The 127,740-nt window shown below is 43.5% G+C and overlaps 4 protein-coding genes across 6 annotated transcripts in view; 2 read left to right on the forward strand and 2 right to left on the reverse strand.

Annotated features, from left to right (window-relative positions):
• The window catches only part of RGR (retinal G protein coupled receptor), a 17,945-nt gene extending 2,402 nt beyond the window's left edge, over positions 1 to 15,543 (reverse strand). The window contains exons 1-5 of the mRNA XM_052799866.1: positions 15,363 to 15,543; positions 12,191 to 12,347; positions 10,393 to 10,514; positions 1,354 to 1,507; positions 655 to 772 (exon numbers count right to left, since the gene is read on the reverse strand). Coding sequence (XP_052655826.1) covers positions 655 to 772; positions 1,354 to 1,507; positions 10,393 to 10,514; positions 12,191 to 12,347; positions 15,363 to 15,441 — 630 coding nt within the window. The 5' untranslated portion in view covers positions 15,442 to 15,543. The remainder of the gene's footprint in view (positions 1 to 654; positions 773 to 1,353; positions 1,508 to 10,392; positions 10,515 to 12,190; positions 12,348 to 15,362) is intronic.
• A 17,009-nt stretch (positions 15,544 to 32,552) lies between these two features.
• On the forward strand, positions 32,553 to 47,011 carry LRIT1 (leucine rich repeat, Ig-like and transmembrane domains 1). Its single transcript, XM_052800023.1, has 4 exons — positions 32,553 to 32,893; positions 35,473 to 35,939; positions 39,565 to 39,870; positions 42,368 to 47,011. The coding sequence occupies exons 1-4, from the start codon at positions 32,772 to 32,774 to the stop codon at positions 43,351 to 43,353; spliced, it is 1,881 nt and encodes a 626-aa protein (XP_052655983.1). The 5' UTR covers positions 32,553 to 32,771; the 3' UTR covers positions 43,354 to 47,011.
• Positions 47,012 to 52,196: 5,185 nt separating this feature from the next.
• LRIT2 (leucine rich repeat, Ig-like and transmembrane domains 2) lies at positions 52,197 to 56,475 on the forward strand. The gene is made up of 3 exons (XM_052800110.1): positions 52,197 to 52,406; positions 52,800 to 53,581; positions 55,081 to 56,475. Exons 1-3 carry the CDS (start codon positions 52,297 to 52,299, stop codon positions 55,890 to 55,892), a joined length of 1,704 nt encoding a protein of 567 aa, XP_052656070.1. The 5' UTR covers positions 52,197 to 52,296; the 3' UTR covers positions 55,893 to 56,475.
• A 1,955-nt stretch (positions 56,476 to 58,430) lies between these two features.
• CDHR1 (cadherin related family member 1) lies at positions 58,431 to 108,010 on the reverse strand. 3 transcript variants are annotated; one of them, XM_052799524.1, is made up of 17 exons: positions 107,733 to 108,005; positions 106,862 to 106,957; positions 97,994 to 98,139; positions 97,089 to 97,139; positions 95,666 to 95,755; positions 95,077 to 95,163; positions 93,262 to 93,378; positions 91,436 to 91,579; positions 88,396 to 88,474; positions 85,385 to 85,485; positions 83,405 to 83,608; positions 80,112 to 80,264; positions 75,294 to 75,458; positions 73,078 to 73,145; positions 70,257 to 70,485; positions 69,068 to 69,322; positions 58,431 to 61,280 (listed from the first exon to the last, which is right to left on the reverse strand). In XM_052799524.1, exons 1-17 carry the CDS (start codon positions 107,791 to 107,793, stop codon positions 60,729 to 60,731), a joined length of 2,598 nt encoding a protein of 865 aa, XP_052655484.1. In that variant the 5' UTR covers positions 107,794 to 108,005; the 3' UTR covers positions 58,431 to 60,728. The 3 variants fall into 3 exon arrangements, with proteins under 3 accessions (XP_052655484.1, XP_052655485.1, XP_052655486.1); XM_052799526.1 differs by having other exon boundaries at positions 61,162 to 62,207; positions 107,733 to 108,010; XM_052799525.1 differs by lacking the exon at positions 106,862 to 106,957.
• Between the last annotated feature and the right edge of the window lie 19,730 nt (positions 108,011 to 127,740).

Below are 127,740 nucleotides of genomic sequence, written 5' to 3' on the forward strand. Positions count from 1 at the left end.
CCTGCACCTAAGGAAACAACTCATATAATCACCACATTACATTCCCATAAACCTGCCACACCAGAGCAATTCCTTTGTTTCCAGCTCATAAAGCTTTCTGAATTTCCTCAGCCAAGTGTAAACATGACATGTATAGAAAGGCCCTTCTCCCCCCACAGGGTGCCGGTGTGTTTCCTTGCAGTGCTGCAGTTCTGGCTGACTTCCTCAGCGATAAGCTAAGAGCCTGTAGCAAAGCAAGAAATAATGATACTTCCTGAGCAAGTTTCTCTGCATAAATATTGATATGCTATTAGCAAATATTCTGCATGCTGCATGTTTGCTTTATGACTAGACTTGGACCAGTGTTGGTGGAGGGGAATCCTCAGGGTCACTAGTTTGACTCATGCTTTGACAGGGAACTGTCTACAGCACTAGGTCAGGGCAGATGTGGCTGGTCAAATCTTGAAATCTCTAAGGATGGGGTTTCCACAAACTTTCTGGGTGGCCCCATCCTGTGTTGCACTACCCTCTTACTCCAGTAACACTGGGGAGTTGGCACAGAAGGAGCTGAGCCAAAGACTTTGTGAAAGAAATTGGCTTTTTGAGAACTTTGTCTCTATTGGATGCAGCCCTATTTTGGCAAGGCGGTTGCAGGGGCTGAGGAAGCTTTCTTACCTTATAGTGCCCACTTTTCTTGAACTTCTGGTGTACGGACTGATAAGCTGTCAGCATGATGAAGCCCGGGATCATGAAATTGAAAATGGACAGAGCAAAAAGGAACGTGATATAGTTTCTGGAAAGGGTGAGGAGGGAAAAAAAAGAGGTGGTTAATTCCTCTCTAGGGCATCTCTGTAAACTTGCTGTAAATATTCATTAACTTGTATTTTTAAAATTGCCAAAACCAGTTTTGTCAGCATGCTTTAGGTGCAGCATTTGCTGAAGGCCGGTTGAGTTGTGCCATGTTGTTGTGTGTGGGATGGACAGTATTGTAGAAAATCACAACAGGTGTTTGGTTTCTAAACCCAAGCATCCCTACTCAGACATCTGTGCTGGACTGCATGAAAACAAAGCCATTCTGAAAGAGTTTCAAGTCCGAAACCCAGAAAAGATGCAGCTCATAGATGAGCAAGGCAGTAGCAGAAGCCTAAGCACCAGCCTCTCCCACGGAGGAAGCTGCCTTTAACTGCTCCCGCACGCTGCCATGCAAGTCAAGGCAGCCTCGGGTCGTGCCTGCCTCGTCCCAGCCGCTGGGGAGGGAGATCTGCCCCAGCAACAATGGTGGGGGCAGCTGGGGGGTTTGGCGTGCTGCCGAGGCCACCCCAGGGGACGGCAGCCTCCAGCCCCCCTCCCCTGGGAGCTGGCCCTGGCCCTCACCTGTCCCCTTTGCTGTAGTCCAGGGTGCAGCAGGTTCGGAGGGGTTCATAGTCGTATTCCCCCCACCCCAGCAAGGGCATCACGGACCAAAAGGCAGCGAACAGCCACGCAAACACCATCATGGAGACGGCCGTGCTCCACTGCATCTTGCTCCCTGCGGGAAGAGAAAAGGGGGTCTCCGTGCCCATAACAAAACCACTGGGAAAAGCTGTCTGGCTCTGTGGGGCCAGAGCCAAGCACCCCGGCCCCTGGGCCTCGGGCAGAAAAAAGCAGTTGTCTGTGTTCTGTAGCTTGAAGCTGACCTCAGTCTGGAGGAATCAACCTTGCATAAAGTATGACGGAAGCTTTTAGACTTCAGGAAACAGCAAATTGTACTTCCCTTTTGTGTGCTTTACTTACTTAGACAAAAGTTGTATTGCTGCTCAGCTTTGCACCACACTGGAGATACAGCTGCTGTTACAAACATTACATTCTTGTGTTTTGCGAACATGTTTGAATACTCAGATGAGGCAGCGAGTAGAAGGAATAGGGCAATGCAATAAATACCATTCGAAGAACTAGAGCCCTGCTGCAGGGTGTGGGTCAGATCAGAAGTGTGACTCTGCACACACTCCCCAGCCCCTGCCTACTTCCTGCCCTGCCAGGAGTGCAGGGCACGCGTGGATATTAAATGTACCCTGTTCTAGAATTGCTGCTCATCAATATATATGTGAACATATATACACAACCTGACAACAGATCCTGTTCTAAAAATACTGCTGGTCAAATTATTTTGCCCTTAGGATCAGTGCTTACCCTGGAACAGGAAATATGAAGCTTAGCATTAGTAATTTTTTTTTCTCATTTTATAATAAAAATTATCACTTGTGCCTATCTCATCCAGTTCCATAAAGTACCATAGAAATAGGTCAATGAATGAAATGAAAGATTGGAAACTTCAGAAGACACAGGAAGTATTTCTTCATGGAGAAGGCAAGCAGGCTTCCCCGCTGCTGCAGGACATTGTGTTAGCCTTGCCGCTTGTGGGTAAAAAGGCCTGGATAATTTTGTTATTGAGGCTAATGTCCATAATCATACCCATGCTGAATAGCCCGTGACGCCAGCCGCACCAGCAAGGAGCACGGTGACTTTTCCCACTGCTCCTTTCTAATCAAATCTCCCATTAGGGAGAAATAATTATGTAATTTTCGCTGAGGTTGGGAAGCAGTCTTTTTGTCTGCCCTTAACAGCAGCATCATGACAGCAGGCCAGGAAAATTCAGGCCAATTCTGACCTTTTTCAGAAAGGTGAAGGATTGGAGGTGAGATGCATGAGGTGCATGAGGTGAGCCCCTGCCATGGGATCAGACGTGGCTGACTCGTGGGTGGAGAGCACATGGGGTCCGCACAGGCTGTAGATCCCCATAAGGCAGCAGCTCCAGGAAGGACTGCAAGCTCTCCAGTAGCTATTTTGTGTTGTACTGTCCTTGTATATTGTAAAGAAGGTTAATAAAGTAGGTGTGTCAGTGAAATTGCCCTTTTACAGGAATGCTGATTCTATCTCTGTCCTTTCTCTTATCTTCCAGAGGTTCTTCAGGGAAAAGAATTAGAGTTTGAATTGCATTAAAAATCAACTTGGAAAACTTGTTTGGTGCAGGTGTTCAAAAATTAGTTATGGGAAAAGACAGGTGTACACATTGCAATTTAAATACCAAGGCAAAAGTAAAGAAAATCCTTTTTATTAAATACTCTGTGTTTTTATATGGTAGTTGCCAGAAAATCTATTGATTTTTTAGTCATTTAAAACATTATTTTTTAAGAATTACTAATGAAGAATGATTAATAATGACTAATATCTGTCTTTTGTGTGATTCCTACATAGAAGATATACTTTGTCTGCAGAGGCTCAAATATTGCTTTGCTGTACTGACGTAATATGACTCTAGAATGACGTAAACGAAAATAAAGGAATAGTTTCTGATTTAGAGGACTAGAAATACGAGTCAAACTTTTTAGTAACTTGTAATTATTCTTAATCTCCAAGTCCAAAGAAGCAATGTAGCCTAAGTTGTATCTTTCAGAACTGCGTCCTATTTAGGTATATGCTCAAACAAGCATGTTAGAGTTGTTACTCATCCAAGGTTTCCATTTCCATTTGTGTTTTACATAGTGGTTCTTGTAGCTTGGCTTTACACAACTGTAACTTGAAATTCAATCAGGAGAAAGCTTATTACATAAGCTGTCGGGTTTGTTTTGTGTTTTACGTATTCTAGCAATGTTTTAAAGGCATTATCAGAAGCAGCTGCACTGAAACCTGGATCTGAATCATGTTTCTTTTAAACCAAGCTCAAGCCAAAAGTAGCTTTATTGCTTTGGGAATACAATTTTGTAAGTGGTAAGCCCTCCTGATATTCTGAAAAAGCCAAACTAAATCTTGGGGTTTTTTTGCTTCTCAGCAATTCCTATAAAATAGTTAATACCAATTATTTTTTGTGGCACCTTGTGGCAGAAATTTTGCTCTCTTTCCACCCCATTCTTTCACTTCATGGACTACTGCAATATCGTGAAGGTCTCAGAACACGACGGGCCCTGACTGAGGCACTCTAGTGCCACTGGGTCCTAGCCACACACCGGCACCTTATGGATCTTTGCACGTAAGGAAAAGATCCTTGTGTTGACAAAATTTGCCCTCAGCCGCTGGGATAGTGTTGGTGGCATGCTGAAGGCAACCCGTGGGTGCCTGCGTTGGCAGAGGGTGGCTGATCCAGCTGCCTGCAGGCTTGTGTGTGGGGGCTGGTGGAAATCTCACCTTCCTTGCTGTCGCCTTGCACAGAAAAGCAGGAGAAGCTCTTGCTCCACTGGCTCCCACCACCTCTGGGGTCTTTCACGGTGGCTAGTCTCTTGGTGCCACATCTTTCCTCTGGCCCCATGTACTACCAGCTGGGATGCATGGAGGCAACAAGAAAGTTGTGAGGCCTCCTGCTGGAATGGCTTTCAAATATTTTCTGTCAAGAGTAGCTTTAATGAAGATTTCTACATTTAGTTTTTTAACAGGAGAAGTGGAGCCCATAGGATGCTCTGGGGGAAAACTCCCCGTGCTTTTGGCTGTCAGTGCCCTGCCTCAGTTCTCCCTCTGCTGCGACTGGGGAGGGCCACACACCTGGCAGGGCTGTGGGGAGCACAGTGAGACGACACTTCTCAATTTCCATTAGCTTTCTTTTTTTCCCTTTATTTTCTGAATTTTTTTGCTTTGTTTGTGCCTCTTCTATGAAAAACTGTAAGACAAACCTTTATTTTAGTTACTCTTCCATGGGTGTTACAGAACACCATTTTCTTATTGGATGTAGAATAAAAGGACCATGCAATAATGGAGTCTGGCACCGGGCATGTCTCGACAGCCTGTGTTTGGAAAGCTCATCTCTGGGGCTGAGTTCCTATGTTCTCTCTCCTCACACTTAAGGAGCCCTATTTTGGACACTAGAAAAGGAGAGAATCAGAACTAACAGAATTAAATTTTTCCTTCTCGATTTGGCCTTTTGCAAAATGAGATTAATGGTGAAATAGTCCTGGTGAAATCAGCTGCCTGTTGACCCTCCAGAAAACATTTAATGACACATCAGAAGTAGCTATGACTATAAAATTAAACAAACTTGATATTATTTCAGTTTGACCCAGAAAAAATACTTTCTGTACAAGAACAGTGAAAGAATCGTGCTCCCTTCACATGGCAAAAATGTCCTCTTCTGAGAGGGCTGACAGCAAGAGAGCAAGTCAAGAGCAGTTCAGTTGTTTTTGTGCAGAGCAGGCCATTGCTTCACCTTAAATGTCTTTTTTGGCCTGATAAAATTTAATGTAATAGCTACGTAGGTCATAATTCAGTTAAATGTGTATGTATGGAGTTCAGCATATGCTTAAGGATGTAATTCCTGATTAGGGCCCAGTGCTGGCAATATGGTCCTATAAAGTCTAATCACTCTTGTGCTCTGGCTTGAAAAGCAAGAGGGAAGCTTCTCTTTTCCATACAGTGAAATATTAATACAGGGAATTTTAAATGGCTTCTGTAACTGCTTTGGAACAGAAAGAGGTCACTCTTATAAACAAAAAACCCCCATCTTTTAAAGATTACTAAAATTGTGATGTCAAAATTTTAAATTTAGGAAGTGCTAGATAGAACATGGTACTTTAATCCTTTTGATTATGCTGGCCAGTTTTTAGTGACATAACCATAAGCTATTTCTCCATCTTTAGTCTGTGGGGACATTTATGAATTTAGATTTTTTTGAAGATTTATAAATTGGTCAAATATTTAGCTGATTTTCACAGAAAGAGCAAAAATATCTCTCTGATACAGTGGCTACTTTTCAGCTAGTTTTCAGGCTGTTGTTCAAAAGGAATTTCTTAAACAAAAGGTCAACGGGATTTTCTAGGATGGAGGGAAAAAAGTCCTTTTTCCTCATTCTTGCAAATGATAAAATTATAATAGCTGATATATTACAGAACAATATGGCTTGTACCAGGCTTCATGGCATGCATCACTTAATCAGCAAAGTTTGTCAAAGACAAAAATATCTGAATGTCTTATAAGGGAAAATATGTATCAGTCATAAGTAAAATAGGTGTTGGTACCTACTTCATCTGCAGTATGAAAGCACCAGTCACTGGTGCTCAGAAGTATTCGGTTTTTGTAGGAATAAGAAAGCTGCACTGCGTAATAGCTTCTTTTGTGCATATCATTAGAAAAAGCTCTTTAAAATAACCTAATAAAGGGATTTTTTTACTCCATTAATTTTTTGCTGTGGTTTTCCATGATCATAAAGCTGTCTTGGCGATTACCTCCTGCTTCAGTGAAAATGCAAGAGCTGTATAAACATTGGCATTTTGTCAGGGAAAAATGATGCAGGTACAAGACTAGATGAAGGAAGTGTGGCAGGGTGGCTGCAGTAAGTGTGACAGGAGGTAAGGACTTGCTCCTGATTTGACAGCTGACAGCTGCAACTGGAGCAAATGGTAGTTGCTAATCTTTGAATACTGATACAACAACCTAGGTTTCCTTGAATGATAAGGATTAGATAAAACTCACTGCAATTCTGCTTCTTGAAATTGAATGCTGCTGTGAAATCCTTGCTGATTTTGTTCGTCTTTTCTTTCGTAATATTGAGAAAAGTACTGACATAGATCACTTCAGATTTTCCATTTCCCCCTAATTCTTAAATGCAAGTGTAAAATCTAGATTTTTTTTTTCTGTCCTTTTAAAACTGTAACTGTATGTGGTGGTTCTGAAAGGAAAAAAACCTGACCAGGATCCTTCCCCTCTCCACAAACTGCTGATGGCAGCGTGCTACCCTCTCACCAAAATGAACCGTGCGTTAGATCGCAATGCCTTCAGCAAAGACGTCTCTGTGGTAGGTGGCTGCCTGCTTTCTGGTTGCTGACCCCCTGGGCTGTCCACAAGCTGCCCTCTACCTTCCTGATCCCAACTCCAGTGAGACCTCCCAGGCTGCTGCTTCCTTCCTCCCTTGCTATGTTAAGAACATAATTCAGGATGTTTTCCTCATTTGAATGGCCAGAGAGGGAGAACTAACAATATAAAATGTCATCTTCTGCCCGGAATGCTTGGCTATTGATAGACAGCTTCCTCAGAGTTTGCCCTTTCCTCCATCACTGTCAGGCACCGGCATAAAACTGCTTCTGTTTTCTCCTTTTCCTCCTAACAATCAAATTTTGAGTATTCCCATTTTGCTAGTGATTGACTTTCAAACCTTTCAGACTCCCTTGCCTTTTCTCCTCTTACTGCATACTTTTAGACTACAGATTTCTACAGTTCTCTCCTCCTTGCTATGAAAGTAGCATCTCATAGGCCCCAAAGCCACATTTAGGGGATGAAAAAAGAGTTGCCCAGCATGGTTGCCTGGGAGGAAGAAAGAAAGAGAGGGGAGAGTAAAATGTCTTGAACCTCTAGCTTCTCTGTCATGTGTGGTGGTCATACTATTTTCTTGCATATGCCAATCAATATTAACCTGTTTTCTGATGAGTGACATGTCTAGATATGAATACACTTTAAAGGCTAGCACTTTGTCACTGGGAGTTGTATTGACTTCCACATTTAAAAACTCAGTTAATTTTCAGGATGTTGGTGAACATATTTGTGTTATTAGCATCCAGAATGGCTGAAAAGTCCCATTTTTTCTCATCATCATAGTAATCTCTCACATTCTCATCAGCTCTTTCTTCCTCAGAAATATGGATAGTGGATAATCAAGCATCAAGCTGAGGAATGCCACAACAAAGGTTTTCTCAGGAAACTGTTAGGACATAACAAAAACATTGGGGATGATGTAACTGAGTCTGGAAGGAGTACCAGTTCCCGGGGAGTGAAGATAAAAGGTTGATAGCTTTGTTTTTTAGGCAAAGGCATTTGGTGCCTTCTGTACAGGCATGCAACTCGCACCAGTGTCAACAGGAGTTTAATGTATGGATTGAGAACGCAGTATAGCTTGTAGGCTTGGTATATCAGATCTATGAAATATGACTTAATCTTCCTCACAATCAGCATGTGAAAGATGAAACTAGAAGGGGCTGGTTTTACTGGAACAGCCACAGAGCATGAGCTTTTAAAACCTTCTGGGTTTTTGTTTTTGTTTTGTTGTTCCAAATGTGCAGTAATAGCAGCAATGTTTGGCCATCACTAAGTAATAATTTGAGCAAAGTAAAGAAGCTTGTGCCCTTAGGGTCTCTCTGCCTGTGCTCTTAATGTAGTATGCTTTTGACTGGAGGAGCACATGACACAAAAGCATTAAAGTCAATGTTGCAGAGAGTAAAATGTCTTTCCAAAGACATGCTTATTTTCAGGCTCTCTCTCTTGTAAAATACAGGTGCTACTCTTCTAGCTCCAAACACATTTTAGTGTCCAAAGGTGTTAGTATGGATTTAGCTAACAGCCTGCATTATTTGGGGCCTCTGTCTGGACATGAAAAATAACCATTTCCTTGCCTGAGCTGAATTCTTGACAAAGTTGCAGAACAAAAAGTTGGCAACCTTGCCGCCCTCAGTGGGATCACCAGATTGAACAGGTTCACTATGTGCTCTGGGTGTGTTTTACCACTGCCTGCTTTAATCATAAGGTGGCTGTGCCTGAATGGCTGTGTGGATGCTAACGGCAGAGGGGATTGAAGCGCTGCAGCTCAGCAGTTTCTTCCCCAGCCAAATTTTACACTTTCATTTAGAAAATATTTTGTGAAGTGGTCTGAGCAACCTGTGCTTTAGCAAAAGAAAAGGAGGGCTGCATTTGCCTATCAACATTGCTAAAGGGACACAATTTTTTGGAGAACAGTGCGGTCACGTGAGGTGCTCTAGACTCCTTACTCCTCTGGAAAGAGCCTGGCTTTAGCAGGAAACATGAAAGCTGCAGATCTTCATGGGAGGACCTCATCCATTTCTCCCAGGTGGCTCCCACATGACTGCCAAAATGGCCAAATAGTACGGATTAGGGCATTCCTAGCGTTACAGAGTACTAGGATGTCCTTTCAGAATAAGTTTATATTTCATATCATGTCTCTTTCCCTTTTCCTAATGAGGGCCATGAGATTGTACACCCTGTGTTTGTCACTCAGTCCTCTCCTAATAACTACTACTGAAACATTGGCTACTTAGAAGGAAACTGGAGAGGGAAGTGGGGACTGACAGGTACTAAGCTGCTGCATTTACTGTGAAAGTTGGTGTTTGGGGAGAGGTGAGGGCCCGTGAAAGAACCCATAGACCAGTCAGCACAAGCCTATCTTACTAGACAAAAGCGAACATCATCCCTGTGCACCTTATTTGCAAGAAAGCAGGTTTTGCCAGTTCCAGTGCTCACAAGGCTGCTAGTTTGTTTTACAGCAGATGATAATGCCCCTTGCTGTGCTTCCTGACTTCTGTTCTAAGAGAATACAGTTATCCCCCTGTTCTCCCTATCCGCAGTGGTGGCTGGAGCACAGCTGGAGTCCCAGCACAAACCCTAGCAGTCTCTGCAGATGCCAAATCCACCTCAGCACCCTAATTCAACAGAAATTTCCACTCATGCTACATGAATGCATAAATCCAGTACTGCTAAAGTTTGGGAGGAATTTCTGTGATAAAAGACAGAGTATATCTATCTCTACAAATCCATATATTTGACAATCCTGTCAATCTCTATTTCTCACCTAAATAAAAAACATGCTTTCGTAAGTCCACCAGAAAAGGTAAATTTTCTGGGTTGATCTCCCTGTCTAATATTACATTTCCATTAAATCCAGATAAGGTGTCAGAGCTAGTTAAAAACTAAATTGCAAGAAAAAACAAAAAATGGCCTTCACTAAGAGAAGAAAAATAACATATTCCTCCTCTTATCAGTACTTAAAAATAGCTCTGCTACTTTTATTGAAACTTGCAGATAATTTGTTCCTTGCTTGGTAACAAATGTACTGAGTTCCAGTCTTCATAAGGGCACCTGGAATGTAGCACAAACCCCACAAATGGCTCTTGCACCCCGAAGTGCCTGTGTGTTGCACAACGGGGCTGCTGAGCTCTGTCTGCTTCATTGCACCTCTGCAGAAGTGCTTTACGTGGGCTCTGTTCCAGCTGCTGTGTCTGCAGAGGCAGCTCTCTAGCTACACCAAATTTATCTGTAATTAGTAAACTCTGCATGGGTATGAAGATCTGTTTGGTACACAGCAGGGTGTTGGATGGAAGCCCAACGTGCATAGATTTTTTTTCAATATGAGGAGTTGGATTTTGTTTGGGACACTGAAGATTACTTATGGACAAAGTGAAAGCATGGCAAGAGGGTCACAACTTGGATGTGATCTGGAAGAGGAAATATCTCCTGAAGGTCATTGGTTAGTGCCCCTTGTAAGGGAAGAGATCCTTTGGGTCCTTTGGAGACATTGTTTGTATTTGCTTTCTCCCTTGTGTGTAAGATAAATAAACTTACATATAAGATATGCAGATAATAAATATGTGCCTGCTTTGATTCTCTGAAATCTAAGCAAGCTGCCTTATAGCAGGATCTGGGTAAGGTTGCTAGGTAAATTATAGCCCTTACTTGTACAGTAGTGATGATATCGGTCCCAGGCGACTGCAGCGCTGGAGCTAATGCTGGCTAGTGCTGTCAAGAAGCCCTGGAATCCATGAATTTGACAGCCGTCAGAGCCGTAGGGCCAGTATCTGTCAACAAACACAGAATATGTTAAGAAAATGATAGAAAAAGGTGAAGACATGTTTGGAAATTGCATTAATGGAGAGGGTGAAATGATAGCCTGTGCCCATGCTTTCTAAGTCTGAGAAACATTGTGAAAGATGTTACTGTGGTTGTCTTTAGGTATTTGCCAGCATTTATCTTGCTGCGGTGTCTGATATAGTACAACAGCTATTTTTACTCTTAATATGGAGAAGAAAATATAACTCTGCATTTATGTATTGGAAAGTTGTTTTTTAATTTGAAATCTACATTTCATCCAATTATCCATATCTTCAAAATTTGCACCCACTGGGAGCAGCCAATTTGTCAACATGTGAAAGTAGCAAATGAGTAATAACCTTTTGGAAAGTCAGTGTTCACCATGCAACACAATACAAGAGCTCACAACACATAAAAATACTCCTGATAGCAAGACTGAGGCCTTCAAATGTCTTTGCAGACACAGAATGAAAAGAACCATGAGATGTCTCATGTGACAGACATCTGCTGACATGTGCCTTCAATATCCTGGTCACCCATGGCAAGGAGCCACGGCTTTTTTTCTTTCTGTGTTCATCTAACCTGACTCATGCTCATAAAGCTGGCTGTGAGGTGGAAGTCTTCAGCAATCTCCTTTCTCATGTATTTACAGAACACCAGTGTAATTCATTAGGAGACTACCCCTGGAAGTCCCTTTGAACAGGAGATAGCTGACTGCTTGGGAGGCTGGGAAACTTCTGCTCCCACTTAAAAGAAAATGTCCTGTAATTGTTAAAACCAAACTCATTTTGATGTATTGACCTTAGCTTCTCAGCTCCAGTTCAGTAAAGTCATCTTTACTGACTTCAGTAAGACATAAGTGTCTGAAACAAGAGTGACCTATACAGGAGGTAAAATAGTGTTAAATAAGGCCTCACTGGAGCTATTGACTTGTTAATTTGTGAAAATGTTTTTATATCTATTAAGACAGAATAAAATGGTCACATTCTGGCTTGAAATGTATTTCTGTTCTCTATTAAAGGTATTTCCAGGGTTTAAAAATATGCTACTTAGATGGAATTATTCATCAGCTATTTTATAGGGTGGTGGGTTTTTTTCAGTATGGTTTGCTTGTGATTTGTTTGTTGCAATTATTCACTGAAATGCTTGATATTGTTTCTGTCCTCTGATTAAATGATTGATGTGTGTGAAAATGTGGAAAATCAAATGTGTCATAACTGATGTGACCTCCCTGCTAACAGATCTGCATTTTCATTCTCCAGAAGCTTCTCAAGCAAGTGCTTTAATAGAAAGGTTCATAAAAAACCAGAAAGACTTGCAGATAAATTTGGGGTCAATCTAGAGGTTTAGTCAAATGAAGATGTACCACTGTTTTGATATTCAAGTAGCTTCTACTATAGCCACTGGTAAAGCTGTCTGGTTAAACATCTTCTATAATCAGTCTTATAATCTGTCAGTGATTATATGCAGTAAAGTGGTTTTTTTTACTTGCCTGGTAGAACTATATAGACTTTCATTTTGCTGTTTCAGATTGAGAAAATGAGAAGGTTGGTTAGGTGGTATGCTAGAAAGAGAGTAATTTAATTAATTTGACCTCTTAGAACTTAAGCTGTTAATTTTCACACGGTTCTTCTGAGCATCCTTTAGGAAAAAGAAGATATACCTTAGGAAACTGGAAAAGGCAGCGATGAATGCATTGATGCAGATCCCACAGTCAGCCAGTGCAATGCTGAGAACGAGCAGATTGCTGGGTGTTCGGAGTTCTTTGATTTTTCGGAAAGAAATAATTGTCAAGCCATTCAGACAGAAGCCAAGCAGGGCTGAAATACAGAATTGTTTGGCGTGATTCAACCGGAAATGGAAAATATCTACAACGATACTGCTGTTTTCTTTATTGAGAGAACAATTATTACTGTGGAAACTTATGCACAGGGAATATATCTGTAGTGGTCACAGTCTGCACGCAAGTTACAAAGACTTTCAGGAGAGAAGTCATAGGTGACAGCTGAAGCCACTGTCCGCATCAGGGATATGGCCAGTCATGTGGAACAGAAATGGTTTAATCTTATTTGTAATTCTGCCTTTTGTTTTAATAGAGAAACCTGATTTCCAGGCTCTATCCAGGGACACATGAGTCAGAGCGAGGGAGATGCAGAGGAGGCAGTTTCAGAGGGGCTGACAGCCAGCACATGCTTCTGGTGCACACATCTCCAGGCCTGTCTTTGGTAGAGAAATGGCTTGTGTTTAATAGCAATTGTAACATTCTTTTGTGTTTAAGCATCGAAATCCCTCAGCCGTGTTTCAGTCAGCCTGCCTCCCTTCGGGCTTCCATCTAAGGTTAACCTAGACAGTGCTTGAATCACACCAGCTCAATCTTATTACTGCCTTTCGTCAATAGACTATACATGGAAAGGAATAATCTAATTATAAAAAGCAGTCACTGATAGATTTTAAAAAATAAGTTAATGTTGGTCCTCAGAGGAAGGTCCAAGCAACCCCAGCTATTCACCCAGAACAGAGCTGTGCCACCCTGAAACCTATTCTTCACTGGTTTAAACTCAAGCTTTGTCCTTTAATGTCCTTTTCAAGATGACCTGAATTATTTTAGCTCTGATGAGGCTCTGACTCAACATCCCATCTCTAAGTCTCAGTTAGATGAGAGGCAGTGTGTCTTTTTCTTTGTGTTCTTCTTGGAAAGAGAAATTATGTAGTGCAGAAAAAATCCATATCCCCTAATTCTGTAAAGTAGTATAGTTACTTATGCTCATTGTCTTAATTCTGCAGTTACATAAGATGGATGATTTTGTCTAGTCAGAAATCCTGCTCCTACCTTAATTGCATTAATGGCTGATGGCATAACCATAGTAACAGCTGATGTGCGTCTTTCATTACACAACATATAACATAATATTTCCAGGAGAAATACTTGGAGCTCTGCTGTTCTTATTTCCTCCCTGCCAGTTTACCTTCCACCCACAGGGTAAAACTCCTGCCAACTCTCCCAAATGCAGTGAAGCTTTTAGGAGAGGTATGTTGTGACCATATTTAGAGTAGAGCTGAAGAGTTATTACTCTATCAGCTTTCTGCTATCTTTCCCCTGTTTTTGGAACCTCCAGGCTTCATCCCACTCTTCTTTCTTGAAGGCCGTCATGAGTGTACAAACAGAGAGTTTACTAAATTAAAAAAAGAATAGCTCTGAGTTTTAATTTTTAGAACAGCAAATGTGTCCAGTTAATAAAGTGAATGCAAGGTTTTCCTCTTCCCCACAACTTTTTTGCAAACTGCGCTTAGAAGCTGCAGCAAAAAAAGGTCTTCATTGCCTTTCTCTCAGAGTCTTTGAGAAAGTGAATTAATCTTTAATTATTTAGTTTGATCTTCTAAGTAAGTCAGATGACAAAGAGTTGTTTTGCCAATCTGCTGGGCACATTCTGCCTAAAACCCTATAGAAAATACTTGTGTTTAGTAAAACATGAATGTGTTAGACCACACGTAGCTTTAAGTGAAGGTTACCAGCAGGTACTTTGCTTGGACTTCAACAACTGCAGGTCCCTGGCAGGCTGCAGCCCCCGAGCACAGGTGGGTGTGCGGGCAGGTGAGGGCCGGCAGGGCCGTGGTACCACAACCAGCCGTTCCCCGGCTGTTGGCCTCTGCCAGCACCCAACGGTGTCCCTGTCCTCCTGCCGCTCACTTCTCACCACTCGGTAAGGACGGGTAAAGTCACGCCAGGACCTGCCAGGCCCTGCAGATGGCTTAACGGCTGTTGGCCAGGCTTAGCCCTGAACTGTCTGTTTAGGCAGCAGCTCTCCCATGGGCCAGAAGTAGAAGCTTTTTCTTCGCTCGCTCTCCTCCAAGGAAGAGTTTCTGACACAGCTCTTCCAGCTTTCCTTTGCAGGCAGATACAATGCTGCTTTCCAGCTGAGCTCGCCTGCAAGGAGAGGGCGGGCATCCTCCCTCCTCCCATGCTCTGCGTTCATGGGGTGAGATGATGAGCGTTTATCCCATTCTGATGGTGCTTACAGCTTCTCCTCCTCCGCTGTTGGGGCCCACGATCCCTGCACCCCCAGCTGAGCAGCAGTATGCAGGGATGGAGTCCCAGGCCCTGACTGGGATGTAGCTCAGAAGAGACTCCAGTGACTGACACCGAAATAATCCTAGCTACAAGCCTGTCCTTCGCTAGCTGCCAGATAGATAGAAATTCACAGTTTTGTTGCAGTATCTCAACAAAGTGGCACACACCTTAAGAAAAGCCCACATTGGCTAAATTAAATTAATACGGTCTCCTACCTCAAATTTTGCTTCTTAACACTGTGAGAGCTTTTGAATTTCATGCAACTATATTTCTGTTTGTTACTTTTACCCAGCAGCCATCAACTGCAGCACTACCAATGCAATCTGGAGGTATGCTCACAGTTAACAGACTATTTTGGACCTATCGTCTTTGATTATAGAACGGCCATCATAGCCCACGAAACAAGCAGCCCAATTTTATTGAGAGATTATCAGTCATTTCAACATCCTTCCCCCGAGGAAGATAAAATTGCCTTAAAAGTCAACAACAAAATCTTACATCCCAAATTCTTGATAAGAAAGCTAAGTAGCAAGTACTTCCCTGCCATAGGGCAGCTATGTATACAGAGCAGATCTTCACTGCAAACAGCTTGCAGCTCACCCCAATTTACTCACCAGAAATACTGGTGACGTAGCCACAGTAACCACCATAGCTCTGGGTCAGCATACTACAAACGCTGCTGTTTGCTTCAATTTTCTTTCCCCCTCCCACCAGGAATAATAGGGGCAAAAATCTTACTGCTGCTGAGGTCCTGCACCGAGCTTACCTTCTACCAGCAGGGCAGTGCCGATGGCAAACACCTCTAATTCAGTGAAGCCTTCAGGGAGAGGGTACGCAGTGACCATACTTGCGATAAAAATGCCAACAGATTTAACCTCTGCCCTCTGTTACAGCTGTAGGGCTGCCTTTTCTCCGGATCCCCCTTCTTCCACTAGCCCAAGGCTTCTTAAAGGAGCAGCTCACGTGCAGACACATGCTCATTATTATATAAAAGCTTTGGGATTTTTACTCCCACCACTACAATCCCTGCAAGAATGTTATTAATGATGGGACTAGCATCAACCCGCACTCCCCCTTTCCCTGCAAATCGTATTTCAGACACCAGCAAAATGAAAGCATTCATTGCAATTACAACAAGTTCTTTGTAGAGACAAGATTAAGAACCCTGTCCAGTTAATTCTGCAACACTGGAAAAGAATTAAAGGTTGTGGAATGAAGGAAACATGTAATATATAATTGGGGAGTGACCTGAAAAACAAAGGGGCACTCATTGAGTTGGTAATTAGGGGAAAAGTATGAACCAAGAATTTCTGCAGCATATAGGTCTTCCCATCACCCCTTTTTTAGAAACTGGGCAGTGTATTTTTCTGGCAATGACTGTTCTGCATATTAACATATCTCCTCTTCATAACTGAGGCTTAACTGAGGTGCACGCTGGCACAGCCTGATTAAAGGCAAAACTTACAAATTACTGATTGTGGGCCCCAGATGTACAAGGATGTATGTGAGTTGCCCGGTGGTGAGCACTCACAGGAATTACCTTACTGTCCTTTTGGAGATGTTTGAGGAGTGGGGTCTTGGTGTAGCATGGCTCTGGAGTATGTGCAACGTGCAGCATGTCCAGCCTCCAGATCCTTAACTGCAGGCTGACTTCCCACCACGAGCAAACCACATGATGGATCTGAGATGTGCATGAGCCCTTACCATTTCCCAGCAGGGTCAACCATTTTGTTTTCATTTCTTGTACTACTGATTGATTAACTAACTCTTTGGGAATTTGAATGCCTGGATCCTGCAGAATGGAAGAGAGCAGCTCTCAGAGTCCAAGTGAAACAAATGGTACTTTTTTAGCTAGACAGCTATTACTTATGGAATTTTCAATGCCTGTCCATTAAAAGTGAGCAACTTGGCCACACTTCTCAATTTTTAACCTACATTTAGGGTAGCAATAGCTATGATAACTACTTGATAGGGTTGTTTTCTTTTAATGGTACTTTATTCCACCCTTTTTAGTGCATTTGTTTCCTTTTTCTTCACTTCTCATTCCTTACTACTTTTCCACAGACGTACTCCTTGCCTTAACAACAAGGTGCCACTAGCATGACAGTTGCTACTTTGACACATAACTTTCTTCGTCCTCATAATCCTACTGCAAAATGGGAGCAAAAAGGGAGCTGAAGCACAAGGGATTTTTGCTTCCCCCAGCTTAGGCCCCACACTGTGCTGATCTGGCTCTTGGTGGATTGAGATGACAGGCAGAGTGAATTTGCTCCAGGTGCATCCAGAGCTTGTTCATGGTTCTCCTGACTACACAGTGGAGGTGCATTCACAGTCAGGGATCTTGGTTGAAGACAGTGGTGGATTTTTTGCAGTTTTCCTGAAATCCGTGCTTATAGCCTGTGATGCCCAGGAGAACTGATCGGAGCTTCAAGGCTGTTGTGGAACCATCGTGCTGTGTTTTGTGATCTCTGGCACTCAGTTTACAGCTGGTTTTGATGTAGGTAATTGCCTTGATGGATATGTTCTTGGATTTTGAAGTAGGATTCAGGAGGGCATGATATTTGTTAGGCTATACAGATATTTGGTTTAAGCAGAGCAAAATTACATTGCACCACATAAATCCATCGTTATGTTTGTCTTTCACTTACCTACATGTCTGGATGACAAAGAAGGTGACAGCCCTGCTTCCTAGCAGGGCAAATGACTGATCTAAGCCTGTGTTTTAATAGTGATCCATTGTGTGTTCTTGCAAAAAATTAGTGCTAGATCTTGTAAATGTGCTCTAAATCTTTTTAGTGTGATAGTTTTCAAAATAGATGGCTCACTGTAATGCTTGTCAACGTAAAGCTGCACAGCTTTTCTAGACTAGGCATAAAGGACACAGATATTGTGTGAACTCCCCTCATGAGGGCTGTCAGGTGCTTTTGGTTACCTGCCACTGTACTTTGCCCTCACTCCCAAGCAAACCTCCCAAATGTGTTACACTGCTGGTATTTTTTGTGGCGTGTATTAAAGTCTGTGGTGCAGACTTTGTTCATTCCAAAACTATTTTTTCCATGAAAGTAGGCTACTACCCCAACCCCTTTGGATTTAGCAGATCTTTATTAGAATTAATATTGTGAACTTGTTAGCTGCTTTTCTTCAAGTATCTTAGAAATTTCTGTGTCTAAACCTTATTTACTTTATCAATGCTGAGTCTAAAAACACAAGTCAGTCACAGGCAAGCTTTCCAGTGGTGGTTCAGTGTCTGACTCAAGTGCAATTGGTATCAATAGAAACTTCATGCATCAGGCTCTCAATATCTATTTTTTATGCTGTATGTCCTGGTTTTGGCTGGGATAGAGTTAATTGTCTTCCTAGTAGCTGGCACAGTGCTATGTTTTTGAGTTAGGTATGAGAAGAATATTGATAACACACTGATGTTTTCAGTTGTTGCTAACTAATGTTTAGACTGAGTCAAGGATTTTTCAGCTTCTCATGCCCAGCCAGCAAGAAGGCTGGAGGGGCACAAGAAGTTGGGAGGGGACACAGCCAGGGCAGCTGATCCAAACTGGCCAAAGGGCTATTCCATACCATGTCACATCATGCCCAGTATATAAAGGGGGGGGGGGGGGGGTTGGCCTGGGGGCAGATTGCTGCTCAGGAACTAACTGGGCATCAGTCAGCGAGTGGTGAGCAATTGCATTGTGCATCACTTGTTTTGTATATTCCAATCCTTTTATTATTATTATTGTCATTTTATTATTGTTATTATTATCATTAATATTTTCTTCCTTTCTGTTCTATTAAACTGTTCTTATCTCAACCCATGAGTTTTACTTTTTTTTTCCCTGATTGTCTCCCCCATCCCACTGGGTGGGGGGGAAGTGAGTGAGCGGCTGCGTGGTGTTTGGTTGCTGGCTGGGGTTAAACCACAACACTGTGTTAAGCTGACTTTCTAATATTTCATTGGGATAGTATGGGGTGATGTATGGTCCAATATGGCTGCTAAATTCAGTTAGTTATAAAGAGTTTTCTTCAAGAAAAGAGGAGGTGTAAATAGGGAATAAATTACTGAGTTTGATAGAATCTATTAATGATAGTTCTTTTTCCAGTTGGTAAAACAAAGCTGCATTTGTTTCCTTTCCCTCCTTTTTATGTAAGACATAACCTTACATCATGTGTTCCTGTGAAGGCAGTGAAAACATGCAAAGGGTAACAGTTTGCCAAAGACATTTATTAACTCCTTAAATTATGAAGTTTTTAGTGATCCTTTTCTACTTTATGCACTCTTTTGATAGCTACTTGCTGTTTTCAAATTCAGGGGAAAAGGTCTTTCACTCAACCTGATGTTATCTTGCAACTTCATATTTTGAATTCCCACTGATCTCCTCTCTGCATCAATAAAACATCCATTTCGTTTTGCCCTCTCACTTAAGAACACTTCACTGCTTACTAATCTGTTTGCAAGGAACATGCAGAAAAAAATCTGATAGGTTCTTTCCAGATGTCTCCATGGATTTCATAAGACTGTATGGATTTGGTAGGAGCATATTAATCTTTGTAAAATATGCACTGGTACAAGCACAACAAAAAAAGGTGCAGTGCAAAGATAACAGAGTGCTCATGCACTCTGAATTTTCTCCAAGCAATCAATGCAGATTACTGACATACTTTTTTATATTCACAGCAAGAACTTTGCTAAATTGATTTTTTATTATTCCTCTGCCTTCCTAATCCTTTCTTCTGATTCAGGTTTAGCCAAATCGTCTTTGACTTTTTATATTGAAAAGCACCTTTAAATGACAAACTGCAGCATTTCAGCAGAAGCGGGCTGGGAATACAGCCACACAGGACTTCAGTTTGATATCACAGAAATGAATGATAATCTTGGTCCCCATGGGAAATGCTTCTCATGAAGGAAAGAAAACCAGAAAGCGTATTGTCTGGAGATCTTCTAGTTGCAGGTGTGTAAATTTGTTTTAATTTGGAAGCAGTCATTGGGAATACACCCCAGACTGTAAATAGGCACCTGGCATTAGCCCCAGGAGGCATGATGCAGGGCACGAGCCTGCAGAGCAGCACGTGGATAGGCGTCAGCCCTTTGGACAAGCCTGCGGCCATGTAAAAACCGTTCTCCTCAACAGTCTGGCAGTCTGATTTTCTCTGCAGCTGCCTCCAGAGCTGTTTGGAGGAAGTAGTGGTGAAGGCCTGGGGATGGCCAAGGAGGCTTGGGGGAGGCAGAAGCCAGTGGCCGTGCTTTTGGGGAGTGAGCGTGGCAGCCCTGGGTCCCGTGGGGAGGACCTGAAGGGCTCCAGAGCGGGGTTTGGGCTCTCTGCGGACAGGATGGGGGCTGGGGGTAGCAGGTGTTGCCTGTGCAGAGGAAAGTAGAGGCAGAGGCTCGCTTGCAAGTGCAGAGAGACAAGATCAGGGATAATATCCAGGGAAAGCTCCTCGGCCATGCTGAGCCAAAGTGAAGGAGCTGTAAATTCAGTGGGAAGTAAGAAAGCAGGAGGGCCATCTTCAGAGTCAGAGCCAGAGCGGTGCTGTGTGACAGTCCCTTCAAAAAAGGACACAGGTCCCTCACCTCCTCCCCAAATGTCACGTGTGTCATGGTTTAACCCCAGCCAGCAACGAAGCACCATGCAGCCACTCACTCACTCCCCCCCCCCCCCCCCAGTGGGATGGGGGAGAAAGTTGGGAAAAGAAGTAAAACTCGTGGATTGAGATAAGAACAGTTTAATAGAACAGAAGAAACTAATAATGATAATGATAATACTAACAAGATGACAGTAATAATAAAAGGATTGAAATATACAAATGATGCACAGTGCAATTGCTCACCACCCACCAATCAACGCCCAGTTAGTCCCCGAGCGGCGATCCTCCCGCCCCCATTCCCCCCAGTTTATATACTGGGCATGACGTCACATGGTATGGAATACCCCGTTGGCCAGTTTGGGTTAGCTGCCCTGGCTGTGTCCCCTCCCAACTTCTTGTGCCCCTCCAGCTTTCTCGCTGGCTGGGCATCAGAAGCTGAAAAATCCTTGACTTTAGTCTAAACATTAGTTAGCAACAACTGAAAACATCAGTGTGTTATCAACATTCTTCTCATACCTAACTCAAAAACATAGCACTGTGCCAGCTACTAGGAAGACAATTAACTATCCCAGCTGAAACCAGGACAATGTGTTAACCCTGTGCTTGGCTACACAAGGATGCAATGCTGCCTGGGTCCCGACAGTCATTCACAGCTGTGCTGTGAACTGGTCTCCGCACCGCGCAGCTGCCCAGGACCAGGCTGCGCTGGGGCTGGCTTTCCTGCACACGGCTGCACTTTAGGTATTAGAGAGTTGAAACTTGCTGTAGAGTTGAGAAGCATCGCCTTTCCTTCCTACTGTTTGAGTTACCCCTCTAGAGACAGGTAGCTTAATTCATAGTAAATTGACTACATATTTGATAAATATATGTATATTCACCCAGGCTAGAAAATTAATAAAGTTACTAGAACATTAATTGCATTCTAGACTTCTTAGTCTTTGCTGGATACACCGATCATGATCATTATCAAATATGGGTAATTGTTGCCTTGATCTGTTGCCTGTCTCTCAAATTGTATTTTAGACACCTATAAATAATATGTTTTGCTTTCAGCTAGCCCACTAATTTTAGGGTCATATACATATTCACAATATAATGAAATATGCTATCTCTCTCTGCTGAATAGTGGCATATTTCAGGACTTCGGAGGAGAAGGCAGTCCTACAGAATATAGGATATACTCAGCACTGTTTAGTTTGCCCTGCTGGGTTGAGACCTTCCCACAGCATGCAGAATAATAACTCTTCCAGGAATTACAGTTCAAAGACCAGTACCCAGTTCTCAAAAGAAACTCTGCTTTCAAGAGGGGCTTTAGTTGTATTAAGAGAGGATTTGCGCACCAGCTCTCCTTCTGTTTACTATTGCTCTTGTAAAGAAGCAACAGGACTCTCTCTGAACCATTCCTCAATGAGTCTATGCTACTGACCAGGTATGTAAATGAACTTCTAGGCCATGTATGACAAAAGCACCTCATTTTTCCTGTCACTGTGATATTGTATATCTCGCTTGCCTTAGCAGTCTTCTACCAGTGTCTCTCTACAGGGATTTCCTCAAACTTTCTGCTGATACTTCCCTCACAAACATTACTTAAACCTGAATTCTGCATAGCTTTCCTTGACTTCAGTATATCTGTGTTTACATTGAGAGAGATTCATCACATCCAAATTTTTCCATATTAAACCCAAATGTGCTAATTATCTAGCCTAAGCTAGGCCCTCTCTACTGTTACTGGAGGGAATGGGCAGCTCCCAAGCATCACCTGTCTTAGGGCAGGACAAATTGTGCTCTGGAGACACCTCTTCTGCTTCACTGACCATTAAGAGAGCCCAGAGACTACTTCAGATTGACACCTAGCTTTCAGGTGGCTATATTAAGGAGCAGTCCAATCATTTGTACCAGAATGTAAAAGATTTGGGACTTTGCACTTCTTTTGAAGCTTGAGGTTCACTACAGTCATTGCCTGCTCCTCTCTTCTTTAGTCTTCTTTCTTCTCCTGAAGGCTCCTATGGAAACCGGACCAAGTATACATTGTTTACAATAGCTGTATCAAGGCCTCCTGTTATCCAAGCGCACTTTTTAGTGCAGATTAGGGACAATCAACAGAATTATTTACAAACCACACCTGTGAATTAACCAGGGCTTTCCCCCACATTTCCATAAAATAAATGTTACTGTTTTTCTGAAGGTTGCCTAATTGGTTTAGCTTCTGTTATCCAACCATTTGAGCTCAGTGTAATAAGCAAAGTCTTCAAGCCAAGTTGCCTTTTATAATAGAGTGGAACGAGACTTGTAAAAACTACATTATGTTATCTCACAAAACAAAGTTAATCATGATGAAGGCAAAGCCTTCAGTTGTGCTGTTGTTGTCATCTCTAATGTGAGAATGTTGCTGAATTATTGTTTGTTTTGTAGCTAGCTAATGAAGGAGGAGAGAAGTTTTCATAATGCGCCATTTCAAAATGATAGTTCCAGGCTCTCTTATTCAGCTTTCAGTTACTTTAGTCCTGGTAATTTTTTTCTTACTACAGAAAAAAACCCAATCAGTTCCTGAATAGAATCTTTGGTAGGCAAAATCCCACCATGAAGTGGAACTCTTGATTAGGAAATTGCTTTTCAGACAGACAAAATATATGAACTGTATGTTACATAGGTATCTCACAGATAATCTACCAAGTTGGAATAAGAGAGAAAGCCCAGGAAACAAATTTTTTTCTTATGTTCCTCCAGCAAAATGAAGTAATCTGCCAAACACTTTACATGAGACATTGAAGCAAATATAAATGGTAATTTTAAAACCTTAATGGATGCATTTACTTAATAAGGTAGAAATGCCTAGAATTGTTGAGGTTAAAATACAGGCACTGAGGAGTAAACTGTCAAGAAAACAAGAGAGGCTTTGTATTTTTTTCCAATATATTGGTAAAAAAGCTTAATGTCCATTATGATAGATGATTAAACTCTCCCCAGATGACAGGACCTTCTGAGGACCTCGTACACCCCTTCGCTTCTGTGGGAATTCCTTAGGGAAAGCCCTCACCAAAACTTCATCTCATTATACATTTCTTGCAGGCTGCAGCACAAGTGCTACCTCCTGCTGTTGCCCTTGGAGGTGCACGTTTCTTCCCCATGTTTCTTCTGGTCTGACTGGGACTGTAGGACTGCTTTTGCCCTAGCAAAGATCCTCTGAAGTAAACTGAGTTTCTCTGAAGACACATCTGCATGGGTTTAATATTACTGTGTCTGCAGGCAGACAGGACAGGAAGGCAGCACTTAGAGGGAGCTCCTGGTCATTATAGGCTTCCCTCATCTTCCCAGGTTTCTTTCTCACTCTTATCTTGGTAAGGATAGGTCATCAAAATTAGGCCCGTTATATATCTTTAAGGGCTGAACAAATGAAGGATGGGCTGTAAAGCAAATCAGAAGGACCAAAGTGTAGTACTTTTCTTTTTGCCCTTCTGTGGGTCAGTAGGACAGGTGTGGGGGTGAGAAGCTACCTGAGGCATGCCCTGATTTTCTGCTGTTACCTCCCCAAACTCCACATATCTTATTTCACAAATAATCGTATTTGAAAAAAAATGTATATAATGAGGCAGTTAGTCCAAGAATAATCAGAATAAAAATAAGAATAATTACACAGGCAATGTAATTCTCCTATTATGACCCCACCACATGCATATATATACATAGCATCACTGAAGATAATAGATTGAGAAGAGCTTATTGCTCTGAGAAAAATAATGTTAAGAAAATAGAATACAGCAGGGCAAAAGCTTTCCTTTTCGCTTTCTTCCTACCTTTTCTCCCTTCTTATGTTTTCTTCTTTTTTTTCTATTTCTCTTGGTCCCTGTGTGTAAGACTTGACTTGCAGCTTCCAAGAGGTTTACTAGAACTGCCACAAGGGCATGTACTCGGCCTGCAAAATCTTGAGGCTGTAGGCAGGTAAATCAGAATAGGAAAGCTGCTGATTATCAGACTGGAAAGAGGGCAGAGGGTTGCAGTGTAAAACATTACGCTCCATTTGCATTCAGGAGCCAGATGAACAGTGCCAGAAGTTTAATTCTTCTTGCATGCCTGAGGAAGCAAAATAAAACAGGCACTGTTTCCTAAGCAGAGGTGACTCTGCAGGGCTTAGACTAATACTATTAAGGTCCAAATCAGAAAAGGTTGTTGCAGTCAGCAATATTACTGCATGACCCCCCTCTGTCATGCAGCTAAGGATGCTAAGCCCAAAGTTAGCTGATTTTGTTAAACTGTAGGAACCTTACTGGATTTTGGGGAATGAAGGTACAATAGAGAAGAGAGGCCAGGAATATAAACCTAAAAAAGTGTTACCCATTTAGAATACATATGCCAGATATGGTTATGGTATGTCCAGTCATCAGAATGGACTACAGTGGACGGGTATGTGGCTGTGGCATCTCAGAGAAGAATAGTATTTTTTTATGTGAGAATGATGCTGCTGGACATTACATTTATGCTGTTCTAGGTGTATGTTTTGGTAACTCTATGGGTGTGTGCGTGTGTGTACAGACACATTGTCATGGTTTAACCCCAGCCGGCAACTAAGCACCATGCAGCCGCTCACTCACCTCCCTCATAGTGGGATGGGGGAGAGAATCAGAAGGGTAAAAGTGAGAAAACTCGTGAGCTGAGATAAAGACAGTTTAATCGGTAAAGCAAAAGCTGTGCACGCGAGCAAAGCAAACCAAGGAATTCATTCACCACTTCCCATTGGCAGGCGGGTGTTCAGCCATCTCCAGGAAAGCAGGGCTCCACCACGTATTAACAGTTACTTGGGAAGACAAAATGCCGTAATTCCGAATGTACCCCCCTACCTTCTGCTTCCCCCAGCTTTATATGCTGAGCATGACATCATATGGCATGGAACATCCCTTGGGTCAGCTGGGGTCAGCTGTCCCAGCTGTGTTCCCTCCCAACTCCTTGTGCCCCCCCAGCCTACTCACTGGTGGGGTGGGGTGAGAAGCAGAAAAGGCCTTAACTCTGTGTAAGCACTGCTCAGCAGTAACTGAAACATCTCTGCGTTGTCAGCACTGTTTCCAGCACAAATCCAGAACATAGCCCCGTACTAGTTACTATGAAGAAAATTAACGCTATCCTGGCCAAAACCAGCACACACATAAATACTTCTCCAGTCTTACTGTGTATTTGGTTTCCTTCTTTAGAAGACTTGTAAAAATTCCCCTTTAGCTACCATTCTGATCAGAAATCAGTCAAGAGCTTACGGCTAGTGGAGCATATGTATTAGTTTTTCTATTCATGATAACTTAAGCTTTGAATCTAGATGTTTTTATATATATACGTACAAGTCAATGATACACTTGCTTTGTTTATATGTTTCTTTCCTTAATCTTTGTGTCATGTCGTCTTTGTCTGCTCCACTAGAGATACAGGTGTTGGTCTTTGCTAAAAACTTCTAGAGTGCCTACGCCTCACTAGAGCTCCTGGGCATTGTTTCAGTATAAATGTGAAATAGTGAGCACTTTGTAAACCATACATTCCAACAGTGAGAATTTGCTGCAATGCTTCTCTTTTCCTCCTTTTCTTCCTACCCCTAACTACCAGCTGTAATGTCAAGAGACCTGGCATAGCAGAAAGCTGATAGATGACTGTAGCATGTATGAGTGGTACTTGTTTTGAGCTTTAAAGGTCTTTCTGTGTGTGTAACAAAACTAGTTAGAAACATCTGTAGCCTCAGAAAGATTCACTCTGTGCAACTCAGTTGTGTTTTTTACATTTGTGTTATTTTTTTGACATTACCTTGGTGGATGGTTTTATGGTAGTTAAAGCATTTACTGACGTGAAATTATACACGTTTTCTGTGCATTTATTGTTTGGGGGTGGAAGCATTTTCCAGCTTCCATCTACTGGGCAACACAAGTTCACTCTCTCATTAGTGCTCAGGACTAATAGCCTCAAATACAGGTTTGCAGAGGGCTTTTAAGAAAGAGATAGTTCATCTGCTGTTTTCCCTCTGCAGAGAGTTTGTCCCAGAGAATTTTGCTCTGGGGTCCTGTATATCCGACCCCAGTGGCATTTGCCAGTCCCTGTGGGGCCTTTGGAGAAGAAGAGTCGAAGAGCCATGGCCGTGGTGGCTGGCCCATTCCTCCCTTAAGATGAGGCAAGAGTTAGTGTCACCTCCTCCACCCCGGGGCTTTACTGGTTACTGAGGGGATCATTATCCCATTGGAGCTGGAGGTCCTGGGTACAACAGTGTCATGGACACCCAGCACTTTAAATTTGCGTCAGTCATGACAAGACCTGCCCAGGTGCACGAGCCCAAAGGGAGAAGAGGGAGAGACCAGGTGGATTGGTGTACACCTCCATCTTCTACTAGACCTTGCCTTACTGACCATCGCTGGTTGCAATGTGGCCTTTTGAAGCGGTTTCTGCTGCATGGACAGAAATGGGTCAAATGCTGCATTCGTAAGGGAGGTGTATGCATTTATCTCCCCCTTGGGTTAGAGGTCTGTACCTACTTCTGCTGTCCTGTACTGGCTATAACAACCAAGGTAAATGCATGCACAAAAGAAATGCCGCTGATAGACTTTCAATGCTCCATGCCAAAAACTGTTTGGGTTTATTTTATTTCTTCAGCACGCCTAGAGGTCTATTAATGACTTCAGTCCTATAGGTCTGGAGGAGCTGCCTTCATCAGCATTAAGTGCAAGATCCAATTTAGAATGACGTAATGCATTAACATGCTCTCAACTTGCATCAGTGGGAAGGATTTTCCACTTTACAAGATGTGCCCTGCCAGAAGCTTCTTGGAGGTGCATTTACCTAATGAAATTGATTTAGTGTCTGGCCTGTGTTGCCTGCTAATAAAACCTTTCAGACAAAATTGTGATAATAAGGTATTTTATGGCTTTCATTTATGATAAAATATGCTGGTTTATTTGCTTTATGCCATATTTATCTAAGTATATGGGGAAAAGAAGTAAAAATAAATTCTGTCCAATGGCCATATTAAAAATGAGTGATTTAGTGGACCTTGCTGAGTTTGTCACTCATGTTTTGCTTTTCAGCTCATGAGTAGAATCTGCTGATAAATCATTTCTGTGTTCAAAAGGTTTATATGGGAAAAAAATGGAAACTATAATGTCAAGTAATTAACTTAATCCTATTAAAAACAAACCAAAAAATTTTCTCTAAATTATACCCAACTCAGGAAAGATAGGAAAGAGAGCCATGTGCTGAACTTTGCTGGCAGTAGACTTTGACCCCATTTGCTTTGCATTTCCTTACACCAAAAAATATAAACAGGGGATCTGGCTATTCTCAGAGAATGCTGTCCTGGTTTCAGCTGGGATAGAGTTAACTGTCTTCCTAGTAGCTGGCACAGTGCTATGTTTTGAGTTCAGAGCGAAGAATGTTGATAACACTGATGTTTTCAGTTGTTGCTCAGTAGTGTTTAGACTAATGTCAAGGATTTTTCAGCTTCTCATGCCCAGCCAGTGAGAAAGCTGGAGGGGCACAAGGAGTTGGCACAGGACACAGCCAGGGCACCTGACCCAAACTGGCCAACGGGGTATTCCATACCATGTGACGTCCCATCCAGTACAGAAACGGGGAAGTGGGGGGCAGGGATTCGCCACTCGGGGGACTGGCTGGGTGTCGGTCGGCAGGTGGTGAGCAATTGCACTGCGTATCATTTGTACATTCCAATCCTTTCATTATTGCTGTTGTCATTTTATTAGTGTTATCATTATCATTATTAGTTTCTTCTTTTCTGTTCTATTAAACCGTTCTTATCTCAACCCACGGGTTTTGCTTCTTTTCCCGATTTTCTCCCCCATCCCACTGGGTGGGGGGGGAGTGAGTGAGCGGCTGCGTGGTGTTTAGTTGCTGGCTGGGGTTAAACCACGACAAATGCAAAACGAATTCTTACACTTCTGCTGAATGACACTTGCTGGCTGCTTCTTTGTATGTTTTTTTCTCCAGCTGATATTTTTAGCTTGATGCAGAGAAGAAACCGTTTACTTCCTAAGTAAGCAGCAAGGAGCACTATTTTTATGATTTAGAGTGCAGAATTGTGCCCATGGAAGTGAAGGGCCTAACTCCCACTAGTTTCATTATGGAATGGAATTGGCTGTCATGAAAAAAAATGTTTTTACTCTGCACTGGTACCTTTGGCACTTGCAAAAGGTGATATTGATTTTTAAACGCTCATATAAATATCACCTGCACCTACAAGGAAATTAGCTAATGAGTGTTCATTTTAAATTAAGTAGCATAATGTGTGAATAACTGTTCAGTAGTTGGGAGGAAGTAGCACACTTGAGCCTTAAAAATACCATGAAAACCTAGAAAGCTGTTGCACTGCAAACAAATGCTTCAGGACAAACCAGAACTGTGAGTTAAGTGAATACATGGTCTGTTGAACACAGTAGCCAGATTTTGCTCCCAGTTTTATCTCTTCCATCTCACTGAATTAGGGAGAGAGCATGGATGTAACCAGAAGTAGCACCTTCTTGCAGCCCACTCGCTGATGCTGCCTCGCGTGTGCTTGCAGTTCCTGTCACGCGGTCCCTGAAGTGCAAGTACTGGCATTTACCCTTATGTTTTTAGGCACCTCGTTTCATTGCCTTTGTTTTACTGATTCTCTCTCTTCTCTTCTGCCGGCTCCTTTCTGTTACATCTATGAAGCCTGTGCACCAGGGGAACACATCTGCTCCCTGTCCAAAGCCTACCTGAGCTGGTTTCCTCACCTCCTGATGAACGTCTTGCCGAGTTTCCTCATGGTGAGGCCAGTCCCACTCTCTTGGCTGTTCAGATCAAGCCTAACATGGATGTATCTGTGGCCTGATGCTTAACCCATCATTTGCATCATTTCGTGGTGATGTGCCAATGAAGGATTATAAGAGAATACAGCCAATGGGGAAGAAAACCTCAAACGTGTAAGCGCTGATAAAACTGGGTTTTTAGTTGGCTGGTCCTTTTCTCTCCCTTTTCCACATGCCTCTGACACACTTGTGGGTACACCCCAAGGTGAGAAACATGTTAATGTTACCACTTGTATTTATCTTATTTTATTCATCTCTCAGCCTACCACCAGGTCTTTCTCTTTCTTGTTCAGAAGTGAGTCTGTCATGTTAACTAAGTAGCAGCTTTCTTGACAAAGTGCATAGCATTAGCAGCTGCTAAGGCATGCTTTATTGATTGCTGTTTTTTTTTAGGAATTAAGTTTACTTCTACTGCTCCCGGCATTTAGTTGTAACTTAGATGTTTCATTTGTGAGGCAGAATTGAGGTTCATGAAAGCAAATCTTACCATACAGTTACTGGCTACTTTCTACAAGTTTATTATTCCAGAGCTCCAATGGAGGGAATCCACTTAATCAGATGCATTGAAAAAAATAGAGGCAAGAGGTTAATTATGTTGAATTGCTTTTTCAAGTAGAATTTAACTTCAGTGGGGAGAGAGAAGTTTCAGTCAATGTTGTGAGTATTGAGCTGAGGCAGAGTCTGGTCAGCAAGGCAAGTTGACCAATGAGTGCACTAAAAATACTGATGAGCTTGGTCTTAGCTTAGAGATCATTAAGGGAACTGAGAAATCATTAAATCTAGAAATGGGACCTAATGGAAGTCGATGAGAGAACAACTATGGATATTTAATGAGCAGCACTGCATCATGTTCTCATCTCTTCAGAAATAAATAATGAGATACTTGAATTTCTCTTTGAACATCAATAAATGTAGAATGTGAAAATAGCATGGGGAAAAATAATCCTTTGGGCCATCCTCTTAGTAAGTGATTTCTACAAGCCTTAATTAATTATCGGAGTTACTTGTGAAACAAGCTTTTGCGAAACTATGGCACCATAAAATGTCTGTTTAATAGTTAGCCCCAAACCACATCTAGATTACCTTGAAACTCTGAGAGTTCATTACCCAGAATTATTGAAAAATTGCCAGTGTAATTTCATTCTGCTGAAGAACACAGGATGAATTCTGCATGAAAACAGCTATAAGCCAGAAATCCTGGTAAGCAATCTTTGTTAGGAACAATGCCTTATACACTGTTGCTGTAACATACTCATTAACCTTCAGGTAGTTTGTACCTTGGAATAGGTATGTTACTGCTGCACTTCTGACTGGTTACTACACTTCTGATTACATATTTGAAAGGAAAAGCAAAATCAACAGGTCCACAACAGGGAGGAGTGTTGGAAAGGAGAGGTGGGAGGTGAACTCTGGAGCTGGAGCTACTTCAGCCAGTTTATCCCATAGGGATCCTCCTCGCACAGGCGGATCCTTAGCCCGGGCAGGAGAGCAGGGAGCAGTGGGGAAGCAGTAGAGACATGAGGGTAGTTACACCATGTAGCCTTCTGCATCCAGCTTAGCTGGGAAACTGGGCTCCCTTAATTCCCTCAGTTGCCAACAGGAAAAGAGACCAGCTTCAGCAACAGACAACTCAAGTTGCCCATGTTACACTTATTTTGGAACATCCTGTGACAGCTATCTTGGACCAGTCTTTTGTTAGGGATCTGAGATGGCTGCACAAGCATGGAAGAGATTTGAGTTTTGAGGAGTAACATCCACAGCAGCTCTTCAAAACATGTCTGTCTCTCATAGCACTCTCAGGTGGAAGCTTTGCATGTTGAATGATCTGTGGTGGGTTTTTTTGTTTGGTTGGTTTTAAATCTTTTCTTCTAACCTCCAAAATGTCTTTTGGGCTAGACTGTTCACATTTCTTCCTTGGCTTTATGGCAGTTCGTATGATTTGATTTTTCTGTGCATCTCTGCAGAAGGTCAGCTGTAGATACAACCAGGCTTTTAAAAAGGTGCAGAGCTGTAGTTCTCTGCTAGGGAAATCTGAATTTAGATGGTTATCTACAAGAGGTGGACAGAAGAGCCATGGCATCTTCAAACACTGACAGAAAAGACAGTGATGGGCACTTTTTCTGATCAATATGACTATAATTAAGATCCAAGAAAATACAATTCTTAAAGAAATCTTTGTGGTTGTAATTCCTTTCCCCTTCTTCTCTGACCTTAGGTAAAGAAAAGGGAAGCTGGGAAGTGACCAGTGCTGAAAGGCCAACAGGATGCTGGGTGGTTTCTGCCTCAGTCAGCCACAGTTTGATCCCACACTCCCATTTCTTTGGGTGAAGCAGATGGCAGAGTTCCTATTGAGTTAAGAGGGTCCAGGATTTTAGTAGAACTGCCCATGTTTTACGCTGGAGTGAGGCATCTGGGACTCTCCCCTGTAACACTGCTGGGCACTGAGCTCCAGAACTGGAAGAGAAATACTTTCCTAAAGCATCTCTGAAGGAGTAGTGTCTGGTTAGTGCTTTACCGCTAGCTGTTCAGCTCCATTCAGTTACTCCTCATTTCTGTTAACTTTTAACTTGTGTTTTCTGTTTTGTGTATGACACGGGTCAATTTTTCTGCCAAAGCTATAATGCAGTATGGCTGGGAAGTGGGGGAGTAGCAATCTGATCAGGTTGAAAGTAATCATCTATTAGTTCCTCCAAAGCTTTTTACTTTTAAGAGAGTGTTGCACATTTGTGGTGTGAGTGATTAATGTACTTTCACACTCAACAGAAAATAATAGTCTTTATAAACATGAGATGTCCTTGCTAGTATGAATAGAATTCTGCTCTCATCTCATGTAGCAACTTCTTAAGCTCTGTATTTGTGCATATTTGGGGTCTACTTTTCTCACATGTATTGTGTGCTTTGGAATCAGATGAAGACTGCTGAAAAAACGGCTGGTGTCCATCAGCTTTGCAGTTATGGCTGCTTTTGCTAATAGATGGGAAACAACTGTCTTCAAGGGGAGTGGACAAAAATAACTTGACACTCGGTCCTGGTCTGTCCTTAAGACAGAGCTGAGCTTTTCTTAGCATTCCTGAAGCTGTCCCTCAGCCCTGCATCTGATGGCGCTCCCAAAAATGGTCCCTTCTCTGGGCTTTGCTGTATCGACAAGTGAGAACGCAGTGCTCAGTCCTGCAGGCGTGTGCTAGTCCCGATATAAACTGAAATATGTGCATATTTACTGGGTTATTCATTGTTTAGTAATATCAGGCATGTTGCCAACAGTTCAATAATTGCTTGATCAAACTAGGAGTTTTTAGAAGAAAATAAAGCCTTTTAATAGTAACACTATATATTTTTAGTATTCTTATATAGGAGGCTTGCGTTCCATTAGCACAAGGAACTGTTTTTAAGTATTCCCAACTCCCTGTGAGGAAGTAAATTATTGCTAATTCCTGGTCAGATAACAGTTATCTTGCCTGTGGTGCAGGTCCCCCAAAAGTATATTTGCTTTTTTCTTGCACAAAAGCCACAGATTGCCCGAGGAGAATGTTTTGATGGGGCTCCCTGAGGGAAGAAACGCTGTCCGTACGGTTCCAGGAAGCAATAAGCACCTTCATGAAAATAACTCAAGTCCCCATCCTTAATCCCTGCCTATCCTTTTTTATCTGATGGACTCAGCGAAGGCTGGAAGATCACAGTGTGGCTGAAAACAAAAGGGAGTTAACAAGATGTGACCAGTCAATGGATAAAACAATAGGCGAAACCCTCCACGTTGTCTAGTGCCCAGGTGTCCTTCCCATGCACAGGTAGCCATGTGGATCGTGGTGAGTTTGCTCTGCTGCTTAACGCTCGGAGGGCTGCCACAGGCGGGCAGCTCGTGCCCATCGCAGTGCAGCTGCGCCTTCCACAGCCTCAGCGAAGGGACGAAAGCCAGGTATGCCGATACTCTCTCCAGGGGGGTTGCTGCTCTTTCTCTGGTTGTCGGGGATTTTATTTCTTCTCCACTGTGAGGATGCTTGGAGGAGAAAATATTGCATCCAGACTTTGTGTCCATTATTTTTCCAGTTGCTTTGCACTCTAGCTTTATTTGCAGAGGATTAGCTTCTGAAAACACAGTAAGCTGATTTCAGAGAAAGCTTTTGGGCATCTCCTCTGTGAGAACAGAAGTGACATAATTACTGCTGGTGCAATGGCAAAAAGGAAATAGAATTTATAAAACATTTTCTTTTTCTTTACCTTTATGCTGAAAATGCTAGTTTTAAAAGGCTTTATTCTGCTCTGCTGGTTTGTTTCTGAAGTGTAACTAGATTTGGTTCATGTTGTGGTACCAAAAAGTGCAATTCCATTTACTTAAAAAAGCCTTCAGTTGGAGATTTTAGGCAAAGCGATAGACTCTAGATGAGAATGAACCAAAAAAACCCCATAATAATAATAATAAAATAAAATAAGATAATTCTCAGACTGGAAACTTTCAGTTAAAAAAGAAGACAAGACCAGAAGGACATCCATTTTTGAATGCAACGCCATTTTACAGACATTTCTCTGGAGGACTGTAATAAAAAGTCTTTCTGAAGGGTAATCATAAAGTAATGATCTGACTTAATGAAATACAGGCTACAGTTTTATAAGGTGATGTTCACAGTAGAGGAAGTTTTGTGACAGCGATACAGTATTTGCAAAATCCTTTGGAAGAATTTTTTTCTAGACAAGACCACAGTACTGAAATGAAAGGCTCTCCCCTATATTTTGGATCCCCATTAGATAGAACTGATTTCTTATCTCTTTTATGGTGCTATAGATTTCATACCAGAAACTTTCTCAGTAAGAAGCGGGGTAGAGAGACAACTAGTCTGCAATTGCTAAAAGGGAGTGCAGTAGCGGGAGAGCCAATTATTGTTCCATAAATGTCACAGTTCCCATGAGAATTTCCTCTCAGTGACTGGGAAAAGCTATAGTGTGTTTTGGTAAGATACATAATGAGGCAAATATCCATTAGTCCCTTAAGGAGCATAATGTCACCTTTTTTTCTGCATTATGATTCATATTTCTCACTAGTAGAAGGAGATTATCCCATAGATTAAATGTTTAGTGCTCACTGACATAGTTTAGGGACACTATGAGAAGTACAGTTTTACTGCCATAGTGTCTCTGTTATCAAATGTTTTGTGTCATGCCTACACACAAAAAAATGTTTTATTGAAAGAGGATTTCTGGATTTTTCTTATTTGATAGATTTTTCTCATTTGTTAGATTTTTCTATTCCTCAAAAAATCAACTTTCAGCTGAGGGTGGGCAGGATTTAATGCCACAATAAAAGTGCTGGGTGAGAGTAATGTACTATCATTTGATTATAAATTAACAATTTAACTGTAGGTTCAAATAACATTTAACTCCAGGAAACTTGCATGAGCAGTTCTGTGATGTTATTTGGTTTTGTTGATAGTAGAGGCATAATTGCTTTCAGCCAAAACCAATCTGGTTTTGGCAGCTTTCTAATATTCTGTTTATCAGCCAGGCAGTGTGATAAGAAAATGTTACTTGACTGATCACATTACATTTCTTACCGTATCTTGTTTAGCATGTGGAGTGGGACATGCCTATCTAACCACTTACCTGTTGCAAGGTGGCTTTGTATTTTGTTAAGAACTTGCCTTTCTCTCTTTGCTGATAGGCAAATTAAAGTGCAGTCTGAGAGACCTATTTTGTCTCCCTTCATTCCTCATGGCTACCTACAATCCCACATCTTGGCAAAGTCAAAGAAGTCACAATTTTTTGTACAAAGGCTGTGAAAATACAGCATAGGGTTTTCGTGATTTGACCTCTAGAGATCAGAAATGGGAAGGAATGATTTGGACACATAAATCTGCCTTGCTTTTAGTATAGCATTTTCCAAAGAGTTAATTTTCTGCACTTTCACTGTCATAACTGTATATGCCTGCAGTGCAGTGACTGCTACCATCCTTACGGACCTTTCAGACTATTTCATAGTAAAGCAGAGCTTGCTGTAGCGTATGCTGTTGTTAGTCGACTTTCTTATTCTCATTTCATGAACCAAAGATCTTGCGCTGTATTTAATCTATATTACTTCCTGCCATCCCCCACATCAGTAAGGCTTCTTTTCAAATGTCTTTTATTGTTCAGTTTATGGATCCTTTCGTTTTAACATGCACTAGAGTCCTCTGTTGTGCATGAATGTTGTCACTGCTGTCTATCATAAGTACTCAAAACAAAATTGAAAGAAAAAAAAAGCAGGAACACTATATGGGCCAGACTCAGACTCACACCACTCCATGAGAGGCACAACACTGCAATCTCTGCAGTCAAGAGGTACACATGAATTGCTGCAAGTTGATGTACTTATGGTTATGATGTAGAGATCAGCAGCAAGTAAAAAATGACAAGAAGAAATCTTATGAAAAAAGAAAGGCAGATCAAAATCTTGCATTAAAAGAAAGTTTCAAAACTTTTTCAAAATACAAGAAAGTGACACATGTGTTTGTGTTTCCCCACCAGGACAGTGCTGTGTAATGACCCAGAGATGACCCTCACTCCTGTGAACATCCCTGTAGACACATCCAAGCTTCGGATAGAAAAGACAGCCATCCGCAGGGTGCCAGGAGAGGCTTTCCATGGACTCCACAACCTGGAGTACCTCTGGATGCCCTATAACTCCCTGGCCAGCCTCAGTGGGATCACCTTCAAGGGCCTTCGTCGCTTGCAGGAGCTGAGGCTGGATGGGAATGACTTAATATCGTTCCCCTGGGAAACCCTGGCTGACATGCCACAGCTAAGGCTTCTGGATTTACACAACAACGAACTTACCTCGATCCCTCCAGATGCTGCTCGTTATGTCAAGAATATCACATACCTGGACCTGTCTAGCAATAAGCTGATGACTCTTCCTCAGGCTCTTATTGGCACCTGGGCCAACCTGCAGGCTGTTCCTTACTTCCCCAACGATAACTCCAAGATCATCCTAGGTAAGAGAAGTGCCTGTCATTTTGCAGGGGGCACAAAAGTCAAGAGCTCCGCAGCTTATTGCAGCATTTTCACCCACTGTGGTTACCACAGCAAGTACACTGCTGGGTACAATTTAATACCCCATATAAAGTGTGCAGATTCATTTACACATTAACAAACTCACCTCAGGCTCCCCACACCTGGCTTATTACACCATAAACTTCATCACTTGCTTGAATTTTTGTAACAGAAAACTGGTGACTCTTGCTCAAGGCCTTTTTATTTATTGACACTGCCATTTCCGACAGAAATACAAGTACGATTAGAGCTCCACATCATTCATGTGCTTTTTTCTAATAACAGTTACTATGGAATCGATCCATTTTAAGCAGCATTAATTAAAAAGGTGTATATTTATTATGTCCAAATTAAAGAGAAATAAAGCTATCACTGAGCATAAAATCTGGGTCAGGACTGCCAGTTTGTCTCTTCCCAGAGCCTTGTTTATCTGTTCACACAGAATTGAACCCTAGTCTCCTCAAAGCCACCAAGATTGTGCTGCCTTCAAGGGCAGTTATAAAGTTACAAGAATCCATCTTTTGGTGCCAATTCTGGGCTTTTCAGAAGTATGGCTTTGGGGCAATTGTCCATTTTTGTGTCAGAGGGCATATTACAAACGACTGTCTTGAATCCTGTCAGTTGCTGTATCCCCAGATGAGGTTTCAAGCACATTTACTAGTTCAGGGGATTACTACTTAGCCTTTTAGCCATCATGACTGGTTCAAATCCACGGCGGGTTGATGATGGTTCAGAGTTGTTGCCATCTGCTGTCTTCACTTTCTATGAGCTGACCCAGCTCCACTGACTGTGTTTGATCTGCGGGGTGTGTGCATCTGCGTGTACTGCCTCTGCAGCCATGGATGTGAATTCAGGCACTTGCTGATAATCTCATCAGAGACATTGCAAGTTTTCTCTCACTCTGGGAAGTACCTGCTGCTCTTCGCTGGATAAATTTAGGGGGGTAAAGTTTTTAAAACCAGATTGCAGTGGAAAGAGACACAAGACTTTTTAAAAATACTCAAATTGCCACCTACAAAGCTTTTAGTGTCCTTAGCAGATGTTGTTTAAGGTATCATTAGCATCAGGAGAGGAGCAGGTGTTTCATCTTCTTGCTTTGCCAGGTGCGGTATCAAGTTCTTTAAGCCAAAGCTGGCTGTTTGGGATTGCCCATTTCATTTGTGGCATGACAAGACACTGCCTAGATCATACTCTTCGTTTATTTTTTAGAGTTAAGTTACATGTAAAAATGTCATTCCATTCAATATAGATTAGGAGAGTATTTTGTTGAGAACAGATCATGCCTTGATGCTTGTGGCCAACCTGAGTGTTTGCATAGCCAGCTGTGCACGGGTTGCTTGTGCCAGGATCCTAAAAAATTCATGTAGGCAAATGAGTATAATGCTAAGATTAATATGGTAATGTATAAATGCTCCAGCTCCTAGGTCCTATCCTGTTGACACCCATAGGGACCAGGTATATGAAATGCATGTCCCTCGCAGGAGCAGAATAGGAGAACACAGCTGCATGTTTCTGTTTCACTCTGCTCATGACTGTTTCTCATGGAGGCATAAAAAAATCCATGAATAATAAAGAGTCACCTCAGTCCCTTCCTTTGTCTACAGTGCATCATTGTGACTCCTCTTCAGAGCCCTTGCTTGTAGACTATTTCAAGAAGAGGTACTTCCAGCGGTAGCTTGCTAGCTGATAGTGTGTGACAAGGCTGCAAGCATTTGCACGTGAGGATTGCCCATGTGAGCCCACAGGACTGTGCTGTGCAGGGCAGCAAAGGGCTCACTGGGTCTTTGGGGGTGCTGTGCCATCAACTGCGGCTGGGGCGCCTGCCAAGGAATCTGGAATAAATTGTTATCTATCTAGTGCATGAAGTCAGAAGTAAGCTGCTAGCAAAAATGCCATAAAACAACAAAGCCAAGCTGCACTTTCATTCTTTATTTAGTCCCCTTAACTTTAATATATTAATTTGTAAGAAGTGCCCTCCTGCCAAGGCCCACCACTTTCCAATCCCCTTCCAAGCCCAGGGAAGATGGTATGCAATGGTCTCAGAAGAGATTTTTCAGCAGAATCTTTAAAACAGTTTAGCTGAGACCTCAGGGGCTTTTGATCAACCCTCTGTTTCTGTTGACTCTAGCAAATTCAAGCAGCCCCTTGATGCTCATGGAGCCTTGTGATGCACCCTCTGTGCCTGTGTCAAAACTTGGTTCTTGCCAGAAAGCCGCTGCTTGCATGACTACTGCTGCAGTGTGCCAGGGGCCAGCAAGAGTGGGCACCGTAGGGTGGGCAGCTGTCGTTTCCTCCTGCCAGGAATTGAGGGAGTATTGGTACTTTACTTTCAGGCAGTTGCCAGCCTCAAGCCATGTCCTTGGGCTGCCTGTGGAAAAGAGGAGGTGAGGCCCCCTTGGAGGGAGCACAGCTCACTCCTGTGGCAGGCAGGAGGCCTGGGACGCCGTGCTCCTGGCTTAGGCTTCAAACGCGTGCCTGGGGTTACATGGTTTAAATATCCCTAGTGCCAATTCCGCTAGCTAAAGTCATTAGAGACCGTAAACTGTCCATAGGACAGGTGAATGTGAATATTTGTAAGTAGGATGACACAGATTTAATCAAGGTGCAGCAACTTCTGTTCATGGATATGCATTGCTCTAGTTCCAATTCTGCCTTTTCAGTACCATCTTCACAGGACTATTTTTAATAGAGTAATGTCTCATTTTTTTCAGCTTTTGAGTTCAATAGGTGCACACTGGGATAGCAGAAAGAAGAAAAAGAGAAACATTCTGGGACTGAAACAGGAGTGTGTTCTTCAATATATGCCTTTCTATGTGTATATTCTTAATATAGTTATTGTCTGTTTATGTTCTTTTATATACCATAACATGTATATTATTCAATTTAATACTTAAAACAGTTCTTTCCTCTTATCAAGTGTAAATTAGCATTTCAGGAAAAACAACTGATTACTAAAATAATGAAAATAATAACTTAGAATTACAGGGCTGGAAGAGAACTCTTACAGTCAAGTGGGATGACCTACACCTATTGCAAACCTGACAGTTGGCATGACAATATAGCTAATATTTTAGTAATTCTTCAGTGAGAAGAATTTCCTGGCTTGTCTAAGGAAGAGACTCCATAGTCTTTTCATACCAAAAAAAATCCACACCCCAAAACAAACCAACCCTCCCGCATGGCTACTTGTTTTTTCCACCCTGAAACCAAATGTGTTTATAATAACTTCTTTGTTTTGCTTCTTTACATGCATAAATAGCGATGTTTCCATGATATGAATAATCCTGCTTTGGACTTATAGAATATGATTTCAGCTCCAGATTTTGAGATACTTTAGCAAGCCATATTTAGTCTCTTCTACTAACAGGCAACTATGGGATCCATCAAGCTCAGCCAAGAGCAGTGGGGCAGGACACCCCCCCTCCCATATCCCTGCATATGCACAGGCAGTCCTTGCAGGGCAGATTAGGAGCCTATTACAGTTTGTCCTGCTGAAAAATAGAAACAAAAGTAGCAGAAACAAAAGGTGCTGTTGGAGTGACTTAGTGCTCTGATTTATTTTGACAGGCTTGCAAGACAATCCTTGGGTATGTGACTGCAGTCTGTATGAAATGGTCCATTTCCTAAATTTCCAGTCTCCTAACATAGCATTCATTGAGCCCAGGCTGAAATGCTTCACCCCCCGGAGCCTTGCAGGAGTCCTCTTCAGCCAAGTTGAGCTAAGGAAGTGTCAAAGCCCCGTTGTACATACGTCCGTAGCCAAAGTAAAGACCATCCTGGGCAGCACTGTGCTACTGCGATGTGGAACGACGGGGGTGCCCATTCCTGAGCTCAGCTGGAGAAGAGCTGATGGTGCTCAACTAAACGGCACAGGTGGGTTTGGTTTAAGCTTTTCTCGTACACATGGAATGAGTGAGGGAGACCTGCACCTTTATTGTCTACAGACTGTTCAGCAAATGGAAGCTTCTATGACAATAGATCCTTCCCACTGATAAAAGACACCCAAAAAAGAAAGTAAGCAGTGCAAAATTAAGATTCACTATAATTCACAACAGTATCATGTATAATTCACTATTGAATTGTGATTTTCTATAGACTATAAAATTACTTACATGTTGATGTAAATATCATCAGATAAATGTATACTATCCTGTAAAAAGTTGGTTTTGCCTTGTTTCATAACAACTGTGGCAGTAAGACAAGTCAAGGGGTTTTCTGCAAATACGTTGGAGATGAAGAAATGAAATACGTCCAGCTGTAGCAAGAGGCTGTTTTAAGTTAATTAGTTAGTTATTCAGTCACTGAAAAGGCTTCCCACTGAATTATTTTATGGGTTTTTGAGACTAACGATGAGCCACTGTTAATTGGTTAGTAAACATCTCCGGCAGAGAGATGCCTGATGTGAATTCAACTGGGACTCAAATCTGCTGTGGCAAAGAAAGAAAAGGTGGCAAACACGCAACATTACTGATACATTAAAAGAGAAAAAAGCCACTAAACTGCTGAAGGATACCATACTTCAGTGACAATGCTTTCAAGAAATGGTTTCTTTCAAATGGATTGACAAGGACTCTTGGGAAAATGCTCTGTGGGAGAAATACTGACCAGGTCCCTCTTCTGTGCTCACCCCTTTTGTGGGGGGAAGCCTTCAAACAGCCACTGTTTTTGTGACCGATCATGTTTTAATTTCCATTTACAAGAATAGTTGGACCTAAAATTGCAATGTTGGTCCTTTAATGTGTAGGCAATTTAGAGAAGAAACCTTTGCTGCACTCAAGGCAATTGTCCTTAGCTTTTTGCCCTAGAGGTTTTAGGTCAGGACCTGAACCTTCATCCCTCCAACCTCCCCCGAATGCTACTGTATCCTAGGCCTGGCCCTGACTTTCATAGAGGGTCTAAACTCATCAGATAAATCGCTAAGCATGGGGTCTGAGCTTCAAAGGGTTACAGGGCTCCTCGGTGCACAGAAACAGGAGAGAGCATTTTTCTTTCACAGCAGTAGAACCACTTGTAATAAATATCCTTTTTTTGGGATCCGCACAAGTCATTGCCCTGTTGTGCATGATGTGCAGGATGTAGCAGAGCTGCTCCTCATAATGATAATGTCTACCCGTCATGCTGCGAACATCCCTCCTACACTTGAAAGAGAGCCACAACAAAAAACCAAAACAGAGAATGCTTTCCTGAAAGCGTATGTTGAGTTTACTTCGAGCTACAACTGAGAATGATGTATTTTGTGCCCCATTAAATCAGACTTTAGCACCTTTCAATAAAAAGTTGGCTGAATATACACATTATTTCTCAGCAGTGGCAGCTCCTGTGCCAATGCTATACGACTGTTTGAAATGTTGGTGTTCTGAATAGAAAGGAGTGAGAAACAGCCCACAGTTTGTATGTGTGGGGAAGTGCTGTAGGAAGACCAGTAGCTTTATGTTTTTTAATATACCCATTCAGTAAATAATTAAATTGAAAAAGTAACTTCTGCTGCCATTGTATTTCACTGCCATTGGAACGTGCCCTGGTTGCCAAGGCTGGATCCTGACTCCAGGAGGGCTTGGGAGAAGTTTGCATCCTGTCTTACCTTTGCTTTTCAGCCATCTTCCTGGTTTACCTTTCAATGGGAAAGGGCAGAGATAGTATGTGCTCATCCTAAGGAGGCTGGTTAAATAACAAAGGTACTTTACCCTTCTGCATGACGCCAGCTCTTTTTTTCTGCACAAATAGAAAACAGCAAAAAAAGCTAGTGTTAGCCTCCTGGTAAACCAAGTGAGAAAATCAACACTCAGTTGTGTACATACTGTTCAGTAGTAACTGATCAGACTTCCCCGTGTTTGGCTCAATATAAAAACCTGCACTATTTTAGCAGTAAAAGGGATATTACTTTTCAGCTATTTTTCCCCATATACTCTAGACTAGTCTATATATGGTTTTTAGAAGAAAATCTCCACTGTTTGTATTTTCTGTGACTCAGAGTACTTCATCTAATGTTCAAATACATTGTGTTACTGCCTACTCCTTCCACTCTTTTAAGTATTGTAGCTACCTAAGAGCCTTTAAGCTTTTTTTTTTTTTTAGTGGAAGAACCTTTACTGTTTTGTTTTCAAACTGTACGTCACTTTAGAGGAAATATCATCAAATGCTTCACGTATATTCAGTCTGAAGCAGTGTAAATCACAGCATAAACTGATTTTAATGTTACTGTCCTTTTCTTGGATTTACTTTGATTTTGTAATGTTCTTGATGGCAAAAAGAAGTGATGATTCTACCGTATTGAGAGACATTTGGCTAATTAAATCTTAATATTTTACAAAACATGTTATTGATTCTATTGATTATTGCCTATTTATTTTACATTTTTCCTTCCCTGCAGTTCACCAAGAGATTTCCAGTGATGGCATGAGCTGGTCTATTCTGGGCCTGCCTGTAGTCTCTTATCTCGACTCTGGAGAGTACATATGTAAAGCAAAGAATTTTCTGGGGGCAACAGAGGCGTTCATATCTCTCATCATCACAGACTCAGAAAGCACAGATGACCCCAACTCTAATGCCAAAGGCGCATGGAGTGGGAAGGTGAGTGGGATGGAGGCAGCTGCCTACAATGACAAGCTAGTGGCAAGGTACATTATCAGCACCTCTACCGTGCCTACCCTGGGGTCTGGAGTGGGCACCGGAGAGGGCCTCATCCTCCCAGATGTGGCCCAAGATAGCAAGCCCAGAAACCTGCTGGTGAGCCCGCCTACCGGTCAGCAGGAGCCGGAGCGAATGGTGAGGTCCGTCAGGGTGATAGGAGACACCGACCAGAGTATCACCCTGGCCTGGAAGGCACCTCTGGCAAAGAACACAACAGTGTTCAGTGTCCTCTACGCTGTCTTTGGAGAGAGAGACATGCGGCGGATCAATGTGGAGCCAGGGAAGACCAAGGTCACCATTTATGGGCTGCTGCCAAAGACCAAATACATCGTGTGTGTCTGCGTGAAAGGGCTGATCCCCAGGAAGGAGCAATGCATCATATTTTCCACAGACGAAGTTGCCAGCGCGGGAGGGACCCAGAAGCTCATCAATGTGGTTGTCATCAGTGTGGCCTGTGTCATTGCTGTTCCTCTGACGCTGGTGGTCTGCTGTGGAGCACTGAAAAGGCGCTGCAAAAAATGCTTTGTGCGGAAACCCAAGGAAATTCAGGAGTCCTATGTCACCTTTGAAAGCCTGTCTCCTGGGGCCAAGGTGAAAGGCGTGGAAGGAGAATACTTGACTAGACATACCCCCGATGAGTCAAACAGGCTGCTGTCTGCCCGATCCAGCGTGGACTCAGAAGCAATACCAAAGATAGAGGGGCAACCTAATGAATACTTTTGCTGAAAGTAACTAGGCTGATTGTCGGCTTGCTAGGTGGAAAGCACGTCGCTGTATACCCGACTCTGCTCCAGCACTGCAGGCTACCTTGTCAATGCTTCTGTCTCTGACATGTTCTGGAGGAGGATGCAAGAGGGTAGATGGTGCCCAAGCTTTACAGAAACATGTTGCTCATCCCACTTGGGGTTTGCTGTTTTGTACCCGGTCAAAAGCTTCTGTGATAATGGCCTCGTTCTCCTGGACCACTTTTATTTTTGTAAAATGAAGCATGCACACTGAGTGTGAGGACATTAAGCAACATTTCTGAGCGTGCTCTGCTTGGTGGTGTTTAGTACCTGCTCTGCAATATGCTATTTCATTCTCAGCTCTTTTGATGTTCTTTTGGTTGACAAACAGGGGAGTGTTTAGTAATTTTAATATAAATATCTATGAAGGTGAGGATTGAGAGCCTCACCTTTTACATCTCCCTTGTTTGCATGAAACATGCAGCTTGATGCTTAATAGATCACTAAACACAGAGGTACATCAACCCTTTCTACTACGTCCAACATAATGACAGCTCTATGCTCTGAATCCAGAGAAATGTGCAAAGGAGATGATAGAAATCAAGAGACAAAACCCAGTCCACTCCTAAGAATACATAATAGAGAGTGTTTTGTGATTGCATTTTGGCCCTTAACACTATTCTTAAGATATTCTTGAACAGGTCTTTCAGTATCAGTCCCAGCTGGCATTTTCTAGCTGTATTGTAATTAGTAGAGTATGTTTTATATCAGCTGTGCTAGTTAAAATCGTACAATAGCCTACTCTGCAAATTGTGTGTGGCATTGTAATGCTTTGTAATCATACTGAAAACCCCACATTAGACAGTTCTGCAAAAATCTCCCAGACCAGCCCTGTCATTGCTGCCAGCTCTCCTGACAAAACTGGTGGTGAAGACCAGAGGGCTCAGCCAGGCACTTGTGGCTTGGTCATGAAAATAACTTGCTCTGTGCAGAGCAGGGGTATGCGATGCGGTCAGGCACACATCAGCCATACTTCCACCATGGCATCAGTGGTGGCAGAGGCTCAGTGTGGACTTCTGGGTTTCAAACATTTTACAAGTTCAAGAACCCTGAAAAAAACCTGTCTAATATTCATCTAAATGTACTTTCATAGCCAGGGTGAGCTAATCAGTTATTTAAGTCCTGCAGCTCCACTGGAATTTGGATCTGAGTGCTTAACAAAAAGCACTTCCCAGCTGTCTAATTTTCCACTCCAGTCTCTCATGTAGTAATACTGTATATAAAGTTTTTCTCTTTGTAATAAATATTCTTCATGAGGAAAATTATATATGTTCTGCCAAATGTTGAATGGGAGGGATCCAGCCAAGTTGAAATGATAACTGATAAAGCTTGCTGAACTGTTTTGAAATGTGTATTTGTAAACTTATTGGAAGGATCTCCACTCACATTCTGGATGTGTATGTACAGTGTGGGTTAACAAAATTCACTGGTTGAAATGGAGCCCGGTATGGATTTTGCAAGTCCTCCTTGTACAGAAGGGTTTCAGTTATGTTGGTTACTTGGCCTGATGGAAAAGGAAGTCGTCTGATCTCAACATAAATACTAGCAATAGTGGATACAGTATAATAGTTTCTGATAGGACTCCCTGTATTCCTTACATTAATGATAAAGAAATTCTCTTGTATTGGGAGAATTTGTCAATCCCTGTATAAAATAATGCTTGCTACTTCTATCACTGGACTGCAGAGATTTTTAGATTTACAAGTAATGTTTTGCAAAATTATGTATTTTAATACAACAGATTAATTGATGAAATATGTAGTATGTAATAGATCTATTATTTATTTAGACAGTTGCATTTCCCAGGATGATTTTTAGTCTCCCTCTGCGATAGAAAAAAAATATTATTCTAGTAGTAGTTTTTGGGATGAGTTGCAAGGGTTGCTGTATTATTGAGCCTGATTCCTGCCCACATCTGCAGCAGTATCACTGGGCTGTGCAGAAATCAGCCTGACATAGCCCTGGATGGATAAACTAGCTCTGAAGAATCAAGGCTGTCCTAAAGTTCTCCTGCGGTGAACGGAGTGGACCTACTGCCCAAGGACTTTCCTGTAAGTCAGGTTTGCAGGAGCTGACTGGGAATGAGAGGTATTTACCTCTCCACTGCCTGGAGGCACGAGCTGGGTAATTTGTCATATCCAGCCCTGGCGAGGAGCAGCTTTCACCCGCTCCATCGGTGCATGCTCTGACACACGGTCTGTGAGTCGGCAGTGGAAAAGGCACCGGCTGGGCCAGTGCACTCGCTCTTTGCCTGCTAGGAGGGGAGGATGGAGAGGTCATCCTGTGACATTCACTGTGGATGGGTTAAGTTTTATAGACTCTACTGGATATTTTTTGCACTTTGAATAAATAGCGCTCCCAAGTAGAACAAACGTGACTTTTCTATTTCCTATGGCTATTCTCACTGGCTCATAGGTGAGGCATCACAGTTTAGCATCTCAACTGCTGCTCCAAAACAAGTCTCGGTCTCTCCTGCATTGGTGATTCACACAAGAGAGGCAATAGATAGAAACTTGTATAAGCTCTGTGTCATCTGTTGTTGGTCAGAAGAGAAACCCTATACTTGCTAAACTGCAAGTGAAATTTCAAACCATTAAGTAAACTGATTTTCTGCTGAATGTGACTTCAAGGCTCTGGGTGAGATTTTCAGTGGTAGGAGGCATGTGAAGATAAATACTTCACTGGATTATTTTTTTTTTGTTGTTTTAACCGAAGGGGTGTTAGGCACCTAGTTTCAGCAGGGTCAGCTTAGGCAAGCTTCCCTGTCTGGTCATAAGATGTGAATGGAGCTGGGTCAGAGTTCAGGCAAGCAGAATATTCATCCCTGGAAACAATTTCTTACTCAAAGTCAATCCTCAGGCAGACATGTACTTTAAGAACTGAAATGAACACCTGAATCTCTTTTGGAATTACTGCATTAGTAGTATTTTAATTTTTTTTTTTTTTTGACACTATTCTGTTCGGTTTTCTTTTTCCTTGGAAAATGTTTCCTCTGTTAATGATCTCTTTGTGTCAGGTTTTGACCAATTTGTTGCTTTTTTGGGTCTATTTCAAATACTTTGGCACTGTCAAGCAATATATTTCAGAATGTCTTGGACTACAATGTTCCCTACCTTTACTATCAAATAATTTTAAAATTTCTTCTCAGATGAGTGTTGGACCACTTCAGTAATACTTAGTAATAAAGTAACTGTCCACCTGCGTTAGGCAGGAGGTTTGCACTGGCTGCCTGGGCTTTGGAGAGTAGTACGAGCCACTCCTTGATGGGCACATCATGTGATGATAGATAACAAAGACAGGCTCCTCCTTCCACAGTATCTTTTTATACTTATTTGGGAAATCAGAGTAGTGTAAAATTGTAAAATTAAGGATAGGGTTTAAAAAAAGAAGGTAATCGTGTTTTAAAAATTAATCCAAATAGCTCTGAACTGTACTGAAAAATGGTTATTATTTCTTTTTCTTAAAAGGCTCTGGAGAAAAGCAGTTATCAAAATGAGGGAACCGAGCAGAATATAAATGAAATAATGTGCCCAAAGTGATTAAAAAGGAGTACTGCAAGTAGTTGAAGTGCAAGAAAAAATGTAAAAAAAACATGAATATGTTTTTCCAAACATCTTAAAAAGTGTCCAGATTATCTGGTGAGTGGATCCAGACAAAGGTTAATATTGTCTCTGAATTATAAAGTCTCTGCAAATATTTTTAATGCCACATATGTATAAAAATTCCACAAATGCAAAATAATGTTCAGGCTGACAAATATCTTATTTCCATGATGTGTTTTAAGCATGTCGGAAGGCTATAATTGTGTTGTGGGGTCACTTGCACATTTATTTCTGTGTGCCCAGAAAGAATACACTAAAAGTGGTTTAAATGATTAAAAATAATGTAGGACACAAAAGTATGCATGTGCATATACATAAATTTATGGAAAAAAAGCAGCAGCAACCAAAAATGTCAAGAAGGACAGTAAAACATTTTTCAAGATATTTTAAAAAATTAATGGACATTGAAGAATGACTTTGAAAGTATTCCAATGGTAAAATAAAATCTAAAGGTTAAAAAGCTCCTGAAGAAGCTGACATCAAAGTCCCTCAATGTCAGAAGTGTTCTGGGAATGTCTGAAAAGTTTCGGGATGTATTTAATCAATAGTCAGTGCTACAGTACTGTGGCTTAGTGGGAGCTTCACCAGCTTTAAAGTCCATGAACAAAAGATGCAAATTGTTGCCCAAAACAGAGCAAAAGAATTGTCCCCCATTTTACTTTCCTATTAATCAAAATTAAATAGAAAGAATTTAGCAATTGCCAGCAAAGCTTCAAGTTGATGAGAAATAAGTGTGTACACCCCAGAGAGCAGGACCAGGAGCTTCTCCAGGATAAGGGGGGATCAGGCCCAGTCAGCATGGGTTTACGAAAGGCAGGTCCTGCTTGACCAACCTGATCTCCTTCTATGACCAGGTGACCCGCCTAGTGGATGAGGGAAAGGCTGTCGACGTTATTTTCCTAGACTTCAGCAAGGCCTTTGACACTGTCTCTCATGGCATACTCCTTGAGAAGCTGGCGTCTCGTGGCCTGGATAAGTGCACTATTCACTGGGTGAAAAACTGGCTGGATGGCCGAGCCCAGAGGGTCGTGGTGAATGGGGTGAAATCCAGTTGGTGGCGGGTCACGAGTGGTGTTCCCCAGGGCTCAGTGTTGGGCCCTGTTCTGTTTAATATCTTTATCGATGATTTGGATGAGGGGATTGAGTGCACCCTCAGCAAGTTTGCAGACGACACCAAGTTGGGAGGCAGGGTCGATCTGCTTGAGGGTAGGGAGGCTCTACAAAGAGATCTGGACAGGCTGGATCGATGGGCTGAGGCCAATCGTATGAGGTTCAACAAGGCCAAGTGCCGGGTCCTGCACTTCGGTCACAGCAGCCCCATGCAGCGCTACAGGCTTGGGGAAGAGTGGCTGGAAAGCTGCCCGGCACAGAAAGACCTGGGGGTGCTGGTTGATAGCTGGCTGAATGTGAGCCAGCAGTGTGCCCAGGTGGCCAAGAAGGCCAACGGCATCCTGGCCTGTATCAGGAACAGTGTGGCCAGCAGGAACAGGGAGGTGGTTGTTCCCCTGTACTGGGCACTGGTGAGGCCGCACCTCGAGTTCTGTGTTCAGTTTTGGGCCCCTCACTACAGGAAAGACATTGAGGTGCTGGAGTATGTCCAGAGAAGGGCAACCAAGTTGGTGAGGGGCCTGGAGCACAAGTCTTACGAGGAGCGGCTGAGGGATCTGGGGTTGTTCAGACTAGAAAAGAGGAGGCTGAGGGGAGACCTTATCGCTCTCTACAACTACCTGAAAGGGGGTTGTAGTGAGGTGGGTGCTGGTCTCTTCTGTCAGGTGTCTGGAGATAGGACAAGAGGAAATGGCCTCAAGTTGAGGCAAGGGAGATTTAGGTTAGATATTAGGAAAAATTTTTTTACTGAGAGGGTTGTCAAACATTGGAATGGGCTGCCCAGGGAAGTGGTTGATTCATCATCCCTGGAGGTATTCAAAAAGCGAGTGGACAGGGTACTCCAGGGCATGGTTTAGGGGGCATGGTTAATGGTTGGACTCGATGATCTCGAAGGTCTTTTCCAACCAAAATGATTCTATGATTCTCAGAGGCGGCAGCAAACCCTGGAGCAGTGCCCATGTTTCCCAAGAGCCGGGGCTGCTGGTGGTGACGTGGGGCTGCTGTGACCACAGTCATACCCCACAGGAGTGTGCTGACCCTTGGCTCCTGGTTTCGGCATGGGAGATGGACTCTGCTCCTGCCCTGAGGTGCCCTGAGTGAGAGACAAAGCCTTTCCTTTCCTCCAGAGGGTGAAAGGGAGTAGGTTGTGCCCCTTTGCCAGGTCCCTTGCTGCCAAGGACTTGCTGCAGTGGGGCTGGAGATGTGGTGTCCCAGGGGACCCTGCCAGGGGTGTTGGGTTACTCAAAAAAATTGGGGAAAGACTGGCAAGCTTGTACAGCTGATGTTGTTGTTGAAGGTTTGTGAAAGAAAAGTCTTATTTACCTCTTTTCACGTCACCTTCTGCTTTTTCAAAGCCGCTTTTTCAAGCCTGTACCATTTGGTGTTACATGCACCCTATCTGAAATACCCAGCTGCAGCCTTCACCTCTTATGTCCTCCCCAGCAGGGATTTCTAACACTGATAGCCTTGGCAGAGGGGCTGTAATTGTAAAGCAGCAGCATGGACTTGATTTCTTACAGCCCTGTGTGTGCCTGTCATTTCAAGATGGAGTTCGACTCCCTTGCCATTGCTGGGAGCATGCAATGGGTGTCCTTTTGGCATTTGCTTTGGCAATCAGTGCAGTCTCTTAAACTCCACTTCCCATAGATTAGCAGACAACGTCTCTATGGAGATTTATTTTGACAGCTTGGGTTTTAGACAGCTTGTTCTGCATTTTGGCTTTGGCCGGAATGCCACATGACATTAAAGAGCAGCTGAACTGAGTGGACAGCTGCTGTCACAAAACTGACCATTAAATTTACAGGCAGGCATAAGCAGGGCTGAATAAAAAGGCAACAAAATCCCACTCCAGTAGGAAACATAAATATAATGTCTGTGGCTAACACTGGGGGATTTTTTCCCTCTACTTTTTTTTCCTTTCTTTTCCCCCTTCTCTCTATCCAAGAGAGTGGGTAGACTCTCTACTAACTAATTCATCTGATTTTGGTAAGTAATTCAGCACTAGTTTCTCAGGTTAATACTGAACCTTCTGAGTACACTTGGGGTTTGGGAATATTTAGAAAAATGGCCTCTCAAGCAGCAAATAAGAAGTATCAGCCTGAAAACAGCTGGAGCATTGGCCCATGGTACTGACTGACAGCGCTCTTGGAAAGGACATTTTCCAGCCTTGTAGAAGATGATAGGTGGGACTAGGAGGAAAGCTCATGTGGGAGAAAGAAAACAACTGCAATGCTTTTTTTTTTTTTCTCTGTTAATCAACTCATTTATTTAAATTAATGTATTTCTAACAGAGAAGCCTGGATGAAATTTTACTTGCTGCATCCCAGGACATTGGGCATTATGCACCGGTACTGTGCCCAAAGATGTACACGGGGGGGAACCCACCAATAGTTTTTACTCTGTATATAAACCTGTTTTAATAAACAACACTTTTCATGACAGATGTTTCTGAAGATGTGACTTAGCTGCCATGTACTTTAAGACCCTCCCTGCAGGACATGGAGGAGGGATGTGAAGGTAGCGAAGGCGGCCTTCCCTGCGAGCAAAGGAGGTTTTTGCAAGGTTGGGCCTTAAAAGCGGTGAATCCCTCCTGCTGGCCCACCTGGTGCTGGAGACAACCAAACTGTCCAACCCAGTGTAAAATTATAAAATTATTACTAAAAAATAATAATAATATCGTTGTTTTATTAGGGAATATTTCCATGGCAGACTACAGAAGAGGACCAAAGGCGCTGGTGAGTGTGGTGCTTGTCTCCCCAGAGGCCCATGCCCACGCAGGGTGGGCATGGGGTCCCTGAGGCCCTCTACTTCGGCAGCTGATGGATGACTGGGAAAGACACATCCTCCCATCGCAGCTGCCAGCGTCGCTCCTGCAGCACTCCCAGTTCAGCCAGCCAGCCCCGCTGATGGGTGTCCCCTTGCTGCTTAAGCTACACTGAAAGTGCATAAGGAGCGTTCGCCTCGGCTCACGGGGGCTGTGCTGGTGCCCCTGTCACTGCAACAGCAACAGCTTCACCAAGACATGTCCCCAGCAGCCACCACGGTCAGGTGGGCGATTGGTAGCTGCTGCAGTTGCTGTGCTACAGACCAGCAGCCTTTCTTTCTCCTTCACTTATGGCTTACTGACACGTTCAAATGCAGGGCAGCTGTTGAAATATCAAGTACCGCACCATGGACAAATAAGAACCATTTTAGTTTAAAAAAAAAAAAAAAAAATCCCATAAGCTTGTAGTTAGATGCTGGGCACAGTGAGCAACAGCAGCCCAACAGGTCCACTACTCACAGCCTGCTGCTTGTACACAGGAGGCAATCACAAAGCACTGCAACAGTCCCCAGCATGTTCCCCACCAGTGCATTTTGCTGATTTGCCTTGAAATCAAAGCACCTGTCGATTTAAAAGCTGCAGAATCAATCCTGTCTTCTGTAGGCTCACAGCGGCTACACTATTGCACACACCCCGACAGCCATGTATAGATCTAAGCTGTCACACCATAAATATTTTTCTATCCTATCCTGGTCCCGTAGGTTAGAGGTTAAGTAGGTCCAGGCTAATCTTGATTTGTGACCCAGCTTCACACGTACTGGCAGTGAGGTTAAGCCCTTTTCCGGTGGCACGCTGCCTTCTGCGGGCTGTAATGAATCCCATACACACTAGATGGCCCCAGGAGAACACAGCGTTGCTTGGAAATTGCAACCAAACCCTGCTATTTTGGATTGAAAAAAGATGATAAATAAATTTGGTTACTCCAAGTCCCTTCTCATAGAATTGTTTAGACTGAGTTTGTCAAGGTGACCAAAAGGCAATTGGCACATGTGTTACAGAGAAGCTGGAGAATAGCACTGAAATTTTATATTTATACAATAGAGATAGGCCTGGTTAATTACTTGTAAGGGCTTGGGAACAGAAGTGATCTTGGCTCCATCTTACCAACCAAACAAACACGTCTATCAATCAGAATCCCCACAGCTAAAGAATAAATGCCAAGAGTGGTCCCAGGGGTGATTTTTAGCACTTTGACACAGCCTATGAACCATACTACATGTCTTCTTTAGGGTTGGGTCCCCAGCAGGATTTATTTCTGCGTCAAGGAAGATTACAGCTAATAGGATTTGCTTCTTGGAGGCTGTTGGCATGTTTGGTGCAAACCCTGCACAGTGCTTTCTTAAAGGAGAATATGGACCCTATTTGTCATATTTTTCTTCTTCTTCTGGCCTTCCACAAGATAAACCCATCTGTTTCATCTTGTGTCACAGGATGCTCTTGTTCTCAAGACAGCTTTGGAAGGTAAGAAAGCTCATTACCCTAGTCGTAGCACCAGCAAAGCAGCTCGCAGAGTCCCAGTACATATTTGCTGATGATGTGAGCACCAAACCCAAGCAAATGGCTGCATGATATGCCTCCTCTAATACTTGAATAGTACTAGCTTGAGCATAGAATGCCATTTCTCTTATTTCCCTGAGATATGTAGTTGCATACGTAGCAATTATTATGACATCTTAATTGTATTCTTTGTGGGAAAATGGGTGTAAATCCCAGGGAAGGATGGCTGTATGGCTTACGTGTGCCTGCATACAATACCTTATAATTATTCAAGTGCTTGTAGATCTATATAGGGAACTGGTTTGTTAGCCATGAACGTGGTGTGCGACCTGGAGAATTTTCTGGTTTCCTCCTTAGGAGTTTGCTCTGCATGTCTGCACTGCTGAGACAGATCCCAGCAAACATCCCTCAGGACATCCGGAAAATTAGAATAGAAAATTCTCACCTAACAGAATTGCCTCGTGGGTCTTTTGAGAATGTTAGTGCCTTGGAGTATCTCTGGCTCAATTTTAACAACATCACGGTGATGCACATCAAGAGCCTGGAATATCTGCCAGCTCTGAAGGAGCTGCGCTTGCAAGGGAACAAATTAAGTTCAGTGCCATGGACAGCATTTCAAGACACCCCGGCTCTGAAAATCCTGGATCTGAAGCACAACCGGCTGGATGTCCTTCCAGAACACGCGCTCCGCTATCTGCCCAACCTGACCTATTTAGATCTATCCTCAAATCAGCTTACTGTCATATCCAGGGATGTCTTCTACAGCTGGCCCGTCTACCAGAGAAGCCAGAGGGTGGAGGGGCAGATAGAAGCTATTTCCAATGCTGTCCTGGCCCTTCATGACAACCCCTGGATTTGCGACTGTCGCCTGCGGGGATTTGTCCAGTTTATCAAGTCGGTTGGCCCACCTATTATTCTGATGAATTCCTATTTAACTTGCTCAAGCCCAAAATTCAGGGCAGGGAAGTTTTTTCATGAAGTGGAGCTCAACAGCTGCATGAAGCCCCTGACCTCAGCCCTTGACACCAACCTGACAGTCCCGGTGGGGCTGAACGTCACTCTGACCTGCTTTGTGCAAGCCAGCCCTTACCCAGCTGTCTGGTGGACCTATGCGCTCAAACTTTTAAGGGCATTTAATGGTAAGAAAAGCTTTTTCTTCTTTTGTTTTTCATTAAAAATTTATGTTCTGCTATTCTACTGACATAGGCCTTCAGGCCATCACAGTCACCACACCAACTCTCAGCCCCTTTAGAGCATCACAGTTATTGTGGTGGCAATAATCCAAATAATCTTAATCACTCTATGTGTCTAAGCATGCCTGACCCATATGAGAAGAGCTGCTTCAAGCAGGATATCAGTCAAAGATGATGGCCCCATTTTTACACAATTATTTTATGTGTGGATTTTTAGCTCTTTCATCATGACACATGATGTGCAAGAACTAGTAATAATACATCAGTCATACATCTATAATAAATATGTAGTTATCTAGACACGCATGCATATTTACACTATATATAATAGACACATATATACACACACAGTCTATATAATTATATTTGTACGTACATGTGTGTTTGTAGGAGTGCACACACACACACACATACCAGTTGTATGTTTCTATACTATTCCCATATGTTCTTTCAAGAAATACCCACACAAATCAGAAAACCCTGCAGCCCTGTTGCCTGTCTGTGTCCATTCATGTTCTACAACCAAAACAGAGCTTGTCATTCTCCATAAGCCTTGCTTATTTACGTTCTTTATTGAGGGCCTTCTAATATGAGGCCTTTCCCTCCCCATCCAGCTTGGCTCTTACTTGCCCTCCCTCACATTTATTTTTACTGAGAGCCTTCAATAGCACAAATTGCTATTTTCATCAGGTAAGCTAATAATGCATGCAGGTACCGCACAGGTTATGTGTGTTCCTAATAAGGCAGCTAGCTAAATAAGATAGCATTAGCCCTTAATCCTGGACTGATATTTGCTTTAATTGCAGTGTTGTAGCAGCACTTGTGCATCCTTCCACAAGTACATACTGAATTAATTACACACAGGCTTTTCCCGACCACAGCCACGCACCCCTGTTTGGATAGACGACAGGGTGTTTCATACTGTTCTTAAAGCTGCATCTCACTTCCAGCCCAACAGCTCCTGGCTCTACACACCTCTTTTTGGCCCGAGCCTCCTGAGAACGACATTTTTCTGCACTCAATCCTAATGGAGGACGGAGCATGCGTCCAAAATGCAGCTGTGCCTCCTGCACCTCAGTGGCTGGCTCTCCCTGGCTTGCCCTGACCTGAGCATGCTGACGGCACATGGGCGGCTTGGCCTTTGCCTGCAACAGCCTCCCCAGCCGCTTGCACTGGGTTGGGGGTCGGACGCACTCCCTCTCTCCCATGCTTGGGTGCCCTGGTGCGTTTATTGCCTTTTGGCCCGGCTAACGCTTTGCTGACGAGCTCTGTGGGGTTTGGTGCGGGCCTGCGTCCCTCCTGCTTTCCCTGGGCAGGGCAGGTCCTGCCTGGCCTCCATCCCACACCAGAGTGGTCTTGGGGCTGCCCCAAGGGCATGGTGGTTCCCCGCCTGCATGGGCAGGAGGGGGCCGCCGCCTGCTGACACAACTCCCCTCTCCCCGCAGTGTCCACCGAGCCCATCAGCGAGGAGACCATCCGCTCAGAGCTGCTGATCCCAGCCGCACGGCCAGCGGACGCTGGCAACTACACCTGCACGGCGGCCAACTTCTTGGGCAACACCTCGGTGGCCATCACCCTCCGTGTGGGGTCCCCGTGGGTGTCCACCACGCCCCCGGGCTGGGCCCCCGTTCCCCCTGCTGAGCCAGGCGCCCACGTAGAAGTGCGCATCGCCAAGCAGACCGTCTATGGCATCACCCTGGAGTGGTTTGCAGCGGCAGCGGCAGCGGCGGACCCGGGGGAGACCTGGTACACCCTCCTGGTGGGCCGCTACGATGCCGCCCAGAAGGATGCCATCTACATCGGTCCTGGCGTCAACAGCTACTCGGTGACCGACCTGCTGCCCGCCACCAAGTACGAGGTCTGCGTGGCCGTGCGCAACCAGGCGCCCCGCAAGGGCCAGTGCGTCGTCTTCGTCACGGGCAGCGACGTCAGCCAGCTGGAGCAGCGCGAGAAGCTCATCCACATCGTGGTCATCGTCTGCGCCATGGTGCTGGCCGTGCCCGCCGGCATGTACGCCTGCACTGCTGAGGCCCGCCCTGGCTGCCTGGCTCGCTGCCCCGGCGCCTGCCCCCGCCGCTGCCATGGGGGCCAGGCGCAGGCTGCTGGCAGCAAGGAGAGCACGCTGGACAGCCTGCCCGCCGGCAGCGAGGACGGGCTTTGCCGCCCCGAGGGCGGCCGTGGCGCCCGGCGGCCCCCGGCCCGCGAGGAGCCTGGCAAGACCCGGCCGCCCCACAGGAACAGCGCCGACCTCTACTAGCCCGGCCCCCTGCCCGCTCCGCGAACGCGGCCGCAGCGGCACCTTTTACAGATGGCCTCGAGCCACAGCACATGCTGGTCTTCTTGGGCGACCATGCGAGGAAGGCTCTGTGCTGCAAGGACTTGGCGCACGACTGGGATTCACAGCAGGCTTGGGGAGCCCCGGGAATGGGGGTACCCAGGGTGTGTGGCTGTGCCCCCGCAGCTCCGGGCTGCCGCCGCAGCACTGTCGCAGAGCAACGCACGCAGACACGCAAGAAAACAAGCATTAACAAAAAACCCACCCCAAAACCAATCGCAATGCGCATGGCAGAAGGCCAAAGGTCTCCCCTTGCTCACTTGCACAGGCCAGTCTTTCTGTCTTTTTCCCAGCCGGGGGGTGGGTGGGAGGGTTGTTTGCAGCTCTGCCCTGTGCTGGTGTCGGCTTCTCCTGTGTGCTGCCTCATGGAAACAGGACGGGGGAGCCAGGGCAGGGCTGTGCTCATAACCAGCAACAAAAAGCGGGGAAGGATTGGGTCAATGTGATGGAGCCCTTGTGTTCCACTTGGAGAAACACTTTTTTTTTGATCAGGGGTTTTGGGGGTGCGGGGTTTTTTTGTTTGGTTTGTTTGGTTTGCTTTGTTATTTTTGTTTTCCTTACCCCTCCTTAAGGTTTACACAGCCCTAAGAGGTTTACAGCTTCCGTTGTACCGCAACCAGGAAAACTGCGAGGGCTTACTGAATACCAGCATAAGATAGCCGCAGCACAGGGTTTGGGGTTTTTTTTTGAGTTGTTTTTGGGTTTTGTTTTTTTGCACTAGGGAGAAGGGGAGGGCCTTTTACTTGTGTCCAAACATATCTTAGAGGTCCATTTTAGCATGCACGCACACACAGACACATATATACCTAGCCTTTTGCTACACAAGTGGTGTGTTAATATATTCTTTTTAAAGTTAAGAACAAAAGCTGGTGAAAAAAATGAACAGTTTGTGTTTTGCAGGCAAACACTCAGCTGCTGCTTCCTCTGCCACCTTCCCCACCACTTGTCTCCTTTTCCCCAGGACGGCACTGTGGCTGCGGGCTGATGCGGCGGATGACAGGGATGCTCAGCCTGAGCTGGGCTGGCGGGACAAGTGGCCGGCAGCAGAGAGGGTGGTGGAGCCGGGGTTTGGGAGCCGAAGGTGTGAACTGGGCACCTTCCCCAAATGCAGATGGGCCGCCTGCCCATCCTGCTGCTTTGAAACCAAAGCTTGCCTCCTTTCTAGAGGCAACGTACCCCAAATATGCATGTAAAAGGAACCGGTCCCTGCTTGTGGAGCAGCTCACGCTGCGTTTCTCGGGGGTCTGAGGACATGTGACTTAATTTTTTCTTTTTTGGCCTCGTGCTTTCCAGCACAACCAAAGCACGTGGCCAATAGACCCGCAGCCCTTGTCATATGTGTTGTTATAGACCACCTCAAAAAGTAAAAAACTAGAGTAGAAACCTCAGCTGTAAGCAGAGATAAAGTTTAATGTGAGCTTCACTATGTGGTAGTTTGGCTTTCTAGTTGTATTTTGGTTTTTGTGGTGTGTTTTCCACGCTGCCTCTCCTCAAGCCCCACATTTCCTCCCCCAGCACCTCCTTCTGCTGTAACTCACTGCACAGCTTTTGAACAGAGACCTGTTTGGTCAACGCTGACTCTCGGTGTTAGACTTCAAGGGACTTCCTAGTCTTGTCAGTCATTTAGTGTCAAAGTAATAAACACGATGGATTTTCAGAATACCAGACGTCCTCTGCTTCATTTCTATTCTTTTACAGTTACAAATTGCAAAGAAACCTGAATGCCGAGGAGCTCCGGGGTTCGGCTGCAGGGACAGGGGAGGCCGGGCGGTTGCAGCATGTGTGACGGGGGTCTGGAGTGGTGAGGAAGGGGCAGAAGCAGCCAGCCAAGTGGGGAGACAACCTTGTCCTGGAGAAACCCCTGGGGAGACGGTGCATACGGGGTCAGGCATGAGCTGATGCTGGTTGAGGGCCAGCACGGGGCCATGTATAAGGGGGAGTGACAAACGAACCATTGCCTGTAGCGACTGGCCGCCTCTCACCCCAGTCAACACGGAGGAACAACGGCAAACTGTAGAGACTGTAGAGAGAGATGCTGAATCATAGCAAGGAAACAGCCAGGGACAGACAACACGTCCCATCACCACATGTAGGAAGTTCCTAATAAATCGCATACACAGTGAGCACTGGCATCAAACTAAACCTGCTGTCCCACAAGGAGCCTTCCTGCTCCCCGGGCCATGCTGCAGTGGGCTGCAGAGCACAACGGGCACTCGGCCAGGGGCTCGTCTGTGACCCTGCCCGTCCGCCGTGCTCCACGGCATCCCGCTTCTTGCCTCCTCTCCTTCCAGGCTGGTGTTGCCCCAAACCGACACGGTCCCTCTCCTGACTCACAGTCTGAAAAAGGAGGCATTTGGTCATCCTAGGAAGCTGGCTGCCTGTGCCCGTGTGGTCACGTAACAAAAAATGACAAGGCATCGTTGCCAGCAGAACAACATCATGCACAGAAGCACCTTTTACAGTTTTTTTTTTATTTATAAAAAAACACCCCTGAAGTTGAAATACAGAGTAACTGGAAAAAAGTCTCACAGCATAGTAATAAAACATCTTTATTCCCTCTTAAATATAATCTCTAAGACTATAAGCCTATAACTCCTGTTAAATCTCACTTAATTGAATGGTCTTTAAAGGCTTTCCTCACTGGAGAATGAACATTGAGTACTGGCTTCAACACAACAGCGGGAAAACAGTAGTACAGGAAATAAATCACAAACTCTTGGTACCTCGGGAAACATTGCAGAAGTTGGTGGAGACGCAACCAGCAGAAGATGCGTGCTTGTGCGGGGCAGCAGGATTGGGGCCGGGGGCTGCACGTACCCTCCCTCCCACCGGCTCACAGCCGAACGACAAGGATGAGGTGACCGCACACAACGCAAGAGCCTAGGCCTCACGCCACGCGGCTCCAGGAGGAGGAATAAGCAAAAAAACAGTGGAGGAAATGAGAGAGGTGGAGAGGCTCTGGGAGCAGTGCTGCTGCCACGGCCCCCAGCTGGGACCCTGCCGCACCTTTCGGCTACAGCCCCTGGCTCAGCCCACGGGTGACATGAGCCATGGTCACCCTCTGTCTTCTAGGTGGCTTGAACTGAAGTTCAAAATTACAGGATTTTCCCTGTAAGTGGGTAACTTCTTATTCAACCAGCTATCCCCTACGCTGATGAAGTCCTGGTGCAAACAAAGGGAATTAGACCAGCTAATGGGGTGAGAGAAGAGGAGCCCCTGAGGACCAGGTCTGCTGATCCAGCTGAAAACAGCTGGACAAGAGTCTCATGAATTAACACAGTGTCCTGTCCTGTAGGGTTTGCTCTCCACCTTGATGTTCACGGTGCTGATCCATGGGAGCACAGCTGCCCTGCGGGGCCAGGGCTCAGGCAGAGGGTGCAGGGTGCTGCTCCCCAGCCAGCCCGGCGTGCTGCCTTCTCCCCAGGGGATGGGAAACAGCCAGGCCCAGCTGAAAAACATCCCTCAGAAACAAACATGAGGGAGAAACTGTGGGGTAGATCCAGTGAAAAAAAGTGCTCTGCCTTTGGTGCCTTTTTACGGTCACGTAACAGGAAAAAAAGGTGTCAGATGCCACCCCCCCCACACCACCCGCTCCCTTAACTGTTGCATAATTCACTCAAAAATACTGATAGGACAAACAAGAATATTTTATGGAAACCTCCTTTTGCACTCACCAGTCCCTGGAGTAAGCCAGGAGAGGTGATGAAATACATTCCCCGACACCTCCTGCTAGCAGTGCACAAAACCAAATGATCTTTCCAGACACTTCCCTGATGGACATATGTGACTTTCCAGCACTTATCTGTATTTTTCACTTATCATTTTTCTCTCGGTTTTACCTTGTCTTCCCTGCTGCTTTTAATCATGTCCTTCTCCTGCTGGCCTCTCCTTCATGAGGGGACGCGGTGTCAGAAGGAGTGAGCGCTGCTATTGAACTGTGCTCAAATCTTTCCCCAGCTGGTCTAGGGAAGGCTGAGGTGGCCCTCCCGTCCCCTGATGAGCAAGCAAGTCCAGGGCAGAAGCAAAGCGCAGCATCATGTCAGCGTACTCTGGCAAAATCCGGCATTAGCTGCAGGAAAATGAAGAACTTCTCCAAGCCTGCCCGCTTACCTTTTGGAAATGAAGGTACTCGGGCCATGAGCACATCACTCCACCAGCTGTTGCAAAGCATGTCGCGCCCTGAGGACAGCAAGTACCAGCTACATGCTATCCTCCTGCAGCACGCAGTGTCACTGATGTAGGAGACCTGCACATCGGTGCTGGTGCCACAGCCAGGCCAACATCTTCTTCAAAAGTGGGTCTGGGATTTGAAGTGATGTGTTTTTGGACACCTCAAATCCACCTGCCAGACCAGGTCAGAAGTGGCATCGTCCAGTGCCTTGGCTGCAGAGCGTCTTGGTTGAAAACCAGGACTCTGGGTAGGGACCTCCAAAACCAGGGCAACCTGAATCTCCGTTTGCCTGGGGAGATGGTGGCTGGTGTGAGGGTACTCAGCAGCCCGGTCAGACAGCTGCAGGGAGGGAGCAGCACTGGGACACGAGCCGAAGGGACTGCAGTCGCAACTGGACACGGGCCGCAGAGTTTGCTATGGGTGGGGTAACTCCGTAGTGTGTAATACTTGCAGAAGGTGAGGGATGGCTATCACAGCAAGAAGCTGCTGTCAGTTCACAGGGTGCTGACAGACGCGGGAAGACCACGGCACATAAATATATCCATGCACAGCCATGATCTGCAGTCTCTGGGGGCTGCCAAGAGCACCTAGATGTGGGGCTCACTGATAGCTGCGTTCCTCTCCTCAAACTTCATTTTGAGCTCTGACACGAGGGCATTGTGGGCGCTGCCATGACCTCTCTTCTTCAGCTGCTTGTTTATAAACTTGGGAGTGAGGGAGCCGGACACGGTTGGCACCCGCCACCCTGGGGCGTCCCCCCTGGGAGCCAGGGCAGGAGGTGGCGGGGGCAAGGGGGCGGTCGGTGGCACGGGGGCAACCTGGATGTTGTTGTTGCTGTTCTCGTTGTGGAGGCTCTTGGCATCATCCTCAACAACAAACTTCTCGGCAGCATTGCTGGGCCTCTTGAACTTCAGCCACTCCATCCTGACTGTCCGGGACTGTGGGGTCTGTCTCTTTTTTATGATCCTTCTTACCGGCATGATTTTGTTGGACCGCTTATTGCGCCAGAACATGGCAGTAGAGATCATGATAGTTATCAGCACCATTATGCCCATGACACCAGCTAGCACTCCTAAGGCTTTCATGGGGTTATCTTTAGTTTGCATCAAAAAGGCGGCCATAGGCCCTTTGTGAAGAGTCTGTAAAAGAGTACAAAGAAAACACGTGACTTACTCTATGGGACAGACAGTGACCCAGAAATTTCATTTGTCCAAAATATGTAACAAGCAGGGGCTGACTAATGGAAGTTGTCTCTAAAAAAAAATGAGAGTCAAAGAGCCAGTCCAAGTTTGGAGAATTTAGATGGAGCAGGAGACTGGGCAAGCATTACTGTATTGTGAGAGGGATGACTGTCGAACACGAAAGTTTACAGGAGTATTACCACCAAATTAGGACAGATTCCTGCATGTCACCATAGTGTTTGTTTAACTTGCAAGAACCGAGCAAGAAAATAATTGGCTCCAGGATCTGCAGCTGTATTGTTGTACTACACTTCAGAGTTAATTTCCTAGGAATAATAGTGTTGAACACAAACAGAAGTTTGTGAGTAGAAAATGATCTTTCAAAAACAGTTGCAGGTGATATGGTGATGCAGTTTACAGGACTATTACTGAGCATTGAAAATATTATGAGAAAACTTCACTTTATAAAATTACAGTATACAAATGAGTAGTTAGCAGGTATGTGCTGCATTCTGTTTTCAAGTACTCTTTTACAGACATAACAAAACTCTTTGAGGTAGGGAAGATGAGTAGAGCTAAAGAGCTTTGCTTTTAGAAATAAAAGAAAAAAACAACAACATGAGCTACATATGGCATATTAAGGACAAATGAATGGCCAGTTCACTTTGTAGCTTAGCACACTGTGCGTCTCGGAGGTCCCCGTATGATTTTGCGGATTTTGCCCTGCGGGTGGAGCCTGGATCTTTTCACACTTTTCCAGTACATGATGGTGGAGATCACCATTGTTACAGAAATGGTGGAAAGGACGCCACTCATGCATATTCCAAATATTGTCCATGGACGCTTCTTGAGGCCTAAAATATAGGATTTTACCCTGGACTTGATCTGGAAATATCAAAAATAAGAGAAATGATCAACCCTCACATGGTTATATTTGAAAGAGGCCAGGATCTATTATAAATACAGCTAGGGAACTAGGGTGAAATGTGTACAGGATAGAGAGCGTATACAATAAAGGGAGCTAAGTGTTGAACTAGGCACAGGAGAGGAGACTCAGTGACATTGAACTGAATCCAGAAACACTAAAAGAAGTTAGGAAGCACATATAAACACCTGGCTGATCAGGGAATAAAGGGTAGCAGCGTGGCACATAGATCACCATTATTCATGGCATGGACTACATTTCCAAGAGAAATTCATAATGAATACAAGCTCCTGCAATGGTATCTGGACAGACAGTAGTGTTGTGCAAGGCCAGGAGATCCTTCAGAAACGGCAGACTCACAAGCGAGTTTGTTTACCAAGAGCTGGTCATTAAGCTATGTGCAGCTGCAGAGAGACAGGGCTACCCACCATGCCCCACTCCTCTGGCCTCGACCCCGGGAGGGAATCATCACCCAAACTTTGCATGTCTAGTAACAGGTTATCGGCATTTCAGTTAGTGGTCTTAAGCTCCCAGCTTTTAGTCAATGGGGAGAAAAGGACACCTCCAGAGTAGTAGTCACCACATGCTAAAACAGGTATCAAAGACAGTGAGTATAAGGAGAGCCTTGTGACTAGCTTGGACTTGAACCTCTGATTTTTAGACATTTGAAGTGAGATCAGATGGATTTCCCCGTATGACTCCAAATTGGACGCTCATCTCTTTACGCTCCCCAGTCTGTGGAGGGAGATGACTAAGAGTATCCCCAAAGGCTGCTTCAGAGTGCCTCTTGTCATGTATTACACAGCAATACTATTTATTTTTAAATCGCATCCCTAAACTTAGGGAATGTAAATTCATTAATAAACACCCTTCTTCACTTCACTTCTGTATTTTCACAGCCTACCTCAAACACATTATCCAAGCTCTCTCTTCCCCTACCCTGAATGTTTCTTGTTGCCAAAGAGAAATGGGTGAAGAAATGCTGTTGAAACTCATGGACCATGTTACCTTACAGGTAGTAACCAATTTTCATCATTTTGCTGTGCAAAGATTTTTTCCATTATTTAATTAAGAATGGACCTGAGCTAGAAACCAAAGGCAGAGCAGCCCATGACTTTGATGGAGCTTGGTTTCACATCAGCTTTGCTGTTCTGCATGACATGGATTTTGTGTACTTAAATCCCATCAGATGGCAGAAATTCTACCCTGGCTTACTTAACTTCATGTGAAAGTCTGATGAATTAAGTGTCAGATAAACCCTGCTTAGTACATGACCTCAAATGAGTCCATTTATTATGAGTGTTGTCAAGATCTATTTTGTTGCAAGGCCCTGATGGCTAAATAGTATAGGACCAACACAAGGAGAAAGATGGCATATACTTAAGAAGATGCTATGTCTCAGTAATAATCGTTTGACTAGCTATTTGAAAATCTTGAATAAATGGGATTAGACAGAAGTACATGTCTATGTTGCCAGTGTACAACAGCTGCAGCAGTAAGAACTGATGGAAATCCTATGGGGAGTTTCAGAATTTGGCTTCCTTCAACTGCCCCTTGTCTCACCAAGCTTGGCACCTCTTCAGAGCTTCCAGTTATGAAGAGGTGATTAATACCAAAACTAAGACCATTAACAGCTGGTTCAGCCTATACTCTAGTTGCTGGGCCTGTACTATACAAAGCTTTGCCTAGAATCAGCCTTTGATAACAACTCTTCTGTAATGTCTGCATAAAAACATAAGGCATTTTGTAAGCATAGAGTGGGAGAATTTCTGTTTGTCATGGCCATGACACTCACAGGATAAATAGGAGGAATAACTTGCAAACCCAGCCTGGAATGTCATCACCCTCACCAGCCTGCAGAATGGCTTATGGTAAGTGCATTTGTCACCAAAAAGCTTTGCAGTCTTGTCTGTGTCATCACTGTGGCCCAGTCAGTTAACACACAGAACAGGTCTGAGAGGTCTGAGCACCCTCTGACAGTGAAAGTCTGGGAGCATTTGGACACCTAAGTTTAAGCAGTTTGGCCCTGAGCACTACCCAGCACATACATACAAAACACCATCAAGTCCTTGTATCGATTACCAACAGTGCCTCAGAACTGGGTCAACAAATAGTGCCACTTTGTAATTCATTTAGCTGTTGGTTTTTCCTAAGAGGCGCGCTGCATTTTGAAGAGTACTGATTTTTCTTGTAAACATAAACCAAAAGCAGATACACAATGAAATGAAAGCTGGTATGGGAAGCACTGTCATATCTCTGTGGGCCAAAACCTGGAAGAAGCACTCTCTTTCTTAATAGCCATCAAAGGACTTAAAATACCACTGCTCACAAAAGATAACGCTGTGCTGTTGTTTTTGCTGTGACTTCACAGTTATAATGAGCACTGGCCCAGAGAAGGGTTGGGGACAATTAGAGGGTTACAGAACCGTGGCAGACATTTGGAAGTAGCTAAGCTGTTCGTATTGGCTTCGAGAAAGAACTCCAATCCTGGGACAAGAATACAATTAAAAACATTAAAGCACCTGTTTGGATTAAAAGATGTCATCACCTGTTTATTCAACAGGCATGTATGGTCCTTTGCAGAACCCTTGTGACTGTCCTTCCCCTGCAGAGAAGCTCCTCGGCCCAAGTCCCGTGGGGTGCTGAAGTGTCCAGCAGTCACTGGGACTCGCCAGCTTTTGAGGGGCTCTAACACTGACACATGCCTTTGAAGCCAGTTTCGTAAGACCCAGCACTGTGCAGTTTAAGTGTAGATAGATGCTTTCAGGCTGTGTACCTGAAAGGCAGGCTGTGGAAAACACCCCTCTGCAGCACGTGGGGCTTATTCTTGCCACCCTTCCTCCACAGTGGCTTCCTCTTCAAAACCCTGAGTTTTCCAAAGGGATGCCCATGTCTCTCTTTGCTACTGAAATGGTGACTTATTTCCTTTGTTTTTCTCTCTCCTGCCACAACGGTTTGCAGTGTGCAGGCATCAACACCTCCTGGCAGCTTCTCAAGAGCCTTTCATAATGCATGGGTTGCAGTGAGCAGAACAAATGGGCAACATATCCCGAAGTTGGACCCAACAGGAGTGTGTGGTTGAGCTGTTCAACCACGAGACCAGCTAAGGCTCACCAGCTATATTTAGAAGTCTAAGTAAGTAGGTGAAGCTGTTAAGAGCCCAAGCTATCGCAGATTATAGACAACTCAGGCTGTGTCGACTTGGGCAAGTGGATCTGTACAACAAACCAGCTGGTTCTGAGGAGCCCGCTTCCACATATTCAGCATTTCTGGGATTTTGCTTCAGATTGCTCTAGCCTGGTTGCAGGGACGGACAGCCTGCTAGTGCCAAAGCACACTAGGTGTGCTCCCCAAACACATTTTCATCTGAAAGAAGTCCGTTTGTGTGCTTGGAGCTATCTGAGACATGAGCCATCCCACAGTGTGTGGGGATGATCAGGAGATTTGCTTCAGAAGTAACTCCTGATCCGAGGTAGAACACAAGCTGCCCCCTCCAGTGCTTATCCCAAAGAGCAGTGCTATCCCCGTATACGAAGCCTGCATTTACACCACTTTGCAATGCAAACACGAGCATGGGGCAAGACTTCTCAAATCAAACCAACCTTCTCTGAACAATTTTTTTCGAGGTCTGTGTAACTGTGGAAAGAAGAGGCTAACTGCTCTGCAAATGTGGCAAAGGATGTTTGGTGCCATCAGCAACCACAGTTCCCATGGTTGCAGAGTTAGAGTGAGGGAGGAGGAGATATCCACATTAATTCACGGAAGGTATTTGGTGAACCTTTCAATTAGGAGAATCTAAAACTGAGACTCACCAGCTACATTTAGAAGTCTAAATGAGTGGCCAAAGCTATTAAGAACCACAGATTATGCTGTCTAAATGTGGACTTAAGCCTCAGTCCATGAAGAGGGGTAAAAACACGCCCCCATATATTTGCGGAACCTCAGTGGAGTCATGAAGAGGCAGAGGGGTCGCTCCATCAGGCCAACATTCAGGATCAGGAGTGGGAAGATGCTTTCCGTGAAAATCTTGGGCAGCAGGAATAGATTTTTGAGTGAGACATAAGGGTGAAAAAAGAGTGGCTTTTTCAGCATATGTTTCTTATTCTGTTGAGAAAGGATAGGAAATTAACAGATGCCGCTCAATACCAACTTCCATAAAACCAGACTCAGTTAAATTAAAAGGCCTCTGGAATTTTTTATCACTGTATTTTTCCAAGAGCAAAAGGTCCTTTTGATGTGCAATACTGCTGAACTTAGCCACAAGGCATCTATCTCGAAGGGCACAGCCTGGCGCTAATTGCAATGGTAAATGTTAATCAGAAAATATGCCTGTTTAATTACTTAGTGTGATTAACACTGCAGGAAGCCTCTAGAGGATGTATTCAAAATATCCTCCTTATCCAAAATCAGTAATACATACATGCCCACCAAACAGCTAACTGAAAGAGGCTTTGTACAGCTGGAGCACAGGGGGTTGAAATGTACATTTGTAACAGCGAGAGCGTGAGTGTGTGTGTACACAATGTCCCTATACCAAGAGACTGTTTTCTTCACAAAGTGTTAGCAGTGACTGTGCTGTCTCTGGGACATAGGAAGTGACCACAGGTTTTGCACAGTGGCACTGCATCTCGCTCACATGCAAGCTGAAATTTGAGAGTGGTTTTTGCTAGGAGAGATGATGCTCTTGGATAAAAAAAAAAACCAACTCAAATCACTGCAAGCAACGGAAGAAATAATGGAGAAATGTACAAAAGCTTATGGAGGATGCAACATCAGATTAGTAGTGTAGATCCTGCTGAAGAGACCTACTCAAGTGAAGAAAGAAGATGCTATTGCTATCTCAGGCTCTGTGTCGGGACTTGGCATCACAAAGAGTATGGGAAGAAGGGAAAAACTGTGTCTGAGAGGAATCCATGTCTTGACAGCCCTCTCTGCTTCCCTTTTAGACTTTATCAGGAGGGGTGCTCCCTCACTTTGTGCCAGATCTGTACCCCTGGAGGGGGAGAAAAGGAAGCAGAGAGGGGACTTTGTATGAGACACCTTCTTCATCAGGTGCTGATGTTGCTTCAAGCACTAGAATGAAATCCAGGAAACTCGTTATCCCAAAGCATCAGCTGCTCTTGTTTTCCTTCCAGATGTCCTTCACCAGCCGGTTCAGGGACACATCTCCTGCCCCGGCAGAGGAGGTGTGGGGCACCCTCCCTCCCCTCGACACGCCTCAGCCTTAGCCCCACGCTGACAGAGAGGTTACGGCTCATCCGGGAGGGGAGGCAAAGCTGGAGGCCAGATGCTGGAGGCCAACAGTGGGGACAGGGCCCGAGGCCAGCCAGGGCCATGCACTCCTGAAACGTGTGCCCTGTGAGAAGCCTGGAAGCAAGGCAGGGAGGGCGGGCACTCCCACTGTTGGCTGCGGGTAGCAATTCCTATTTGCTGTATAAAACCCACCCAATCTTACGGTTTCCATGGGAAATCAAAGCGTTAGGCAGTTTATTTCCTTTATATCAATAAGAATGGCTAAATCGCTAGACTAATTACAAAGACCCAGCATGCCCCCCCCCCCCCGTCCACACGGCAGAGCCTTGAAGCGGCGTGCTCTGGCCATGCCTAGCCCCAGCGCCGCTGCACGGCGGCTTCCATGGAGCCTGCAGCAGGGCTGGACAGCCCCAGCCCGCAGCCCCAGGCCAGGCACCCCCTCTGCTAGGGCAGTCCTGGTGGGGCAGGCGCTGACAGCAGAGACCGGGAATTACTCCTGCACTGCTGGTGGCTGAGTTTACCTTGCTGAGGAGTGCAAGTGTTCGCTGCAGACACCTGTTGACCTCCAGCAGGCTCTGAGCCCTATACAAAAAGTATGATAGAAATGCACCTGATAAGGGGTATCAGTGGAATAAGAGGAGATGGAGAAAACAGCGAAAGATTGTAGCAGATAAAGGAGCAGTGGGTGCATTTTGACCAAGCGAAAAGAAGGCCAACTGCTGTCTGTAGGAAGAGATTTGCATCTTTGCCCGGTATGTGTGTGGTCCAGAGACCGTAAGGCTAATGATGTGTTTCTCATCTACTTGAAAGGCCATTTCCTCCCTGCTGGTACCTACTTAAAGGCATGTCGAGGCAGTTACAATAAACAAGAATCATGTGAGCATGTGCTGCTCACCATAAATCGCTGCTTGTTCTTTGGTTGATGTAAAAGTTGGACTAACAGGAAACTTTCAACCTACAAGTGCTATTTTTTAGAGTCTTCTTGTTCTGTCTGCTGATAATACTGCAATTATGAAACTCACATCCAAAATTCTACATACTTCAAAGCACTTCTATAAGTTTTTCTCATTTTTCCTGTGTCACTTATGTTGACTTGCAAAACTGGCCTGATATATTTCACTCTGGCCCCAGCTACTTTCCACTTACTTTTTGTAGGGGAAAAAGGTTTTCATCTCCTGAATGAAAACAAAAAAGCAGAAACTTAGCAGTCAGGATTTACCTTTACTCTCGGGAGTCTGCAGTCCTTAATTTGCATCTATCTCTAACAACCAGATGCAAGAAATTCATCTCCCAACCACATTATGCTCCCACCTTTGTACCTTTCAGTTTCTCTGATCAAAATGTCTTTGACAGTTGTGGCTATAGAATCCAGCTTCACCACAAGGCTCTAGAAACACTCTACAGAACGGAGCTAGCAAGAAAGGAGAAGCAATGACTGGCAACTTTTTGGCTGTTGATTTCGACTCCTGAAGCATTTTTAGTGTCAGAAATGGAGGAAGCAGTGACTACTCTGGTGCCTCTCAAGGATCATCTCACATATAAGAATTTTTCTAAAACATTTGCTTACCTCCTCTGTGATATCAATCTTCAGAACTGCCGTGGTACTGAAGGACGGGGAGCCTCGGTCTTTGGCCTGCACCACCACTGACCATATGCAGTCTTTGTTCTTTGTGATGTTGTGGATGATGTCCAGGGAACGGATATAGGATTTCAGCTTGATTTCCCCCGTGCTTTGGTCTATATCAAACACATTGGCTGGATCTGCTTGCATGATGGAATAATCCACAATGTTGTTGGGTTCTTCTGCATCTTGATCTATAGCCTGGTAGGGGAAGCGTAAAGAACAAAGATGTTGTTGTTTGTATCTTTGCCTGAAGACAAAACTCTAAAAGTTTCTGAGTGTTCACTTCTGATAATATCCATGCTGTGAGATGACTGGGCTGTTTTTGTTTCATCTTGGAAACAATTTCCTCTTTTCTGGTAACAGCTATGCTACATTTTCTAGTGAAAAACAGCAGGACTAGAGGTTTTTTTGTGTAAGTGATTTCTATTTGAGATTAAATAAAATCAGAGGAAAAACTGAACCATAACCTATCTGTAGATGCAAATGGTCCACTGCTGGGGAGCTTCTCACACAGCATGGGGGACAAATGTGAAGTGATAGAGAACAGTGGGATTAACTCCACACTATAAAATCTAGCTGCCTTAATTTTTGTGCTGTGGAATTTATTCTGCTAACAATAGGTGTTGTGTAATCAGGCTTCACTATATGCATTCAAATATGTGTAACGTAGGATGTTCTGCTCCTTTGCCTGTGAATTGTTATTGCTTTTTTTTTTACCTCCTGTTCCACACTGGGTCAATGAATACAATTCTGCAAAGACAAGGGAAAGAAGTTGTGTCGTTGAGCACAAAGGTGCGGCAGGAAGGTTAAGTATTCAAAACCCTGTACTTTCATTCACTCATCTTATTTGGGCTTATGATCACTGTATAATCCAGGATCCTCCACCAGCTGATGGTTCCAATACTGTAACAGAACTTTATCTTTTGCCTATAGAATTTATTTCTCCTTCTCAGCAGCCTGTAAATACTATCATTCCACACTTTAATCCATTTGTTACATACAAATGGATGTGCAAAATAAAGCCCCAGGAAAAGCCAACTTTAGACATTCATCATGATCCCTGAGCAGCAAACAGCAGAGCTGGGGCTTTTCCAAAGCACTCTGCTTTGTGACGCACTGTGTCGTCTCTCACCTCTATCTTCACCGGTGACCCGATGATCATCGTCTTTTCCTGGATGTTTTCATTGAACTCTGGAGAGTGGTCATTGACATCTAGCACAGTGATAAACACTTCAGCCAAGCTGTATTTCCCATCGGTGTCCTCTGCCTTCACGTAGAAATTATACTTCGAGTTCACTTCAGCATCTAATACAGCCCAGGGCTGGGTGTAAATTATACCCGTTGATGGGTGGATTAGAAACCTGGAAAAGCAGCATGAAAAGACTTTTGTGGTTTTTGGTCACTTAATGTGTGTTTACAGCCTGGGGCAAAGGCGGACTCTAAACATTGAAATGCTGTGTCCAAAGATTAGTACTTTTCACTGAAGTCCTGTCTGGCCGATGTTTCCAAATCATTCACTCCACCTATTTTTGGCTTGTTCCTTTAGGCTTGAAAACCGGAGAACTATCAGTGTCTGGTGTTTTTCTATCTGTTGTGCATTAGTCATTTTAGCTGCATTTTCTGTTAAAGTCTTTGTCCTCAGTAAATGCTCAGTGTGATGGCCTTCTCCCAGAGTGATTTCTTTGCATTAAACATTAAGGAACTGCCTTTTTTTTTTTTTCATTTTATAAGTACCATGTATCAGATCATGTCCTGCATAAATTAAGATTGATTAATATCACCTCAATAGCTAAGGGAAGCATGCTGTGTATGATATTTAAGCTCTTCACTTCTCAGAATGGGTAGGAAAAATGGCTGCTCTCAAATCCCCCAAAGTGCAGGGCAAATTATCTCCTCCAAAAATAATCACTTTTCCATAGACTGGCACTGGGATGGAGTGGGTGTTCAGATTTATCTGTAGCAGGTTCAATTCTACACATTTGTAGTTACTGAGACACTGTCAAAAGTGTCACCCAAAAGCTTGGATTTATAGAGAAGATGATACCAACACAGTGTCTCTTTAAAATGGACTGCCAGTGCAGGCTCCAAGCAGTAGGGTTTTTAACGGATGAAAGGTTTTATATACCCTTTAGTTAATGTACAGGATACCAAAATATTTTCTGTATTCCAACTGTGAGTGCAATTGAGAGTGATTATAAAAGGGGCACTTAATAATCCAGAATCCTCAACTGTTTTCATTACCCTGTTAAATACAAATAGTTTTGACGAAAGCCGAGACCTGGAGGTGGAAAGAGCAGTGCAAACTCTTGGTAGGAGACAGTGCCTGTGCTGAGTGCCTCCTTAGCACTCAACCCAGCCTAACCATGCTGAGACGAGACTCATCACCCCCATTTTAGTGGAAGAATAGAAGCACTGAGATGTGAAGACATCACAGCAGTGTACCCCACTCCCAATGGCAGTTTGGATGTAGGATTACCAGCATAATGGTTTTATCTTCAACAGTTAACACCATTCCTCTTACCCCAGTACAATTCATCTTTCTGCCAACACAACTGCATATCCACTGATGAAAAAAATCATGTGTCTAATTGAAACTCTCAAATCTGCATCTAACTTTGTGTTCCGCAAATCTGGAGGTCCCAGGGCTAGGAAGTCAATCCAGCCTTGCAGAGCCGTGCCATTCTGGCACAAGGAAAAGAAAAAAAGTCATACTTAAGAAGAAAAAAAAAGTCTTCACATCTTAAATTCCTCATTCAACAGCATAAAAACTGTGAGTCTGGGCATCCCCATAACTCGAATCAGAATAAAGTTGCACTCACATTTTTTCTAAATCCTTTGTCAACAACCTTCACAAGCTTCTTTGCACCAGCTGCTATATTTTAAACGTGAGAGGTGTGCCTGCATGACATGACCTTTGCCTGCTTGCCTCTATGCAGTTAGCAGCTAGCTTAAGGACTTAGTGAAGAGCTCAAAATAATCCATCGTGGAAATGCTTCCATATGTGTATCCTTCTGGCTACAGAAGAGGTTCACCCTTAACATCTTGGATTTTGGACTCTGATTGTGCCTCTAAACGGCTTTCACCTTAACAAGAAGAGTTCAGCTTTAACTCCAGGTGGATAATGTACGGAGAAAAACGGATTCTGGGGATGAGTGCCTGAAAAGCTCATTTATTTCCAGTATTCTGCCCTGCAGCCGCACCATGTCGAGGAGCTGCAGGTTCCAGCAGCAATATCTGTGATGGCCAGTGATGCTAGCCATGGCTGGGAGCCCCAACCAATGGGCCAGGGCAACTGCTGGGATGGAAGCAGTGTGGGAGAACCCAGTGTTTTAGGATGTTCTTACCCCAGCACTGTCCCCAAAGGCATGGAGAGGGAGCTAGGCCTACAAAATCAAGTAAGCATCAGATTCCCTTCTTCCCTGATGCAGGACTATTAGGTTTAAATATATAAAATGCTTTGAACACACAATGCAGCTGGCCTCCAAAGTTAAAGTTTATATTCTTGAAAGTCTTGTCTTCTTTGATTTATTTTGACAAGAGTTGAAACTGAACTATTTGTACAGGTATATGGAAAGGGAAGGGGAAGAGCAAGGGATTTATTTTTTCCCCCAGAACTGACTTTTCACAACAACTAGACCAAAACCTCCTCTTTCTCTTACAAGTGTTTTTCGAATGGTGATTGAACAGATCCTGTGTGTTGGTACTTCAGCTGCCTTATGTCTCTTTGGGGACTTGTGGGTAAAATTCCGTGGGTTCATGAAGCAGATGTTTAATGATCACACTAGTTTTTCTGTTGTTGTTTTCATAGAATTCATAAAGAACATGGCATAAATGTCCTTGGAAATGAGCAGGTCAAGCATGAGCCTGTTCTTTTTCTTTTTAAATTCTTTTAAAGCTCTGCTTAGAGGTTATGTAGTTTTCTTTTTTTTTTTTTTTTTTTTTTTTTTACTTACAGATCTGCTCCTGTTCCATAGATAGAGTACTTGACTTCTCCCCAAAGCCCTGAATCTGGATCTGTAGCCTTAAGAAAAGAAAATAAGAGAGTAATCCTTTAATGAATTGCAAAAATAAATGCTTCATTTTTCTTTTAACAGCAGGCCATGTAAAAACCCAAATGCTTTTCCCTCTTTTTGCTATCACATTTTTAGGAGGAAATCACATAACAAATGTGCACCCACAAAACTGCAAAATGTAACACAAGGAAATGTCACTGCCTGACCCGGGAAGGTGGTAAGATGCCGCCTGTCTCCCGGCCAGGCTGGCGCCCAGAGGCTCCAGCAGGGAGAAAGCCACTAGATGGCTCCATCTATTGATATTTAACATATCCTTCCTTTAATAGAGGTGAAGCTAATCTCAATGACACGAACAAACTGCCCACTCTCAAGCTTTCCTAATTATCAGTTAAATATTAATGTATATTCCCTAGACAAATTTACTTTATATAGAGTATTTTTTAAGCCTCTGCTTGTTTAATTGATTCAATTTAAAGTAATGCATAACAAATGTTTCGATCTATACACAATATTTCAGCTTTGTTTATATTTTAATCACTCTTGTGCCTGTATGACTTTTATTAATGCAGATACTACACCAGATGATATCTTTGTTCCGGACTCTTGTTGGCTTCCTTTCTTAGCTCAGGATTAGGAAAGCTATTGATTTAGTAACAGCTATTCCCACAAGCTCCTGCTTCTCTGATAGCTCTGAGGAGGTGTTACATTATACTGTTGTATCTGGCCATCAAAATTCATGATGGCAGTGGTTGATTCATTCATCTTCCCATTTAAATGTTTGAAAACTGGAACAATGTCTTTGATTCCTGCACAGTTGATGTAACACACCTGCAGTTCTACTGACAGGTGGTTTTTAGTTCTTTGACATGAGCTTGTCAGATTCTCTCACCCCATAAGTTTGACCACAGTCTACTTTAGGATTGCCTAACTTTTCCTAAAACATTTGCACGCCTGGGACTTCTGCCAGAATTGCCATCCTGAGTACTTGGAGTATCTCAGTTTGTCAAATATATTTGTGAATCTGGGTCAAGTACTGAGTTGACAGCACATGACAGTAAATTTTACATGGACTCCTCAGCTATGCTGTCCTGTGCACCTTGGCTCAGAATGGCTAGTTTTGTTGCTTTTGCAAACTTTTTAAAAGTTTCTTTTTTGCTGTCTACCTCCTATAATTTTTTATTCCTCTTGCTGCAAAGATAGTGATGTTTGGGAATCTCTGTTTTCTACAGCTTTCCTATTAGTTTGCTCTAATAACCTTTTCTGTATTGTTTATGTTCCACTTCTTTCATTCTTCCATCCCTAAAATTTGCCTTCAGGACTTTATTATGCTGATTATTTAATATATTTTTACTTGCAGCCAGCCTGTGCTGGAGATCTCTGGCAATCTGCCTCTATCATCCTTACCCGTGAGGCCTCTGCAAGGTGACTTGCATCACCCACTGAGCCCCACATGGCCAGGAGCTTTCTTGGCTTTGTAACATGAGATCTGTTTCCAGTCCTAGCAGCTGCATTAAAGAGATACAGCTCACAGAAATGGCTTCTCCAGCACATAGGGCCCCTGTAATACCCTGACTTTCTTTCTAAGAAAATGTGAGATACTGGAAAATCTATGGGCATATTTTTCCCACTGTGAGAGGATACTTACATAGGGATCTTTCTTTCTCAGCTCTAAGCATTTTAATTTGATATTCTTGCCTTCATTAACTGCCTAATTATGCATTTAGTGGCCAGATTCCTCCCAGGAGGAGGAGACTAATACCTACTAAGCAGCCATCTTGTTTTCTTTTTAATCGTTCTTAAGCAAGCAAATCCAGTAAATCCAATTCCACTTAGTCATAACTGAATCTTCCTGCTGGACACTGATTAGACTGGGGCTTTCTTAGTACTTGCGACCATGTGATTTGTCTTAAAAGAAGATGGCCTTTAATTAAAAACCAAAGGAATTTTGTTGTTCTGAAAAATGTTTGCCTAAAACTTTATTTTTTCAGAAGTGATGGTTTTTTGTTGATTCTAGAGAGGAAATGGAGTTCAGTCCAGAAGCTGAATGGTGAGTAAGATTTGCTGCATGCCTCTTGTCCACTATTTTTAAGGTACTTAAACTGTCTCCACAGACACCTAGAAAAGAGAGCATTTCTTAAGAGATGAATGAAACTTACTGTAACAGCAACTACGTTTGAGCCCCCTGGGGAGTTCTCGGGGATCCTGGCAATGTAGTAGTCCGAGGAGAACTTCGGGACATTGTCATTGGTATCCAGCAAGCGTATAACTACGTCAGCTGTCGAGCTGAATTTCTCCGGTGTGTTCACCTCTATTGCAAGAAGCTGAGAAAAGCAGGAAATTACTACAAAGCAGCTATTAATACTTCTTAAAGGAGCTTCCTTCCACTACCCATGGCACGCTGGTGCATTTTAGCCTGGTTGGACCAGACAGTGCAAAACCAGGGAGATGATGAGCTAGGTCAGTATGCAGCCTAGGCTTGTTTCTGCATGCTTGCAATGGACAATCAAGCTGTGGAAAGAGGACTTCAAACCTGTGTATACATATTAGACTTCACATGGCAGATGCGATTGGTCATAACTAACCAACACAGCTCGAAAAGCCATAGTAGAAGCAAGCAAACACCCATCCCTGGGCAGCTCCTAGAACTTAAGGAAACATAAGCACTGAATAATTTTGAATAATCACGTAAATTGCATCATGATCCTTTGCAGAGGAAGCATAAATTCGTCATCAGGAAAGAAGTCAGGGCAAAAAACTGCATCAAACAGGATAAAGAGATGAGAGAACCAGTGCCCTGGGATGTTTGGAAGCAGCAGGACCCCCACCCTAAATGCAAGATGGTCAGGGATCAGGCATATACAGCAGAATCCCATTGCACAAAGTTTGTGAGAACTCCTACCGCCAGGCTTCTTGGGACTCTACCCTCGCTGCCTCATGCTCATTAGGACTTTATCAGATACCCACTGGGACTTTTGAATTGCCTCACTGTCTCTGAGGAGGAACAGAGAGCTCTGGCATAACACATTCTTATAACTCTGCTCATCTGAAAGGGCAGGCAACCACACACAGCAAGACCAGGGATGCGGAGAAGCCAGGAGGATGGATGTTCTGGCTGGCTGTCAGCGGAGCTTAACACTAGCCCATGCCTATCTTATGCCTCAGCTGAGGGATGGCACTGCTGGGTTAGCAAGTTGGTTTCTTACATTGCCCCTTAATGCACAGCTAATTGATGCAGGGAAGGGCAGCCACCACAGAGAAGGAAGAGGATAACCCAGGAGTCTGGCGTGTGGCAGTTCTCAGTAGTAGGCAGCAGAGAGCTCTCGGATCCCTGCCTGGGAACAGACCTGAGCAAGTATTTGGTGAGTCACCTCTAAAGCCTCAGACAAGCACTTTTCCACAGGACTTCAGCTACTTAGCGCCAAATGTTTTCTCTCTTATTCTTAGCCTAACACAAAATAGCAGCAGTGTTTCTCCCGTGTCTGTTTGCTCCTCAGTAGATTAGGGGAATGTCAGTAGGAAGCCTGAGCTGGCAGCGCAGCAAGCCTATTGTTCAGGTGGTGTGCAACTGAGCAAGAAAGAGCAGTTTCAGCAACAGGTACTGAGAGACACCGAGCCCGTCACAGCCTCCAGCCCAGGCGTCTGGTCCCTGACGGGTGGCTGCATCACACAGAATCAGCACTAGGACATCAGTCTTGGGCTCTGTAGGGGCTGAACCCAAATGACTGACGCGATGACCAATGGTCAACCGTTTGGTTTTCATGCTTGGGCAGAGACCTAGTTAACACAAAGCAGGAGGACTCTAGAAACCTACTGGGGACAGCGCACCACTAATAGATTAGTGAGCAGGACATTTAACTGAGATATGAGAGGCTCAGCTGAAAAACCTAGCTGCATGGGTTTTAATTCCCAGTAGACACATGTCCCGGGAGCTCCCTCAAAGAGGGTGAATGCCTAAGTGAGCTTTGAGCTTTGGAAGGTGGAGCAGGGCTGCTGCAGCGTCTCCTGCTCCGCTGGTGCAGCTCCTTGCTGAGACGAGGGCTGTGGGAGCTCATCCTTCCTGTGCCGCTCGACAGGGGCTCAGCCTCTCTCCCGACATGTCACAGCTCCCCGTGGGGCAGGTGACGCACACCAGCGGTGGCACATGCTGTGATCAGGTAAGTCCCTGCTCTGCTAGGTTTGGAGAAGTTTGTATTGCCTAGAGGTGACAGGGTTTGGGGAGGGCAGGGAGCAGTTTAAGTAGACAGGGAAAAGGCTATCTCAGTATCATCTCCTGGAGCTGTTCCTATTGTGTGAACATTTATAGTGGTTGGAAATAAACAGTGAAAGGGTTCTCGAAGAAATTGATCTTGAAGGATTGCTTGGAATTGCTATAGGACAGATCTGCTCTAAAAGGGGAGTTTGGTCACTGTGCCTCTGTGCTAGCTTTTGTGTTTGGGAGTCTCGGATGATGTTACAGCAAAAGAAATTTTTGAAGGGACAGTCATACAGACATCAGTAAAAACCTGCTCATGAGAAATCTCAACTCCTAAAGCAGCACAGAGATAAAATCTTACTGCTTATCATGCACGGAGCTATATGCATGGAGCTATATTATGCATGGAGCTATAACTAAATTATAACATCTGCAGTGAAATAATCTTTGCTGCTGGAATCAGCCCATCTTAGAATACCTTATGAGAGCTTAGTATTTTTACTTTGTTTTCTACATTCATTTTTTATTCCCTCTCCTTTTAGCAGCCATAGTCCAGCTATGTCAACATGCTGACAACATCTTCCTTCAGGGAGGGATTTTTGTCAGCTTACTTGCCTGCAATGTCTTATGCAGAGCTATATTGTTTGTTTCATGCAGAGAGAGAAAAAAACAGCATAAAACTATTAGTTCACAGAACCATGTATCAACAATTAATACAAGTGCCAGCAGAGGAAACTGAGATGTCATCTTAGAAGTGGCAGGTAAATTTTTAAAACAGAATTTGATTTTGGCAACTGAACATAATTGCAGCCTCATCTGGTCCCTGTCTGGGGGGAGATGTGAGCCTCTACAGAATGTGAGGGGTAGGTCCAGGCTCCTGTCAAGGCAGGATGTACTCTAAGCTGAAGGAGGTGGAGGCAGGAGGTTTGGCCCCCAAAGCATGTCAGCCCATGACAAGGTGGGACAGCAATATCTGGCCCCTGTGGCAGAGGCACTTGAGACGTAAGAGGCCAGGCTGGAGGGGTATGAGTTACCACAGCTGCCACACCTTGGGAAACCCACTCTAGCTCTTGGACAGCTGAAAATTAAGGAGGTCCTGACTACCAAATACATTTAAGAGCCAGCCCTAAATGGAAGATAGATTTTCTCTAGCAGCCTTTGCTTCAGGTAGTTTTTCAGTGCCTCTCCCAGTCAAATTAGCTTTAATTCCTGTCTGGCATTTTACTGGTCAATAACAAACCAGAGGAGAGGGATCATTGCTTACAGAAAAAAACCCTGAAAATAGCTTCTCAAAGCTTCTGTGGCATACATGTTGAATAGAAATAAGAATATATTTCATCCAAAATTCTAACCAGAATGACTACATTGGCAACTAAAACTGGATAGGAAGCGATTTGAACTTTTCAGGGAAATGGAGATGGCAATGAGGTCTTTATAAAGTATTTGCTGCCATATATTACTAACATATCATCCAGCTGCACCTTCTTCATTTGGAATCTAGACAAAGGCTCTGCATTTTTAGGAAAGCCTTATGGTCTTTCTCCAGTAGAAATAATTTCATTAAAAAAAAAAAAAAGAATAACTGCTTAAGCTAAAAAAATATATATCCTTTTTCCTGGTAATTAATTCTTTCAGTGTTCATGACAATCACATTAACTACTTTGATTTCTATTAGTATTCATGAGGAGGCCATGTGTAACTTCTTTACTGGTCTTTTGGTAGTTTAACCTGAATAAATGTGTGCTTATTACAATTAGTTTCGGTAGCACTTTATAGCCCTTTCAGAATCTTCCATTTTAATACAGTAATGATGCCTCATTTTTGTAGCATCTATAACCTATGAAGCTCAAAATGACTAAGGAACATTACAAGAGAAGACATGAAGTATACTGCAGTGAAACTTGCTAAGGACACAAAACAAACCATGTAGCAAGGATGAGAACAAAATCCAGGAAGTTGGCTTCTGGACTGTGCAAAAAATGCTACTTTCTGTACAAAATTAAAACTAGCATATGTTAATACTCACCCAGATATTTTTGGCAAATTTTATTTTTTTTTAGTAATTACAGGGATTGTCTATGCCGTTCTTTGCAGTCAGAACTGAACCATCTATACTCATGTTCAGAGGCAGCTGACACAAAACTGGACTACTTAATTATCTTGTTGATGAGCCAATGAATCCATCAGGGAAGGTGATAATGCGAGGGTCCAGCTTTTGGATGAAAGCTGGTTCTTGTATGGCTGGCTTAGAACATGGTGAGACAGCCTCAGGTCAGTCTGCAAAAGGCCATGTAAATAGATAGACTCTGACAAAGGCAGTGAGCAATTTTCAGAAATTATCTTCCAGTCAGCTGGGGCCTTCAGCCTGCCAACATTCAAAAGCATGATCATGAACCAAATTACTTAGGACTAAGCAGGTAAAGTTCTGGCTCCAGAGAAATTAGGATTTCATCCTGTGAATTTATCATTGTAAGACCAGAAATAACACCCTTAGGGTTCAGTCTAGAATGACTCAGAGACACCAACATGTGCAGTTTCCACAGAGAGATAATACTCAACATTTTGCACTGACTGGACTAAATTAGTTCACAGATGTATCCATTAAACTTTTGGAAGTTGATGAACCAGAGGCAGAAATTAGTTTCCCTTACATGGAATATAATGTCGCTGACAATGCATCAGACCGCTCCAGCTGGATTAAGAAGCTAAATCCCATCAGATACATAAGCCATCATACACATATCATATACACAAGCAAAGAGGACCCAGAAAGCAGAAGTACCTTGAAGGTTAACACCTTGAATTTTTCATAGTCAATAGCAGCAGAATTTTCCACTATTATTGTAACCTGAGCCTCATTCAGGACAGTTTGGGGAACCACTCGGAAGATGCCACCAGGTCCGACAAGACGGAGGTTGAATTTAGCATTGGCTCCCTGTCAATAAAAGCAGATACGGCATTGTTTTCAGTGACCGATGCATTTCTTACAGCCTAGATGAGCTCTGTTTCTTCACACTGTATAAAATTAGAGTGAGTCTTACTGCTCAGAGCCCTCTGCTCTCCATCCCCTCGGCAAGAGACTGCTAAGAAGCTTAGTTATATAATCCCTCCAGCCCTGGTCACAAGACGGACACAGCTTTTCTTAAAATAGATTGACAAGCTTGGTTATTCTTTCAGTCATAATGGAAAAACCCTGCAGCAGGACAGGCTAAGAGATGGACTCTTGTGGCAAGCAGCCTTGGGCTTCGTGCCACACGCTGTGAGCTAGTGCAGGTGACAGAGACGACACCACGTGCACATTGGCAGGCAAGCCCTGCCTCCTCCTGGTTCTTGCCAGGGAAAGGCAACTGAACGGCCTGAGTCAGGACAACAGACCCCTCAAAAACCCAGCCTGTGTCGTAGAGCTCACAGCCTGGGATGATGATGGAGAGCCACAAAGATGTGCAATTTTCAAACAGAGGTAGTACTCCAAAATTTGCACTGAGCACATTAAGCTAGTCCAGAGTTACAGCCACTAAACCTTTTGAAAGTTGATGCACCTGGGGGAGAGAGGAGCTCCAGTTGTGCAGAATAAAATCTGACACACATTTGACAGCTCCAGGTGAAGTAAGAAGCCAAATCCCATTATATAGATAAACTTCTAGCCAGAGAGGACATGGGAAGCAGCGGTATCTAAAAGGTTACCACCACTTGTGTGCGAGTTGGGAAGAGTGAGCCAGAGCCAGTTGGCCAGACTAATTCTTTTAAACCAATCTGGTGCACAGAAGAGAAAAGATGAAATGGGGATTCTCATATTTCTGCCTTACAGGGGAGGTAGGAAAATGAGCTGAGTCCACTTCACCAACTTTGAGTTCACCAATTTCTCAAACAATATCATGTTTACACTGTGACAAACCAGCCAGATTCACTACCTGGTGCCATGTTCTCCCCCTAGCATGAATCTTGAGATGAAGAATTTCTAATAATAACTTTCAAACAGGATAACTCTACTTTCAGCTGTATCCCTGGAAGGCTTGTTATGAGCAGTTCTTGCTGCAACCCTAGCTCATGTCAGGAGGAATCATAGAATCACAGAATGGATTGGGTTGGAAGGGACCTTAAAGATCACCTCGTTCCACCCCCTCCCTGCCATGGGCAGGGACACCTTCCACTAGACCAGGTTGCTCAAAGCCCCATCCAGCCTGGACTTGAACACTTCCAGGGAGGGGGCATCCACAACCTCGCTGGGCAACCTGTTCCAGTGCCTCACCACCCTCACAGTGAAGAAAAGGAAAAGTATTCAGCAGTAGTTCCCCAAGGGAAACAGAATGATCTCGGATCCAAACTCCATGGTCTGCATTTTTTGGTCACACAAACCCCCACAGCTACAGAGGTGACAACAGGCTCTCTTTTGCTGGGTTGTAAAGCCAAACACACAAAGCCAGAGCTGCTGGACTAAGGAAAATAGCGCTGATGGGGAAAGCGGACCATCTGACCGTACAAAGTGCTCTGCACTTGGGACTGTACATGACTGGTGGGGAGAGAACTGCCTCCCTCTGACAGCTGAGTGATTCCTGACAGTGATGTCCACTGAACCCAGATCTACTCCGAGCAAGCCATGCTGCTGCATGTCTCCAAGCAGACAGCCATGGGACACAGGTATGACTGAAGGAACAACAGCACTGAGCCCTAAAATGTGTCTGTCAGATGAAGAGGACTGGGGGAGAAATTTCTGTGTAATGTTCTTGCAAGTAAAGGTGGCGTTTCCATCAAACTGTAGGCCTAAAAAAGACCTTGCCCACAGCTCCTCCTCCTCACCTGTACCATCTACCCCCCCAAAACAAAGAGTCACTAATGGCTGTGACAAAAACAGACATATGTTTAATTTTCTTCTCTATATAGTCCTTTTGTGTGGAAGGGAAACCATTGCATTCTATGCCTTAAAAGAAAAGCAATCCAACCCCCCCAGAGTGATGCCTTACGCTGTACTAGGAAGCTTCTTGAGAAATCTATACAGTGTATTTGGCAATGTTTTCTGCTTATTTTATAGCCTAACTTGCAGCCTGAATATTCTGTCAGCCTACATATGATACATATATATTTTGTATCTAAATAGAAGAGATGGGTTTTGTTTCTTTCCTTCTGCAGCAACATCCCCCGTGACAATAGCATGGTAGACGTAGCACTGCTTTGAAAGCAGTCATTTATCTGCTTGCTGCAGAGCAGCAGGAGGGAGGGGGAAGAAGCTAGTGGGTTTGATAGAGTACAATACAGTCAAAACAGCACAATACTGAGCACAGTTATATAAGAGCACTCTTTCCAATAGTTCTCAGATGCATTAAGCTTTTCTCTTGTCACTACCTAACCTCAGGCTAACTCAGATGGATGCCATTCATACAGTATTTAGCTTAGGGATCCCTATAGCAACCATCACCATAGTATCTACGGGCATCACAGGTCAGTAAGAGAGCAGGCTGAGATGGATGGAGTCTTCTTTCCTTCTTTATCTGGTTAGAGTTAGTTTGGCTCTGGCATAATTTTTAAGATTACCTAAAAATATCACTCCAGTGGGAATGATTTATCAAAGCATGCACTGCAGACTCTGGCTGTAACATAAGGGCCAGAAGGATAATATATTGTAATAAAACCAATGTAAGGGTATAGACTATTGTTTCCAGCAGGGGCTAAGAAGATACAGACAGCAATTGCACTTGAAATTACTACTAAAGTGATTGGAAACTCTAAGTAAATCTCCAAAGGGAGTACATTCTTGGACATTACACTGACAACAGCTGAATGTAACCAGTAGTTAAGGGAAGTTCGTAAGGACTGTTCAACTTTAGTCACCACAAGAACTGGGCTGCAGCTTTAGGACCACCCTTCTCATCGACAACAGTATATGACAGACTAAGTATACTTCTGGATCCAAACTCTCTGTGGTAATGGACCCTACAACTACTTTGTCTGCCCTAGGCTTTTGGGGAAAGCAGGTGAAATAGTTGAGTTCCTAAAATGACATTTCCCTATCTGACAGCTCTTCCTAGTCTTTGGGAAAGTAGGGCAGGAAAACTCAAAGTCCACATAGTTTCCATTTACCTGATCTGAATCATTGACTGTAATCTTCAGTCCCCTCAAGATTTCACCCTCTGGGGGATGCTCATACATGGTCAGTTCAAACCTGTTCTGGGGACCATTTTCTCCATAGAAGGTTGGTGGATGGTTGTTGAGGTCGACCACCCGTATAGTCACCATGGCAAAAGCGTACACTGAGATGTCACCTTCCTGACTGACTTCGGATGCCTGCAGCAGACAGGAGAGAGAGAAGAATGTTGAGGGTATACTCTTTCCTCAGTTCCATGTTCAGGTATTGTTCTGCATGTACAAATCACCCTAACACACTAACTTGTACGAAGATTCACAGCTTTATATTTGTTTAGAAATCTCAATCCATTTCACACTGAAGTTTATGATGATTAGAAGATTATGGTAATAAACCAGTCCCAATAAAGCCCTAGTGAAAAAATTCTCCTCCTCATTTTGTGAGCTTAGTAACTCACCCCAGGTGAAAACAGTTCTCTAAAGACAGATAATCTAATAGAGGCAAGATAATTGCTTGCCTAAAGTTTTGACAGAATAGAAAAGGAAGACAATGTTTAAATTTGCTGTGGTACCACATGTAGTTGATTTTCACATTGCTGCAAGGACTGCAGCCTTGAAAACTCCGTGAGAAAAACTGTACTTGTGGTATTCAGGCAAATACTTGAACAAGAAAAATGACACGCCTTTTTTTTTTTTTTTTTTTTTTTTTTTTTTTTTGAGATTTAGTTCCTGATTTACAATTCTGCTTTGCTGTCTAGATGAGCTTAATTTAAACTGGATATAGTTTGGACAAACAAGCAAACCTAGCTGTCATTTTTCTGAACTGAAAGATCAAATCTCTCTAGGTTTCAACAATTCCAACATGCAGCCTGATTCACTGGATTGAACCTAAGACGTTTCTTCTGTCAGGACAGAAACTCCAGCTGGTGTTTTGGTAACAAAACAGCTATCTCTAACATGCTTTTTTGCTCAAAGGGCTCAAAACCAAAGGCACCAGACTGCTAAATTTCTCTGAAGATGCTAGTCTGGTAAATGAAGCGCCTGTCACTACCTACGCTGGGTAATACAACACCCTTTTAATTCCTCAGACAGATTTTGTAGCCTGCATGAGCTCCGGGGTCGCCACAGATATAACTAGGAGATCAGAAGAGCTTGCAAGGGCTTAACTAATCCTGTATCTGGGAAGCACTAGCAGCCTGCAGCAAACCAGAGAGATTAGGGGAAGAAATGGTGCCAGAGATTAACTCAGACAACGGGAACTCTATGATCTCCCATGTTCAGCAAGCTGCTTGAGCCCACTAGCAAGCAAGTGCCCTTGGGGATGCTACACTGGTTCTGGCAGTGTGCAAGGCATCAAAGCTGCCTTGAGACAATATTGTCCTTACCATGACAAACTCTTGTCTTTGTAATATGTATTTGCTGAAGAAAACTGATATAGTCTTCACAATTTAACTCCACAGTTTTTCTTGGTCTTTAGAAACCGCTTCAAATAATGCAGCCTGTCACACTGATACTAGCTCATCAAGGTGTTAGCATGAATTTGTATGTGGCTGATCAATGCTTCAGGAGTGGATACTGATATGACATTGCATGATCTACCCCAGTCCTATTACTAATCATAGATTTGACAGTTACCTATCTCATCACATAGAGATTACAAGACATTAATTCCCAGTTTAGCAATAAAATCTGAAAACACAGAGAACAGTTATCTACATACTGTAAAGGATGTTGATTTCTCTAGACTCAGAGATGAAATTAGGACAAGATAGTCATCTTGAAAGAAGTAATTTGAGACGCTAAATATCCTGAGCAACAAAAGCAGTTTGTTCTGTTTTATACTATCTGGCACTCTGCTCAAATATAGGAGGTAGTTTCTAAAACAGGTAAAGTCAGCTATAAATTGAGCTATTTTAGAAAATCATGCCTACTCATGGCATTTAAGACCAATGGTCTTCAAGTGGCTACAGAACATACCTGAACTTTTAGTTCATACACTTCTTTCTTGAGCTGATTTGGGCTTTTAATAACAGAAATGGCTCCAGTTGTGTTGCCGATTTTGAATGAACCTTCGCTTCCTGCAATAAAACCAAGATGCTCTAGTTACATGCCACACTTCCTTTTTCTGAACAAGCATGAGCAATCAACCATACACTTCATTAAGCATATCTTTGTCCATATGTGTATCCATATCTATTAGAAGATCTGAAGCCAAATTTCAAAAATGAAGCATTTCTATGCCTGGTCACAGTGAGATGAAAACACAGATGAGGGCCAAAAGGGTTTCCTCCCCTAGGAACGGCTCAGTAGAGCTCTGCCCCTATGGGCAGCTGCCCTCACTTTCCTCTTCCTACCCTGGTCAGGTTCCCTTCAAGCCTCAGCAAGCAGACATGCAAATTTGGTATTCATTTCTATTATGCTGTCTTCTTTATATGCTGGTTTAGACAAAAATAGACATTCCTCATTTTAATTAGCAAATGCATAATTAAGTCTCTGAGAAACAAGAACATTTCTCTCACTAATATCAGCTAAGGTGAGAAGCCTGACAATCTGTCTGAGAAACATAGTCACTCTTTCTGCAGAGAGCATCTCTGGAGAAGCATCTTCTGGCCTTAGAAATTCAGTTGTTAAAAAACTCTCAGCCTCTTGCAAGGCTGTCCTGAACAAAAAAGGGATTTTGGAGGATCTGGGGTAAAACCCAGGCATTTTGCCCCGAGGCAGAGTCTGACACAGGCAGGACAGGGCTGCAGGCTGACTTTGCTACCACTGACCTAACTTCCATTGATCTGAAGATAAGATCAGTTACAGGGCCGCAGACCCTTGAGACCTGGTCAATTTGTGCTGTAGCAAATGCCAGCTTGCAGAGAGGCAGCGGTGTCTCATCACAGTGTCTGCAGCCACCTCGCCATCACGGCCAAAGGCAGGCTGGTGCCTGGGCAGGGGTGTCCTGCCCTGCTCTGCCATGGGGCTATGGGCACCCCTGGCTGCTAGCTCATGTACAGTATTGGCCACAGCCTACGCTTCGTGGCAGAGCCTACCATTGAAAGGAGAAGAGAGGAAAACCCTTACAATGAAGGAGATCAAGCCTTCAGAAATAAAGGATGATGACCTGAAAGCCCAGTCATTTTTCTTTTTCTCTAACTCAATTCCAATGCTGACTTTTAAACCATTTGATAGTATCCCGTTTTGCTAATACCTGCAATAACTGCAACTTCATTAAAGTACACTAGACACAACATTGAACAGATATTGACTCATACAATGGTCAATTATTAAGATACATTGGCCTGGAAAGTACATCCTGACTGAGAAGAAGCTTAAGTCAATAGTGGTTTCAAGCCACCATACTTCATGTTATTGTCTAGTTATCACAGGGAAATTGGTAACTCAGAGTATGTAGCTTTATGTGTGTTCCTTCGTACAGCGTGTTCAGAGAACTGGAGTATTTTCTAAAATTATCCTACACTCCCTGGATAAAAAATGCTTATGAAGAATAAATAATTTCCCATTTGCTGTTAGTATTTTCTTGCCCTTTGACAACCTAGCTGGCTGGTACTGGAATAATGGCTTCTCATGCCAGGGTTTGAAGTGCAGGGGCAGAAACCTATTGTAATCTTTTGTTCTTGATACATTTCTTCAACTTTCTATGCACTAAAAGCATATTCCCTTCCCCTCTTTTCCATTTCATGCTAAAAAAAATCCTGTGTTAATAATGTGCATGAGGAAAGCCTGCTCTCCATTAAGTCATATTTTGTGCTACTTCTCTGTCATCTCCTTCCATCTTCCATCTTTTCCACTCTTTCCTAATCACTTACCTTTTTATCCCATAGCACCTTTTTGGTCCTCCTCTATTTTCTTTGGAAATCTAGTATCTTTCCCCATTAATCCTATTTCCCTTTGACATTTTCCCTGGTTCACCTGCCTTCGCTTATTCTCCTTACTCAATTTCTCCCTTGTCTAGTATATTTTCTTCCCAATTAATTTGTTTTTACTCTTCATTCTCCACCTTTCTTTTTACCTTTTCTAATTTTCCATCTATTCTCTTCTGCAACCTTTTTTTCTCAATGTTCCTACCTTCCTTTTACCCACTTCTATCTATTCCCTTGCACTGAGGAGAAGGAACCTCAGCATGGATCCCATGCCACATCAAGGCAAAACCTCAAATGCAACCCTCTCTGTCCTCTCTAGACCTTGCTATTTAGATCACGTAACACAATGAAGAAATTACTGCATAGCTCTGCAACTACACCTCAGATTTCTCTTATGAAATTTTGGGATCTCTCACACCTGGGAGTTGGGGTTCCCACTTGCCATGGAGGTCTTGTTTTGGAAGAAGAGAGAACCAAACAAAACTAAATTCGTAGCTTGGAGTTTAGTTCAGCTAAGATGCTGACTTCACCAGCTAATGAATCATCAATTCAGCTAAGTCTCACATTTATGCTATTGAAAGACGTGCAACAGACTCAGAATAGCTGATGAAAAGCATTATCTTCTGATAACATCTACTTTCTTCCAGTGCAGTGTACAGCCAGTGTCTCTTCACTGGTAAATATAATTTCTTTCAAGAAAGCAGAGCTTTGACCGTTTAGCCACTTTAATCACAATATTAATGAAAATATCCCTCTAAATACCGTGTCTGGGTTTCCCAATGCATTCTCTCGCCTCCCAGATTAAATGATAGAGATGCTCAGTAGCAGTGAATGCATCTCCGTTTACGCTTCGTGAAATGACAAGCAGGCTACTGATGCCTAACAAATCAGCAACATTAACAACTCCAAGCGTAGTTCTGTGAAGCAGATACTAAAACTCAGTGAATCGTATCTTGGCTGTTCTCTGGTAGACAGGGCCCTGGAGTTGTTCGAGGTACCTGGCATTATTTCATGAGATTTTGTCTCAGCTTTATTAAGCTCTAGCATATCCCATTCTAATTCAATGTCAGATCTAGTTTCCACTGCCCTTCAGATTTCAGACGAGACAAGTCTACTCACCGTTCACGATGCAGTAATGAATACTGTTAGGCTTTCCTCTGTCTCCATCAAGAGCAACAACAGTAAGGACCTCAGAGCCCTGGGGAGAAATGGGAAATCACAGTCTGTGCGCTCAGATCAAAGAGTGGTGAAATTGCAACTGTGTATTAATAAACCGAACTTCTGTAAGTCTTTCTGCAGTGAGGTGTAGGAGGGAGAGTGGGTAATTTTGCTTGTGCTCTATGGGGAACACAGCAAGGGCCATTGACTCCCACCTGGAAAAAAATCAGTGCTTGCCTTTGCAGAGCAGAAGCTGAATGCTACTGCTCGGACCAACTCTGTGTTGGTCCTCCATCGATAGTTTTAGTTGCTCCCGCACTGTACCTCCATGCAAGGTGGGGACACCCCTGCTGCTGCTCACTCCCTGCGGACCCGCTGTGCCACCTGCCCTCGCCAGCCTGCTGCCAGTGCCGTGCCGCTGCCTGCACCGATGGCAGAGCAACCTGCTTTGGTGCCTGGGCCTCCGCTGCCCCAGGAGGGCCAGGGCTTGGCGCAGCCTCAGGGCATGCCACGCACCTGCCAAGAGACCGGTGCCAGTGCACCCAGTGCTCAGCCCCCTCCTCCTTTTTTCCAACTCAGCTGTGGGTGAGGACCAGAGGACCAGCAGGAGCACTGCACTGCTCCCCACGCGGCAGTGACGACGGCGTGGGTGTGAAATGGCTGCACACCCCATGTGGCCACGGGTGCCTCTGCCCCAAGGGCTGGCCTGCCGCAGAGGCAGTCGGAAGCCGTGGCCAGGGACGCCTACCTTGAGCCACAGACTTCGACAGAGGATTTGGAGTAACCAATCTGAGACCCGAGGTTCAGTTTGGGTCAGCACCAAGATACCCTCTGGTAGCTGCTGCGTAGGCTCCCGGTGTTGCTGCCTGCCCCATGGCTACACAGTGTGCTGAGACACAGGCAGCTGCTGAGGAGTCATCAGTTCATTTTGGTCCTGCCTAATCAAGTTCAGACAGGCAGCAAAAGAAAACAGAGATCACAAAGCAACTTGGCCCACGGAACATTTAGGGCATGAAATTGTGTTGAAAATTATGGTGATTTAACTGTCCTTAAACCTTCACTGTCTTTCTGTGCAAGTAACGTGGCCGTGGGCCATACGTATAGAACTTGTGTACTGGAGACCATTTGCTTGTGTGACTACTCCTATCAACTCAGAGGGGTGATGACTGTCAGCATTAAAATGTTCACCCAAGTGGCAATGAGCTGTACGATTTAGGCCTCTGAACTAAAGTGGTACTGTTTGGGGCTGCAAAAACAAAGAACGTTGAAGTAACTGTCAGTTAATCACAAATGGCAACAATGAACATTTTCATGACAAGCCTTGAGTGAATTTTTCAAACAAGAGCGAGGTTCTGTAAGAGCAACTGGAAATACAGAACTGTGTTTATTATCATTTATGCTGGAAGCTGCAATAAATTCTGCCTACTGGGCAAAACACAGCGCAGTCCCTTTGAAGGTGACAGAGTACTTGTAAATCCTGACAACTCCACCAAGGAGAAAAGAAGCAAGTTTACAAAATTAACACCAAAAGTGTAAACAACGCTAAAATCAGCTAGTGCATCTCTCTCTGGGGAGTTCATTCTAATAGCAAAACCCACAGTGGGAAGGACCAATTCGTGGTTCCATCATTACAATATCATAATGGTGTAAGTTATGAGCTCAGGCTGGATGTAATTAACATTTATTGCCTCCCATTTCCATAGTAAACACTAACTCCTGTGTGCACCTGATAGTTATTTCAAGATCTATATGTAACTATGCAGAATAAATCAATATACATAATAGCATTCATTTCAAACATCTGCAAAGTACACAAGCATTACTTGTCTGCCTTGCTGAAATGTAACAGCCTAAGCACTGAGTTGCAATATACAGTCATGCAAGGGCTGCAGCATACATTGGAGTTCTGGACAGAAAGTAAAGACACAATCTTTCCTGAAAGTCAAGGGAAGATCAGGTGAACAGTGTGCAATCACACTGCCAAAGAGATCAATAGTCTAATGTTGGGCAATGTCATGAGTAGATGCCATTTCTTGTCCTACGTATGAAGAAAACGTTAATTAAATCTTATGTATCGGGGTAAAGCTGATCTATACACAGTATCATGCCACTGCTTAGATATAGAGAAAATTCATTAGTTTGCAGCTTCAAGAATAATACGTGACTGAAAGCATCACGGTGGGTATAATAAAATAATTTGCTAAGCTGTGTGCTCCCTTTTAAGCGAATCTGCCATTGGGCATTTCTGAGGTGATGGCACAGCCACAAGCTCAGTGTTACTCCTTGGACTCTGTGTGTGTCCGTGATACGTACAAAGTGGTATATTCAGCAGCAGACACGTGCCGACAAATGCAGTGTCCCCACGTGTACGTGGTGTATGCCCCTGCTTGCTTGATAATCTGGTGGGTTTTAGGCCTGGAGGACTTTCTGGCCCATTCTGCCTATCTAGCCATCACTGAGCAGAAAGTGCCCTGCATTTTGGGGGATATCAGGATTGCTTCTCCCTAGGTGATGTCCATGGGACAGCACAAAGAGTCTAGAGCATTTGGGCATAAATTCTCCCCACACCTTGCACAACCAGCTGTTGGTACCAGACTGTTCAGCTAGAAAATAAAAGCACCGTGAGACCGCACAGCACACAAAGGCTTCTAGCATGATGTGTTCAGGTGAGGTAACTGGCAACCTGCTTAAGCCTTCAGCCAAGTGCCTCTACAGGTCTCAGCTACAGAAGAACTCTAAGTCACTGTCTGGGCTTAGACCAATGTAGATGGGCAGAATCCTTTCTGACTTTAATGACAGCAACAGGAAGCCTTGCATGGCAAATTTGCAATGGATGTAAATAAGAACAAGTCTGAGATTTGGTCAGCTCATTTCCCCTAGGGGTCAAATCAGAGTTTAGGTCCCAGTTTCCAATAAAGCCTGTACTAGAAACCATAGGGCTATCTTGACTGAGATGTGAAAGGTTGCACTTGTTCTCCTACAGGTAAACCCCAGCACTTACTGCGAGTGTATCCTCATAGACATATCCATAGTAGGGAGTCCCGATGAACATGGGAGGAGTGTCCTGAACATCCTCCACATTGACAGTAACTGTTGTTGTGGCTGAAAACACTTTGTTGTCTCCCCTGAGCTTCCCACCACCGTCCTAGAAGAGAAGTCATTGTCAGATCCCTCTGCTAAAACATGTCTGCAAATCAGCTTATGGCATTGCATGCACCTCATGAGCCTTCAGAAGCACAGTCCCAGGAATCCCTTCTCTCTCTCAACACACAGATTAATCTCTGCTGCCCTATTCCCTTCTCTTTTCCATTTGTCCTGCTCCCTCTCGGATTAGGAAGACAGCTTGCAGTGTCTCAGAAGTAATTTCTTATATTAAAAGTGGTTGTGCCAATATATGTAGTCATACATGACCTTTTATCAACAACACGGGACAGGGAATTCAGTTTTTTTGCAGGGAAAAAAGAATGCTCGAAACTGATGCAAAAATTTAGCGACTAAGGTCTACAGCTTTTCATCCCACACATAGTGTTGTCAAAAACACAAGACAATGCACAGTAGCAAGGCAGCGCATTTCTAGGGGGAAATTAAACAGTGCATATGATCGAAATCTCCTAGGGACTCTTATGTGATAAAGTGAAAGCACGGAGGAGCTGTGCAGCCAAGAACTGTTAGATAGCCACAGTGTATAAACAGTCTCTGGGGACTTGTCTACAACCAACTCTGTGCTACTGATACAGCAGAGCCAATCAGAAAGATGACTCGCAATTTCAGAAGCTTTTAACACCCTCAGTCTCAGAGCACTGGCTGGAGGTCAGTAGTCATGCTGGTGTATAAGAGTGTGAATTGTTCAGCACGTCTGCTGTTCCAATTCTAAAAATTCCATTTTTTGGAAAAGATATGCTCATTTTTTTCCTCCTTACTGCCCCAAAGGCAGCATTTAAGCCAAATTTTGTTACTTCTCCTCAAATGAACCCCGGCTAAATAAATACATAAAAAGATCCGTACGTTTTTCATAAAACATGAGAAACTCAAAGTCCCCATAAGTAACAGCAAAATCATCCCCTTTCCACCCATGTGAGTCTGTGTGACAGGTCCCCACAGGATCCTGAGCGACTTTACTTCAGAATCCATAAACTTTTAATGCCTAATGAATCCCCAGCCGTGCCACAGGCGCAGCACTGCTGAGAATGACAGTGGCAAGAAGGGATGTGCAGCAATATTTGCAGGATTTGAATAAGCTCCTGCCACAAGGCAGCAGAGAACTGAAAGAACGAAACGTCCACAGATATTTCCAGAAAAGAAGTCCGTCACTTGTGCAGCACTGGGTCCAGCTGTGCTCTGTGTCGTACTGTGGCTAACGACTGCAACCCGCACCGCCTGCCTGCCAGGGGTTTGCCCTTGTTGCGGCAGGGCCGTGCCCTGGGCAGCACGAGGGAGCCCTGGGCACCTGCATGGTCCCAAGGGCTGATGCTTCTGGAAGCTGGGGCTGCATAGGCCAGCCCTTCCCTTCTAGGTGACTCTCAAAATGCACAGGTGACTTTCTGTGGTGGGGCTCGCTATCCTGGCACTGGGGCCTGAGCGAAAGGTGGGAAACCCACTCCCAAATGTCTCCAGATGTTGTTCAGCAGCAGACACCGGTCACCTTTCCTCCCTCACTTTTCCATGTTACCCCCCACACCTCCAGGTGTTACAGAGGGAGTGACTCTGCCGCCTCAATGTTATGCTTCATGTTTCGGCAATCCTTTAAGTCACACTTGTATTTGAACTAATCAGTCCTACCCAAATGCAACCCCCCACCTCCTCTAGTTTCAGATAAAAGCTTTATACTTTGGCTACGACGATGACAAAATGTGTTCTTGATTTCTCATAGTCCAGGGTGACCCCTGTTTTGATGCGCAGGACACCACTGTGCCGGTCTATTGTAAACTTATTAGCATGGATGTTCTAGAAGAAAAGAAAAGAAGAAACAGCGAGAGATTACAGGTATGGAAATAAGATTGCCGTAGGGATTCATCTTTTATTTCATCTGCTAAAGGAAAAGACTAGAATAATGATACAGTTTGGGTGAATAATGTATTTGATGAATTTCACCTCTGTGTGTTTATGAACAATTCATGAACCAACCACAAGTCTCTCATTATTCAGAATAAATCAGTTACCTGCAATGTAGATTTTTTTTAATCTTTTAGTATTTCATTGTGAAATCTTTGGTTAACACAGTTCATTGCATGGAAGGAGGTAGGGAGGCTTAGCAGAAAAAAAGATGAGGGCAAAAGGAAGAAGAAAAAAGGTGTTATCCCTTAGTGTTTCAAAGTTCTGCTGGCTTAAAAAAAAGCAGGAAGTTTACATGCATAGATTATTGTCAACAGAGTGGTGTTTTAGTGATTTTTGTGATATACAAATAATAGCTAAAAGACATCTGATTTCCAAAAAGGCCTAAAAATGTCTCCCTCCATTCTTCTGGACTGGAGGGATCTATAAACACACCTCCATTTGGGCATCCATATACAATGGCCATTGTCGGATAATCTTGGCCTTTTCACTAGACATCACCGCCTGACTACATCAGACTTTCGGAGAGGTTTTTTTCTGTGCAACTCTAGAATTCCCAGAGACTGTGCCAAAAGACACGGCAACATTTTTTCAACAAATACACAGATTTTTGCCACACAGATATATCAACTAGACACAGAAGTCTGAAATTGCTGTTCCTTGGCTTCACAGGCTACCAGCTTAGTGGAAAAACCCTGTGCAAAATTGCATCCTGCACATATTATATTTTAAAAGGATCATAATTCATGAAATCAAACCTAAATTCCGACAAGGCACTCAAGGTGTTCTTTCAGAGTATGCCCAAACTCTTAACAGGATTAGCTTTAGTGCTGTGTAAATACCTTCCAACTTGTTTCCATATCCATATTTGTATCCAAAGTAAATATTGCAACAAATTGGCTTTGGGGTTTTTTTTCTGTTGCCTCTTGAATAAGGAGAACTGCAACTAATCTGGACAAAGCTGCTTGTGGGAAGAAGGAATTTGAAGGATATAATGCAAAAAGTTGCCGTTTTGGCATGCAGAAGGTCTGTAATACAGAAATTCAGCTTTAAATACGGAGCTCTTTCTGTTCTTCACCAGTGGGAAATAACTGAAAGGCTGGTTTCAAGCAGGCACAGCTTTGTCAGTGAGAAGACTTAGTACCTCATATTTCACACCGTGATCCGGGTCTCAGTTATGCACCAGCCTGCTACACCAAAGTGCACATTCAGGTTTCCAGTGCATTTTGCTTTCTAAAGAAATCTATTTCATGCTTTAGAAATCCCATATGCATACAAGATTACAAGTTAGACTTGCTCTCCCTGTCACTCCAAAGAAGAGGCTAATAAGAGCCCTGCTGCGAGGAGTCCTGCTGGCAAGCGTAGGAGTGATAGTGGCAACTCCATCTCCTCCTTCTGCCTGCTGGACTGCACTTGGTTGCTTGCAACTTGACAATATCCATTTTGTCAATGCTTGTTTTCTTGTGCATGGTGCCAAATTGGTCCTATAGACACTAGTAGCAGGCTCACTCCTCAAAATCTTTTTTTAATCTGATTTCTGAGATCTCAGTAAATGAAAGATGATTTTTGAAGGTACGGGTAATACCTTACCTGCAAGAAGTAGGTGATACTTCCTCCAGAACCTGTATCTTTGTCCACTGCCTCAATCTTAAAGATACTGCTGCCAGAGGGAGCGTTCTGTGACCAGAAAGAGTTACCAGTCACACAAAGTGGAAAACCAGGTGAGTTAGAAGAAATGAAAAATGAGCATGCAAGGAGGCAGAAAAAGAGAATGATAGTAGAAAGAATATAAATGCACTGCAGGAACCAAAGAGCAGAAAGAAAAGAGGGAAGAGATTAAAAATGGAGGAAACTGGAGAAGAACAAGAAGGAAGAAACACTTTTTGGAATAAAAATGACAGAAATTCTCAGCTAAGACAGAGTGCGTCCTATTCCCACTGAAGTCAATTCTAAAACCTCCTGATGACTCGCATCTTGGAGCTTACCCACAAAATAGCACGCCTTAACTACCTACAGACTTATTCCCTAAGTTTGCAGTGAATATTAAATATCTACCCAAACCCTAAAAAAAAAGAATGGAAGTTAGTCCTGCACTTCTTGTTATTTTACTGAAAACATACTAGCTTCTCTTTACATCCTTTTGAAATATACTTCCAGTATGCAAAGGAACTTCACCAACCTCTGGGACTTGGACTATGTAAGGTGTATTGATAAACTCCGGGCTCTCATCATTAGCATCCGTTACAAGGATCCTGACTTTTTCAGAAACCTGGAGTAGAATATGAAGAATATATTATGACTCAAGCTGATTTTCAACATGTACCTGTTCATTTGCCAACTAAGGTGCAGTTAAAGGCAATGAAAAATTATGTTTTAATAGAATATCTTTGCACTACCAAAACTGAGCACATAAAAGAAAATACAGAAAATCCCATAATACAGAAACATTTGTTTTGTGGAGAACACCTAGATATCTCCAAACTAAACAAGGAGTCTCAGAGTACTTTATAAATTACAGATTTGGGCTGATTTTCAAAAGTCTTTCTTCTTCTTTATGGCATTCAAGATACCATTATGTATTTTATGAGAATATATAAGCTGGTACCTGACAGCCAAGAGCATTCATTAATGCCTCATTTGATATCATGATACTAGGTTAATAGCATGCATAATTTGGATGTACAAATACATGCTACTAATATGTAACAATCCATCTTGAACAAATTGTGTGTTCTTTCTCTAAAAATACAGAAGCAAACATATTTGACCAATGAAACCTCCCGGCTGTTTGCAAGTGGACATGTGGATGCGATCCTATTATTTCCTATTTACAGAGGTTGCCAAGGCAGTTGTGCCTGTAGGACACTGGCACCTCCCAAATTTTTGTTGTAGTAATCTCAATTAATTTGTTTGAGATGAGGAAGAGCTCTAGAGTTATCCAGTCTTGTGCATAGTAAGAGGGTCCCACTTTTGTGGCATCTCTAGTGATGAAGCCCATGTCCTCTTATTGGCAGAGTAATATCCTGGCTGTGACAGCATCTGTCCGTAAACTGAAAATCCCAAGGGAATTTGTAGAACTAGGATTGGATGCTTGTGCAATGCCTCAGATAAGTCCTTAATGATTAGATGTGATCAAAGCTTTATTCAGCAGCAGATGAGAAAACCCCCACCACCTTAGCCTAAGCAAATCTTCTTAACATCATGCTAGAGAAACATTGTGGGGGTGTAGGGACAGTCAGCTCTTGGGTGTCCAACACTAGTTCCTATAATGTCACGCATTTCTCCAAAAAGCCTCCAGATCTTTCTTAGGTATGAATCCTACTGAGCTGACAGTGAAACTTCATAGGAAGCTGCTGTAATTCTGCAGGCCGCTAAGCCAGGCTTTCAGCTCACACTACATTGTAATTATCCTCAAATAACTGAGCAAAGAGCTGGAGTGAGACTTGAGTTACTGGGACTTCAGTGGCTCTTGAAACAGGAGGTGAGATTCTAATGAGGTTATGTTTTCTGATAAAATGAGATAGTCCCTGTAAGGTAGTTTAATAGGAGGAGGTATGTGGGGACAGACAGTTTGACAAGCTACATGACAATTGAATACTTACTGTACTCAGGCCGTCTGAAATACTGACAATAACTTCAATCTCATCTTCCTTCTGTAAACCAAGAAAATTCCTTTTTTAGAGAGATGGTGTTTGCCTTGATTGGAAAAGGGACTGCAGATTTAAGCATGTCTCAGCAGGCAGATGAAAGTAACAACTAATACCACAAAGCAACCAGAGCAGAGGCTGGGAAGACCCCTCAGAGGCTCCAGCTGTGGGGCTCCTTGGAGTTTCTGTGGCTACTGTCAAGAGATGGTTGGTCTGGGAATCCCTGTTGTCCTGTAAAGTGCTAGTGAAAATCAGTCATCTTTTTCAAGAGACACTCCCTAAAAAGGCACAATTGGTTCACAATTCTTCTGTTTCAGTATACAGTATTTTGAAGGGTTTTATAAGTACTGTGCACCCTTCCCTGCGAAGGAGACATGAAGGGTTCAATGCTTGTGTTCCCAGAGTAAGGATGCCTTCAGGCCACTATTGCTGGGAACGTCTTCAACCCACATGGTTACATGGGCTAAAGAGCTATGATATAAGTAAAGAAGTGTCCTGGAACATTGCTTACACAAATCTCTACTTCCTCCTAATGACAGGAGAGTCCCCTGTCTGAGGATTTGAGGACTGTAACTGCCCCTTTGCTCTTGAATGGGGTGTGGGTAGGGGAAGGTAGGAATAAAGAGTAAACTTCTCTTTTGGCAAAAGCTGGATAGACAGCTGCTGAAAAATTTTATAGCAGTGTCGGTGGCACAAGTCAACTGGAAAACAATGTGATGGGTGAAGTATGATGTCTCAGAATTGCAAAATACATTACACGTTTCAGGGGCAAATAAGTTGGTATCGTCGTGCAAAGCCACAGATCAAATTAAACTGAAGGAAATTCCATGAACACACAGAGTGGTGCCATTTCACTGTACCTCTCTGTCAAGCTCCTCGATCAGCGTAACATTTCCAAGGTTCTTGTCAACAGAAAAGTAGCGTCTTGATCCAGCTTCATAGGCCAGGCCGTACGACACGGGATCTCCTTCTGGATCAGTTCCATTCAGAGTGTACACATGGGTACCTGAAAAATTGGCATTCAACATTTCCCTGTGGTTACTTCAATCAGTGATTATTTCACCGGTCTGTTCCTTAGGAACTTAGCTACACTGCAGCAGGCAAAGCTTTTGTGAATCAAACCCACTAACTGGGAAATGTGGATAAGCAGACAGTTCAATAGTCCTGATTGCCACTTTTTAGCCTACTTGTTAAACCGAGTTTGTCAGTCCTGGTTTCTCTCACTTCAGGCCTTTTCCTGTGGAACTGCACCTAGATCGATACTGTTCACGTCATAGTGTTCACATAGATGACAAGCTCTTGACTAACTCTCAGCCCAGGCGAGTCAGAAGTGATGCTGTTGTACGACGGGGTGACAATCTCAGCAGTACAAAAGGCCCTCACACACCTCTGCTCTATGGGAACAACAAAACTGCAAACTAGCAGGCAGAGGATCTGGCAACCAAAGGCAGTGCTCCCACAGGACTGGACCCAGGCTCTGAAGCTCATGAGATGCAGGGACATTTGCAGACTTTTCCACTTTTGGAACTAATAGATGGAAGTCTTCTTTCCTACTTCACTCCCCCTCATTAGCTCCCTCTCGTTAAATTCTCTACTTGACACACCCACTCATGCTCATACCAATGAATAAATTCTCCAAACTCATCAATGTATTTCTTTCACAAGCTGGGGAAAGAGAGATTGTTATTTCTATTTTTAAACATTGGAGAAGTTGGTGCCAGTTTTTCCAGTAAGCTGACTTTGTTTATCAGAAGTGATACTTCCTGGGGGAGTTACAACACCCACGTTTTCAAAACAAGGTGATGGTTTATCAGTGTTATTTTTTTAACTTACATGTCTGTCATTCTACTGTGCATTAATATCTTAAATCCAAATAACTTCAAGCACTTACAAATATCAGTTAACTGAGCCTGAAATATAAAACACTGCTGTTGTTTCCTTCCAGTCCGCTGTGCCTTGTGTAAGTTACCCGAGATATTCAAGTTGCAGAGGTTTGGAACATAAACTCTGCTTTACCTCTAACAAAGTTCTCTGCACTGGAAATACTGTAGCCAAGCGACTCACTGGTTAGTAGGGAGTTTTGCTTGTGCATGGACACAAAGATATGATGGAAGGATCCCTGCTAAGAAAGTTAGCGTAAAGTGAAGGAAGAGCACTGTTAAAGGGAACTCAGAAGACTCCAGTTTTAAACTCCTGTGGCCCTGAGATTGAGAGGTTTTTAATTCTTTACTCAAAAGTTGTAATCTTTTTCTCATATCCTCTCTGCAGTGGCAGTGCAGTTTTTCACTGACCAGATCCATAAGTTTCTGTTTAACTCCAGAGCTTTAGTTGAGGTCACAGCACTGACAGGTCAGCTTCTCGAATATTTCCTCACTTTTGCAATGCAACCTTTCACTCCTCATGCAAAATGTGAAGCAAACAGATCAGTGGGCTTAATGGACATGCAACCTCCAGGCATCAGCAGTGATATTCAGAAAACATGACCGTCTTCTTTGCATAGCAAGAGATTATGCCAAACCACGTGGGATCTGTGCTCACTTACGAGTAAACTCTCTTATGATAATTACCAGGGCAATATTTGGGCAACTTTGTACAGAAAAATGTTCACATTGCAAAAACCAATGGGCCCACAGGAGCACAAACAACAGACGCTGTTATGAGCTGGCTCAGCCAGCCAGCAAATAGTCAAGATTTGCAAAACAGGTTCACAAAACTACAAAACACTTTCCACATTTTTCTTGGACTTTTCCACAAAACAGAGTAGAAAATAACAACACATCGGTAACTGAGATCCCCCCAAATTATTAGGGAAAGACAACGAGCAGTTTGATGAGATGCTTCTCTGATTGTAACAACTGAACCGCATAAGTACAAAGAAATGGAAGGAGAGGAATAAACTGGGGCCGATATAAAATTGTGTCCTGAAAGGACACTTGCCTCCTGATATAGCTGTCTACATAAGAGACCGAAATTTCAAGACTGTTGAAGGTTCTGCAGCACCAGCACTGACTGCATTTATTCTTGTCTTTCAAAAGCTTTGTCTTAATATCACAGCTGGGGCCAAATGGAGAATTCAGGTGTCAATTGTCAGCACTTCACTGACATCATTATCAATACTGTGCTTTTCTTCAGCCTTCTTCGGTCATTAGAAGTTTTTACTTCTTAGTTGCTTTTCTGCCCTTCTTCACTTTTCCTGTCCCTTCCACTTTATATACCGCTGGCTGTCCTGCCTGTATCTAGCTCATGCCGATGTCTGCAGCAGTTGCTGAGCAGCGCTGCCTGTGCAGTGGAAGAACAGGACGGACACCACAACCCATGTGTGGGGTCTCCCGGAGCCTGCAGGCAACAACCAGGCACAAGGTCTAGTGCTATGACTGGGGCCGCCCTGAACTACCAACGCTGGTAGTACACGAACTGCAAACCACTCCTCTGGGATCGCTGGGCACGTGCTAGAGAAGAATACACCGTGAAAGTTTAGGTGAATACATTTGAACCTGGGCTTGTTCTTCCAATCCCACAATTTTCTCTCCTACCTTTTCTAGGAATTTTCTTATAAGGAAAACAGGAATTTTCTTGCTGCTAAATGTGAGAAGAAACATTGTTATTGGTACAGACTGAGACTACTGAGGTTTCTGAGCAAGTAATGAAGGACATCATTGATCTTTACACTGGACTGTTTGCTTCCTAGCTAAAGCTGACACTTCTTCATTTTTCATGATACAGGACACTTGTGTGCCTTTTAAATTGGATTGTGGATCAAAATTCCTTTTGTAGTTCATTATAATTCCTAATTTTTTCTGAAATGTAATTTCACTGCATGGTACTTTCCATATCATTAACACCCCTGGGAACACTTCTCAGCGCAGTGTTAATGCCAATTAAAAATCTCCTCTCAGTGTGCTGCCTCCACTTGCTGAAAAGGAAATAAATTAAAAAACCAGCTAAAATCTTATCAGTGAGTACCAAGTAAACAGCCTCTCCCTGTCATTAAGATAAGAGAATAGAAGAGTCTTTACCCAGGGATATGGCAAATGCCATGTAAGAGCCCCAGTCGGAAGAGCTGGATGCTCCGAGTACCTAGGGGTGGCACAGCAGGCTGGGACGGGCAAGTCCCGGGGAGATGCACGCTGCTCTCTGCCACAGCTCCTTCCCAGGAGCAATGCCAGGCTTTCACTGTGTTAAAAGTCATTTCCTCTTTGCTCCTGCCACTGAGGCTGAATGGCTGTCCCATGATGCCATTGCTCCATTTTACTTCATTTCTGACTTAAATTTATTCACGGCCAGCCTCTGTGCATTTTGCCCTCTCACTGAAGACACGCTCTCCCTCTCTGCTGTGCGACACTCGGCAATCAAATCCTCCCTGCCAAGTGAAACAAGCCAAGCACGTTTTGGACTCATGCTCGGTCCCCCTGTTGTCCTTTGCCACCACAGCTGACATCTGTTCACAAGATGCTGAGAGGGACATCCACGGCCGTGCTCCCAGGACAGGACACCTCTCTTCCCAATGTCACAGCAAATACCATCCTGCCCAGGGTCACACGCCTGCTCTCCACCTGTCTCAGCCAAAGGCCCATTCCCCCACCAGGAAAGGTGACGGACAGTTAACACGAAGCCTACAGGCAGCTGTTTTACACTCCAAGCTCACCCCAAGCAAAGGGGAGCTCAGGCTCCTGGAGGCCGTGGACCACACACCAAGACTACCTCAAAACCGGCTCCTTTCCCATTCGCTGCCAGCTCAGCTACCGCTCCTTCCTGAGCACTCCCAGGCGACTCCTGCTCCCTCCCTGCGCCCTGGCACGCTGCACTGGCTGACAAAGCGGAGACACGGCCAGGATCGGCAGCCCAAAAGCCACGGCTGCTACAGCAGCAGCCAAAACAGGCCCCGCAGCTGCAAGCCCCTGCGGCGGGGACAGGGGGGCACGGCGGCGAGCGCTCAGCACGGGCCCCAAAACACCACCCCACAGACAGCAGCTATGCGTCCCTGCGGCACCCACAGCAACCAACTCCAAGGAGAAGCCGTGTGAGAGCAATCTTCTGATGTATCTGCAGTTTCTGTTAGAAGAACAAAAACAAAAGCAAAGGCTGTAACACCTGCAAGTCCTCAGTGCATCTCCGAGCAGTGCTCTGCTTTGCAGGGGCGCTCCGTTTTGTGCAGCGTTAGCTCTGCCGCAGTGATGCAGAAGGCAGGCTGTGTTTAACAGTTTTGTTCCGGTAGCTCCTAGCTTTCCAAGGGGGGAGATTTTAGTTGTGCAAAAAGTTGAATATTTTTGCACCTTCAAAAACTTAGCCTTTCTGGAGTCATCCAAATGTGAGGTCTTGGTAGGTCTCTACATTTCAAGACACAGCTTGGGCTAAATTGTCCACGTCTCTGTCCTTTCTAGTCAGAAAGGAATTATCATTTAAAAAAGAAGCATGTTAAGTCTTTCACTCAGATATTTTTTGTGACAAGGAGGGCTGGAAATAAACTGTGGGCAGAAAAAAATTCCTTGTGGGTTCAGCTACTATGTCTGTGAAGGATGAAATACAGAAACACACACAGAGAGATGGCCAAGTGCCGGGGTGGGATTGCTGGGCGTTGAAGGAAGGACCAGGAAACACACTAGCAGGGACTCTCACCAGTTTGGGGAGCATCAGTTGGATCAGGGTGACAGAAACAGGGAAGGAGCGATGGGTACCAGAGGGGACAAGAGGGCTCTCCCCAGCCAGCTGTGAATGATGGGAAGAAATGTGACCAGGAGCGTGTAGGAACAACAGGGGAAGCTTTAAGGATGGAGGGACCTGGAGTGGTCAGTCAGCCAGTGGTAGGTAGCTGGCAGCTGTAGCTTGGATCAAAGAATTGCCACTGCAAACTGGCTTTTAATGGGGTGGAGTGCATATTTGGGGGCATGGGGAAAAACAGAAAGGAAAAACGCAAGGATGAGAGGCATGCAAAGATCTCCAAAGCACTGACGATGCTTGGGCTTTGAGAGAGTAATGAACTTAGGCCTTCTGAGTATGTGCTTCAATCCCTTGCTCTGCAGCTGTTCTCAGTCCCACCGTGTCCCCACTATGAGGGCTTACAGGGATTAATGAGGTAAGATGAAACAAACAACCTGAAATAGCATCCCACACATGCCTTAAGACCTTGATTAGGAGCACACGTACATTTTGTATGTACACAAGCAACTCTTTGCAAAGAGCTAATCACCCACCTGCCCTGCCAAACAGCCACACAAACTGCAACTGTTATTTCAGTTCATAACTTTCCCCATTCTTCTTAAATCTGGCACTGGAAGGGGCTGCTGCTCTGGCCCTTCTTACCTAAAGTGGTCTCTGCAGCAATAAATGGGATCTGGGAATCTGCAGGGAGTTTCAAGCTTTCACACAGAAATAGTATTTGCTGGTTTTATAATAACTTATGTTGCAATGTATGTAACTTGGTAGATCACCACTATCTGTACGTAAGCAAAATTGCACAGGGGAAATGAAGGTCAAGTTAAGGATGATATGAGCACGGTAATGTGATTTTCTTGAATTTGATGCATTCATGCAGCCGCGGCACTGCAATTTCTCTTTCTACAGTCACATAGAGAATCCATTGCCTCCTTTCAGTGCTCCAAAATGTTTCATCTCCCTTGCCTATGGATGCCTGGGAATATAACTAACATACACCACTTTGCCAACTGCTTGTAATCCCAGCAGGGCCAAAGGCTGTAAAATTCCTGGAGGTTTATTAAAGCTGCTGTCCACGGCGTTCCTCAGATCAGACACTGGCTGCTGCCAAGAAAAGCATCCTGTCTATGACTCTAAATTTTATGTAAGCACAGGGAAGACCTAATGGCAACCTGCCCATTTTTGCAGCACATATGCCTGAGTGAAGCCATCCAGAATCAAACATATGGAAGTTTAAATTCCTCTGTTTTGTCACTGATGATGTTGCTCAAACTGAAAGACGACTGCTGCAGTGTGGATGCTTGGGACTGCACATGGACATGGGAGACCAGATTCCTCCTCCGTCTTCTGGAGGAGATCAGGGCAGAGGGATGAAGAGTAATAGCCTCTTCTGCAGTGCAAGACCTGCCACTGGGGCCACAGAAAAGGGCCAGCCTGGTAGTCATTTAGCACGGGCAGCGTGAGCCCTCACTGAGCTCTGGCATGAAGCTCTGACTGTGGGCTGATGTGAACGCTGGTCCCCCCACCCTGCACAAAGCTGGATGCACACCCAGCACTGCAGCACCAGAGCAGCGGTGTCATTCGTGCCCTCCTCTGGGAGTCCTCCCCGAGGAGTGGCTGTGCTGATGTGGGCAGTGGGTAGCAGCAGCAGTTTGCATTGAGTAAACCCCAAGCAGCCACGTCCCAAGGGAACTTCTGAAAGTGGTTTCAGAAGAGAGGACCCTGCAGTACTCACAGCGTTTAGTCAAAGTGTACTGGGAATTAGCCCAAAGAAGCACTGGCAGCTGCGTGGCAAAGCTATCACATTTGGACTTCTCAAAAGTAAGGTTTTATCTCTCTTTCTCAAGGGTTTCTCTAGGCCCTTTGCAAAAGCCTAAACTCAACACTTCCTAACCTGTCACCTCAGATAAATGCTTTTGGTGGCACCTTTGGAGCTTTAAGCCAGAAGCTGCTTCACTCTTGTCCTTTAAAGCACATTTATACAGCAAATTAGAAGTACACGCCAGCCAATGTAAACCCATTCTGGATGAAGCCAGCAAGCATGAGGCACAGCAGCACTGAAGACAGAGCAGCTTGAGCTTTATCACTGCTGCAACCAAAGCATAAACTCTCCAGGGACCTCTATGTAGTCTGGTTGCTAATGTTACAAAAGCATATGCAAAAGCCCATCACATATTTGTCATTATTCTTACTCAGGCTAGTTACAAGAATGCTAACACAGGGTCTGATCCCTCACACTGCTGTTTTGCTGTCGAGGCACGCATACTCTCCTTTTTTGCCTGCCTGGAGCCCCAGATCAGATGCACTGGGACCCAGCCCTGAAAATTTACTGCTGTACTTTGTGCTGCAGGGAGTGCTGTCATCTGAGAGACCGTGTGGTGCTGCGGTCCTGATAGGAAGGACATTTTTGACTGTGTTGTGGCTCTGTGCCATCTTTAGTTCCCCATGCCCACGCAGGTGGCTGGAGGCTCCCAGCAGTGGCAGGGAGAGGCTGATGCTCTGTAAATGTCTGTGAGCTGGCACCACACCAGGGGATGGGAGTTGTACTGCCTGCGGTTTGAGTGGTGGAGTTGGCAAACACCACCCCAACCAAACTGAGTTGGGGTCCTGTTTTGTGGCTATCTGGCATTACAAGCCTTATCTACACTATCAGACAAGTGATTCCACTGGCTAATCTTACTCCAGTAATCAGCAGAGCCATGTGGATCGCCAAGGCTGAGCAAGTGTGGTTTCCTTGTGAATCTGGGCAGAAGTACAGCAAAAACTGCAGCTCCTTGGTCTGCCTCTGGCTTTTGCAAGTGCCACTACGTTACTGTTGGCCTTCAGCTGAGGTTTTCACGTAAGCTTGACCAAGCTTATAGGAAATCCCTGGTGCATCATAAGCAAGCTCTTTTTAAGTTCATTGGCTAGATGCGTCATTTCTACGCTATGTGCCACCTTCTCCCCCTCCTATTCTCTGGTTCAGCAGGCAAAGGAGAAGTCACTGCTTCCCAGTCACCCTCTCCCCACCCTCTAGCAGGCCCGGTGTGGATCTTGGCTGGCATTAACACCATTGGGCCATGAATGGAGACTTTGAGCAAACCCCAGGCAGCTGCTTTCCAAAGCAGTGGGTGACCCTGGTCATGTTTAGGAAGGCAAAGGTGGCAGCGTCAGTCTTCCAGGGGAGGCTGTGCCCTCTGGATCCTTCCCTCATCCTTGCCTTCCCCAGCTGCCTAAGCCCTGGGAGGGGAGGGTTTGGGGAGCACCCCTCCGTGCAGCCGTGAGGCTCTCCTCTTTGCATGAGGCAGCTAATAAGTGCTGGTGCTCTGGTACCCAATTTGCAATAGCTAAATACTTTTCTGATTTAGCCTGTAAAAGCTACAGACAAACAGGAGCAAATCCTAAACAAAACCTCAGTGCAATGTTTGAAGAAAAGGTGGTGTTCATCACTGTAATATACTTTACATAAAATTTTTTAAATGTTAGGACATTATTCTCCCCCCATGAAAAATACTGATTATAAATCACCCTTTTGTTCTTATTTAATTTTTCTTAATGCAACTACAGTTAAAAGAAGCATAGACACGTCTTAAAATGATGACAGCTGAAAAATGTATCAATTTTTCAATTTTCAATAAACCAAAACGAAACCTTTTTAAAAAACATCAGTTATTTAGACAAAGCAATTTTCACTCCAAGTAGAAACATTTTCTACCATTTGTACCGTAAACATGAAAAATGTGATAACTGTTTAAAGAAAATCACGCCTCTGTTACTTTTCAATGTACAGCTTGCTTTTACCAAGACTGTTAAAATTACAAGCAACTAGACTTTCTTCTCATAAGCATTTACAGAATTGGTAAGAAGTCCCTTACCACCATAGATTGGTGGACCAAGGAAAGGGGAGCTAAAATTCATGTTTTAAATTACAGCTACAATTCAAAATGTCATTTTAAATTGAGGCCAATTAAAAGCTTGAAAGAAAAACATGCAAGACCACAGTATATAACAACAACCTACAACAAAATATGTGTTGCTAATCAAAAGAGCAAGCAGCTCCAGTTTCACAATTTAAACGTATTAATTTTAATACTGACCAACAGGTGTGTCCTCCGAAAGGCTGAGGAGTGCCATGTTCCCATTTGTGCTTCTGGCTCCATTATCAAAGAAATAGGGGGCATAATTTGCCTGAACTGCAATTAAAGCAAAACAGAAGCCAAAAAGAAAAGCATTTTGTAGGTGGCAGTTATTTGGCTTTGTTACCTGACTCTCAGTAAACATGAGCGGTTTTGGGAATACTATGAGTGCGTAACATACCCAGTTGCTGCAATGGACTTTCAGAACTATATCTGTATCTATATGTCTGTACAGGTATTTTTAATAAAATTACTTCTAAGTGACACTGTGCCAGTATTCACACAGCAGCAAATAGAGAAAGAGGGTATATGGAAAAAAACCCAAACCAACAGAAACAAAGCAAGTAGCAGGATCTCTCTAAAAAATCTCAGTCGGTTCCAGACAGCTTCATTGCAAAATTAACCTTTTCAGCTTGCAATGACTGTACTCCCCTATTCTACACATGCATGTCTGAAACTTTCCCAGTGTCTCGGTACCTTACCCAGTATTCTAAGCACATTCTGTCTTAAAATTATGCCTACTGCATGAGCAATTAGCCATAATTAAATAGTTACTTACTTGCTGCCAGACAACAGCAAACAAAGTTAAAAAAAAAACAAGAAACAACAAATTAGTTGTCATTCTACTGACTGACTGTTAGAGATTCAAAATAGCCCATCTGAAACAAAACTCCAAATACATAAACACAGAGGGTAACATTTGCACAGGGATCAGTTGCCAAGGAAAATATTTCAGGACGACATTACCACATCAGTAAGGATTACTACAGGATTTAAGGTTATGCTTGTATCCTCCTGTATTTTTACTTAACAAAGTGATTATTGTACTCACCCAGGCAAACGTGCACCAAACTGAGAAACAAGGAGGGGGTGGAATGCCTTACATGCTTCATCCCACTGAAGAAAGTGTCAATTTCTTCTCTGTTTCAAGGGTTTGTTGTTTTTTTGTCTCTCTGAAAGGTCCAGGAAAGCGTCCTTCAGACTGATGTAGTGGAGAAATGTGCAAGAGGCAGTAACAGATGCTAAGATGTTAAGCGGATGACACGTCTTAATTTCTGAAGAATTTAAAGAAGCTCCTTCCTACCACCTAATTAGACCAATTACTTTGCAGGGAGCTGTGGGACTAATTTCTGAGACAAGATTTGGAGGAATCGGTGTAACTGTCATAGGTTCTGCTGTTAGTATTGTATTTGTGCTGCCCAAACACACAAGTCAGAGAGAAGGTGAAGTAGAAAGTTGGTTTTTTTCTGAACTCTGTCTTTAATTCTATAAGCCAGTCCTCTGTTTTTGAGAGCTATAAGAGATTTCTCTTCATTTTAGCTTTGGTAATCTTGAGAAACTACAAAGGAAGAAAATCTAACATGAGCAACAAACAGTAAATGTGGTCGTTACTGTTTTAAAGGAAACAATCACATTTATGACAGCAAAAAGTACACAAAATTGCATACTACAAATGCAGAAGTCAAAATGTTCTTTTCATGAGCTGGCCTGATGGTTTAATTCTTAAACTGCATGAATTTCTGAAAGCATCTTTTACGTTCAGCAGATAATTTCTAACCAACATACTAAAAAGTGTGTTTAACCACCAACACATGGAAAAAGTTAACAAAGTAGCTTTTTTTTATTGCTTGTTTTGGTTTTCTGCACATGAAAGGTGTTTGCACTAATTTAAAATATACGACATCCAATAAATTAGAAAAAATCGGGGCCTTCTCAGGGCCAGCGGCCGTTCCTGCTGCAGCAGTGCCTGTGGGCCGAGCCGAGCGCCTGGGTCCCCTGTAACTCTGTGGGGTGCTGCACGTCCCGCGGCGTCCGGCTGGACGCAGGCAGGCAGCCGCTGCTCCCTCGAGAACGGGCCGAGACACGGCGAGCAAGGGCAGAGCCAGGAAGCAGCTTCAGACGGGGCAACAGCGGAGATTCCTGGCTCCCTATTTCATCCATGCGTTTTATCGTTATTTGCAAAGTTTTGGGAAGAGAGGAGGTAAGTGTTCCCTAGCCGTAACCCTACAGACAGCGTCTCCCTTCCCAGCACCTGCCTGCGGGGTGCAGAGCTAAAGGTGGGCAGCGCTCCCGGGCTAGCTTTCATCACACACGAAGTAGGGGAGGGACAGGCTAGGCAGTTTCTATGTGTTTTTCCTACAAAGGGAGCTGGCAGTTACACCCTGCCACGTATTCATAGCATACGTTACCCACCAGTTGCTGAAACTGCAGGGTGAACAAATGATGGAGGAAGCCATGGGAGAGAAATCTTTGCTGCAGACGCAGCGCTGTGAAGCTCCCGTGCTGCGGAGAAGGCATTTCTGCACCTTCAGATTCCCCTGGACCTACGGTGCTGCTGGGAGGACACCTCTGCCTGCAGAGCAAATCAACTTTAGGGCTCCCAGAAGGGTAGAAGTAAAACTCCTGTGCACAGTATTAACAAAACTCACCTTCCATCGTGGAACTTGCCAGAGAACGGTACAGAGACCAAAAGCCTAAAAAGGCTCCAAAAAGGATTAGACAAATTAATGAAGATTAGGTTCATCAGTGACTAGCAAATGTAATGATACAGATGCAAACCGTGGCTCAGTAAGGCACTAAATTACCACCTGGCAGAAGCTCGAAAGTTAAACCAGAGGGGAAGGCTTTTGTCATCTTGATCTTTTTCTAACCATCTCCTACATGACCAGACCTTTGGTGTGACTCCACATGACTAATTCTGATATAGCAGTGTTTGCAAAAGCTCCATGTCAAACCAACGTGTGACTGCAGCAGTGGCCTGTAAAGCTCAGGGGAACCTGCAGCAGGCAACTAAGAAAAACAAATGTATTTTTAGTGCATTTAAATTCACGATAAAAGGGATCCGAAGCTGAAAATTGTGTGGGAGAGGATACACGTATAGAAGACGGATATAGATGTAATCCCTGTTACAGATTTAACCATGCCACCGCTGTCAACAGTGATATTAAACCGCTGATAAAATCACAGAAATGCACCTGCATGGTGCCCAAAAGGAAACATAAATAGCACCTAAATGTCCTCCCTTGCCTCCTCAATCCGGAACTAACAACCTACTTTTTGTCTGCAGAATATTTTCCTAGAAAAAGTGATGGAGAGCTCTTGTCAAAGTTAATAGCTGTCTGTTCCTCTGGTTGCATCCCCTGGGGATCTAAATCTCTAGGGCCTGCATCTCCGAGGAAGCAAAATGTCTCACTCCTCCTGAATTTCAATGAGTTTGAGCTCTTAATCCCCTTAGAGTTTGAAAACCTAGCTAATATGCGTCTATGCACACTCACATACATACCTAACACAGCAATGCTCTGACAGAGTATTTTTTTTCTGTCAGAAAATATGCTTTGATCAAAGCTAATACAGCTCATGGAGCCAGGCTGATTTTGATGAATTTTCTCCTTGGGAAGAAAAGGGGCAGGAGGGGGTTTCAGGAGAGCAATATATTCTGTCCCAACAGTTTTAGGAATAGAAGGATCCCTCTCTTTATGTAGAAGAAACTTTCTATTTCATACATTTTTAGCATATCAAGTAGCAAGAAACATAAAAGAAGAATGAAATATACCCATCTGATCTGAACCAATTCGTTTCCCAGGGTGTTCTGCTTGTTTACTATTCAGTATGAAAACAAATCTAGAAATAATATTTTCAGAACAAAAGTTCTGGATTTGGGTCACTGATGAACAATATCTACTAAAGTTTGTTAGACAACCTGAATTTTTATAAAATAAAGGTTGAAATATTGAAGGATGCTACAATAATGCAATAAATATTTTTGCAGTCTTCACCGCTTCTGACTGCAGCTTGGGTGTACTGGTTGTAACAGCTGTTTTGTGCATTGTGAAGCCCCTTGGGATCCCCTGAGCCACGGAGGCTCCTCTTGCCCCAGCACAAACCCATACCCCAATCTGAAACCAGAACCTTCCAGGGCACAGGGGCCAGACACAAACCTAACCACACACAAGCCCCTGCCAGCTCCTGCCCTCTTATCTCTCTAAGCCTTCAAGAACCTTGGAAAAACCTGGGCCCCAACATGTTTACTTTTCTCAGCCCCAAACCCCAATTTAAGTCTAAGACTAGCAGTCTTCCTTAACCAGGTATGGCTGACAAGAAATGGGCTTCCACCAGCACTGACGGCTGCCCTTTTTCTGTTTCTACATCCCTGAATACGGGAATCAAGGACCCCATCAAGACAGCTGTTCTTGAGCCCAACCCAAAGCCCAACCTCAAATGTAGGCCAGACTAGAACTGGCAAACAGCACATAAAATGCCAGAAGACCACAGTCCCTCACACTATGCAGCAATACCAGTATAAGCCAGTGTTTCCTCTGTTGGGGGTGTGGGAGGAGGCCTGTTTACAGCCAGCAAAGAGCAAGTGCTCTGATCCGGTCACTAGCATCCCAACTGGCACTCACTGCCACCTGTGCTGGCAGTCTCAGCAGAGAGGGCAAAGACGGAGCTGGCACAGAGATAAATTGCTCTTTCCACATTGTGGGTGGCCCTTCCAACTCACGGCAATCACACTAGAGCTGCCTACCTGGGGAATGCCTGCTTGGCATATAAATGTGAGGTTTTCATGAGTTGTATTTCAATCAGTTTTCGGACGCTTACATGCATTTGCAATTTAAAAATAGGGAGAAAAATAAAATTAAAGAAATAACAGAGATTAATTTATCTTCCACTGTCCTGCTTTGCTTCATATTAACTACATATAGTATTCATATTGTATGCCTGCTTCTATCTGAGTTAAAAACCCCTCTGTTCTAGACTCTGGACAGTATTGATAAGTAATGAAGCTCACATTCATATAATAACAGCTCAAGCTAGGCTTTTTCCTATGCTCATCCTCCAATTCTGGGTGCATAAGACGCATTACCTTGGAGAGGAATATTCAGCGTTTTTTGTGTGTGCATTTGTGTGTCTAAATAAATTCAACATAAAAAGCGCTGCACACTTTATATAAACTTCAGCATGTGCAGAAAGAGTCCAAATTACACTCTGGCCTTCCCTCTCTAAATCACCTGCTAAGAAGGGCTGTGGGAGTTACCATCGATACCTGGAACCTGGAGGCATTCTGCACAGAGCGATTCACTCCGAATTGCTCTATGCAATAGCCACGAAGGAGAGAAGTGGAGCCTCAGCCATTTTCAAGACCCTTCTCAAAACTCTCCCTATTATCTCATCTTTGAATGTGATAAGGAAGTTCTTATTTAGCTTTGAAAACAAAGGAGGGGAGCAGGGTGGGCCTGTGACATACGCCACAGGTAAGACAGACACCCTAACAACCTTGAGTTTGACACAGCAGTAAACCACAGCTGGGCTGTTCCTTGCACACCGAAGGGTCAGTTCACGAGAAAGTCCCACAGCACGATGTGAGCAAGAGCTGTCCAAGCTGTTCTCCAAACATCTTAACAGCAGCAGGATGTGCTAAAGTACAGTAAATGTAACAAACGCACTTGTGGCTTGGATGTTTGCTCTCTGGCTGGGACCTGGGGGGGGGTCATAGTGCTCTTTGTTTCAGCAGAGCTGAGTCAGCATAAGCAGAGAGTTGAGACAAAGTTAGACGCACAGGTTTCACCACAACCAAACCAAACCAAACCACTCTTGCCTGTCCAAACTACATCATTCCTCCCCCTCAAAATCACCCCCCCAAAGTACGGAGAGATGATTTATACTGGGGTGCATCATCACTCTCCGCCAACTTCCATTACTACAGAGTAAAATTATGGTGAAAATCCAGAAACAACTGTTGATGACCATTTCAGATGACTGGTTTTGGTGGTGAAGAATTTTACACGAGCTATCCTTTGCATTTTCCTAGCGCAGCACCATACCTTCTGTCTGGCTGCTGAGAGAAACTATGGAAAGTGCTGGGGGATCTGCAGGAACCTGAGCCGGTCTGATGGCAGGAGTGAAGAGCCCGAAATCCCTCAGATGTCTTCACTGTCCATCACTATCTCAATGTTTCGAATTACCGGCTGTAAGAAGGAAGCAGACTCACAATAACATTGCACAGCAGGAACAGCAAAAGAGAAACAGTCCTGTGTTTTTGGTGGTTAAATCTAATCAGAGACACATGCTTGAGCCCTTGGCCATGATCACCAAACTCTGATCCTCCCAGTTGCCAGAACGAATATGCCACCTCCTATATAAGAGTTTATGCATCTCTCCACAGCCCACTCCCATCACTTGGCATATGCAAATTTGTTAAAATGACCTGGAATTCTTTATAGTCCTGCAAGATTCAAATACAAGCCAATAAACACCTCTTCCTCCCTCTCACTGTGTTATTCTCTTGTTATTAATTGAATGAATTTAACACTTTTACATCTGAAAGGAGAATGATCTCATTGTTACAGTTCTGAGTCACGGGGGTCTAAGTTCAGTTTTCATCTCTACCACAGACAGTCTATAAATAATGAGCTGAAGATCATTAAATTCACATTAACGTCATCAAAAGATAGTGATGTGATCGTTAATGATCTTGGTCAAATTTATAAACCTCTCCCAGCTCACTAATAGCTGAAAGTGATACTGTACTTCTTGGTTTGAGGAGTTTAAAGAACAACATGAGTTGTAACTCTACACACCCTTTTTTATATTGCAGCTCCACTGAGCAGCTATGCTAAACCTCAGCAGTATACAGGAGAACAGTAAAACCCTGGATAGAATCATAGAATGGTTTGGGTTGGAAGGGACCTTTAAAGCTCATCTAGTCCAACCCCCCTGCAATGAGCAGGGACATCTTCAACTAGATCAGGTTGCTCAGAGCCCCGTCCAACCTGACCTTGAATGTTTCCAGGGATGGGGCACCTACCACCTCTCTGGGCAACCTGTTCCAGTGTTTCACCACACTCATCGTAAAAAATTTCTTCCTTATATCTAGTCTGATAAAACACGTACCATGAAGAAAACTGGTAACTCAACTGCTTCAGGAAGATACTGCCCACAAAACAGAAGAAAAACATTCCTCATTCATGGAAAGGAAAACCAAGATTTAGAGAGGTGACTACAAGCATCTGACCACAAGCAGCATGCCAACTTGAACCTCCTTGGAGTATCCTAAATTGGATAACAAGAATGGAAGCACCCAACATAGCTGGCTGCTTTCAAAATTCTGGGACAAAGTTTGGGCAAACAAATAACTAAAGCTTGCACACAAACTGCAGTTTCTTCTGGAAAGTTGTAGCACATTATCTTTGTCCTTGATGCAGAAAATCTTGGCAAAAGCCATGTAACAAGAAGGCTTAACTTCCTCTCCAGAGCTAGGTTTTCTGGTACTTGGTTACTTCTCAGTGTCAGAAGGCAATTATTTTTGTTTGGCTTATTCATCATTTTTAAGAATTGCATACACTTTTAGACTGTATGTGATCTACTTTTGCTCCCTTGTGTCTATAAATAAATTGGATAGCTTATAAATTAAGACCCGTGTTAAAATGAGCAAGTTTTGCCTTGGGGTTTGACAAGGTATCTTAATTATTAGGATCAGTAAAAAGTTTCCATTCATCATCAGTTTTTCTAATACAGAAATCAGTTTTTGACCTTAAACACTTTCATCTTCTTTCTTTGGAAAATGTTCATATTGCAGTGAAACCATACTCTGATTTGAAATATTTTCATTTTCTACATAAATTTTGTGCTTAACATTATTCCACAGAGAGACTGAAAATTTCAGGGGGAATGCAAACGTGGATTTCCTCCAGCACTTCTCAGGGAGAGAAACTGTTTTCCATCCTGCTGTACTGACTCTTACCAGCAGAATCCCCTGCTCCAGCCATTTGCAAGGAGTGGGTATGCTCTTTGTTGCAATGGAAGCAGCGGAGGAAAGAGAGAAGGGGGTAACTTTGTTGGGAATAAGCAGGAAAGCCAGAGAAATCCAGATCACAAACCTTCTCCCTGCTCTGCAGTTTGTATCGTGCATATTTCACTCTGCGCATACCCTCCCACCTCACAGCCTGATCTCATGTTTGATTCAGAGCAAAGCTAGTCTCTGTCATCCTTCGGGATGCACCTTATTTTCTCTTGGCGAGCACCTCCCCCATTGCTCCTCTGATGAAGTACTGTCACAGCCTGGATGCACCTGGTAAAGGACGATTATGCAGAAGCCGCTGGCAGGGAGGGCAGCATGAGGAGCTGCAGAGGTGTCACACCAGCTTCCCTTCCACAGGCACGCCGTCCCCAGCCCAGGCACCCACGGCTCACTTATCAGCACCGTACCCAGCTCTCCATAAGCCAAGAAAGCTTCATACTGTGAGATGTGATGAAGGATTACTGAATAAATTAACAGAAAGAAAAACATCGCTGAATAATCATAATTCTTCTGCCCCCAACTGTTCTGGAGTAGTCCCATTGCCGAACATGGGATATGTACTCACATCTCCAGATATATGTAACACCTTCATGTTAGGTTTTAAATTTCTTTCAGGTTATTTTCTTGTATCCCATACACCCTTGATATACAAAGCAATAAATACAGCAAGAAACTTCTCATATTTTCCAAATGGATAGCAACGCTTTCTAAGAGACCAGATACACAATCATATCCATACACAATCTCATACCTGTGAAAACACACTTTATAATGATGACCAAATCTGACGGTGAGAGCTTTTTAAAAAAATGAAACAAAACTGGAAGTCTACCTGCAATAAAAACGTTTACCTGTGTTCACTCCCACTGCCATGAAAAGCTAGAAGGAAGTCAGAATTCTTGTTCCAGTAACTGCTAGTGAAGTGTTGTCATGAGGTTACAAGACAGGACTTGAAGGAGGAAATACTCATTTTATTGTTCAAGTGTGCACAGACCAAGACCAAATTATGGAGGTATGTATGGTCAGTATTTCATAAAGCACAAAATAATGTCAGATTTTCCTGTCCCTAACTCCTTAAATGGCCTGATATAGTTAAGTCAGACCAGAATCTTCTTTTGCTGGGGGAGTATTTTAAATGCTAAACTCCACACATATATCTAAATAAAACCAATTTTCGTTCTCTGTGGGCCCCAGTTTACTGGACTTCTGATAGCATTTCTGCTAGGCACAAACTGTGAGAAATGACTCACTGTACTGCACCAGGAACCAATAAAAGTTACCCAGGTAGCACAGCAAACATGCCAAGGTAATGGTCTAGGAACAGGAAGTACCCAAGGCTCCTTAGGACAAAGCAGTCTGAAAAACTGAATAACACCATTCCGTGAGGTCAGACGGCCCTGTTATTTCACATACCACAATATACTTAAAGCCACGCTACAGTTTTATACAATGCTGTCATGAGGGAACCACAGACGTGATGTCCTTAGCTCCAAAGGAATTAAGAAATTACAATGGGAGGAAAACAGAGGGAGACCAGACACCAAACATCTAGCAATTTTAGCATTTCCACAGTGACTTTCAAAAAGATGTCAAAGTGCTTCCCAACAAACTGTGCTGGTTTTGTTTGGTTTTGTTGGTTTTTTTTTTTTCCAGACAGGTGAAGAGACAGTGCTATCATGCCCTCAGAAAAAAAATGCTAGCCTGCAAAAGAAAAATCTCAGAGCACTTGCCTGCATGGTTTATCATGAGTTATTGTCATTCACTGTGGGTGGCAGCAGAGAAGGTTTGGAGAATTCCTGGGATAAAGCAGTAACTCTCCCAGTGCTTCATCTCAGATATGGCTCCTCCTGGTTGTAGTCTGCTAAAGAGTGTTTTACAGTGTTTGCAAAAAAGGCACTGCAGGTAACTGGGGAAAGGAGAATATTTGCCACAGCTGCTAAGTAATTAAAGTTCCTGCTAAGACATTTTACTAGCTTAGAGGCTTTTAAAGACCGCTGCAAAATCCATTTACAATTCGGTAACCTTGCTTCTTTGGAAGCTACATATCACTCTCCTCGTTTTGTTTTGACAGGGATAGAAAAAGAAGAAATAGTCCCTAGAATATCCAGGTATATTTAGATAGCCTACATTCACTTCGGCAGCATGATCTCTGATGGATGTGGTGCCATGGAGCACGACACAGATCCATGTGAAAGATGGCATTTAGTAGCAGACACGCAGTCCAAGTTATTTATGGAAGAACTAGTATTGTTCATTGTTTTGCCTGTAAAAATTGTACATATAAGTCAGATTTGGGGTGTGAACAATGAATGAATCAAGATTTTATAGTTTACTTGGTGTGGCTGAGAAAAATAACAAGACTTGTCAAGGCAGAGCAAGGAAATGCTTGTGTTCTCCCCATAAATCTTCTGGCTGGTGTGCATGCAATGGACATCACTGTGTAGATGCCCTGCTTGCAAGGCAGCAATATGACTTGTTGAACCAGGGGATGTATGAAAATTAAACATGCTCCTTTCACTGCCACCTCAAAATAGGTTTTAGCATTGCTCAGTGAACATGCCACACAGCTGGCACCAACTGTGACACAGGTCTCTGCAACAATGCAAATGGGAAGTTTTGTCTTGAGAACCCACCTAGCAAAGACAGCATTTTCCAGTGCACTTCAGTTTGGGGAGCTGATTTTAAGAGAATGCTACAGAGATTTGATTTTCAGAGACCAGGCAAGCTGTATTTGCTACAGACTAACTGAATAGTGCCTCAGGAATATGTCTTTTTTCCCCAAGGTTGGGATGAGTGCTGATGACCAAACAACATCGCAGAACCCAGCAGAAAACCACTCTTCTTCACTGACCTAAGTTCTAAGTGCCATCTTACCTGTCAGGTGAGGGAAACCCTGCTGCTCTTTCGACTTGGAGATCCTATTAGCCAGCATACGTTAGTTGCTTTGACTGCACTACACTTATCACAAATCCATGTGCACATTAATATATGTAAGAACTTGTACAAGTGCCTAGCGGGCAGTTAATCACAACCATCCATTGAACAGGCATTTTTGTGTGCACTAAACTTTTGAATGCTTGGGCTTGAATGCCTCCTATATAAGGTTTAACTCATCACCCATGAGCACCTATGCTGTACTGCCAGCTGGGACTAACCAGCTCTTGAACTAATACCCTGGATGCAGTTTGAGTCTCTGACAGAAACCGGGCTTGGTATGACAGCTTCTTGTGACTACAGAGATTTTTGTGATTGTGTCAGGCTGCAGAAGACAGACAAGTCATGTTCAGTTTAGGATCTCTCATAGGCACATAGTGACCTGATTTGTCTGATAATGCTTTCAGAGGCTGACCAGATGTCATTGTGAACATAAGGTGCTTATCCTACAGCAAATCTCTGGCCTTAGCCACTCCCTTGTGGAGCATCAGCTTGAAAATGTGGAATTAAATCCCCCACACCTGAAGATATTCACACTCAGTGCATTTGCAACACAAAAACAAATGTTGGCACAGAGGTTGAATGAGGACTTGGAGAAATCCATATCCAGACACTGAACTTTCCTAGCAGAACCTCCCACCATTGAGACACTGAAAACAGAAGTGATTTTGGGGAATTCCTTCTGTGCCGATAGCACTGCTCTAAGATCAAAAGACAAAGCACGACGAGACAGTTGCGTGTTCAAAAAGAAGGTAGGTCATCCAATGGCTACCATAAGTCTTATAATACTGAAGGGCTACCGGGAACCACAGACATCCATGGGTTGGAATCAACACCCTTGCTCATATCATTTAATGTAGGACTAGGGAGCTCTCTTTGCTCCCCACCAGCAATTAAAAAAATACTTGATGAGTCCTGCAGAGAAATTAGCTGTGATGAAAACAACTACTCACATCTAGTAAGAACTGGTTGATCTGAGGCAAAAAGAAGATTGATTTGTAGGGGGGATTTCCCCTCATCTTCAACCTACAAGAGGAGAAAGTCATTGCTAAGCTTTGGACAAATTCTTCTCAGAACAAACTTCAGTAAAAAGTGTATAAGAACCCAATCTGTATTCACCATCCAACAATACTTTGCTAAAGCTATTCATGGGGGGTAGTTAGCAACAACATCAGACAAAATAGAATCAGGCAACAGATGTCCAGACTTGATCCAATGAACACTGAAGTCACCAGGAGTGTTCCACTCAGTTTTGGCAAGAGAGTTATCTTACAAGAATATATAAATCTACAACAGGAAGTATTTATTCCTCTGCTTTTATGTTTCACCTGAGTTTATTATTTGAGACGATACTGTCCATGCAGGATTTTAGTTTTCCTTGGCAAATGCAATCACAAGAAGTTGTCATTGTAGTCCATACTTTGGATAAACAGAACCTCTCCAGAGTTAAAATCCTGAGCTCTTGAACTATACTCAGGCCCTTGCATCAGCTGTGCCACACAGTCTAGAGGGCTCAAAAACCACCATTACACCTTTTGGGATAATATTTTATGTAAAGAATACATAATTTTATTTCTTCTACTACCCACTTTGACAGAAGAGATCCCAAAACCCGCCTCTGCCCCAACACTCCCTGTCAGCAGATATAATTTCTCCCGCATTCCTGACAATTCACAGTCATAGTGCCAAATAAGACAGACTGATTTGGTGTTAGCTGGTGGTACTAAGCTCTATACAAAGTGAGGGGCCACGTGGCTCACTTAGCTGACAAGGTCAGACCAGGATCCAACATCTGTTCTGGCAGGCATAGAGATACTTCAGAAACATCTTTATTGGAACTTGAAGGCTGTGCAATTTTCAAGCTTGACAGCCGAATGCACACAAAAGCACAAGATACAAACAAATGCATTTGTCAGCTTGGACAAGCTAAATTTACTACATTATATAAGCATACAGCTTGTGTGCTTAGAAAAGCCACTGAACAAATATGTTTCTCCTCAGGTAATGCCAAACAAATACACATAGACATGAAAGGAAGAACAGATGCCTGTAAGTGAAGCCATAATCAGGTGGTAGCTCTGTTCTACCACATGGGGAAAATGGCCTGGTACATAAGAGTCAAACTCCTGTTGAGGAATCACCTTCAGAGGCTGACACATGACATCCCGATACCTCTAGACAAGGCAAAAAGCATGTTTTGGGCAGCAGTCACAATCCATGCTGAAATAATTTGAGGATTCCTGCTTTAGTTTGTTCAGTCAAGACCAGGACCTCACACAAGTAACATTTTTAACTTGAATAGCTCTCAACCTTAGGTTGAGGCCAGTCTGGGAACCTAAGTGAGTAAAATATTCAAGTGCACTGGATGATGTCCCTGCATCCCTCCAGAGACCCAGAGTACTTCTCTAATTGTGCTAATGGTCTTTGGGGCTTATGTTCTTGCTATCACAGAGAACATTTTGCCTGGAGGAGGATCAGAGAGCGTGGAACACACTGGTTGGAGGGTGTGGGGCAAAGAGAAAAATCATACAGCATTTTTCAGATATAAAAGAAATGGGCTTAAGCTCACATTAGAGAACAGAATCTTCATACCTGTTAGCAACACTTTATACAGAGCTGTAAACACATGGCCATATTTTACAGTGTAAAACCCTGCTGCAAACACATTTAATATCAAAAATGCTTTTTACATTTACTTGTCATTTTGTATTCTACAGATTCCTTCTGCGAGCTACAAAAGACAAAATAGAAATAAAATATGTTTGCCCAGTGATCAGCAGCAAAACAATCAAACGCAGCTCCTTCACCAACCTCCTGACTCAGATCTTGCAAAAAGGACTAGCAGCTCCTTTATCCTTGATATAAATGCTATGCACGGTCAGCTCTTCAAAAATAGGAAGCTGAGAGTCAGATCTATCTAATCTCAAAACCAGTAAGAAAATAAAGTAATAACAAGCACACAGAAGAGACAGAAATAGATTCAATTGCTCAGTACAATAAAAACATTGCCAATAAGAGAGCACAGCCACATGCAAGTGTCCATAAACTTGACCCTTGGGAATTGCATTTGCCTCTGTGGCTTACAACAGGCCCCTGGCTGTCCCCATTCAACACCCCCAAATTCTGAAGGGCACTGAGACCATTTCTATCATACAGAAAATTATGTTTAAGAGAAACTGCAGTACTATGAGTACTGAGGGAAAAATTACTATTTGCAATCTGCAATTTACCCAACAGCAGAAAAGCTTTCTACTCCTCCTCATATTCACTAGAAGGAAAATCGAATTTATGAGCATCCAAGTGATTCTGGTTTAAGGACTCACCCCAGGCAGAGAAATAGCAGCACATGCAAGGGACAGCTAGGAAAGGACAGAAGATACATGAGTGCAGACCCCAATCACTGCTAATAATGTCAGCAGAGTGTGCGTCAGTTTCTTTGTTACTCAGCCCTTTGGTATTATTCTTAGCATTTATTTCAAGCTCCAGTAAGTTTTATTTATTAAGGTGATCACACAACTCAGGTCCCTTAAAAGAACAGCTGCCTTCTGGCTTCAAGAGGAAGAGATTTAATCTGATTAGCTTTAACACCTTTTCAGTATGCTGTTTAATAACCACCTGATGACATTGTTCTAGGAAATTAAAGAACAGGGCCCTTTGCTTTTCAAGCCAGATTTAAACCCCTAGAGGACATATTGAAAAGCTTACCATTGTACTTGAATCTGGTCCTCTACCACTATTTTAACAACCTGCTTATCTAGTTTCTCAGCCCCTTCTAAATGATGAACTCTCTCACTCGCTAGAAATTCACTTCCAAGTGGATTTCAAGCAATGACTGCAGCAAAAATCATCACGTGCCTAGCTACAAAATAAATCCTTTTGTCAATATAAAATAAATCATTCATAGAAAAGGTTAAATATGCATATATACTGATAACTAGAAAGAATAACATCAGCCCTTTCCCACCTTCTAGGCAATCCAAAAATGCAAAACAAAGTGATTTGGCTAGCTGTCCTCTTTCTCTTATTCGAGGAGCTAAATACCTGTTTGGTGCAGATGAATATGCAAGTGACACAAAGTCCAGTGGCAGGCAGACAGCTTTGCCTGACTCTTTAGCTGCCAGGCTAATGTTAAAAAGATGCAGGAGCCTGAATGAATGAATAAACAGTGACTGACTGAAGCCTTTCCCAAACAAAAAATAAAGTAATATACACTCATGTCCTATCTGTGAAAGGAGGGCCCTCAACCAAGTAAAGCGCTGGCAGGCAGATGCTTTTCACACTGCTCTCAGTCTGCTCATTTTAACTGTGGAAGTGGTCCAGGAACCACGAGAGGGGCTCGCCGAGAACAAGGCTTGCAGTATTTCTTTATTTCCATCCGAGTAATTTTGAAATTTATACCTGTAAAACAAAGATGGAAAGGAGAGAAAATGGAGAGATATGTTTAACTGGAGTGTGAAGAACGAAGCTGAGCCGTGTTTGTATGGGCAGCCTTAGATTATCAGTGATCTGAAAATTAGAAGGAATGTGATGGCAATTTTTTTTTTTCTCTTTATCAGATTCCTGGAGATCACCCATTCCCAGCAGCCTTTTTTCCCCTGTACCGAGGGTGCACAATCACGGAAAGTATGACTGCTGCTGCTGGAAGTTTCCATAGTCAGGTGAAGGTCTTCACAGACACAGGGGCAGTATTCTTTCTCTCCAGAGCTAGAGCTCAAGTCCCACAATCAACACATTACACAATATATTCCCCTTACTATCATCACATTCAACATCTTTCCTGGAAGGAAGCCACCAACTGACACTGGCTTGAAACATTTGCTTTCTGGTGCAGTAATCATTTCTGATGGAGGAACACAGTTCTAGGAAATCAGTGGTTTTGCTTCCAGTATGATTAAATTATGTCCCTCCTTAAGATACACCGAGTTAGCCTCTGAGTGGCTTTGCAGCTTCCCCTAGGCACATGCCTAGCACAAAGAACAGCATGGAGTAACACCGAAAAACAGTCAGTGTGCTTTGCCTGCAGACTGTATAAAGCAAGTAACATTCCCCTAGAAAAGACAGCACCATGGAAGCACAAATCACACAGAAATCTCATAACAACAATATAAAACCAAGCCAACATTGTACAATTCCAGTCCAGAACTGCATCTGAAACAAAACTCTGCTTAGCTTTGGGCAGTTGCTGCATTAGGCCTAAGCTTTTACATCTGCAGTAAAAGTTGAAACAGATTCAGATCAAGCATTTTCGTATAAGCAGATCTGTAACAGAGACAAGCAGTCATGTGCAGCAGACAGGTGCGCCGTGTATGAAAGCAAATAAACAGCAGTCCTGACCTAAAAAAGGTTTGGCTGCAGCTGGGGTCAGGAGATGGTTACAGTAAGCAGGCTGGAGTGCTCAGAGAACCAGGGAAAAGTCTAACAGGGGACAAGCAATGATCATCAACTATTATTGGTCTGCAACAGAGGAAGGGCACTTCAGATTCCCTTTGTAGGAGATCTTTGTGGTGAATTTACAGGTTTTAATGGAGTGCTTCCTTTGTACTTCTTCCTCCCTCTCAGCATAGTACTTTCCATTGCTCTGCGAGACCAGCATCACTGTATTTTACCCATGGGAGAAAGCAGCCAGCTTTCAAAGAACATTCTCTTTGGAAGCACTTTTTAATCAGAGGGATTTCATGCCTGTTGCATGAAAAAAGCCTGAAAACACCTGCTATTTTGTCAGGTAGCAGAAGGTACCTCAGATTGAAAAGTAACAGCTATGCTCATCACATGAAATCTCAGTACTTTGGAAAGGTTATAGAGGTCCAGCCAGGTAGGACACGTGATCTGTCTCAGGCCAAGAGAGACACAAGCCACCTCTGTGCATTCAGCATTGCATTCTCCAATCCTTCTGGATGGGCTGGGAACCCGCTACTGTTGCTGTGGATCGCTTATAGCTGAAGTCCTCAGTTGCTACAACACCTGCCAATTAAATAAGGTGCACCAAATAGCTATAAACCCCCAACCCACAGGCATAAATCTGCAATGTGCTCACTGCCCCTGATACCAATGGGACTCTGCCTATGCAACAAAGCCCATGATTCAGCACTGGGAGACTGGAAAGGAAGGAAAGGCACCAGCTAAAGGAAAACTGCAGAGAAACACAAGGATTTCCATCGAGGTTACCAAAATACAAAAAGGAATAAAGCATTTAAGGTACTTTATCAGCTGGAATCAATTTGCTGGGAATTTCAAATTAGTAATTTTATGATGAATAGATTAGAAGAGGGTAAATAAGTAAATAGGAAATAGACTATTTTAGATCAAATTCTGTACCTTTAAAGTTTAATGAAAGTTTTAAGCTATCTCATTCAGAGAATTCAGAAACTAAGATGTAAAATACTGTTATTCTAAAGAGCATACCTAACCCTTTTATCCTAGCCTTGTCCATGGTTTAGCTTTTTTTGCTGGTGTCTCACTGAAACTGGGGATATTATGGACATACAGAAAGAAGCAAACTGAATGTTTTCAGACTAGTGATGGTGCCGAATCACCATAGTAAGGATATATGAAAGTGGACAAGATTGCTAAAACTATCATATTTATACAGTGAAAGCACTGATGGCAGAAATTCCAATAACTGCTTTGAAAAACATCGATTCTTTCTGCAGGAAACCTTCCTTTTGCTATCAAAAGTAGCTCTAACTAGAACTGGAAAATTTAAGTCTTCCATTGCACATCTGAACAAGAAGCTACGTTAACTCCCAGCTGACTTACTCTCTCCTTGCATTATCTTGTCCCAGAGCCAAGCAAATGAAACTGGTTGCAGCCTTATGCAGGTACACAGGGCGTTTTAAGTAAACAAAAAGGTACACAGGCAGGGAATACCGAGCTTGTAGCTGGAAGTATTTGCATCTGACTACCAGTTCAGTTAGGCACCAACCAGTCAGAAAACAAGGAAAGAAAAAACCAGTGAAGACTGGTTTTCTGAAAGGACAATTGTACTATTTGAAACTCCCATCCAGAATGCGGCTACTTTAAAAAGCAATAAAATGCTTTGCCCTCACTTTGAAGGCTATGGCTTTCCTGTATTACTCCTTAGAATAAATGGTCTCAAAAGACTACACTGTGGCCCTCCCCTCCCACTCGCTCTAGGCAGGGAACGCATTTGGCTAGAAAAGGCTTCCAAGTACCTCAACACCAAGTACACTTTTACATGTGCAGTCTGTAGACACCCATATTTAGGACAAATTCCATCTTGGGTAATTCTTGTTCCTGGTAGGGCTGTGGGTTCAAAATTTGAGTTTTTTGAATTTACAGAATCACACTTTGGTTGATCTCTCAAAACATGGAGATGGATACAGCCACAGATAGATGGTGACAGAATACAGCAAGGCAAAGCCAACATAAAACTTCACTTTTGCAGCCTCTGTTCTTATCAGTGGGGAACTACGCTATGATACTATTCTTCCTGCCCTCAAAACAAAAGTAAGACCTTCTACAAAGCAAGAACTGATATGAATACTTTATACTTTCATTAGACTAGATGATATTTCTCTTGATTGTTTTACACTGTGAGCATTAAATGGATTCTCTTCTACTCTTATTTCTTCCCAATCCAAACACTCAGTAAGGTGATCAAGAAAAGAGAACAATTTCTCAGTGGTGCAATGAAGATAATACTCTCCTGCATGGAAAATTCTGTTAAGTCTGCACATGGAAAAACCTCTAAGTGCTGTGATTTATCTATAATGATTACCTAATTTATGTAATGAAATGGTAAATCTTATTACCTTTATGCGCTTTTTTGTTGAGTTTAGGTGGTATTGAGCAGCAGACTTTAATGGTCTGACCTAAGGGTGAAAAATAATACATTACCACTGGAGACAGATAATGCAAATAGCTGTATGTACACACCAAATGGGTTAGAGTCCACAGGCATTTTGATTACCGTATTTACCATTGAAATCCTTGAACAGAGATCTGTGAAACCAAGGATCATCGTGACTGATTTTTACATCTGTGCATAGCTTTGTCACTAGCATAGAACAGGAATTAATTTGTTCTTTTCCATCATTACTAGTAGATACGCCAGATACATTGTGAAGATTTTTACCCTTTGAAATGTTGCATGTTGGCAGGCAATACAAGCAGCAAATTCCAGCTGTCTTAACCTAAGAAAGAGACTGTGCACTCTTTTTATAGTTACATCACTTAATGAAAATATAACAGATTATCATGAGGAAAAAAGAATATCTCTGTGTCCATATGCACAGGAGTGTAGAATAAATCGCTTTGGACAGGCAAAGCCATTTAATTATTCCCTCCCTACTAGACCTAAATAAGTGATCTGTTGATTGCACTTGGCACATTATGGGCTGGACACATTAAAGGGAGAAGAAAGGTTGACTCTGGAGCATAAGTGGAGTAGAAAGGACAGAGGTAGGTGATTTCTCATCAACAAAATCTCACATAGGCTCAATATTTCTGGAAATCCCTGTGGCACAGTTCTACAGCCAGGGCTATTGATGGTGGCTGCTCTAGCATCCAAGAGGATCGAGGTATCTTGCCATCATCATTTCATTCTGATGTAACAGGTTTTACATAAAAAGTACATTCATCTTGCACACCCAGGCACTTCTACTTTCCTATCAGTGTGTTTATGGATAAGGGACAGCATCTTTTGCACAGTTCCTCCCCATCTTCTGACCCACTGAAACACCAAACCCCTAGGTTGCACATTAACAAAAGGAAACTTTTTTAGAGGATCCCATGTGTATTCATTTTGGTTTTATCTGGTGTTGCTGTCTCCTGTCCTTCCTGGACAGGCTTCTGCTATGCTCCCGAAGACACATCTTGATATTCTCCAACTCCCTTTGCGCTGTTCCTTAAGTTTCCCTCAAGGGGCCTGGGAAGCCTGAATAAATAGAATTAGAGAATGCAAAGGGAGCAGAAGAAATTCAGGTACATACATGATGACATTACTCTAGCGTTCACTTCCCCTCACCACAGCTCTGGCAAACAGCTCTACTACTCAGAACAGACTCTGGTAAATGAAAAAACTGGGCAGCTGACATGACCAGTTTGAAAGACAGCTTCCACATGTTTCTCCACACTCATATTTACACATAAAGTGATTCTTACAAGGTTTCTAGAAAATACAAAGCATGGCAAATCTGCTGCTCCTGACCTTTGGACATTTAGCTTATTTGTTTTTCCTTATCTCATATTCATTCTCTACATCTTGCGTAAAATAAACACCATGGAACAATCATGGTGGGTCTCCAAGGTTTACAATATCAAACATCAAATCTGAAGAGGTAACTCTAAACCCTCTGTTTTTAAAATTTAAAAACTGCTCTGTGAATTTGTGCGCTTTGGAATACTGCAAAAATGGTAACTGGGTGCCACAAGGTAATACAGTAATTAAACTGTGGAATATCAGTGGTGAAAAAAAAAAAGTCAAGACTGATTGAAGGTCAGAAGAGTTACTTTTACCTGTTTCACTATTCTATAAACAACTTGTCATTTACTCCAGTTCTGGTGACCTGACTTTCATATTTCCTTTCTCCATAAGGGTAGAAACTTTTCCATTAATGTGTTTCTCGCTATTCAGAAAATACAGTATTTTTATATTGGCAGATGGTTATCTACTGGAAAAATATAACAGGAACTTTTTTCAGAGGAGCAGGTTTCAGAACACAGATTAAGGTAAAAATTAATCATGCTGTACTACATGTAACAGGCAGTAACAGAGAGGAAACACTACTGAACAAACCAGAGTATTGACATGCAACCACATTCTGCAGTCTAAGTCCTTTCCTAAATTCATTCTCTCCTTTCCAGTTGTCAAGCTCTGTTTGTTTTCTTTAATTAAAATCAACATAGAGAATAAGAATAATAGGAGAAGAAAGGAGACAGTCACGTTAGAAGAATATACTGTACCTTCTGCAGTAAAGGCATTGAGACACAAAATAAAGACAAAGAAAAAGCCACATAGTGCCAGGAGCTTCATCCTTCCAACTAGTCACAAGAAGTCTTCAAGGAGGCTGAAGCAGCATTCTCATCTGCCTCCAGCACAACCTTACCTTTTTATAAGGTAGCCAGAAAGGAATGCTGTGTTCAGAAT

The sequence above is a fragment of the Harpia harpyja genome, chromosome 10 (assembly GCF_026419915.1).
Source record: "Harpia harpyja isolate bHarHar1 chromosome 10, bHarHar1 primary haplotype, whole genome shotgun sequence".
In the NCBI taxonomy this organism is placed as follows: domain Eukaryota; kingdom Metazoa; phylum Chordata; class Aves; order Accipitriformes; family Accipitridae; genus Harpia; species Harpia harpyja.

Coding starts and splice junctions, on each gene's coding strand:
- LRIT1 (XM_052800023.1), top strand. CDS start 32,772: ATGTGGATCGTGGTGAGTTTGCTCTGCTGCTTAACGCTCGGAGGGCTG. Junction 35,940..39,564: donor TAACTCCAAGATCATCCTAG/GTAAGAGAAGTG, acceptor TTATTTTGACAG/GCTTGCAAGACAATCCTTGG. Junction 39,871..42,367: donor TGCTCAACTAAACGGCACAG/GTGGGTTTGGTT, acceptor CCTTCCCTGCAG/TTCACCAAGAGATTTCCAGT.
- LRIT2 (XM_052800110.1), top strand. CDS start 52,297: ATGGACCCTATTTGTCATATTTTTCTTCTTCTTCTGGCCTTCCACAAG. Junction 52,407..52,799: donor TCTCAAGACAGCTTTGGAAG/GTAAGAAAGCTC, acceptor TTTCCTCCTTAG/GAGTTTGCTCTGCATGTCTG. Junction 53,582..55,080: donor ACTTTTAAGGGCATTTAATG/GTAAGAAAAGCT, acceptor CTCTCCCCGCAG/TGTCCACCGAGCCCATCAGC.
- CDHR1 (XM_052799524.1), bottom strand. CDS start 107,793: ATGAAGCATGTAAGGCATTCCACCCCCTCCTTGTTTCTCAGTTTGGTG. Junction 83,609..85,384: donor TGTATGAACTAAAAGTTCAG/GTATGTTCTGTA, acceptor TGTCTGCTGCAG/GCATCCGAAGTCAGTCAGGA. Junction 61,281..69,067: donor AGATTGATATCACAGAGGAG/GTAAGCAAATGT, acceptor ACTCTTTTACAG/ACTCTTCACAAAGGGCCTAT.